This window comes from Epinephelus lanceolatus, chromosome 8, assembly GCF_041903045.1.
Source record: "Epinephelus lanceolatus isolate andai-2023 chromosome 8, ASM4190304v1, whole genome shotgun sequence".
In the NCBI taxonomy this organism is placed as follows: Eukaryota; Metazoa; Chordata; class Actinopteri; order Perciformes; family Serranidae; genus Epinephelus; species Epinephelus lanceolatus.
The window spans coordinates 3,884,254-4,022,916 of record NC_135741.1 but is presented as its reverse complement, the minus strand read 5'-3'; the positions used below and the strand labels follow the sequence as shown (position 1 = coordinate 4,022,916).

The 138,663-nt window shown below is 41.7% G+C and overlaps 4 protein-coding genes across 6 annotated transcripts; 1 reads left to right on the top strand and 3 right to left on the bottom strand.

Annotated features, from left to right (window-relative positions):
- Nucleotides 1–20,860: 20,860 nt before the first annotated feature.
- On the bottom strand, nt 20,861–68,466 carry cry3a (cryptochrome circadian regulator 3a). Its single transcript, XM_033629534.2, has 15 exons — nt 68,314–68,466; nt 61,587–61,750; nt 40,551–40,659; nt 40,200–40,342; nt 38,796–38,980; nt 35,402–35,490; nt 35,039–35,179; nt 32,934–33,245; nt 32,480–32,631; nt 28,120–28,322; nt 27,453–27,554; nt 27,182–27,343; nt 25,966–26,046; nt 25,448–25,572; nt 20,861–23,886 (listed from the first exon to the last, which is right to left on the bottom strand). The coding sequence occupies exons 2-15, from the start codon at nt 61,742–61,744 to the stop codon at nt 23,878–23,880; spliced, it is 1,971 nt and encodes a 656-aa protein (XP_033485425.2). The 5' UTR covers nt 61,745–61,750; nt 68,314–68,466; the 3' UTR covers nt 20,861–23,877.
- A 1,395-nt stretch (nt 68,467–69,861) lies between these two features.
- On the bottom strand, nt 69,862–90,262 carry LOC117257840 (ras-related protein Rab-7L1-like). 3 transcript variants are annotated; one of them, XR_013491915.1, is made up of 6 exons: nt 88,786–90,262; nt 87,322–87,393; nt 87,056–87,237; nt 85,306–85,427; nt 76,645–81,835; nt 69,862–75,209 (listed from the first exon to the last, which is right to left on the bottom strand). XR_013491915.1 is itself a non-coding variant. In XM_033628188.2 (6 exons), the coding sequence occupies exons 2-6, from the start codon at nt 88,901–88,903 to the stop codon at nt 81,712–81,714; spliced, it is 618 nt and encodes a 205-aa protein (XP_033484079.2). In that variant the 5' UTR covers nt 88,904–88,910; nt 89,021–90,261; the 3' UTR covers nt 69,862–81,711. The 3 variants fall into 3 exon arrangements, 2 of the variants coding, with proteins under 2 accessions (XP_033484079.2, XP_033484078.2); XM_033628188.2 differs by having other exon boundaries at nt 69,862–81,835; nt 88,786–88,910; nt 89,021–90,261; XM_033628187.2 differs by having other exon boundaries at nt 69,862–81,835.
- A 5,972-nt stretch (nt 90,263–96,234) lies between these two features.
- Nucleotides 96,235–98,220, bottom strand: LOC144464117 (uncharacterized). The gene is made up of 3 exons (XM_078169747.1): nt 97,928–98,220; nt 97,269–97,372; nt 96,235–97,185 (listed from the first exon to the last, which is right to left on the bottom strand). Exons 1-3 carry the CDS (start codon nt 98,158–98,160, stop codon nt 97,172–97,174), a joined length of 351 nt encoding a protein of 116 aa, XP_078025873.1. The 5' UTR covers nt 98,161–98,220; the 3' UTR covers nt 96,235–97,171.
- Nucleotides 98,221–102,975: 4,755 nt separating this feature from the next.
- Nucleotides 102,976–104,670, top strand: tmem81 (transmembrane protein 81). The gene is made up of 5 exons (XM_033628169.2): nt 102,976–103,219; nt 103,332–103,477; nt 103,667–103,782; nt 104,090–104,283; nt 104,474–104,670. Exons 1-5 carry the CDS (start codon nt 102,989–102,991, stop codon nt 104,573–104,575), a joined length of 789 nt encoding a protein of 262 aa, XP_033484060.2. The 5' UTR covers nt 102,976–102,988; the 3' UTR covers nt 104,576–104,670.
- The last annotated feature ends 33,993 nt before the right edge of the window (nt 104,671–138,663 follow it).

Sequence of the window (138,663 nt, the reverse complement as noted above, 5' to 3'; positions counted from 1 at the left end):
GTTTGTCAGACTAGTTTCAGCCTAGTCAGACAAGCATGAACTGATGAAGCCTCTTGGATAAGAGGTGAAACGTCTTCTAAGACAAAACCAAGTCCAGTTGCATTCGACTCAATTGCCTTGAGATACTATATGCTGTTATGACCAAGGGATAGTCACTGTTTTTGGTGGCCTGTCCCCGGCTGGAGCTGTCCCCAGAAATGTCCCTGTTTTTAACTGCAGGGCGTGCAATCAGGTACAAATATTCAAGTACACATACACATAGGGTTTCATCCCAAGTCCAGCACCTGTACACTAAGCGCAACAAGGGGGTCAGAGGACTGGTAAGCCTCAGATCCTCAGGCAGTTCAGTTCAGTTCATTTATTGGTCTCCTTAGAGAAATGTGTCTTCTTCTTGTAGGCAGCAGAAGAGGAGGACGAACCATCATGGAAGAACAAGCCCCTGCACGGCATGTACCACCAACAGGTTGTAAAAATTGGCCAACATCAAGAAATCCTACCAGTGGCTGGAAAAGGCTGGACTAAAAAACAACACAGAGGCACTAATCATGGCAGCACAAGAGCAGGCACTTTGTGAAAGATCAATAGAAGCAGGGGCCAGGATGGACCCCAGGTGCAGGCTGTGCAAAGATGCTCGTTAGACAGGTCAGCACATTATAGCAGGGTGTAAGATGCAGGCAGGAAGAGCGTACATGGAACACCATGACCAAGCGGCTGAAATCATGGACAGGAACATCTGCACTGAGTATGGGCGGGAAGTCCCAAGGTCAGAATGGAAGACACCTCCTAAGGTGGTGGAGAATGACCGAGCTATATCCAGTGGGACTTACAGATCCAGACTGGAAGCTCGAAAAATACCAAAGGCTGAAAGAGGAGCCAAAGAAGATGTGCGGAGTAAAGGCAACAGTTGTGCCAGTAGTAATCGGAGCACTGGGGGCTGTGACCCCCAAACTGGGAGAGTGGTTTCAGCAGATTCCAGGTGCAACATCTGTTCAGGTCTCTGTCCAGAAGAGTGCAGTCCTAGGAACAGCTAAGATACTACGCAGAACCCTCAAACTCCCAGGCCTCGGGTAGAGGACCCGAGCTTGAGGAAGACGTTTTCACATGTCACACTCTCACGTATTAAAGACAGTGACAAAGGGGAACCACATGGGCATATGTAGCTGAAGTAACACTGCAATGTAAATGCAGTGGCTTATGCAGAAGACTTCATTTTTGTAGCAGTAATGATAACATATTTATCGCTTCCCAATGATGAACTTGTATTCTTGAATTTGTCACATGGATGGGCTTCAACTGAAATGCATCTGGAGAGACTGCTGCAAGTGTGACCAAATGACACCTCTGAATCATTTAGACTGAAGTGAAAAGTATTGCTCTAGTGATACTGATTCTGTGTTGTGAAATCCTCCCTTGCTGCCCAGCATTACAGCATCTAATAGACAGACAGATACTTTATTCATCCCGAGGGAAATTCCAATCTTCCAGCAGTATCCACAGATTTTTTTTTTTTTTTTTTAAGATTATTTTTTTGGGCTTTTTGCCTTTAATGGACAGGACAGATTGAAATGGGGTGAGAGAGAAAGAGTGGGGGTTGACATGCAGCAAAGGGTTGCAAGCTGGAGTTGAACCTGCGACCGCTGCAGCGAGGCATCGCCTCTGTACATGGGGCGCTGGCACTATCCACTACGCTACCAACGCCCCAGTATCCACAGATTTAAGATAAAAAGATAAAAAAAATACCACTTTAAAAAAAGGCATGCAGTAAATACTACTAATAGGCTTTCAAAGTTATGGTTTCTTTGCTGTTTTAATCGTCTCTGTGGTACCAGCACTGACAGTCCTGATATGGTTTTACCACAGTGCTGTGTCTTTCTCACTGTTTGGTTTTAGTTGTGAGTAATCAGCCTTCCATACCACTTTCTTACTTTCAGCATAATACAGTCAGTATAGGTTACAATGATGGTGAGATGTCAATACAATTATGCAAGCCTCCTATCTTTAGTTTGATCTTGGGTGACATTTCAATTGCAGAGGATGACAGGGTGTGAATACTTGAAAATGAATCTTATTAGACGAAAAAAAATGTGATGAAACCTGTCTGGATCTGCCTCAGCGTGCCTTGAGGAGTTTAAGTTACCAACATATTTAGAATTGTAATAAGATGGAAAAATACTGAATGCCATTACATCAGATATCTTCAATAAATCATCGCTGATCAACCTACAGTAGGTTTATTACATCACATTACATTATGTCATTACATACTTTATGTCACTGCTTGACAAAAGTCTTTAGATTCCTGTCATATCTTGGCCTTAAACTCAGTAGTTAATCCATCACATGAACTTTTTTTTTTTGCTTTTGGCAAAGCACACTAAGTCACTTCCTTAAATACATTATGAACAAGAGTGTGTAGGCTTTTAAAAAACTCAAACTACCACCTTGCAGTGAGTTGTATGCCTCAGTGAGCCAGCCTAGTTTCTCTTACAGTTTACATCTATGTCTGTGAAAACATGGATGCTTCACACACATCTTCACCCTGGTAGCACAGGAGATCTATACGATCGGCACAGTTTCAAGATGGGCACCCAAGATTAGTGTCACCAATTCATCCTTCTGATTATGATGTCACAGTAAAGTTGACCTTTGGTATATACAATGTCATTACTTCATCATTTTATCCTATTAGACATTTGTGTGAAATTGTGTCATACTTAGCATATGACTTCTTTAGCTATAGCCAAAAACATGTTTTTTGAGGTCACAGTGTCCTTGACCTTTGACTACCAAACGCTAATCAGTTCATCCTTGAGTCCAAGTGGACGTTTGTGCCAACTTTGGACGAATTCCCTTGAGGCGTTCTTAAAATATCACATTGACGAGAGTGGGAAGGACAACCCGAAAACATAATGCCTCAGCTGGCACAGAGACATAAACAAATTCTCAATCAATGGGCAATCCGTTATCTAACACCTAAAAGTAACCGTTTTGTTTATGAAGCTTGTTGGCAGCACTAAATGAAACGTTACAAAGCTCTAACATCCCATTGTAGACTGTTTTCAGGGCAAAAAACATCAGTGTTAATAGCTAGCAATCTGCTCAAGGTAGTGGCTACTGAAGGTCGGTCGTTTGCTCTGTCTGTCTTACCAATACTTTGGTTCAAACTGAAATTTCTCGACCACTATTGGCTGGTTTGCTATAAAATTTGCTTGACATGGTGCCTTGAGAATGAACCCTGGTGACCTTTGAGATCCCCTGAGGTTTAAACTTGTGGTTCCCAGATGATGTATCGTGATGACTTCGGTGATCCTCCAGTCCCCCAATCTCTGAATCCATCAGCTATCAGTGTGACAATGATAAGCTTCTGAGAGCAACAGCCAGTATTTTGGGGATTCTGGTGTAGCCAGCGAATATCAAGGAAAAGACTTCCTCTTCCATGCAACGGTCCTTTCGGAAGTAACAAACAATCTTGCATACTATACACTTAAAAAAAAAAAAAAGGATCAAAATCTAAATTGTTGCCAAGGTTGCATTTCCGCCAATATGTTCCACCCCTCCACACACACACTGTTTCTAGAGATAAGTGAAACCTTGACTTTTCCTGAAGCACCACTATGAAGTTGATAGTTATGGTTTTTATTAACCTGCTTCAGCAACTATTGAATGACTTGGTTCAGACACTCCACCTCCCATTCAGAATGAAGTGTATGGCGATCCCCTGATTTTTTCTCCAGCACCACTAGTGGTTTGAAATTAAATTCGTCCCATACATACCTGCAAAACTAACAGCCCCATCAGCGTCAGCACACGACGGCGCGGTTTCTGTGAAGTGCTGTAAAGTTAAGTTGATTCAAATCACACCCAAAACACACATTAAACATGGCTTAATAGCAACAACTCTCTAGTACACAAATCGGCTTCTCTCTAACTCGCAGCATTCACAGACAAAACACTTGTCTTTTGCTGATTACATTTTCCCCCAAAATACAATATGCTAATGTTTTTAGCACAAGCCTATGGCATTTTAAATTGTATAAATTAGCCTGGTGGCTAGCAGAGCTTTCCTGTGTTCATATGAAACCAGGGACAACAGCAACATTTCACAAAGGTAATATTACAAAATTTGGCTCCATTACGACTCACAAGGTTCACCAATTCATATGAAGTCAGGATAAATCACACACAAGACTTAAAGGGATAGTGCACCCAAAAATGAAAATTCAGCCATTATCTACTCACCCATATGCCGAGGGAGGCTCAGGTGAAGTTTTAGAGTCCTCACATCATTTGACGGAGATCCAAGGGGAGAGGAGGTAGCAACACAACTCCACCTAATGGAGGCTGACGGCGCCCCAGATTCAAATGTCCAAAAACACATAATTGAAACCACAAAATATCTCCATACTGCTCATCCGTAGTGATCCAAGTGTCCTGAAGCCCCGACATAAAAAGTTGTTTGGAAAAACATCATTTGAACTCTGTTTTTAGCCTCATTGTAGCCTGCAGCTTTAACTGCCTCTCTGTGTGCACCATGCTCACGTGTGTGCGCTTGCACGAGACCAGCGAAAGAGCTCGGCATATGGGTGAGTAGATAATGGCTGAATTTTCATTTTGGGTGCACTATCCCTTTAAGATGCTATTTTTGTGGAGGCTTTTTTGTCTTCACAATTTATTGTTTCTTATCTGTGAAATTAAAGTAAATAAAAGCTTTGTTTTTACTGAGGGAAAAGTAGTTTGTATCGCCGCAATGTGTAGTTACATTTCTGGGTAGGTGCATGTTAGACTACGCTGTAGGTACGGCATCAATTCGATGCAGAAGTATAAAAATGTTCAGAAGTCTACATTTTGGTGCAAAATACATTTTAAGTTACAGCATAGTTTAGTTTTCCGGAAGGTTTTGTTGCATTTGAATATTAGCTGGAAAAAAAATCAAAAATCTTTTCACTTTCACTCGAATCTCTTTCTGTCTCATTTGATTTTAGTTCTTTGAGCAGTTGCACTTTTTTCCCAGCTGACTAAACTTATAAAAATACAAAAATTATGTTTCGTTGCAGTTTTATATGGAAGCCAACGCAAGTACGCGAGTATCAATATGACTCAAGGTCTGTTAGTATGATATTACAAAACGGACATGCAAATGTGTTCTGTAGTACTGCATTTGTCATCAGAGCTTTCATACCAGGTCTCCAAAAATTTACGTTGTTGGTTCCAGCTCAAATGACTGAATGCTGCACAACCAGGTGTAAGAATGTATGGCTTTATTAGAGTTATGTAAAAGTAAGCAGTCAGCTAATCTGCCTTTCCTGTAACCCCGCAGACCCAGGCTGCTACATGCTTTGCATCTGCTGACTCACACACAGAAAACTATTGTGGTTATTGTGTTTCGGTGGGGGTGGTGTGTGTGGTTTGTGTGTGTGTGTGTGTGTGTGACTTTGTATTGCTATCTTTGTGAGGACCCACAGACAGGACGTGAAGAGCTGCTGAATGCACAAGTAGAACTAAATGCAACAGTATGAAGAAAAAGAAAAAGCCTTCTGCATCTGCCCCCCCTCCTTTAGTTGGTGTGTTATTACTGACTAAAAAAAAAAAAAAAAAAAAAAGAAATTCTCACTGGAAGCTCTTTAGGGATTTATACTAGCCTATGCACGTGACCTACTCTGTTGTGAACATTTCTACTTGTGTGGTGGCGTGTCTGTGTCACTCTGCAGTCACACCTCCAAAACGCTGGTCAGCAGTGGGGATTCTGTGAAGTGCTGTAAAGTTTAGTTGATTCAAAACACACATTAAACACACATTAAACACACATTAAACACAACCTAACAGCGACAATTTCTCATATGAGTACATAAAATCAGCTTCACTATAACTCACAGCATTCACAGACAAAGCATTTGTCTTTATCTGGACACGTTTTCCAAACAAATACAACAAGCTAATGTTTTTAGCACAAGCCTATGGCATTTTACATTGTGTGAATTAGCCTAGCGCTGAGCCAGGATAAATCACACACAAGACCTGAAATGCTATTTTGGAGGCTTTACTGTCTTCACAATTTATTGTTATTTATCTGTGAAATTAAAGTAAATAAAAGCTTTGTTTCCACTGAGGGAAATGGTTTCAGCTCACAGAGACAGACAGGAAGTCTGCGTCACCACAACATGTAGTTACATTTCTGGGGAGGTGCACGTCAGGCTGCGGCGTAGGGTGATTCTGCTGGGTCTAAAACTTTGCAGTCACTCGCAGCAGCTGCTCCTCTCACAACCTGATCTCACAGAAATAAGTGAAATGACCACGACCTCTTAACACCGCATTCCGTGGTGGCAGCACGTAATGGGTTGAAATTACGTGCTGCCACCACAAAAACAATGCCAGTGTAAAGTCAATTAGGGTCCTCTCCCGTGGTGGACACACGGATTCCCTGATTCAATCACGTCACATCAACCTCGTTTTCCACAATGATATCTTTAACATTCCTGTATACACACAAAAACGCGCAAGTGTTCTTGATATTAAAACGGCAAATACATTCCCCTGTTATAATTTCCCACCAATAATAATAATAATGATAATAACGTGATAGTTCGGCTGTTCTAGATATTTGTTATAGCCTATTCAAATATTCAATCACAAAAACGCCGTTTCTAGAGAACTTGCTAAAATATCTGAAATGAACCATCATGCCTACTTTTTCTTAACATATTTCATCTAGGTGCAGTGTCATTACTAGTTCAGCTTTACTAGACATTTGATATACTCGGTAGATGTATCTTTTTACGACCCTGTTTTACAACAAGCCGCAAAAAACCTACCGTCTCAAAAGCGCCGTTTTTAGAGTACTATCTAAAATAACTACGATTAGCCAATATCCTTGCTTTTTTTCTTAACATACTCCATCTAGATGCAGTGTAATGACTACTTCGGCTTTACTAGATATTAGATTTATTCAGTAGATCTAGCTTTTTACAACCCTATTTTACATGCCGCAAACGAACCTACTGTCCCAAAAACGCCGTTTCTAGTGTATTAGCTAAAATATCGAAAATTAGCCGACATCTTTTCTTTTTCTTACGATAGTTCATCTAGGTGCAGTGTAATAACTCGTTCGGCTTTACTTGATATTAGATATATTCAATAGATATATCTTTTTACAACCCTATTTAGAGCCCTACTTTGTAAATCAGAAGAACTACAACTATGTTGCTGATATGTATCAAACTGCATGGCGCGGTCCCAGGGAATTGTAGTTTTTTAAAAATCTAAGTGTTTTTCCCAGATTTGGAAGTTGTAAATATTGAATTGAGAGTACACTGTGGACTTTAAGGGGATGGTAAACACATTGGTGAAATCAGATTTTAAATATCTAATTTCTAAATGGGTGAAAATTAATTTTATCCATATTTTATCCATATCTGACAGCACCCACAGTTGTTGACTACACTCACATGATAGTTGAGGTCAAGAGCTCTCTATAACAGTTGGTCCCATGTCTGTACCCCCTTTCGCTGCTGAGTTAAAAGCCCTCAAACGTGCACTGAGGTCAAGGTTCAAAGGTCAATGGCTGAAAGCAGGAGCCATGTAGAATCTTCATACTGACATATGTCACTCTCCAGGTTGAGACCTTTCCAATGATGTATTTGGTTTAGCTCTACGACGAAGTTTAGATTTTTTCATTTTTTGGACACAAGCCATGCCAGGTGTAGTTTCAGAGAGCACTTTGAAGGCCCCGTGTATAAAATGAGTTTTGTTTGTTCCTTTGCTTGTTTTTATCTTTTTTACTGTAGATAGTTAGTAAAATGAGTCATCCTCAGACAATACAATACTACTAAAAAGTAAAACCAATAATAACAATAATGAAATAAGCAAAAATAATATTAAAATCATATTGAAATGTTAAAATCTATTTACAGAGTGGAATGGTAGCCTAATAGATAACTTAGATAATATTTATTATTGTTTAGACACTTTATTATTGCTTAAATACTATTTAGCCTATTATTGTATTTACTTTTAGCATGTTCTACTTTTGAGTAATTTCCGAGAAGTTATGATAAAAAAAATAAAAAATTACAGACTATAGGAGACAGCCTCTTCAGTGTCTCATGTCAATTAATTAACACGATTTGTCGGGTTTTTATAATGCCTTTTTTTTTTTTTTTTTGCTACTGTCTCCAGTTGAGAGTGGTGATTTGCTAAATACATTCTACAATAATAATTAGATTAACATTTGGTCTATAATGTTGTTGGCTATATTACGCATTCTAATTAAAAAAAAACGGAAGAATAAAAGAAATAAACACCGAAATAATTACTTTTTTTTATTGATACTCCTCTCTGACACACACACACACATTGAACACGCGATTGAATGAATGAATGAATGAATGAATGAACGAACATTGGAAGTGGTTCAGCCACAGTCCCGCCGGCTGGCTCACATTGAGATTACATTTGTTTTTTATTACTAACAAAATGTTTTACATTGACCGTATGAATGGTTTCGTTTTCAAATAAATATTTGGAAACGAAAATATGCTTTGGTGTACTTTTACAGAGTTTTGCAATATGTATATAGCCTACCTGTATCAAAATGTATAATGTATAATTTTCAGCAGCGGTTTGTGTGACAACTGCCACGGTCGGACGTATAACCAGCGGGGCAGCCGCCGGTTCTGTGGCGCTGGCTTGGGGTCCACTCTCCCCTGGTGGAGTGGAGGGTGGCCGGGTTGCCAGGGGCAGACGGCTCCATGTGATGGTGTTTCCTCTCTGGTTCTTCCGTGCTCAGCCTTATTTTTATCTTCTTATTTATTTATTTATTACTGGCGTTTGGATTCAGTTACGGCAGACGGATGGCAATCTGAAATGGAATGAAGCCCACAGACGGCGGACAGCAGCTACAAAGCAGTAGTGGAACGCGCCCCATCCGCCCACAGCACAATGCTCTTAAAGCCCCACGCTATCAAAAGCTGGCAAAATACATTTATTTTATTTTATGGCCTTGACATTAACCTGTCATATTGTTGAGTTATCAAGGACAAGTAGGGCTCTAAATAGGGTTGTAAAAAGATATATCTACTGAATATATCTAATATCAAGTAAAGCCGAACTAGTTATTACACTCCACCTAGATGAACTATCGTAAGAAAAAGTAAAGATGTCGGCTAATTTTCGATATTTTAGCTAATACACTAGAAACGGCGTTTTTGGGACAGTAGGTTCGTTTGCGGCTTGTAAAATAGGGTTGTAAAAAGCTAGATCTACTGAATAAATCTAATATCTAGTAAAGCCGAAGTAGTTATTACACTGCATCTAGATGGAGTATGTTAAGAAAAAAAGCAAGGATATTGGCTAATCGTAGTTATTTTAGATAGTACTCTAAAAACGGCGCTTTTGAGACGGTAGGTTTTTTGCGGCTTGTTGTAAAACAGGGTCGTAAAAAGATACATCTACCGAGTATATCAAATGTCTAGTAAAGCTGAACTAGTAATGACACTGCACCTAGATGAAATATGTTAAGAAAAAGTAGGCATGATGGTTCATTTCAGATATTTTAGCAAGTTCTCTAGAAACGGCGTTTTTGTGATTGAATATTTGAATAGGCTATAACAAATATCTAGAACAGCCGAACTATCACGTTATTATCATTATTATTATTATTGGTGGGAAATTATAACAGGGGAATGTATTTGCCGTTTTAATATCAAGAACACTTGCGCGTTTTTGTGTGTATACAGGAATGTTAAAGATATCATTGAGGAAAACGAGGTTGATGTGACGTGATTGAATCAGGGAATCCGTGTGTCCACCACGGGAGAGGACCCTAATTGACTTTACACTGGCATTGTTTTCGTGGTGGCAGCACGTAATTTCAACCCATTACGTGCTGCCACCACGGAATGCGGTGTTAATAGGTCGTGGTCATTTCACGTATTTCTGTGAGATCAGGTTGCCTCTCATCCACTGATCTGATCTGATTAGTTTTGAATGCAAACAGCAGATCAGTTATCCACCCCTTGGATAATTCTTGTTGAGAAAAAAAGGGGTCATGGAGCGCTCCACCTGTGCTGTATTCACGAACCCACAAAAACCTCTCGTTAGAGACGGGACAAAGAATAATACAAAGGGACACACAGGCATTTAAAAGTAAAAAATATCAGCTACCGCCACACAAACACTATAATTCTGTTGGAAACAATGAATTTCATGACTTTAAAAACTTGAGAAGATTTTAACTAATTCTGTGACTTTTCCAGACCTGGAAAAGGTCCAGGTTTTCCATGACTGTGGGAACTCTGATATATTATACAGAAATGCGGACGCCAAACACAGCTCTGTGGAAACAAGGCTTCACTGTGTGTATTTTGACTACGTTTTTTTTTTTTTTTTGAACAGTTGCATTTTGTTTCCAGCTGACTTGAAATGAATGACATCTATATAAACTGTATTTTTTGTTATCTTTTCCTGCCATGTAAAGTAATTTAAGTTTTTGTAACTGACACTTGCAGCTGAGGGGATTCCTACTGCTTTGGATGCATTAGCTGCCTTACGTTGATTTGACAACCAGACATGAGAAACCAGGCGTTGCGTACTGTAAATGTTTTGTTTTGTCCAGACTCACCAAATGTTTTCATTATCCACTGAGTCAGAGGAATGTGCACCACCTATACTATGTGTTCTTTGGATTTTTCCATCCATGTATTTCTAAACTCAGATGCCATCACACGACATCACCCTTTTTGCTATCACTTTGTTTCTGTGTGTTCCACTGGTTTGAAAATTTTGTCATGCTCCCAGATCCATATTCTTCATACTGTTTTTATAACTAATCTTATTGCACACCTGTTTGTTTAGGGAGAGCGAACACGCCGCAGTTACTCTTCCTGTGGTTCCTGACTGTGACTCAGTAAAGCTCTTTTCCAGCTGACTAGAAGTTTTTTATGTCCACATAAATTGTAATTCATGGTTCCCACAAATGAACGATGTTGGTGCAACCAGCATGTTTCCTTAGCATGTTAAATAATTTCATAGTTTGTGATTGATACTTGCAGCTGAGGGGCTTCTTGGTGCATTAATTTGACAGCTCACATGTGAAACCAGATATTGCTGCATACTGGAATTTTTTGTTCTTGTATTTTGGCCACACCCTGCAAACACGAACTGCACTACACGGTACAAAAGGTCTGCTTAAGAAACCTGCATTACGTGTACAGTATGTTCTCTGAGCAACGCGTTTTTCTGTAAACTGTGTTCTCTGTATTTTTCCACCATGCATTTGTGTATTGAGAACACGTCATCACATCACCCTATTTGCTATCACTCTGTTTTGGGACAGTTTCTGTGCTGCAAATATGTGATTTGTGACGATGCAGTATTTTCTTTGGCTGTGTTTTAAATCACATATTAACATTCTATTTGTACCCTTGAATGTATACAGAGAGCATCAAATCATACTTAAAGTACCAAAAGTAAAAGTACTCATTACACAGAATGGCCTATTTCACAAAAAGATTATATTACTGGATTATAATTAGTGATGCATTAATGTGTACACAATCTGGAAATCCATCGGTTAAAAACAAAACAAAACAAAAAAAAGCTTTTTTTGCTTCCTTTACCTCTGGAGGCACAGCCTGGAGTTTTTCGACTAACGGAAGTGCAGGGGCCTCGGCGATCGCTCATGCCCTTCACTTCCGGCGGTGCCCCCAGGGAATCACCGTGTTGTTTACAAATACTTCGGGTAGAAAACCAGCAGAGTTTAGCTATATATCACATTTTTTACGTCACTATATCACCGTGTAGATTAATCTGATGTTTGTTAAGTCTATAAACACAATGACTGAACCAACGTTACTATTTCTGTGTGCATGTTTTGTAATTAATAACATGGTTATCGTAGATTAGCTGGGCTAACGGTTAGCTGTTAACGTTAGCCGTTAGCGGTGTCTGTAATAACCATAGACTCTATAAAAATAAGGTAATAACTCAATAAACGGTCCGTGAATAAAATCTTTTTTCCAGCCGATATCTTAGTTACAACATGATTGAGCTAGCAAAGCAGTTTTGTGTTGCTATGTGTGGTATTTACACGATGTCTAGAAAGCATCAGTGGCTGCAGCTGACAGGGACAGTTAGCAAAGCTAACATCAGGACATCATCTGTTAAAAGCCTCCCGTTGTCGGATACGACATGAAACTACTCCAGTTAGCTCAATCATGTTGTAACTAAGACATCCACTGGAAAAAAATTTTTTTTTTTCACATTGACGAGACGTCGTTTTGGGTGGAGCAGTTGCCTTGGACGCGGAGCTTGCTGTTTCTGTAGGTACACATTTCCTGGGGACACCTGAACGTCTCGGCCACGCCCCCTCCATTGTGATTGGCTAAAGCGCAGCATGTTCAAACTCATGTCTGGTTGTCAAATCAACACAAGGCAGCTAATGCATCCAAAGCAGTAGGAAGCCCCTCAGCTGCAAGTGTCAGTTACAAGTTGTGTCCGTATTTCTGTATAATACATCAGGGTTCCCACAGTCATGGAAAACCTAGTCTCACCACCAGACAATCAGAGATCTCTGCCTTCTGATAGTCTGGGGACACTCCTTTCTAAAGTGTGTTTAACACACCGGAGAAAACGGCCGGCAACAAAGCAACGCCTCTTGTATTTTTGAAAAGGACACGCCTTCTCGGAAATGTGCGCTCCCCCTTTTCTCGTCCGCAAGGAAACAAACACACAGAGAGCTTGAAAATGGATGCCGAGAGATTTAACTCTGTTTTATCAAACGTGTGCTCAGTCCACAAGATTGTGGAAACAAAGGACTTACAGCGACTTTGTTTAAAACTTTTAACACAGTCGGACTATGTTTACGAGCACAAGAGTTCAGCGAGCCACCGAAGGACCGCCCTGCAGATTTACTATTGGTTCTGCAACGTAGGGAGTTTTTTTAAACTCTGAAATTGTATCCGCCCATCTAAACACAAAATCAGGGAGAAAGTCATCAGTCTTTAGTTAAGCAAAGCATCTAAAGACTGACTTGTGAGTCTATGGAAAACCTGGAAAAGTCATGCAATTTCCAAATCACATTTTCCAGGTCTGGAAAAGTCGCAGAATTAGTAAAAATCTTCTCAAGTTTTTAAAGTCATGAAATTCATTGTTTCCCACAGAATTATAGTGTTTGTGTGGCGGTAGCTGAAATTTTTTACTTTTAAATGCCTGTGTGTCCCTTTGCATCATTCTTTGTCCCGTCTTTTTGTGGGTTCGTGAATACAGCACAGGTGGAGCTCTCCATGACTCTTTTGTTTCTCAACAGGAATTATCCAAGGGGTGGATAACTGATCTGCTGTTTGCATTCAGAGCTAATCAGATCAGATCAGTGGATGAGAGGAGCAGCTGCTGCGAGTGACTGCAAAGGTTTAGACCCAGCAGAATCACCCTACGCCGCAGCCTGACGTGCACCTCCCCAGAAATGTAACTAAATTTTATATACTTTATATAAAATTCACTTTTTTCACTCTTTTGTCATTAACACACAGGTCCGAAAGACACACACATGCACAAACAGGACCTATACATGCACAAAATGTCCGAGTGAGGGGGCTGCCTTGGTCAGGTGCCCTGAGCAGTTGGGGGGGTTCGGTGCCTTGCTCAAGGGCATCTTGGCAGTGCCCAGGAAGTGAACTGGCACCTCTCCAGCCACCAATCCACGCTCCATATTTGGTCTGGACGGGGACTTGAACAGGCGAGCCTCTGGGAGGGTCAATAAAGCCTCCACAAAATCGCATTTTAAGTCTTGTGTGTGATTTATCCTGACTTCATATGAGCAGAGGAAATCTCTGCTAGTTGCTAGGCTAATTTATACAATGTAAAATGCCATAGGCTTGTGCTAATAACATTAGCATGGTATATTAATTCGGAAAACATGTCCACATGTATTTTGTTTTTTGAATCAACTAAACTTTACAGCACTTCACAGAAATCACCCAGCTGACCAGTGTTTGGAGGTGTAACTGCAGAGTGACACAGACACACCACTGCACAAGTATAAATACTCACAATGGTGTAGGCTCTACGTAGAGCTGATGCACAAGTATTAATCCGGCTTAATGACTCGCATGTAACCTTAGCGACGCTGTGAGGGTTCACATCCACACAGAGTTTAAAGCCTGCGACTCCGCACCAGTCCGTTGGAGCTGAAGAAGCCTCTTGGATGAGAGGTGAAACATCTTCAGGAAACTCAAGCAAGTCCAGTTGCCTACGATACAGCACACAAGAATAGTTGTCTCCAAAATGTAGTGGAGTAGAATTACAAAGTAGCATAAAAATAAAATACTTCAGTAAAGTACAAGTATGCAGAAACTGCATTTAAGTATGGTGGTTGAGTAAATATGCTGACATTCCACCACTGTCAATAAAACATATCCAGTACCAACAGAGCATGACTCAAGAAAAAGAAAATAACAGTCCACACCCACAACATTCACGTCTTACATATACAGACGTTTTGAGCATCTTAACCAGCCAACTTGGCAGTTAGTAAATGCATGTGTGTGTTCATAATTGCTTTCGCTTTCTCGTGGGTGTAATTCCTCCTCTAATCCCACACATCATTAGTAGCAGTAGTGGTATCTGTGTGTGGGATATGGCAAAGAATTCAAGAACTGTGCAAGAGAGATGCAGAAACTAAAGCTCTGTCGGACCCTCTCCGTAGGCCGGGGTGGGTATCGAAGTAGTTTGGTAAGTGGGTGTTATTATTTCACACCACTTTTTTTTTTTTTTTTAAAGAATTTACATGTTGATGTCCAGCAAGTCAAAGCATGTCTCTGCTGTCTTCCAGTTTGCTCAGGGTTGTGTGTGTCTCAGCATGTCCAGCAAATAAAAGACTTCCAACAGTTGCCTGTCAAAGCTGAGATCATGATGAATCAGCTCGAACAAAATACTCTAAAATATCATTACTTGACAAAGAGGACAGAGGAAAACAATGCTGCAGATCAGCAGATGGATGCTTTACATAGTGACAGTGGCGGGTTTCAAGCGAGTAATTATTTTTATTACGATTAATTTCAATTGTCAGTTGCGATTAATCTCATTTTTTTTAATCACGTTTAAAGTTTTATTATTTTGCATTTGAAAACAGTTTTTAAGTCCATACTAAAAAGGTAAAGACATTTCTTACCAGCATGTCTTGATTAGGAATCAAATGAATGCCAAGAATTTTACTTTCCAGTTAAGTTCCTTTCTCTGATTCACACAGGTCCTGTATGCGTGACACTATTGTTTCTTGTGACGGAAAGGTCTGCAGTCAGTTTCCACCCATTTAGCAGCTCTGTAGTGAACTTCTTTGATTCAGTTTCATCCACAGGTCTGTGGCCATTTGCGAAACAACAAAATAGTGATGCGGTTGCCCACTGACATGAGTCTGATGATTGGGAGAAAATGGCAGCACACAGTTAGCGTGTTAACGCTGATGGCCTTGGTAAAAATAAAATAGTTCCTACATGAAACTGCTCACAACAAGGTTGCGTATTATCTTGAGTAACCAGGTCATGATTTCTACAAAGAGACATTGCTGTTGAGTTTTTCAGATTTACTTTTTTGGCACAAGCTGAGTTCCACAGGAACTACGAGGAAAAGAAAGTATTTTGGGGTGAAATGTCCCTTTAAAAGCAGTTCTTAAAAGGTGACTTTTGACATACAGCCATTTTGGCAGTGATCTTGGCATCATACGCAGACGCACAGAGGCTCACTTTGTGGCAGGATGATAAGCACCTGGCTGTGGCAGTTTTTGACACAGCGAGCATCAACCCAACTAGTCAAATATCGACGCTTTGTCAGAGGATGCTGACGTCAGGTTTGTCACACAGAGGCACCCTTTGTTAGGGTATAGTGGTAGAGTTTGTAATGCCACAAAGCACAATCGCAGTATAAAGACAGAGAAAGTCAGTACAGAGAGGGCGGGAGAGGAGGTGGACTTTCATCTGGGAGCCTGCTTTTCATTTCAGGTGTGAAACCAAAAGGGTTATTTTAATGAAAATGGGCACATCCCACTGGTAGGAGGTCCTGGGGCAGACCCTGGACACACTGCAGAGATTACATATCTCATCTGGCCTGAGGAAAACCTCGGGGTCCCCCAGGAGGAGCTGGAAAGTGTTGCTGGACAGAGGGACATCTGGGGTGCTTTGCTTGGCCTGCTGCGCCCGCGACCCGGCCCCGGATAAGTGGATGAAAATGGATGGATGAATGTATGAAGTGTGCTAGTATGTGTAGCCAGCTATGCTAGTAACATGTCACACGATGTATTTCACGTGTGACATTACGTTAGTGACAACTGAACTTATTTTAAGCAAAACAATATTTTTTCCTACATGTAACCACGTGCTTTTGTTTCCTTAAGGAACCTAAGTAAAACTAAAAATGGGGTGTTTTGCCTCCACTGTAAGTTTATTTTGAAAAAGACTGCATGTTTGTCTCCTGTGAAAATGGAAATGGATTTGGAAAAAGACACAACCCATGTAACAAGTGTAAATTTACATATCATCACTGAGTGTCCATAAGAGATGCAGGAGGGAACCTGGCGCATCATATTTTGACGTGCAAGTCCACTGACAAAGCGGCAGTATCTGATGTGTTCGGATGAGAACAGGTTGGTTTTGATTATTGATATGAAGAGGGAGGGACTGCTGCAGTCTCTGAAGTGTTCAGGGAGAGAGCTCCAGAGGGAGCAGGCAGCTGTGGTGAACTGTCACCCCAAGGTGTGATGTTCGGTCCTGAGGGCGGAGGCTCTGTGAAGGAGTGTGGTGGTGGAGCAGGACGGTGAGGTCAGTGGGGCCTTGGTATGGAGGGCTGAATTAGAGCCGTTGGAGGTCGGGGAGCTCTTCTGTGTGGAGTTTCCACGTTCTCCCCGTGTCAGCGAGGGTTTGCTCAGGCTTCCTCCCGAGGGAACCGATCAAATTTAGAACTGATTTTAGGATTTTATTGTTTGTTTTTAAAGCGCTGAATGGGCGAGCTCCCCAATACATCGTCGACCTCTTAAAAGTGTACACCCCCTCAAGGTCACTGAGGTTGGCCGATCAGCTGCAGCTTGTGGTCCCAAAAAGCCGTTTGAAAATGAGAGGTGACTGCGCCTTCTTGGTAGCTGCCCCTGGGCTATGGAGTGACCTGCCGGCCCGTGTCAAAATAGCCAACCTGTCTCTGAGTCTTTTTATCCCTTGAGCTGTACTGCCTGTATCGCTTCTGCTTATGTGTATTTCTGTACAGTCCTATGTGGATTTCTGTATATTTCTGTATGCTTATGCGTAGTTTTGTGCAGCACTTCGGTAACTTCGTGTTTTTGAAAAGTGCTATATAAATAAAGAGGACTGGAACGTTTGTGCCAAATTTGAAGAAATTCCCGTGAGGCATTCTTGAGATATCATTCACAAGGATGTGATGGACGGATGGACGGACAACCCAAAAACATAACGCCTCCTGCCACGGCTGTCGCCAGCTCGGAGGCGTGAAAACAATCAGCAAAGGCAGTTAATGGTCAAATAACTGTGCCAGTGCTAACGAAGAAGACGAAATGAAAAGGTGTCAAGTTGTAACAATTTTTATTTCCTGTCATGAACTTGATCGAGCACAAGAAGAGCCTTTCACAACACAAGGAGAGACAGAGAAAGAGCATAATATTACAGAGATGATAGATGGCATCTGTTCTCACCTTCATGTGACAGAAGGGAGAACAAAACATATAAACAAACAAACAAAAAAAAAAAACTTGGTTCAACTTGTTGTTTTTTTCATAGTGATAAAAGCTACAAAAAACTAACAATATTCAAATCCTCTTGAGAACATACAGAATTATAATACAGAAACACTACAATACTCTTATCTCCCCCTCCCTCCCTCCATATAACTCCTGAGGCCCAGGACAGTATGGTCACAGATGAACAAATATCGAGTACTGTACACGAACATGACTCATCACGGCTCCACTGAAACCAGAACTTTCTCAGGAGAGCGTCGCATATCTACAGCCCCAGTCTGCAGCCGTTTTATTACTTGGACTCTATCAGGTCATTACAGGGATTTAAACTCTTAAACACCTTCTTCCTGCTCTCTGTTGTGAGTAAGGGGAGCCAAAAGTTTTATTTCAGCATGGTGAGTTTTTGATTTTACAGCAGAAGACCTGCTTGACTACCTAAACAATATCCAGCATCGGATGGCTCCTTAAAACTAAATGAGAATAACGTGACATTTTAAATTTTTGGGTCACCAGATGTTGCTTAAAATGTAGCGCATAACCCTGGACAACCTATGCTAAAAATTCTGGCATTTAATTTGACCCTAATCTTCAATTTGGTTGACAAATGAATGCCCTGAAGTTGTCTTTCTGCCATCTGTAAGTTCTAAGCAAGGTGAAGCAGATTTCTTTTTTGAGATCTCAAGACAATAACCCATGCTTTCTTCTCACGTGGATTATTGCAACGCACAATATGTCGCGGTCAGACAGACTTCTACTGGTGCAAAACATGTCTGCTAACAGAATCAAAACAATCGAGCCATTTAACTGAGATTTTAACGTCACTGCACTGGTGACTGGTAAAATTTAGACTACAAGATTTTATTTTTTCTTTTCTAGCTTTGATCGGGCTCCAGCATATCTCAGTGAGCTTTTACATCCCACTGTTTTCTCAGACCACTGAGGTCGCCTGATAAGCTGCTGCTTTCTATCACAGACAGTCGTTCAAGGCGTAACGGTGACCGTGCTTTTTCAGATGCTGGGCTCGAGTTGTAGAGTTGTTGGATCAGCCCCCACCATTGACTGACTTTGAAAATCAAAGTTAAAACCCACTTCTTTCCTCTGGCCTTCTACATGTTTTATGTACATCAATATCTATCTTTGTGTCGTTGGTGAATTTCTATCCTTTGTCTTTTTTACAGTGTGAAGCATTTTGGTCAACAGCTGGTCGTGCTATTGGAATAAACTGACTTGACTCGAAACCTGACTTTAATTTTGATATTTAGAAGAAGGAGAAGGTATTCTTGATTTATCCAGCAACAGAACAATTTAGGGTGAAACTACCTGCAAATGAAAATGTAGTATTCAAGAATGTATTAAGAAATAGCATGTGATGACACACTCTTATTGTTTCAGAGAAAAATAAAAAATAAAACTTCTCTGTTTGTCAGCTCGGCTCACAGAACGCAATTTTATAAATATATTTAGTGCATTAAGCCACTTGAAATTAGTCAGACAGCAAACTGGGGCTTGAAGCTGACTTCTCTTTATTCTGTTCTCTCCTGCTAACCATTAAGAAGGCTGTGTTTGTGTATGTGTGTGTGTGTGTGTGTGTGTGTGTGTACTGTAAATTCTCAAACATCCACTGCCTTCATTATCAGAGACTTTACTTATTATTATTATTATTATTATTATTATTATTATCATTATTATTTAATCCATCTCTAAAATGTATTAGTGATGCATAGATCGGCTCTGATGTTGTCCAAATATTGTCTCCAGTTCAGAGACATGTCACCCCGCTCCCCTCTGGTCCCTGTACGCTTTTTAAATAACACATTGATGTATGAGTTTTTTTACTACTTTGAGTAACTGTAGATTTTTCCATGTGCAGCAAATATTGTGGGACATTTAGGCGGCAAAAGTAAAAACTGCAGTTATAAACTTTACAGAGGAAACAGAGCTGAACTTTTAGCTTCTGAAATGAGCAGTGAAGTTACGCTGCTGCTCCTCGTGTGTAAATGTGCACAGCGTCTCTCTGAAGCAACTCAAAGTCATCACTAAGCACGACCATATCATAACATATTCAATAAATGCACATTTAAGGATTTTTTTCTTTGGTAAATTAAAAACTCTAGCAGGTATTTCTTACTCCACCAACCTGCAATCCATCTGCTGTTAATCAGAGAGTTAAATTTTTAGAACTGGACACGTTCGTGGACGTCACTGCAATCTGCGCATCACTAATATGAAGCCTTCCTGTTTTCTGATCTGCTTTAATCTGTTTTGATGATTCACTGTTGCTGCTGTCCCTCTAGGCATCAACAGGAAGTGACGACCTTTATCGACAGCAGATTAATATCATGACAACACGGCAAAGAACAGTTCAGAATTCTTTTTTTTTTCAAGTGAATCTGTTCAAAATTTAATTTAATTTGAGAAGGTACAGTCTGTTTATCTGTAAAACTTTAATGTGAGTATATGCAAGAGTTGTCAATGTGTGTGTGTGTGTGTGTGTGTGTGTGTGTGTGTGCGCAGGGCGGGGGTCTATATTACAGGGGAAATCATACATTCTCTGGTTCAATTCGACTGCATTCTTGTCACCAGGTGTAAAGGTGATAGTGGAGGACGGATGAAACCTAAATAAGACACCAACTTCCATCTTTCCAACGCGGTTACACAATCCTCCCACAGTGAACTCTACAGCGGACATTTTGCGACCCGTCTCATGTGTTTAAAATCAACCCATGTATCAGATTGTGAAACTCACTCGGGTCGCAAAATGTCCCAAGTAGCCGTACATACTGTAAATAATGTTGAACTCCCTGTGCAGTAGTAGAAATCCTTCATCGGGAGGGTTGACTTGTTTCTCAGGAATGTCGGTTTCTGTTTCACTGACAGAATTAGGCTCATTTGGATCGCCTGTCTTTTACTGTGTTTTTGGTTTTTATAAGAAATCTTAGAAAAATGTGACACCTCTGAGAGGAGTCTGCACCACACCGTCTGTGTCCTCATTATATCTGACTGAAGTTAACCTCCACATCCTCTCCCAAATGAACCGCAACGTGTTTTTGGTTGTTGAACATGTTGCACAGAAACAACAGCAACAAAAAAACAAAAAGGTCAAAACAGCACAGAGTGCCTCAGAGATACTCCGAAGTTATTTGTTTTATTGTCTACAGGCAGAATCTTTCAGAAACTATGACTCTGCAGGGGGAAACACAGAGGTGAAAATGTGACTGACTCTTGAAGGGCGAAGACAAATTAAACATATTGTAGAAGGATCGTCCAGGCTCTGATGGTCGACAGCTGTGAGCGGAACGCAAAAAAAAAAAGTCTGAAACAAATCGCTGTGAAACTGCAGAGACGGTCTGAACATGACGAATAATGTGGGACACAATGCCAGGACAACAAAACAACACTAAAGATGTTCATCAAATTAAAAAAGAAAAACAATTGAGCCTGCTCATGTTTCACTGATGTTAATGTGGATCGTGAATTGTGTTAAAAGTACCCAACACTCTTAACCTGAACAGAAAGCGAGATACTTTTACGTTACAGAAAAGTTTTACTTCTGAAGATCTTAGCTACATGTCCACCTCTGATGACCTCACAGACGTAACGCCACGATGAACTACAAATAAAGCTACACAAGAACTCTTGTACCCATAATGCCACGCTCTAAAGGCATTTTTACAGCCAGAGTGAGACGACAAAAAGTCTCCTAGCTAATCTACAGCGACACACTGTAAACATGTTTTTTGTTATCCTTGATATCCTTGAGATGCACGCGCTCAACGTCTTTAAATACCGCTTGGGGAAAAAAAAAACGACATACGTGTCACTGTTTTTAGCTGCCGATACAAATCAAGTGAGCACATGTGCTAACCAGGCAGCAGTGGATGTTCTCATAGAATTGCCTGTGAACTGTCGCATTGGTGCTAAAGGATGTCACGCTCACTCACCAGCTGGACCTCGAGCGCCTGAAGAACCCGACATACAAACTCATGACACCGAAGCTGAGGAATCACTCTACTGAATACTAATTTTTAATTGGCAGATGCTATTAGCACCAAGGTGTTTGTAGCCAACAATGCTATTTACACGCGGGTGTGTATTCCTGGACGGCCAAGCAGCGTCAAAATATGACATATATACAAGCTGGTCAGCTATTCTGCTAAAGTGTATGTACACAGTGTGCAATCAGCAGCTTTATACATCCTAAACACGGAAAATAATAAGTAAGCTAAGTCTAAAAATAATGTCTACTAACACAAAGCTCGAAGCCCAGTCTCGTGTGTCAAAGTCCTGTGCTTGACCCATTCATGCACCACCTCTTACTCCCTCTGTGGATTGTGTTGCTCTTTATATTACATCACCTGACCCTCAGGTACATTTACACTTTCTCAGAGAATATCCAAGATTGGTTAGTACTCGCACTAACCACGACCTCTTTGCTCTAACCGTTTCCAACCTCGACGGGTACTGGCCAGTCACAGCACGCAGTAGGATCCATCAACACGTGTCAGGGACGCGTGTAAATAGCCAAATAGCTGCAGTGTGACTTTTCTCACTGGGTGCAAATAGACACTGTTATTAAATTACTAATATTCTATGAAATGACCTTTCAGGCTGTCACTCTGACTACACATGTACTCTTACGTCATTTTCCCCAGACTTAACAGTTTAAATACAGTTTAAAACCCCTGTTCTTCATTATGGGATGGCTACGTATTTCTGGGAAAAGCCATTTCAAAACATGATAAAGATAAACATTAAATATGAGTATAAACAATGTTATTTGTGACCAAAAATATTCCTGGAGTGACACAGACGTGTCGGCATGTGTGGAGGTGACGGTGTGCTCCTGGTGAGCTCTGTGGGATGTAGCACATCAGGGTCGGGCTGAGCAATATATCAAAAGTATATCAATATCGTGATATGAGACTAGATATCGTCTTAGATTCTGGATATCTTCGAGTGTTGTCTTTTCCTGGTTTAAAGGCTGCAATACAGCAAAGTGATGTCATTTCCTGCCTTTACTCAGGGCTCACTTATGCTCAACGTTCAATACGTATAGGGACACGGATGTGTTCATGTTGTCTTAAAGCTTATGGGTACGGATGAAACGAAGTAGTACCACTAGAGATCGTAGAGGCAGTGTAGCATTGTTCAAATGAGATGCGACCGTAGGAGGCGACGAAGACATTTAAAAACAAATTGGTGATATAGTCAAAAGAATTTTCCGTCCACATGTCATGATGTATTCACAACAATGTGTCTACAACGATGCCTCTGTTAAAAGGCACATGATAACAACCTCCTCCACTGCTGTCTTGTCCATTGCCGTCTGAAACTTCTGACTCCGCCCTCTAGTGCCATCTGTTGGCTGTATCTATACCAACATAAAGGACATACAGAAGTATAGGAGCAGTGACATTTACAACGTTTTAAATGGATTTATCTATTGTGATCCGGGAGAATAAATGAGCCCTAAGTTGTTATATCCACATTGATTTTTTTTATTAAAAAAAAAAAAAATCTAATTTTGTAATATTTTGTCAAAGCACCAATACTCAACTCTCAGGATGTACATACTACAAAGTTGTAGTAAAAGTACAAAATACTCTCTGTAAACCCTGAAATACTTGGTTTCACATCAGTGTGTGCAAGAGCAGACAAAGTGACTGATGAACTTGCAGCTGTAAAAAGATTAAATATTCCGTTACTTACATTTATAGCTGCTTCAGAGTTCACACAGTATATACTGGCTGGTGGCAGCGGTTTTAAGACAATAACGTGTTTTTTAATGTATTTAATTATTTTTACAAATAATACGTCGAGCTGTAAGTTTGAGGAGTTTTGTTTCTTTGCACATTCCTCTGCGGTCATCGCACCTGTCTGTACACAACTGCACGAGGTCAGAGGTCAGTGGACTCTATGACCCTTTTACAGACCATGTTAGAAATCACATTTTCACCTTCGTGTTTGCACCCCGGGGGGATTTCTGACCGTAAAGACAGACAGCAGTGTTCGATGCACTGTGTGTGAGGAGGAGGCAGTCATGTCTGCGTGTGTTTGGAGGACAGGTGGCGACGTTGGGATTTCCTTTCTCCGCTGGCCGGATGGTGACTCTGATGTGGATCCAGACAGTCTCATCACCGCCTGCTTTAGGTGGTCTGCAAGGAAGAGAAACACACATGCAATGTTTTACACAGAGACAACGCTGCACACCTCATTTTTAAAATGTGGCCGGAAGGTATTTTGCCTTGGAGCAGCAGCTGAGAGGGTGTGGCTCCGTTGCTAACTCGACCCATTGTTTTGTATTTTTATTGAGGCCATGACAACTTCATGACAGGCTGACATTTACATAGATGACTCTCTGCTATGACAATGAAAAATATTTACTTTGTAGTGGGAGCAGTGTGACAGTTAATGCAGACTGCATGGCGCCTTTTAGGTCTGTTTATTGTGTGATTGTCTTTATCAGTGACATCATTCCAACTGTCACTGCTGTTGTGGTGGCAGCTCTACATGCTGTTTGGAGGTTTAAAATGTGCCAAGTATCAAATTTGTTGTTCATTATGTCGTAAAAAGGGCAACGTCACACACCAATGGCTTCAAAACCATCCACACCTAAACTGTTTTCTTTGTAAGCACACAAACACACGGGAGGGGAGCGATGACAGGCTGACAGCAGATACGCCACTGTCCTGTTCACTTGCGTCACCTCTTCAGGGCAAAAAAAACCCATGATTTTATTGTCTCACCGTATTCACTCAGTATTAGTGATGCAGGACATTAGATTTTTTTCCGATATCTGACAAGCAGATACGTAACTCATTTGACCAATAACTGATACAGATCCTGATATATCCACTGGTTCTTTCCCACCTAATTTTAGTCATCGTCAAGTCTCTTCTGCAGTAAAATTAACATATTATACATGCATACTCTTATCATGACGGCCCACCAGCAGATGGAGACCTGTACAGTCAAAGCCTGATAAGATTATTCCTCTGCCACACTGTTTCTTTATCACCACGAACACACACACACACACACACACACACACTGTAGTTAATTTGACGTCCTGCTGCCCCATACCTAAATGCATCTGTCTGACAATGTTCCAGCCTGTGGTGTGTTTGTATGTCTATGTAATTGTTAACGTCATGTAACCCCCATTTGTCTGTTTATGTTTTTGCACTGACTGTAAAAAGAATTTCCTTGCAAACTAAACTAAACTAAACTAAACTAAAGCACCACATCTGGATTAATCCCTCGCTAAAAATAGTCTCAAATAAAAGCACTATTTCCTCCTCTCTGTTTGATGAAAACTACAGTGAGCAGGAAAAAGGGCCATTTTTAAAAATGAAACTATATATTTGTGACGACCTCAGTAGGAACAAACAGGCTGGTGGCTGCGTGCTGTGTGACATGCAAGAAAGCATTAAAGGCTGATATGGTTGGTTTTGGTCCTTTCAGGGGATTTGTTAATAATAAAGCTGTAGCATAACATCCTTTGAGTTCACAGAGAGATACAATATGTTAAGTTTAGACTGGTTTTTAAAACTATTTTAACACGATACAAAAGCTTCCTGCTTCTTCACAGGACGTAAAACACAGTAAAGGCCACAGTGTCTTTACATGCCATTCATTTCCTGTCAGCCTTAATGTCATCTGAGCCATTTCAGTGAAATTAAAGACATTGTATATTATAATGAGCAGCAGCCTGACCTCTGTACTCTGCCTCTGCATCTTGTGCACGGAGCAGGACGCCGGGTCTTTCTCCCCCGACCCGTCTCGTTCCGACTCGCGCTCCCGCTTTCCTGTGATGCCTCCTCTGGTGTGCAGGAGGAGTCCTGAAGAAGAACAGTCTTTATCAGTATCAGAGACACTTCCAGCAGGTGGATGTGTGAGGACTGAGTTGAGTTAAAGTGAGTTCTAGGGCTGCACAATATTGGAAAAAACTGACATTGCGATTTTTTTTTTGTTGCAAAATTAAAAAATAAAAGAATTTTCACCAGATGACTTAAAGTAAGAAAATTAAAAAATAGTGTTGTCTGTTATCTTCCTGTGCTGGGAAGAATCTGATGTTGGTGGCTGCTGATGGAGAGGAACAGAGTCGCCCTCTAGTGGCAGCATTCACACACACACACACACACACACACACACACACACACACTCAACAAAGCATTTATCATTTCTATAAAACGTCTGATCTCAGACAGACACAGACACTTCCTGTTTCATACCTGGGTGCTGAGGCACAGCAAACTCGTGGTAGAGTCGGCTGCTGGTGATGGTCTGGCTGGCTTCTGGCACTGAGTGGTATCCTACAACCGACATGTCAAACAGCAGTGATGAGGTACTTGTACTCCACGACATCTCAGAGACAGATATTGTACATTTGTCTGACAGCTTCGCCCTGGTTCCTCAACACCTGACGCAGACCTTGTTGATCCGGGTGATATCTGAGCCAGTGTAACTCTTGTGGTTTCACTTTTTCTGAGGTAGACTAGCAGCACTAAGAACCTTGCCTAAGGGTCCAGAATGGATATGTGTTGCCCCACCCTGCCCCAAACCGCAAACTTAATGCTTTACAGTGGCATAATTGTCAGGACTGAGGTCAGGACTTTTCATTCACAAACTGAAAATGTTGGTGATGTGCATGTAAGACAGACTGAGAGTGCTTTCACAGCTGCTCTGTTTGGTTCCGTTCAATTTAAATCAAGTTGATTTGCCCCCTCAGTGCGGTTTGTTTGGGCAGGTGTGAACACAGCAATCACACTCAGGTGCGCACCAAAACAACCGGACCGAGACCTTCTTGAAGAGGTGGTCTCGGTCCGGTTCCAAAGGAACTCTGGTGCGGTTGGTTTGTGGTGAGAAGGTGTTCTGACCTGGATGTGAAGCAACTGCAGTCACATGACACATTGTTTGGGTTAAACATGAGCATGTTACAGTCCTGGAGGATTATTAATGTGCACCTCCTCCTGTACTGCCTTAATATGCACATTCAGCACATCCAATGCATCAAAACATTGTTTTCTAGTTGGAGCCGCGCCTCGTTTTCAAACTGTATGGTTTGACTAAAATGAACAATGACAGCAATATAGTCCACGATGAGCAGCGCTAAAATCAACCTGCGTAGTTGTCCCTCCATTGTGACATTACAAAGTGTCACATTTATCTTGCAAGTGTACTCTTCTTCAACGTTTGCTTTACTTCCTGGATTTTTCCCACATGGAAATTCTGACCAATCAAGAGCAGCTTTCTCACACAAGGCATTTGATCTGGTCCTCTTGTAAATGCTGCCGTGAGAACACGAACCAACTCTAGGCAATTATACAACTTTGGAACAACATGAGTCCCTGATTCAGACCAAAGGAGACGACTCTAGGTCTGAGAGCAGCCTGAATGTAACATGCTAGAAATGCTAAGAGAAAACACTGGTGTCAGGTGATGCCCCACCATGCTGCTGCTGCTGCTGCTGCTGCTGCTGCTGCTGCTGCTGCTGCTGCTGTTGTGGGTGCGGCTGCAGTCGCTGTTGCTGTTGTTCTTCATTATCAAAGTTGAGTAAGATGCTCCCGCTGCCATTACCTGTTGCAACGGAGCTCCCCGACACTCCAGGCACTGAAAGAAGAACACAGACAAAAACGTGACTGCCACAGGTAGATTAACCTGAACTATATTTTATCTATTAAAAGTGTGACACGTCTTTATTGTGATAAAACTGACTTACAGTGTGAGTTGCTGTTGGTCCCTGGCTGCTGCTCTCCGGGAGAGTAGGCCATCATTCCTCCGTTCCCATTCCCATTGGTGGACGGCACTGATGCCAGCAGGCCTGAATCACACAAACACATATTTGTTTTTCAATGGAAAAGAGAGAAATTTTATTTTGAAGACATTTTAATTTGAGCAAAAAAGCTCTTTTTCCTTGGTATGAAATTAGAGGCCCGTAAAGCCGGCGCACTGGAGACTTTCTCAGGCTGAGTTGGCTACTTCAGGTTTAGCACTCCTCTAACTTTGGCGAATAAAATACTTTAATCGGGCGCTTGTAGATCTTCCTAATGTTATCAGGCTGAATGGATTAAATCCTGATAGTGGAACGAGTCATTTTGGGGGGCTGTGACGCTCCAAATTTTTTTTAACCATGATTTACAGACATAAGAATAATAAGAATAAGAATAACTTTATTCATCACCAAGGGGAAATTCAATAATCGTTGGGCCTCTGGTAATTCACATCCTTACTTTTCACTGCCAAACATTTTCAGTTTTGTCATCTTTTGCCACACTGTTAGTAAGAACATTGATCTAAAAATTGAGTTTTCAGTGTGTAATAAGCGTCACAGCCGTCAGCTGCAGCTGGCATGTCTCTACAGTCATGTTAACATATGGATCTCTTACCCAGTCCCCTGTATCGGCTAAGTTGCTGGTAGATCTGCTTCATCCTCTCGATGTTGAGCCGGCTTGCCTCTGCGTGGTGCACCATGGGCTTCGGGTAATGGACGCCGATGATGCACTTGGCAGCTGCCTGCACCGACTCCGGAGCGTTCCACGGGTCGTAGATGTACTTAGCAGGGAAACCTCGGAGGACAGGTAAGTAACGTCTGGGAGCACAGGGAGACATTAGATTTGCAGTCTTGTGTCACCTGACGAGTGAATCAGGAGCAGCAGTGATGCAGGGATGCAAACGGTTATTGCTTTAAAGGTTAGTTAAATATTTTGTCCAATATCTTGCATCATAAAAACAGTTTTAATTATTTATTTAATCATGCATATATGTGATACTTTTTAAGTTTTTTTTCTTTTGAAATGAATCATTCTGTTTTATGATACACGTCAGTTTTCATTCTGAAGCCTATGAATGTGCTGTAACTGATGAGAGCATGCTGGTCTTCAGCACTTCATGCTTACATGTATTACTACAAAATGAAAGCTACAAACAACCACAACACTGCACAGTATGGCTACAGTTCATGAGAGCACAGAGTCACTCTACGAGCCTGAGACTCTTGCATGGACTTTTGGAGATTATGGCACTGAAGTGAGTTACCATCACAGTGCTCAGTGAGGACTACAGTTCACAACGTGGAAGGACAACGAGGGGCTGTGGTCCCGAACAACATTTACTGCATGGTGGTGTGATAGCAGCCACACCGCAGACAGAGAGTGTGATCCTCCAAGAGACAATAAAAGACTGACTGCAACAAGATACAGAGGTCAACATCTCACAGTACCAACTGCTGATGGTGTTTTTGTTTTCTTCCTTGGGCGGTCGTGATTTGCTCCGTGTGTCAAAGAAAGGCCACCTACCTACTGCACTTGGTCCGACCTTACCGAGTCCAAGGAGGGGAGACAGACAGGACAGAGGAGGGGGGGCGCAAGTGGAGCTGTGGAAGTGTGGGAAGCGGCTCAATGCAGCACCGAGAGGCAGACAGAGAGGGACGGGGGAGGCAGAGCGGCCTTGTGGACCGTCACACACACAGTGGACGGCGCTCTGGTCGCTATGGAGACAGCCCCATCGCTAGAGAGATCACTGCCGACTGGGTGGATGATGCTAGGAGACGTCTACTGTAACACGCGGTTAGAAAGCAGAGTGTATTGACCCCCCCCCCCCAGCCCCGACCAGAGCAGGTGTATAGTGGAAAAGTTCTGTCATCAAATGATCTGCTATATCTAAACACTGCTGGGAAAAAAAATAAAATAAAAACCACTCTCTTGTCTTTAATTTCCCCTGAGACTGAGGGCAGCTGTGGCTACAAAAAAAGCCCCTGCAGCTGAATATATTTACAGGTGTAATTCTTCTTAAAGCTCAGCGTCCACATCCCCGTGTCCTCAGCTGATGTCAGTCAAGATAAAAAGTGACGACAGGTAAATATCTGCTAAAAATAATCCTGAAAGTTCCTTGTCGATGACAGAAGACTTCCATTATACCTCACAGCTCCGGGCCCCCTCCCTCCCCTCCACCCCCCCGCCACCCTCCCCTCCCCCATGATCAGACAGTGGTGGACTGAGAAAATAGCTCATGCCTGCTCCCCCTGTCCCTCAGACTGTGGTGGTTGTCTTTTAGGTGCTCAGTGGGCAGAGACCCCCTGCTGACTGTCCGTTCCCACAACCACAGCGCCACACTCTGGGCTGGCCCACTAGAGAGCCCCCTCATTTCACCAAAAGGGACCACAACCCTTTTGCCAGGAAGATCCGCGACCTGCCAGTAGCAAGCGGTCCTACAGTGGACAGCCGGCGGTGTGTGAGGAGGAGTGCAGGAGGAGTGTGTGCATGTGTGTGTTCCGATATGTTGCAGCTGTTTTCCTTTCCTGTTCTTAATTGTTTTATTATAATATCATAATATCAGGTGCATTTGAAGTTTTTCACACACGCCTTTCAGGAAATTCTTTCTATAACTCGCTGACGGTCGGTCAGTCCACAAAAAATTTCCCTACCCTTTTGGCGCCGAGAGTTTTAACCCAGGCAGGCTAAAATTTAGTATGGAGGTACCACTGGATGTGTCTCCAAACTAAGAACACGTCTTATTTGTAAAGCACATGTTAGCTTTCATCATTTTCACAATCTTTGCATCTGAAAACAACCTGTAAAAAACACAAGCAGTATTTATCACTTAAATTTAGACATTTTTAGTTCCTAATCCCTTTATTGCAATTTCTCGATCAAGTTAAAGATGTTTAATTACAGACAAAATGCTTCTTCACCTCAGTTTCTGCAACTGAAAGCAAATCTGAATCTTTCCCCTGGCTTAAGGCCCTGACACGTCTGGCAAAATGTTGGCCGTCGATGAGTGTGTGTCGCACTAGCTGGCAGCACTCTGATTGGCAGCTAAGCTCTGAGCACGAGATGAGGAATGGATGTAAGGGAAGCAAAAATAAAAAAACTAAAGTCAAGAGGGTGCGAGATCAAAATAAACTTGTTAAATTAGGTAAAATTATTTTTTTAGCAACCTGTCGGGTCGTCCGGTTTCCCTTTTAGAATGATGATTACAAACGACGCCCCCCACTGGTATAAAGATTTACTTCCTCTTATGTAGACACAGAATGTATGTGCTAATTGGCCGCTGTCTTTGTGGTGTGTTCAAGTGCAACTTTTTGGCCAAGACATGGCAACGTGAGGTGATGCAACGGTCATCCTTCATCACTACTAGTTCTATGACATCAGTTTGGTGCGTCGGGGCCTTTACTTTGCATTATGCTGTTTTTTTTGTGCTGCATCTGAACTTAATTTGGGGTTATGCATGTGTGTGCTGGACAGAAGTTCGAAGAAAATAAAGTGTGTGTATCTTGTGTGTGTGTGTGTGTGTGTGTGTGTGTGTATGTGTGTTTTTCATTGCCTGAGAAACACACACACACACACAGCAACTGCTCCAGGTCCACCTGAACCGGCAGGGCTGCATTCACACAAGCAGAGCACCACTGAACATTTCACAAAGGATCAGATGAGAGGCTTTGCCCAGCGCCTGGACAATGGACCAGCTCGCGTGGCACGGGAAAGGTAACGAGTACCGGCACCAGCTGTGTCGGTCCAACGCCTCTCGTCAGTACCCTCTGGGTAATGCTTCATAGTCCTCTACCTACCGAATACAGGCAAGACGTTTTTCCCCACCAAGTGGTCAAAATCCCTTTTGACGAAATGAGGCGCTATCGAGTTACAAACCTGCCCAGAGGGTGCTGCTGGGGCGCGAGCAAAGTCCCGTCCCTCAGGGTTGCACAGGTAAGTAAAAACAAACGATCACCGATTTCTCAACACTGTCCTCAACTTCCATCCAAGGCAGCCCTGGCTGGCAGCCAGGCTGGGGAGGGGCGTGAGAACGGCCAATCACCTTAAAAGCAATCAGCTACAATCTACGAAGGGGAGAGGGATAGCTGAACTTTTCCCCCAATCCCCCAAAAACAGATGAGCCAAAACACAAACACAGAGCCACATCCAGAGAAAGAGAAGAATTAATCTACACCTTTGCAGTAAAAATCATCTGATGGCAACACATTATTACCTAAAGATACGCACGCGTACACAATCACCAAAGGGACATTCACAAACAATTAAAAGGCACGCAAGAAGGACACTGTGACACTGAAATTATTACAAAAGACATGCCTAATTCCAAAAACTAAAGTGCTGAAGTTTCACAGAAAAGAAAAAGGACTGACGGGCAAAAATAAAAAAGGAGAGGAGGGAAGGATGCTTATTCTTGTTCATTGACTTACCGAGAGATCTGGAAGTCCCCCTTTATCCCTCCATCTCTCTCTGCTTTTGTCTGGTTAATTAAACCTGTGACGGTGTGTGAGCTGTGTGTTGGCGTGTGTGTCTCTTGTCTGTTTGTCTAGTCGTGGTCATTATAATAACTGGCTTAACTCTTTAAAAATAACTAAAATACTTGACTGTGTGTGGGAGATAACGGGTATGAAATATCACTGACATGTAAACTCTGTGATAAATTAGTCACTACAAGAAGACCCATCTTAAAACCTGCCCTCAATTGTTACACCTGCTCAAAAAGATGTGTCATATGTAACATAAATTAATTTTAAAGCCCCTTTGACACAATAACCTGCCTTAATTTTGTATATGCACATGTGTATAGATGTGTTTTCTGGTCCCGTGTCTACGTGATCATGGCCTGGTTCTTCCTGCTCTCTGAGTGCCTTTGTGTTTCCCTGTATGCATGTACTCCAGAGAGACAGAGGGACGAAGGGTGCCATCCAGGTGGGAGGGTCAGCAGTTTGCACCAATGGGCGATGCCAGGAAAGGTACCCACCTAATGAAGTCCCCGTTGGGGTCGGTGCGCCTGCCAAAGCCCACGGGGCAGTAGCAGTGGAAAAACTGCTGGAAAAATGAACTGCAGGACAGCCACATCCAGCTGCCTGCGTTCACGCTCCAGTCTGCGTCCAGAAGCAGCTCCTCAAAGACCTGCAGCACAAAGACAACAGATTCTCCAGATGTTAGTTTAACATTTGAGGCAGAGCGTCAGTGAGCTAAACCCTGACAGATAAACGGAAGTTTTTTATTGAGACATTCAGCACTGATGCACGTTTGCTTCATTTGGCATTTAAAAATGACCTAGACAGGCCTCAATGGGCCGCTAGTGTTTGTTTGGGATAAATATTTTTTTTTACTAAAATCAAATGAGCCAAAACTGGACAACACTTATTATTCCAGATGATGTCATGTCTTATATCCTCTGTTGTTCCCCCACTGTGCTGCATCCTCACCTTCATCCCTTCCTCCCAGCTGATCCACAGGTCGCCCCGAGTGAGGAAGCACGCCACCGCGTGCCTGGCCAGGTGATGGATCCAGCCCTCCTGCCTCAGCTGAGTCATGATGGCGTCTATCCAGGGAAAACCCGTCTTTGCCTCAGCCCACTTGGCAAGTGCTTCGGGATTTTTGTCCCAGGGGATGCGGACGCAGATGGGGTTGCCCTCCATCTTGTCGAAGCGCGGGTTGTTGGTCGCCGTGGTGTAGAAGAACTCCCGCCACAGTAATTGGCCGTACAGGGAGAGTGGAGGAGAACTGTTCTTTTTCACCTGGGTGAAGATAAACGAAGCAAGAACAAGAACAGAGAATATTACCTTCAATATAAGCGGTGTAAGCTTCGGAGGTCTTCATAATTTATGTCATCAACCCAAAAAAAAGAGGAAAAGACAAAAAGTTCCTCCATTAGAATATATATATTAGTTAATGTGGTTATATAGATGTAATTTATGGTGCTTTGTGGTGCTGCGAGACTGCCCTGTTAATACAGGTGCAGGTGTGTGCAGCAAACAGGAGAAGAGTTTTCACATTCCACTGTCCTTGAGGAAAGGGGATAGACAGAGACAGTTAAATCAGAGGGAAACCTTTTGGATTTATAAACTACAGGCCACTAAATATCCAGGCCTGAATGAGGATCTTGACTTTAGTGTCTGTTTTATGTTGTTTGAGTTTACTCTCTGCATGGTTTATTTTTTAACCTGACTGTAATGTGTTTTGCATGTTGACCTTCTATATTCATGTTTGACCTTCTTGAGAAATGTATGATACTTATCTCTGACTGTGTTGTAAGGATGACATCTGCTGGATGCTTTTATGTAATGGCAATTGTCACCTGACCAGCACTCCTGCCAGGTGGAGGTTTCTGATGCTTTAAGAAACTCTCCTTCCTGTTGAGAACTGTTTGACTCCCTGATGAAGGCTTAATTGCTGAAACGCGTCGGAGTTTTTTTAAAGGGAAATGTTACCAAGCCATTAAAATAAAGGCTTTTTAACTTTGTTCAACTGAGAGTGCCTTGGAGTCTTCCTTGTTTTCTCAGTCTAAAGATTCCCTTCCAAAGACCACCTCAACAAAACTTGTCTTGAGTCCAGGAAGCGCTCCTAGACAGTTTTGACTGCAGCGAAAATGTTTCCTTGAAAGGCTAAACACCAACAAATACGGACTGAAGTTAAATATTTGGTTAGATAAAAATGTCAATGCTCTGGCTATTAAAGGGGGTTAGGTTAGTCTACATTGTGCCAACAAGTTTAAAGTAAAGAGACTAAATTTGTTCAGTGGTGGGTTTGAAGATTTCTGAACATCAGAAACTTTGGTGCAGAAGAGCTCGACCCAAATTAAAGTATGGATCAGTTGAATAAGATAAAGAGTTTGTGGGAATTGAGACCTCACAAATTCAAATTTAAGACCACTCAATGACCTTTAAGGACCTGCAGACACCCTGTGCCAATGGAGTACAGCTGAAAGCGTCCAGGCGGAGCTTGTTCTCGTGAAGTTTGGCTCCACATTAGTCTCGCTCACCAGACCTTTCTCAAGAAAAGAAAGGTCTGGCTGGGCCGACTCTCACTTTAAGATTGGAGAAAAAAACGCCCGGGCTGCTTGTATTTCTTTCAACCAATCACAATCGTTCTTGGCGGTGCCACAGCAACGGTGTGCTTGCAAAAATATTGCCGGGGGGAAACAGGCTTTGGTGTAACACGCCCACAAAAATATCGCCTACAGGACGCGAACCATGGCAGAAAAATGGCTACATCGCCGCAAGATCAAACACCGCAAAAGTTAGTAAAGGACATGTTGAAAACGGTTGAAAACTGCTACACAACCGGAGGTGGTAGGGCGGGACTTCAACGGGTGGCTCGTTCCGCCCAATGAGAGGCTGATCTATGCAGCGAACTTCCGCCCACTCAGACTAGCTCCACATTAACGACATTAATCTAAATATCTTGGGTTCTGCGTATGGCTGTGTGCACCTGACTGTGACCTCCATACCATCACAGTCCCAGTGCCCCTAGGGATTGACATTAAACAGTTTCAGTCAAAGGGAGCTTCGTGGAGGAGGTGTGCACTGACCTTGCGGTAGAGGTCAGTGAGCTTGAAGTAGAAAAGGCGACAGGAGAGGCAGCCGAATCGCAGATACGGGCTGAGGCCTGTTGGGCTGGCCAGCAGCGAGTTGGCATTCATCCTGGGACGCTCAAAGTTAGCCACCCACGCCTGGAGAAAGACAGAGACAGAGAGAGACACAGGAAGACGGGGAGGGAGGGAGAGATGGGAGATGCAGGGCACAATTATATATGTGGTCATCATTTTAAATATTAGTAAAAGCACTGCAGCTAATACAGTTATGTCTGTAAGGATTTCTGACAGTGTGTTTCTCTCATTAAAACTACCATGAATATGTTCTCTGATTGACGTTCATTCAGCTGAAATACTGACCTTCCTCTCCAGATGGCGCTCTATCCTGGTCAGCGCCTCGGTCTCTCCTCCCGGCCACACGGCTGTAGGCAGGCCCTCAGTGTCAAAGCCTGCAAACATTCATCATGATCACCTTCCAGGTTTACTACAATGTCGACTGAGTCAACAATCCTTCAGTTATACCATGAACACTAAAAATAAAGTCTTATACAACATGTAGCTGGATGCAGGCAGTCCACAGGTAATGTCGACAGAGCATGACCAGCTGCGTCTAATTGGTTGCCTTAGCAGCTGTTCTTAGCCGTTCCCTTTGCTGCTTATTTTCAATGTATAAATATAAATCTAATAAATATGACATACACTTGGGAGGCTGTTCTGTTCAGGGCTTTGTTAGAGTAACAGTGTGAAAACAGGTTGACCTTTTTCTCCGTGCAGGATGAAAGCTGAAGTGTTTGGGGCACCATTATCTGCTCAGATTCAACCAAATGCTTCAAAACTCATTGGACGATGCTTCACAGTGCAGTTGGACATTGACCTGAAGCATACTGCAAAAGCAACCAAAGACATTTTTAAGGCAAAGAAGTGGAATGTTGTGCAATGGCCAAGTCATATCATCTGACCTGAATCCAATTGAGCATGCGTTTCTCTTGCTGAAGCCAAAACTGAGGGCAAAACACCCAAAACACAAGCAGGAAGTGCAGACGGCTGCAGTAAAGGGCTGGCAGAGCATCACCAGGGAAGAAACCCAGCATCTGATGATGCCTATGTGTCCAACACTTCAGGCAGTCATTGACTGTAAAGGATTTGCAACCAAGTATTAAAACTGACTGTTTAATTGATGATTATGTTAGTTTGTCCAAATACTTATGAGCCCTTAAAGTCGGGGGACTGTGTGAAGAAATGGTTGTCATTCCTACACGGTTCATACTACATTTTTGAAAAAAGCCTTAAATGAAAGCTGAGAGTCTGCACTTTAAGCAGGTATTCATTGTTTCATTTAAAACCCACTGTGGTGGTGTACAGAGCCAAAATGATGACAACTGTATCACTGTCCAAATAATTATGGACCTGACTGTATATTCTGACCTTTATGGTAAATGAATCGAAATGGCCCAGCATTCACATGTGACTACATCCACTTTTCAAAATAAGGTTTTAACTTGGAGTATTAGGGTATAGTATTAGGTGTGTGTGAGCAGTGAACGGCTGCGGTACTTTAAGAGTGAATGAACTTGGCCTTCTGTGAATGGAAACTAGACATCTTGACTGACTGAGTGTAAGCCGGTTAAAATGTTACCCGGCTAATTTAGGGGACAAATAACAGCTTGTGTGGAACAAACCTTTCCACCAGACATCTGCACCGACAGCATTAGAGAGTTAACGCCTTAAATATCTTAACGATCTGTGAAATAGCTGCACACATGCAGGCGGCAGATAGCTGCAGTACAATTAATTGAATGAATGGACAGTAACCTTTGTGAATGGAAACTAGACATCTTGCCAGAAACTTTAAGAGGGTGAACGTGTTATCTGATTAATCTAATACTGAGATTTAGACTAGATGAACCTTTAAATAGAGGATCTTGACGGACAGTTTAAGGAGGTCTAATGAGCGTTAAGTGTTAACCATGGAAGGGATCATTTTGTGTTTGGTCTTAATTTCATAGATATTTTTTATTTGGTCAGATTTTAGGTATTGCATCATGCATTCATTCTAGTTAAAATTTAATTCTTGCCTTTGTAATTTCAGGACAAGTGCTTTATTTAGCCAAAGCTCTGCTGAGATTTAAAGGGATAGTGCACCCAGAAATGAAAATTCAGCCATTATCTACTCACCTATATGCCGAGGGAGGCTCAGGTGAAGTTTTAGAGTCCTCACATCACTTGCAGAGATCCAAGGGGAGAGGAGGTAGCAACACAACTCCACCTAATGGAGGCTGACGGCGCCCCAGATTCAAACATCCAAAAACACATAATTGAAACCACAAAATATCTCCATACTGTTCGTCCGTAGTGATCCAAGTGTCCTGAAGCCCCGACAAAAAAAGTTGTTTGGAAAAACGTCATTTGAACTCTGTTTTTAGCCTCATTGTAGCCTGTAGCTCTGACTGCCTCTCCATACAGCGTGTGCACGTGTGTGCGCTTGCGCGAGACCGTGAGACATGGGCAACGACTTCATGTGTGTTCACGTGCTTTCGGTGGTCTTGCGTGCACACGTGAGCTCGGTACCATAGAGCTACAGGCTACAATGAGGCTAAAAACAGAGTTCAAATGACGTTTTTCCAAACAACTTTTTATGTCGGGGCTTCAGGACACTTGGATCACTACGGACGAGCAGTATGGAGATATTTTGTGGTTTCAATTATGTGTTTTTGGACGTTTGAATCTGGGGCGCCGTCAGCCTCCATTAGGTGGAGTTGTGTTGCTACCTCCTCTCCCCTTGGATCTCCGCAAGGGATGTGAGGACTCTAAAACTTCACCTGAGCCTCCCTCGGCATATGGGTGAGTAGATAATGGCTGAATTTTCATTTTTGGGTGCACTATTCCTTTAACACTAAAGTATCTTAAAGATTTGGCCTGGTAGAGATAATGTTTGAAAAAGTAGGACTAGATACTTAAAATTCACATCATATATTCTTTTTGAATGCAGAGGGTTGCAGCACAGTACAATGGCGTTAATGTTGCTACGCTAACAAGCTTTTTCAACTCAGTTTATAATGTGTCTTTTAGAAATAGTCTGGTCTTAAAGTGATTAAGACATCCACTTCAACCAAAACTCTTTTAAAGACTTTTGCTGCCTCAGGGGAAAGTAATTCCTAATGAGTAAAAACAAGTTGGAAATGTCTCCCAATATCTGCAGAAATGTAAGGGGTACCAAATCATGTCCACACATTATGTCACTGAATGTCACGAGGAGACAAACTGCCATAGCACAATCACAGAAATCACAGAAACAGTGGTGTGGTGTGACATCCAGGTGGGGCTATGGCTCTACAGGTAGCTCTGTGTTTTTTGGCCGTTTTTGCAATTTTAAACATTTGTATTTTGAAACCACTGAGCGTGAAACTTGTGTTTTGTATATTAATATCATACTGTCGGTGATGTGTTAGTGTTTTTGTTTCAGGGCTCTGCACTGATCTCATCACTGACATTTTCCTAACTGATTTATTTTGTCTCAAAGAGTGAAAAGAAAATATAAAAGCTGCTGGAAACTGTGAGTCCATCTCCTACGCTGCATTGTTGAGAACATTTTTAGCCACATTTCTATTTTTTGTTTATGCAGGGGTAGATCTGCTTTCAACATGTCCTCATCCTGCTGCCTACACACAGTGAGGCCTGTAAAGCCTGTCCAGGTCTATACTTGTCTAAGTTCAGGTGTGTGTGTGTGTGTGTGTGTGTGTGTGTGTTTTCTCACCCAGCTCCTCCAGGGACGGAACCCCGTACTTGTCTCCATGGTCCTCAGAGATGGGGGTGACACAGCGACCCATCAGGGTGTCTGAGAGCGTCTCCACGGGCATCTCAGGAGGATCCAGTCGACTGATGAGAGTCTGGAAACGCTTGTAGGTGAGAGGAGGCTGCCCGCCATTCAGCTCGATGATCCTGGGGAGGGGTGGAGAAAGAGACTGGTCAAAGTTTAATCTAAAATCTAATCTTTCACTCATATCTATCATGCACGAGGAGATGCTGGAAATACTTTTAAAAAACTTAAGTCTGAAACCTTTCTGCATCTAAAGACAATGTGAAGTTTTATAAGATTTTGCAAAGACTGAGGATCTTGCAGGGTCACAATTTGCAAAACTGGGGTTTTGTTAGGAACCCCGAACAGGACACCATTGCAGTAGTCCAAGCGGGAAGTGATAAAGGAGTGGATGAGTGTTTCTGCAACTGAGTCGGTGAGTGATGGCTGGAGTCTGGAGATGTTTTCCAGGTGGTGGAAAGCAGATTTGGTGACAGATTCGATGTGGGTCTGAAATGAGAAGGTGGAGTCGAGGATCACTCCGGGGTTGCGGACCTCAGCAGATGGTAAGATGGTGGCACTGTCAATGGTTAGGATTAGATCCCCAACCTTCCCGAGCAGTGCCTTGGGGGCCACAACCATGAGCTCTGTCTTGTTGCTGTTGAGTTTGAGTAGATCAGATGTCAACCATGATTTTATTTCGAGTAGGCAATTGGATGGGCAGAGGGTTTTGTACTGATGTAGAGCTGGGTGTCGTCGGCATAAGAATGAAAGTTGAGACCATGGCGTCGGATGATCTTGCCTAATGGGAGCATGCAAATGTTGAACAGAAAGGGGCCAAGCACAGAGCCTTGGGGGACACCTTGATTGACGGAGGCGAGAGAGAGCGATCGAGATCCTGGGACCACACACCAACTGAGGTACAACTCTTATGATTTTCTTCTGATTTTGGAAATTTGTCTGCAACAGCGGAGCCACTTGAAGAGTCCTTTAGGTGTGTAAGGCCAGCACAAGTAAAACAAAAACTTCACAACACTGGCACGAAGCAAAGGTCAACATTTCTCTAAATTTAAAAGAGACACTTGCTTTTATATTATTTATGTCATCGGCTTCCACTAAAATAACTTAATACTTCAGTAAAGGTATATATCGTAATATTTGAAGTTGAAAAATGTATTTTAAAAATGACATGTAACAAACGTGGACAGTCTGTGCATGAGAAATCCTTAAAAATCCTTTACTACAAGGTACCAATCAGTGATCAGCATCTGTCTCTAATCATTCATCAGTGTAACAGTAGACTGGCTTCAGCCCTTTAAGCCTTTGTTTTTTGCCCGTGTGTGTGTGTTTGTATTTCCTCACTTGTCCAGGTCGTAGAGGGTGTGCGATATCTTGACGATGACCTCCACTCCTGCCTCCATGGCCAGCTTCTTGATGGCAGCGTCTCTCTCCTTCCCAAAAGGCTCTGAGTCATACTCAAAGGTCAGGCGAGAGATCTTCCACTCCTGAGACATAAGATGACAATTTACCCATCAAAATGTGCCACAGCACAAGGTGACATGTTTCAGTGCTGCTTTATCTGACTGAACCAACAATACTCAATTTGTAATGACATAAAACAGCAGAAAGCTGCAGCTCCTAACGTTTGAGAAGCTGGAAATTCTTTTTAAATGAGATTATTGGTGCTGCTCTCAGTTTTCTGTCGATGCTGACCTTAAAGAGCCGCGGGAACACATTGGCTGGTTGGCCCCTGATGACAAAAAGGCGGGAGTTGAGCTTCCGAAGGTTGGCGTCTAGATCCTCCAAACACTGAAGGAGAAACCTGAAGAGAGAAGACAGGGAGGAGGTGGAGAGGACAACAGATGTGTTACTGATCTTCTGATTACACCCTGAAGTCATGACCTAACCACTGATTCTTCTTTGACTTTTGCTGCAAAACTTTTTGGTCCTGCCTGTTGTCCTCTTTTACTCTCAGCATTCCTCCTGCATGTATACAGCCAATCAGACCCAAACTGACTGAGGTGCTCTGAGCATGCTCCACAGTTTTCCGCCCCGGGCTTTGACCCAGAAGTCCAATAGCATTAAATGAGTAACCGTGACTTTTTTGGATGTACGAATTGTACAAAGCTGTAAAGTTGTCCAGCATGGTAGCAGTTAGCTGCTAGCTAACCGTAGCTAACTTGTTTGTCAATTGTTTGGTCTGTGATGAAACAGGTCTAATACTGACAAGCTGAAAGGGGGCATATCTCCACCTATTGTAGTGGAGTTGGACATACTTTGGCCAATAAATCAATCCCCCTCCCGTGCTTGTATACTGGGACAAGGACACCAGTCCAATTAAATGGCCTAGTCAAGCTGTAACTGTAGCTCTACTTAACTGTGCATGCAAACGTACTGGCTGAAGGTCTAACTCGAAGAGGAGGGAGGGGTGGTGAGAATCTTGCTAACTTAAACCATCTGCATGAGAAGGTGGTGATGTGCTTAAAATGACTTCTTTTTCCTTCCTTCTATAAATAAACCACCATCTACTGTTTGACTGTTTCCACTTTTGCTCTCCGTAATCTGTGTTGGCGCCCAACCTTTCACACCTGACAAGACAGTAACTCTGCACTGCTGTGAACACCAACACATGAACTCGGAAAAACATACTACCATTCACACTTGTCCTCAATTGAAATCTAATTCAATTCAAATTCATATGTTTATGGGATTTATTGTTTTTATTTGGTTTTGGTCTCGAATCAGGGATCGAGAGTTGTGGAATTTCACTGGCATTGGTATCAACTACTAAATCTGTGACATACACACTGAGGTGTTTAGGTTGGGTAAGTGGCTAAATAGCTCTACAAGGTGAAATGTGCTGCTCTCCATTTCTCCCCAGTTCTGGTCTGAGAAACAAACTCTCGGTCCTTGTTGATGAGGCAATCGAAGGGGCAAGGGCAGCAGCTGTCCTGCTGGTTAGAAAGACTTCTCCGAAATCATGCTGACTAATATTACATCCAAAATTCCTACCAATGCTGCCAAACTATCTGGTAAATAGTGTGTGTGTGTGAGTAAGGGTGTGTGCGTTTACTTAACTCCTGGAAATTTCAATTCATCATTATGTTCAGCTGCAGAGGAATCTGTTCTGAGACACAGAGGAATCTATTGCCACAACCAACTGCATTTACCATCAACACTGACGGGACATACACATAACAGGTGGTGAATTTCCCCTTTAATGTGTCTGTAGTCTTGCTTTTATTGAATTTTGATAAATGTTTTTAGTCTTTTATTTCATTTTAGTTTGAATTGTTACGATTAAAGTCTGTTTTATTGCATTTAAATGTTTGTGTTTGTCACCTTTTCTAAGAAAGACAGATATTTCCCTCAGGAGTTGGTGGAGACCAAAAACAGAGATAAAAGAGAGTGAAGATTGGACCTCAGTTCATCAGGTGGACACAAACATGTGTAAAGAAGCAACAGATTGCCAAATCAACTTAGAAAGTGATGATATGTTACTATATAATGACGAAAAACTCTGTCTGTGCGTCTGTTCCACGTTTTTCTCCTCACTGACTTGGTCAATCCATGTGAAATTTGGCACAGTCGTAGAGGGTCATGGGAGGATGCCAATGAAGCAATATTACATCAATTGGCCAAAGGGCGGCGCTATAGCAACGGATTGAAATGTCAAACTCTGAATGGGCATATCTCATGCCCCGTATGTCGTAGAGACATGAAACTTTGCACAGAGATGCCTCTCCTCATGAGGAACACATTTGCCTCAAGAACCCATAACTTCCGCTTATATAGATTTTCCGCCATTTTGAATTTTTTGAAAAACACTTCAAATGGATCTCTTCCTAGGAAGTTTGAGCGATCTGCATGAAACTGGGTGAACATAATCTAGGGACCAATATCTAAAGTTCCCTCTTGGCAAAAGTTGGAAAACTTACTAAAACTGAGCTTCTATAAGGCAATGAATATTGCGGAGGGCGTGGCTCATCACATAAAGGTGTATAACATCTCAAGGGTTTCACCCATCACCACGCAACTTTGTAGGCATATGACCACACATAATGTGAGGGGACCCCTCCATTATTGACCCCATCAAACAAAATGGGGGCGCTAGAGAGCTCATTTCTTATCTAGGCCTAACCACCATATGGATTTTTACTAAACTTGGTAGATATGTAGAACAGGACGCCTCACGGTGACTGGAGAAATTTAACTCTAATTGGCAACTGGGTGGCGCTATAACAACAGAAAAATGCTTCAAAATGGCTAAAATGCGACCGATCGCTGTGGCTCCCCCTGTGGACCAATGTTGTCGGTGTTTTCTAATGTTTGGTATGACTAAGTCACGGTATGGTATGCTGTACATAATCATGGAAACTGTCAGTGTGTCATTCTGTCAGTCAGTCATTCTGTCTGTCCCACGTTTTTCTACTCACTGACGTGGTCAATCTATGTGAAACTGCACATAGGCATTGAGGACTGGCATAGGTAGAAGGTGACAAAGCTACCAATGGGTATGGACTAGTAATAATAAAAGGTATTATTTTTTGGGGCGTCGGTGGCTTGGTGGTGGAGCGGGCGCCCCATGTATGGGGCTGTTGCCGCGGCGGCCCGGGTTCGAGTCCAGCCTTTCACACTTGGCTGTCCTGTCCATTAAAGGCAAAAAATACCCCAAAAAATATCTTACAAAAAAAACTTTACTAAATAATAAAAGGTGTTTTTTTTCACCTCTGCTTCCACAGCCTGCACATTCGGCCTGCTAACAGGCATCACTTTGTTATCAGAGGTCAAACTACTGGGCATGACTCAACTAGACTGTATTGTGTCTGGCACTCAGTCCTAATCATTAGCAGAATCTGGCGGGATTGCGGGCAAAGCAGACAGTCGGCGAGCCGAGCAGACAGCCAGGCAGCCAGACGATGTTCTGCTCAGTTTTGTTTCCTCCCATCTGACCCCGTTAGCCTGATCATTAAACCAGAGGAGGGCTCACTCACAGGCAAAGCTCCATTTGCTCCCAATCCCCACGCAGACAGGCAGAGCTTGCCGGCAAGGTCGCGCACACTTGATGCACGTGCCTGCTTATACAAGAGCAAGACGCACTTATAAAGCCTGGGCCGGAGCTTCGTCACTTGTGGGTTGGGTCTTTTTTGTTGCTCTACTCTGCAAATTCCAAATGGTGATTCCAATTTAGGCTTTTGATTTAATAAAACAAGCTTGTGATATGCACGCACTTGTCAACAAGACAAACCACACATGCAGTATAAAATAAAAGGCTTAGATTTGACAGCTTGAAAACTCAAAGAGGACATACTTCAGGGTACTTCCTGTCAAAGAAAAGAATAATGACATGATTTTTTCTTTTTAGTTTATTTGAACAACTGACCCTATTTTCTGCGAAACTTTCAAATATGTGGGGCAGAAACATTGAAAATGTGGCTCCACGGTTTGAATACTTTTGCTTTTTGTGACAGGTTGCAACGATATGACCACCTATTGATGTTCATTCAAGTCATTTCATGTCGAGGTGGGCACGAGTTACACCCAGATCAGATCACACAGAAATAGTTTTATCATTAAACCACCAAAATTTTTTGAAATACAGAAGTCAGGAGTCTAAAGTCCCTTAGTGCATCCCACCAAAAAAATGTCCAATAAGCCAACACACACACACACACAAAAGGCTCTTCATCTTAAGGTTTTGCACCTCATTGCGATTAGTTGCACAGTCACCAGCACTTAGTCTAGACATGCATCTTATCTGTTTTCATCACATTTTTTGGCTGCCCTCTTTCTGTGTCAGTGGACAAAAAGCATTCAAGTCATATCAGAGATGCTCTAGAAATCATTCTGGGTGACATTATCAGCTGTTATGTGTGTGTGCATGCATTTAAACGTCTGTGCACATCAGCATGAGCCCAAACGTGAACGCCTGTGTGTGCTCATGTGTGAGCGTCAGTGCGTGCTTCCACTTTAGACTGTTCCTGTGTGTGTGTTGCTGTGTCCTCCTGGTGTTCCTGGCAGTGTGCCTGCTCATGCATCAGTCCTTATATAACTGCTCTGGCCTACATCTGGCAGAACACACACACACTCAGCACAGCACTGCACCACAACACAATCCTTCAGCCCAGTAACCTCATTTCTTCTCGCCCGCCCGCGCGTGCACTTGCTCGCGTGCACACACACACGCAATGAGGACACACTCACACCTTTATTCTCTCTCAGTAGGAGCGCAGAGAGAACAATAACTGAACTGTCAAGTGTGAATGAGAAGTAAAAGCTTCAAAAAAATAAATATGTTTCACAACTTGTGTGTGTGAAAACACTTCTGAAGTCACCTCAGATGTTACTTTGCTTTTTAATGGAAAAGTGTTTCTACTTTAACTCTCATGACCCACCAAAACTTTTTATCACAAGCAAAGGAACAATCCACCTGGTACCTGGTAACAACAATTCTGACATTTTATTTGTGTCAGTCCAGCTCAGGAAGCTGTTGTCTTAAACATCAGCTGTTAACTTTGGGCTTGACTTCAGTCCTTTTAGTTGGTACAGGTGGATTTCCCATGAGTCCCAATGAGATTAGGGTTTGATACATTTTAAATGAATCAGGTAACGAATTGTTTTATCAAATCTATTTGTGTTCAGCTTCCAGCTTCAAGGAGGGTGAAGGGTGGAGCTCTGACTGGGACCAAAAAAATCAGGCCTGACTGGGGGTGGGTGATATGGCTCTGAAATAATATCACAATAATTCAAGGTATTTTTGCGCTAACAATATTCTTGATGATATGGCAAATAAGTAAAAAATATTTTATCATTTATTAAAGAACACAGAATTGCAACAAAAAGGGTGATTTAGTTTCACAGTTTGCTTCAAATATTCAGGAAAAACTAAAGAAAAATGATCTTTCATTTCTTTAGTTTGTGAACAACAACAGATTCAGATTCTGTTACAATATTAATAGTTCAACTAAATAAAATCTACCATAATTTACACATTTAAACAGCTCCCAAATACAAAAAATGTCCCCTGGGATCTAAATATATAAATCAACAGGTGATTTCCTTATCTTTTTTTTCCACCTGGACCTTTATGCTCTGCCATTTCTCCTCTAATCATCAGGCTGTAACCTGTGACAGGCTGCTATGATACCACAACTATCACACACTCACATATATGGAGTTTGTTGTCGAGCTGCGAGCGTCAAGAGGGTTTACATTACCAAAGGTTTATGACGAAATCACTTGACGACACCGACTCCCATGTGAACACGGCAAGAGAGGAGAGGGAGAGACGCTGTGCTGCTGCCAGAGGAGCCGCCGAATGAGTTCCCTCAGAGCGGTAAAAGAGTCTGAGAAGTCCGGGGCTGTTCATGAAACATTCAGGACGCCACAGTTTATTCCACACTACTGAAGCTGCTCCTCTTTTTGGAACCATCGCAAAGTCCATAATAATTTTGCTTTCAGCAATGCTTGTTGTTGCCATGGGTAACAGTATGACGCTAATACAGTCAGGTCCATAATTATTTGGACAATGATACAGTTGTCGTCATTTTGGCTCTGTACACCACCACAATGGGTTTTAAATGAAACAATGAATACCTGCTTAAAGTGCAGACTCTCAGCTTTCATTTAAGGCTTTTTTCAAAAATGTAGTATGAACCGTGTAGGAATTACAACCATTTCTTCACACAGTCCCCCAACTTTAAGGGCTCATAAGTATTTGGACAAACTAACATAATCATCAATTAAACAGTCAGTTTTAATACTTGGTTGCAAATCCTTTACAGTCAATGACTGCCTGAAGTGTTGGACACATAGGCATCATCAGATGCTGGGTTTCTTCCCTGGTGATGCTCTGCCAGCCCTTTACTGCAGCCGTTTGCACTTCCTGCTTGTGTTTTGGGTGTTTTGCCCTCAGTTTTGGCTTCAGCAAGAGAAACGCATGCTCAATTGGATTCAGGTCAGATGATATGACTTGGCCATTGCAGAACATTCCACTTCTTTGCCTTAAAAATGTCTTTGGTTGCTTTTGCAATATGCTTCAGGTCAATGTCCATCTGCACTGTGAAGCATCGTCCAATGAGTTTTGAAGCATTTAGTTGAATCTGAGCAAATAATGGTGCCCCAAACACTTCAGCTTTCATCCTGCTGTTCTTGTAAGCAAGACAAGACTTCACTAGAATAAATACAGAGGGTTTATCACAAGATGCAAACCATTGGTTAGCCTTAAAAATGGAAGGCCAGATTAGAGTTTGTCAAAAACCATCTAAAAAGCCTGTACAGTTGTGGAACAGCATACTATGGACAGATAAAACAAAGATCAACTACCAGAATGATGGGAAGACAAGAGAAGGAAGAAGGGAAGGAACTGCTCATGATCCAAAGCACACCACCTCATCAGTGAAGCATGGTGGAGGTACTGTTATGTCATGGCCATGTATGGCTGCCAGTGGAACTGGTTCTCTTGTATTTATTGATGATGTGACTGCTGACAAGAGCAGCAGGATGAAAGCTTAAGTGTTTGGGGCACCATTATCTGCTCAGATTCAACCAAATGCTTCAAAACTCATTGGACGATGCTTCACAGTGCAGATGGACATTGACCTGAAGCATACTGCAAACGCAACCAAAGACATTTTGAAGGCAAAGAAGTGGAATGTTCTGCAATGGCCAAGTCATATCATCTGACCTGAATCCAACTGAGCATGCGTTTCTCTTGCTGAAGCCAAAACTGAGGGCAAAACACCCAAAACACAAGCAGGAAGTGCAGACGGCTGCAGTAAAGGGTTGGCAGAGCATCACCAGGGAAGAAACCCAGCATCTGATGATGCCTATGTGTCCAACACTTCAGGCAGTCATTGACTGTAAAGGATTTGCAACCAAGTATTAAAACTGACTGTTTAATTGATGATTATGTTAGTTTGTCCAAATACTTATGAGCCCTTAAAGTCAGGGGACTGTGTGAAGAAATGGTTGTCATTCCTACACGGTTCATACTACATTTTTGAAAAAAAGCCTTAAATGAAAGCTGAGAGTCTGCACTTTAAGCAGGTATTCATTGTTTCATTTAAAACCCATTGTGGTGGTGCACAGAGCCAAAATGACGACAACTGTATCATTGTCCAAATAATTATGGACCTGACTGTATGTCAACAAGTCCAAATATTGCAGTATCACGATATGAATTTTTCAAATCAAATTAAAAGTTATACAGGAACTATTGTGACCGAGATGATGTGCCACACCCCTGGGCCTGACCCTACATGAACCCCAACCAGACCTGAGTCTGACTTCTGACAGCAGTTTTGGCCCTGAGCCTGACACATACCTGAATTTCTACAGTAAAATAAACACATCATATTCTTATATAGGCCCTATTATAATATTATAATACATTTTTTAATATCAAAACATTTATTACAAGCCAAGAGCTGACGTGTCTCCTCACACCACTTCTACATCTCTTTCTGCTGATATTTCAACAATCCGACATCTAGTGCACGACTGTGTGGCAGAGTGGGCTGGGCTCTTTGGTGCGTCTAATGCGCGAGGTGTTCGATGGCGATGCAGCGCGCAGATGATGATCACCGCTCTTTGCTGCATGTTACGTACATGTTTCCCAGTGCAGGGAAGGCAAAAGCAAGCACTGCCAACCAAGTCGGCTTGCATCACCAAATGTTACCTGAGTGACTGAACTTGGATCACTTCAGGAGGTGGTTTAAGTTCTGTTTGCTTCAAGTCTGCGGTGCGGTTCATTTAACCTGTGCGCTGTGAACACAAAGCGCTCCAGGTTTACTTTGCTCTTTGCCTTTGTATTTAGCCCTCTAGATCACATGCTGTTGACCTGGGTTACTTGAAAAAAACAGACGTAACCACGTTGGCCTGTAACGCTTGTAAGGACGCAGGACGAGGAGTAGTTTGGTCCACGGAGGATACTGCACGTCTCCAGATGTGCAATGTAGAATACATCACACAGCAACGGTCTACAGCACAAACACTGAGGTTTTCCTCCAATTTTAAGTTAATCTGAAAGCGCGGGGCTTCATCAATCGCACTGTAGTGCCACGTCAAAGAAGTTGACCAGAAAGAGAACTGAGTCCTTTTTCTGTTGGTCCAGATTGGTTTCTTCAAAAAGGACTTTATGTAAAAACACAGAGGCACAAAAACGTGGTAAAATAGGATCCATGGTTAAAAAATACAATGCTTACCATTTACCATGAGATAGGTGCGCCAACATCAAGGTATTAAATCTGAAATTTCAAACCAGCTGGAAATATTTGGGCATTTTTCAGATGTCGAGTTCAACAAATACTTTTGCTTTAAGTAAAAACTGGTTCCTGATTTGCTTGTTGTACTTCTGTTCTCTTTGAAATGTGTTGTCACTCAGGTGGTCATAGTCACTAACATAAGAAGTTGAGAGATCTCCCATATCTACTCATATAATTATATTGAACAATCTGGCACAGTTGTTCCTGTGCTAACTGGTTGTAACCGGTTGGTCCTGGTCCAAAAGTGGGTCCCCAGTCCATTCTAAATGGACCACAGGTGACTCATGAACATGTCAGGTTTGTAGTAAAGTACAGTGAATTTCCTGCACAGAGCTTTTATTTTGGAGTGCTGTTCCCTGTTGAAGAGTGAGTGACTAACAGCCATCTACATGACAAAGACAGCAGATTAACTCAATGACATAGCCAAACGCAAGTGTGATGCTGAATACATTCAACTGTGTGGACCTTGAACAAATGATTAAGGAGGAATCTGGACCCTGTGGCTGGACCAGTTAGGAATCACTGTACTAGTATTTATCTGGCTGATGAGAGTAGTCAAGAATCAGAAATACCTTTCCTCCCCCGGACGAGCATGAGGAAACTAGTCCTTTGCTGATTTAAAGCCAGAAACAGTAACACTGCTTTCATAACCACACATCCTCCACATCAGAACCTTTGTGAAGTGGAACAGTCCTGTTCTGCATCAAACAACAGAGGCTGTGCGTCATTCACTCTCTCACAGAGCCTATTCATACAGTGATGAGTATATTAAAAGCTCCACTCATTGTCTGTGATGTGTTTGTCAGGCCTGCATTCACTGACAGCGCACAGTAATCAATGAGCTAAAATGTGCACAAATTTAACACTAAAGAACAGCCAACAGATCAAAGGAACAGATTACTAAGAGGTATCTCAAACTCTCTGGGTCTCACTCTGTCTGCTGATGTCCTTTATCAAAAGAACAATCGGTAACTTTGGTGACCGGTAGACAAACATCTGTTGACACATGCAACCCTGAGATCTTGCAGATTTTGGCAGATAACGAAAGCTGACTTGTTTTCTGTTCGAGCAGATGAACTGCACGCTGTTTTATCTCTGCCTGCATTCTCCAGCATGTATCTGTTGGTTTGGTAACAGGCCACGGGAAGAAGCTTCGCCTTAAGTAGGTCACGATCACATAACCACCCACAAGTTTCATGCAGTGACACACTAACCTACATCTCCTGCACAAAGTATTCTCACATTTTCCTCGAGATGGAAAAACAATTGATTACCCTCATTTTTATTGGTTTTTGCTCTGGAGCTCCATCTCTTTACCTGGCACTGCTACGTTTTACATCACTGTGTTGGGAGGTCACTGAGTGCTTCTTAATCTGCTGTCTGCTCACTGCGGCTCGGGCTCTTTCTGTTATTACAGCTATCAGAAAACAATGCGGTAAAAACAAAGAAAACTAAGTATTTAACTACAATTTGTGACATAAAAGCCTTTTTATTTATCGTTTGCATGTGTTTAGATGAGACTGCTGTCCTGCCCTCAGTCCACTGGGATCATATAACTACATTTATAGATGTTAAGTGAACTTTGGTCAGAAAACCACTGACAACACAGCCAGAATCTACAGAAGAAGTTGTCAACACACGGTCTCTGCTATAAGACATGAACCAACATTGAAAACAGACAGTTCAAGGACATGTCAAATCTTCTTCTGTAAATCCTGCTGAATTTTAAGCTATGGATAATAAGATAAAACAAACAGAGGCTTTGGAAATGTAACGAGACAACACTAACGCACGTTTAAAGAGTAGTTCAGGTCTAGAGACTTCACTTCAAGTGGAAACAGATAACTTTACCCTGCTAGGTTGTAGGGTTGCAACGATTCGTCGACGTTGTCGACAAAAATCAATAATAGAAATAGTCGACAATGAATTCCATTGTTGACTATTGTCGCCAGACGTGTTTTTCCAACGGAATGAGGCATCTCACTTCATTACAATCTCTGCCGAGAGTCGCACATGCGCAATAGTGTCTCTGCCAAGCGGTAACGTATACATACAGTCAGGTCCATAATTATTTGGACAATGATACAGTTGTCATCATTTTGGCTCTGTACACCACCACAATGGGTTTTAAATGAAACAATGAATACCTGCTTGAAGTGCAGACTCTCAGCTTTCATTTAAGGCTTTTTTCAAAAATGTGGTATGAACCGTGTAGGAATGACAACCATTTCTTCACACAGTCCCCCAACTTTAAGGGCTCATAAGTATTTGGACAAACTAACATAATCATCAATTAAACAGTCAGTTTTAATACTTGGTTGCAAATCCTTTACAGTCAATGACTGCCTGAAGTGTTGGACACATAGGCATCATCAGATGCTGGGTTTCTTCCCTGATGATGCTCTGCCAGCCCTTTACTGCAGCCGTCTGCACTTCCTGCTTGTGTTTTGGGTGTTTTGCCCTCAGTTTTGGCTTCAGCAAGAGAAACGCATGCTCAGTTGGATTCAGGTCAGATGATATGACTTGGCCATTGCAGAACATTCCACTTCTTTGCCTTAAAAATGTCTTTGGTTGCTTTTGCAGTATGCTTCAGGTCATTGTCCAACTGCACTGTGAAGCATCGTCCAATGAGTTTTGAAACATTTGGTTGAATCTGAGCAGATAATGGTGCCCCAAACACTTCTGAAAAACTGACTGTTTAATTGATGATTATGTTAGTTTGTCCAAATACTTATGAGCCCTTAAAGTCGGGGGACTGTGTGAAGAAATGGTTGTAATTCCTACACGGTTCATACTACATTTTTGAAAAAAGCCTTAAATGAAAGCTGAGAGTCTGCACTTTAAGCAGGTATTCATTGTTTCATTTAAAACCCATTGTGGTGGTGTACAGAGCCAAAATGACGACAACTGTATCATTGTCCAAATAATTATGGACCTGACTGTAAATGGCGGCGTCCTACACAGCAGCTACCAAAACTTCTAAAGTTTGGGAGCATTTTAGCCTGGATATGGCGAATAAAAAGATTACTTGCAAGGTTTGCAAAGCAGACCTTGCGTATCACGGCAGCACCTCGGTGATGCACAAACATTTAAAGAAAAAGCACGTCGGACAGTTGAACGAAACGGAGTCTGACTCGCCTCTGTAAGATTCAAGTAACATTCAAGCCAATACGTTTTGTTTTCGATGTACATTGTACATTTTATAAGCGTATTTAGGTTTGTGTCCAGGTTGTATCACACAGTCCATGTTTACAACTTGAATTTGGACAACTCTGAATGCTTTATTTTCAGCTGTGTATCTACAAATGTCAGTCGTTAAAACCGTTAGATTTCAGACTGTTGAGAATTGTAAAGTTCTTTTGCAACAGACTGTGCAGTTGACCACTGAATGTACTTCACAAAATGCACTTAATATTTGTTTTGTTTACTGTTTTACTGCTGCTAATGTGCCTGCCCTTGGTTTACAGGAAAAAATGTTTACTTGATTTTAATTTATTATTTATTTTTTATAAAACACATTTGCCTGTCCTTAAAAAATGGACAGAGGTTTATTTATTTATGGATTTATGTCTATACTGACCGAGCACTGTGCCTAATTTGTTTTAGATAGGACATTTTTATTTACTTTTTGTATGAACCGGCCTATCAGCAGCAAAGTTGAATAAAAGATGCATTTTTCATTGAAGTACCCATCTTTCTTGTGTTTATTATCATTTGCCACATAATTAAAGCAACCTCATGCTAAATTTAAGAAAAATTTAATAATTATCCGATTAGTCGACTAATTGTTTCAATAGTCACTGAAACGCCATTTCCACTACTGAGCGTAGTGACTGCAAAGAACTTACACTGAGTTCATTTACATGCACACTAATATTCCCCGGTTATTATGAATGTGACAATATTCTGAATTTGATGTTGGTCATGTTAACAGCATATTGCTTTTGGATTTTCCGAATTGGGCACTTTTGCCATATTTAGCCTTTTTTTAAGCCAATTAAGACATGGGAAATGCCGGAATAATTCAGTTTTAATAGCATTCTATGGGCATGTATACAGCCCATTTCATACATCTTAACTGGGGTTTTAATGCGCTGTTTCAGTCAGCTCTGTACGTTGTACATAAACCATCTCGCCAACAGTTTGAAGGCTGTAGTTAGGTATGTATGTCCAAAAGCCCACATTTCTGGTCGGAAGGAGAAACACATCTACTTTTAAACATTATGAAAGACTCAACAGGTTTCCTGGATATGCACAAGTATAACATCGCCGACCTGTTCAAGAAGGTGATTGACGGAATGAAAAAGGGAGGCTGTGTTCGCAAGTCACAACAACAAGTCCACCGCTGCTGAGAAAACTTTGAAAAGAAAAATCCTATTTTGATGCAAAGAAGCAAAATAACAAGCGGCTTCAGCTGTTCTGTATTTTACTGTAATACATGACATGTTGGGGCACATAAATCAAAGTATGCCCAGCTGCATGCATACAGGAATAATAGTTAATTATTCATTATCATTAGCTCTATAAACTGCTTAAGAATATTGTCTTTTTTTAAAATTAGGGCAAAAACTGAATATTTTGTGCATGAAGACGCAGCAACTGATACTTATAGTAAATGGGAACTACAGATAGCTACTGAGAAAAACAAAACTGCTATTCTCTTCCTGTTTTGGTTGCACTGTCGTAGACGCACTTCCTTTGGTTTGTAAATCAAGCCTTCATTTTCCCGGGGGATCATACCCGATGGCAGACAGAACTGCAAAGTGAAAGTGACTGTACCTACATCATAGGCTTTGCGTGGATGCCTAGCCTACACCCTGCTGCTACACCTCCACAGAAATGTATCTTTGCGGTGACGCAGACCTCCTGTTTGTTTTTGTAAAGTGAAAAAAAAAAAAATCCCTCAGTGGAAACAAAGCCTTTATTTACTTTTATTTCCCAGATGAGAAACAATAACTTGGTTTCATATGAGAGAGGGAAAACTCCACTAGCCACTAGGCTAATATATGTAATGCTAAATGGCATAGGCTTATGCTAATAACGTTAGCATGTTGTATCTGTGGGGAAATGTGTCTAGTATAAGACAGTTGTTTTATCGGTGAACCTTGTGAGTTAAAAGTAGCTGAATTTTGTGACGTTACCTTTGCTAAATGCTGCTGTTGTTCCTGGCTTCACATGGAAAAATCTGCTAACCGCTAGGCTAATATACACAATGTAAAATGTCATAGGCTTATGCTAATAACCTAAGCGTCTTGTATTTGTGGGGGAAAACAAGTCTTTTTATCAGTGAACTTGTGAGTTATATTGGAGCCAAATTTTGTGACTTTACCTTTGCTAAATGTTGCTGTTGTTCCTGGATTCATATGGTCTACTAACTGCTAGGCTAATTTACGCAATGTAAAATGTCACAGGCTTATGCTATCAACATTAGCATGTTGAATTTGTAGGGACAACATGTCTAGTATCGGACCATTGTTTTGTCTGTAAACCTTGTTAAGGTGTTGTGGCTATTAAGCCATGTTTTGTGTGTTTTTCAGACGTGTTAGTTGAATTAATCAAGCTCTACTGCCCATGCCAGAAACTTATCTCAGTGACTTAGAAACCTCACCGCCATCTAGTGATCTAGCAATCAACATTTACTTTACAATGATAAGTTAATGCAAAGAAATTTGTCTATTTCCACTTTTAAAGGTTATCAGTAAAGATTAGACCTTGATTTTCACTTACATAAGCACAACCTACATTTTGCAGAGCTCTGTCAACACACGGCTATCCAACAAGGCCTTGACAGTTTTATTATCTTTGACCTTTACATGAATTGCTTCAAAACACTGAGGAAGTGGGTCAAGAAGACGATGAATGAGTAAACAAGTGGCGCTGGAACACTCAGTAGATCTGCAATATTTACAAAAACCACAACATAAACAACATGAGGTTTATGACAAACCTGCAACAACACTGATGTTCAACTTAGTTAAAATTAAAACTTGTGATTTCTATATTGGCCTCTAAAAATCTTACTACTGATTAAGTGGGAACACCAACGTGCCAATTCATTTCATTATCTTATTTCCTGGGATTCATTACAGGAACTATTTGGTCAAAAGGCTCTAAAGTGCAGCTGCATGTTAAAGACGCACTCCACTAATATTGTACATTATAATCCGTTTATAATGCAGAGTGGTGGCATTGAGTTTGAAAAACTTTCCCAGACACTGATGGTCTAATTAAAAGATGTTACAGAGTGCCATCATGGTAAGTGTGGGCTCCAACATTTAAGGAGGGACTACTTAAATGTAGGTGCTATGAGTCAGGGCATCTCGGCCTCTGCTGCAAATATTTTATGATTGTTTAAATGTCTCTTGCAAGTCTCTCAACTGAAAGTTCAATGCTGAATCACTGGAGTAACTATTTAATTTAGGACCAAAAAGGGGCGGGGACACATGCCACGTCTTTTACCGCCTGGAAAATGCGAGGTCACGCACTGGGTGCTACTTATGCCTCCTCTGCGCCAACTTTCAAGGACACAGAGGCAGGATGTGCTGTTTTTTAAGTGTGTATCAGGCCTAAAATATCGTCTGTGGGGCAGATCATAAAGCTCAAGGTAGCCCTGCTGTAAAATGATCAACTTCGTACTTATCATGCACTGATATTTACAGAAGAAAGGAAAGACATCTGCTGGTTGTGGTTGATTGTTCCTCGCCACATGATGTACTAAACACCAGTGAGGATAAATGAACAATAGTAAACAAGAACAACAGCTAACTAGCTTCCTGGTGACTTTAAAAGTTGTAAGAACATTCATTAAATATCATACTGTAGACCTGTGTTACAGGAATGACTCATTTCCCATTTATAAAATGGGATTGGTCACTGAAACATTTTAATCCCAGCAGCCAAACAGACCAACAAGACATTTTAAGTCCCAGTTTAAGGTAAGTCCTAATTGGATGATGGTCTGCCGTACACAGACGTGCAGGTGTCAGGGCAGCTGGGCAGGTTTTAGAGTCTCTGTCTGAGCCTGTGCAGGCTATTAATGCTGCAGACATCTGTTTGGTTAAACGAGTCTAAGTGTCTATTTGTGGGAAACATCCAATGGCTCTTTTAAAACTACCTCAGCCTCAGTGCATCATCTTGTGAACCGTCGTGATGCAGCTTTTTAGCTTCTGCAGATAAAAATGGGCTGTGGTAGTCTCAGGTCTGAAAGCAGTGTGTCTGTTGTATGTCAATGCCTCAGCCCAGATAAGTGGGACACATTCTGCAATTTTCTGCCCGCTTCAATTGAAAATGTGAAATAAGCTGCCTTCTTTTCTTCAGAGCGGAGAAAAAGATCAGACTCAAGGGCTTTACCAACACAAACAACACCCTTAACCAAACCTTTCACAGAACAATGAATGAGTCATGTCAGATTTTCTTTCCTACGGGATACTGAATCACCTCAAACTGTCTTAACCCTATGGGCCCGAACGACGTGTAGTTCGTCCAAATTCACACCTGTTCTTCTCTATTGATTTTTTCCGCGACTGTGCGTCACAGCGAAAAAAAAAAATGATAAAGTTACACTAAAATGATGTATAACAGAGCTTTCATACAGCTTTGCACACACAATACTCTTGGATGGATTACTCGCAAATGCAGGCTCGCACAGAAATGCCACGCGTATCACATGAAAGTGCAGGAGCAGAGCTTTCTAGTGATACCACATCACTGTGCTGTCATCCCATCATGCTATAAATCCAGATTAATTGTCTACAAAATAAAAACCTGACAAATTTCTTTACAATCCATTATACAGATCTTGTTATCAGTCACTTCATATAGTGAGGAATATCGTATCTTACCACGTCTTAGGCTTGCGTGTGTTTCTCCCTGTCTATCCACATTTGTAGTCCGGCTTTCAAGATGCAAATATCTCCATATTGTCCAGTTGACACTCCATCAAACTTTGTATGACAAGACCAGCCACTTCACCTTTGCGCACCCAGACAACTGCAGCCTAATTATGCATGCTGACAGGGCCGTAGTCACCATATGCATTGAGGGGGACACTGCAAACATAGTGGCAAATATTATCTTGGAGGACATCATTGTACTTGGTTGACTATTTTTCTATGATCTTAGATGTAAATATTGCATGTTACTTTCAAATAAAACACATTTTTGACTTGTGAATGAGTCAATGGAATTTCTTGCAATAATGAAAAAATACTGGCAATCATGTCCGCCTGGCACAAACCACATGTTTTGGACAGCTGTGAAGTGACAGAATATCCCACCATCATGGTTCTTATATTGCCAGATTCCAGGGAGTCTCCCCTCTTCATATATGGTAGAATATGTCAACTTCCAACTTGCTATGGTGAGATACATGTAAATATGTAAGAATTTAACACAGATTTGTTTTTTCATTGATATAAAAATTTATATAAAACACAGGCACATAGAAGGACATGAAATGATGGCAAATCTGGATAGCCCACATTGTCTTGATGAAAAAAACAAGATATAGCATGTGTATGTAGCCTTTATAATGACTGTGATGAGAGCTTAAAAGTAAAGGCAGTAAAAATACCCCAAAAACGCCTAGGGCCCATAGGGTTAAGGACGTTTAACATCTCAACCTTCCTGTCTCACCTGTGAGTGGAATGGGATACATTCAGGTTTTGCCAGTCCAGTTCAGTGTACGGGCCTAATGGCAACCTCCGAGGCTGAAAATGAAGCCAAGGCAAAAGTGCCAAAAACTGCAGTTCCTCTAATGGCCACTTGAGGCTGACTCCAAGAGCAAGTCAATCCCCACAGACCCCCATGTTAAAATGTCCAACTTTGCAGCAGATATAAACATGTTAACAGCCTGGTGCAAAAACACTTCTGTCTTAAATTCACTTTCAGCAACAGGTAGTGAAACATTAACTCCTAACCCTCTGACTGCAGTTTCTAGAGTAGTTTAGATCGAGAAAGGGCTTTCTCACCTCCATAAAAATGCAATCACACCTGCATTACAGCTGTGATGCTGCAGATGCACGCTGTCTCATATCATTTAATTGGAAGAGATGGAGTCCCCCTACTTATATTAAGTGGAACAGGTAGGTGATGCTACCATTAATTTTGGAAAAAGTAAGCTACTTAGTACACGGTTCAGAGGAGAAATACAACAAAATCTGTTCATCATTTATTAACCATGTCAAAAAACCTGTCTCTGGCATAAGTTATTTTGGTATTGTCTTGTCGACTATAGTTGACAGATGCACTGGCTGAATAAGGAAAACACATGTGACTCTGACTCTATGTGTCAGTTATCTGCAGTTTATAATTTCAACATATATTTAGTCCAAAACTGCATTGATATCTTCAGAAACGTCCATTTGGACCTGATAACATTGAGCGTCACCAGTTTGTACTTTCGCATTGTGTTGGTGATGCTGACGAGACTTATCAAGGCCAGGTGACATGCTATCGGTTAGCTGCATGAGGTCTGCATTTCAAAAAAATAAAAAAGTGAATCTGCTTCACTGATGACCTATAAATTATGTTTTGGAATCTGTGAGAGGCAGACAGGCATGTGCGTCACTGATGTGCATTTCCTCCTGGATGCCACCGCCAATCCATTTTTAGTGTAACGATCAGATGGACGTCATGAGGTCACTGACTTCAGTATTGACTATTCCTGCACTGAGACTACAAATAGCACCTCAGACCAAAAACGGGCCAGCGAGCAATTACTGCAGAAATGATATCTACTCTTCTTCCCTGCAGGGAAGATATGACGGTTTACAAACAGACTCGGCACTCACATGAACTCACACGCAGTCCCTCAACACGGGGCCCAGCTTAATCTTACAAGACACACACACAGACTATTTACACTCCATTTCTCCCAGCTGACTGTATACCTATTCTAATAACCTACTTCTGAGGCCCCCTGGAGTATGTTTCTTTTAGAGGAGCCAGACTCCTGCTGCAGCCTATTCATCCAGTCACCGAGTCCTAAGTATACCTGCTGACCTGACCTCTATAATGGGGATTATGTGACCAGGTACTGAAACAAAAGGGCGCCCTGTGGCTGTGAAGCGGGCTGAGCAGGTGCAGCCAGGTCAAGGCTCTTAACGCTTGTTTATTTTGTCTAAATCCACTTAAATTAAGGGGTGTTTTTTAAAAACAACCTTTTGTCATCGGTGGTGCATTCAAAACCACAACTAAGGGCCAAAAGAAATTCTTAATAATGGATTTCTTTAATCAAAATTGTGATTCATGTAGGAGCAGAAGACAAGTCTGAAAAAGATATAAAATTCTGACAGGCTATGAGCAGAGGACACAACAGATACAACACAGAAAGATTCAAAAGCAGAGAAATGCTGACATCATGTTGTGTGTTGAAGCACTGCAGCTCCATGCTTCCTATTTCCCCCTGTCCCTCCTCTCAGCGAGTCAACTCCTCATTACGTGTGAGTCACCGCTTCCAGCAGCTCCTCTGTGACTGACTGTCGTCATTGTTGTGCAAAAGCAATAAAATATGTGACAGTCACATTCCTAATTTGACAAACATATCAGACCTGAAGAGTAAAGAGTTATATGGAGGGCTACTTATTTGATATAATCTTGCCTAGTATTAATAATTAACATCATATTATGCGTGCATACTCTTTTCATGACGGCCCACCAGCAGATGGAGACATGAAATACAATACTTTTCAGTGTGTGTAATATTCATTCATTGAGCAAATCAAGAAAAAACATGTTGACCAATTCTGACAGTTCATTTTAAAGCCAATATTGGTCGACACCGATGACGAACCAATATTATTCTGCATTCCTTTTTCAAAAGAAAACATCTGTAAACACCTGACCGGTTTTACAGATGTCAAGTGTTCAGAAATGGAGCTACTTCAAAGTACAAAAATTGGATTTTACCTTGGAATATCATGTCTATATCTTGTCAGTGGTGTCCAGAACTCAAATTTGTTGTCAGGATTTCTTTTCCAGCAACTCAAAAATCAAAGAATCAAGACATTTCCCTCATAGTTTAGCAGTACGTTGTTTTACATTTTTAAGGGACACTGGTAACGTGGTTCATAATTCTTGTGAATTGAATCCAATTTATCTTATTTCCATTTTTAACTTTATTTTTACTGCATTGTGTATGGCAGTCGTAGTCTATCTTTCTTGTGTTGAAAACCAATAATAATGGGCACAAATATCCTCCTGCTGATTTCGCCAAGTCCATCACTAGCTGTCCCTGTTGCAAAGTTGCGTTTCCTGGGATGGTGAGGGCAAGACCTGCCTTATTCTCCCTCTGATTCCTAGTACTGGTTACTCTCCCTATGAATGGCTAGTACTCATTACCTTCGTTGTTCGGGTTGGTTAGGTTTCGGCGAGAGGAGTGAGATTGGTCAAGGTCAGGGTAAGAATATCAGGGTAAGCCAATCATTGGCAGAGTAAGGGAGAGCAGTGCAGGTCATGCCCTAACCCTAACCCACCACCAATTTAATGAACACTGTAGGAAGCAGCCCAAGGCAATGACGGCTTCTTTGTAATTGTTGTGCATATAGCAATACAGAACTTGGAACTTCAAACTATGAATAGTTTAAAACAATCAAGTAATAGGCCTATACATGAAAAATAGCAAAGATTATGGAAAGCACAAATACTTTTTTTTTTTGCTTTCCTACCCTCTTAATCATCTCGTGATCCCTGAGGTTTACGTTGTGACCCGCAGGCTGGGAACCATGAATTTGAAATAAGGAAATGCATAACATGGTTCTGTGAAACGACTCTACGAAAGGTGCTTCCAGACAGTGGGTCTGATTCATGAGACGTGAGCCGAATGAATTTGTGTGTAAACTGTTCACAGAAGAAAATTTCCGTGCATTTCCACATCCATCAAGATGGTAGTAGCGCCGATCTTTTCGTAGTTACTAACAAAATCTAGTCCTGCTTCTGACTGCTCGTACTGGATGGTTCTTGCAACAGGACACAGAGTTAACAATTGCCTTCTTCCGGGCCTTTGATTTACCTGTCTCTGTCACACCACTACTAACAAAGGAAAATAAAATGTTTCCTCAACTCCACTTCACCCAAAATAACTTCAGTCTCAGCGTTGGAAAAGTTTGCCTTTGTCTCTTTCTTCGTTTGCTCCATGCTCACAGGTCGACACCTATCCGTAGTAATTATTACCTCCAGATATGGTGATTACCGGCTATTCTTAGATGGGGATGTATGCTAATAGCTGACTAGCGGGAGCGCTGTCAATTTCCAGCTGATTGCCATTCCTGAACAGACACACGTGCCTATGATCAAATCAGTGTTTCTCTCTGGGTTCATGAATCCGGTGTAGGTTTTTAGTACCAAGGTTTTTTTATGTGCAAATCTACTCACAGATTTACAAACATTTCTTGTATGAGACCCAGTGAGTGGTTTGTAGTCTCTAAACAACTAGTGCACAAAAATCTTAAACTGGACAATGAAAAAAAAAAGGAAATCATCTTACCTCCACCTGTTGACTCCGACATTGGACGAGCCTGCAAACCAAGGGTCCAGGAAGTAAACACAGCGCACTGTGCCTGCTCCTCTGACTGCCTCCTGTAGTGCTGGGTTGTCATGGAGACGGAGGCCCTTACGGAACCAGTGGATGGAATTTGGGGCCATTTTAATCTGAGAGAAGAAAGTGACGGAGGGGAAGAGGAGAATCAGTGAGTTTGCTGAAGCCAACAGTGAAGAGCTGTAAATGACTGAAAGGTGCTTCTTTTATGTAGCTGAATGAAGACGACAGCTCCGCATGTGGGGAACAGAACGTGACGCCGTCTGCTCCTTTTTACTGTCCACTCAGTACCAAAACTCAATGTCTCCCAACAGGAGAGATAACTGAAGCACCCAAGTTGTAGCAGTTGCCAACAGCGTGGGGTGTGACAAGAATAGAACAATACGAACAGGAACACCAACACGATGCTACAGCCAAAGAGTTTTTATGCTTTCTACTGTAGGCAGAGACATATTTAGGTGTTTGGAGCTTGTAAACTAAAACTTTCATTGTGCCAACACAGGCAGCCAAAGGTAAGATCACAGAATAAAGAGATGCCATTTCAAAAGCCTGATGGTATTTGAATATAAAAATAGGGATGTACAGATTGCTTATTTTGTTTTGGTTGTTGTTTGTACCCCCTTTTGCTCCAGGGAAACAAAGAAATACAAAAATAACTGTTTTAAAGTTACTTAGCCTACATTACGCTACCTTTGAATAAGCACAAATTCAATCATACAAATTTATGGAACAAACTTTAATATAAGCTTCTTTCATATGAAAAAGTCTTTGAAATAAACTGCTTCAAAAGTCCTTCTACCTTATTCAATATACAACAATTCCCTTTCTAATATCTATTTTATGTCATACTGTGAAAACATCAACAAATTCCTCCTTCAAACAACTATATTTATTCAAGTTTCTTGCCTAAAACTACATTTTACAGGATTATGACAGAATTATATGATAATTTGCCTTCGTCCAGGACTCATTTTTACTGAATGGATCTTGAACACATCAAATTATAACTCAATGCAACCTCTCAGAAATGTTGTGGTGTCACGGAAACACGGTTTTATATAATTTATATTATTATCACTTAGAATGATCCATAAAGGAATGAAAATGGAAGGGATATTTTTATTACTGTAACTAAAACTTGAAACCAGTTTGTTAATGGAAGTTTGTAGAAAAAGTCTCCCTTCTGAAAATAAGTTAAATAAAAAGGAGACTCTTCGTCCAGTTTCATATTTTTCCAATATAAGCAAATGTACACAGTATGACAACAGTCAACTTCTATATCATGGTGTACCTTAAAACCAGTATATCACTGCAACCATAACCCAATGTATATGACAATGTTTTTGTCCCCAGGACGATGAAAAGCCATTCGTTTGGAGCCCTGCTTTATAGCCTGCGCTTAATTGAGCTATGGCTAAGTCCCGCCCTCAAATGCGATGAGCCAATCACAGTGCGTATAGCCATTCCCATACACTGGGACATTCTCTGCCTGGACGTCCATTGAAATGCATTACAGAAAGTCAGGTTTGTTCGGTTTTATGAGCTTTTTCTGAGATTTGAAGTTTAAAAATGGTCAAACGGTGTGCATGGGGTACATGCAACTCTGACACAAGGTATCCTGAGAGGCTGGGCGACCAGGTGTATTTTTACACTTTAAACCACATCTCAACCGAGAAAAGTGTCTCCTTTGGATAAAGTTGTGTGGTAACGTTAGACCACAACATCAACTCAACGTGAATAAGATTAACAATGATGTCTACATCTGCTCTAAGGTAAGTCAACATTGTGTTTGAGGCAACATATTGTCACTTTGCTGGAAAGAAATATAAAGTTATCTTTAACATCTCTAGCTAACGTTAGCTAAAGTTAGCCTAACGTTAGCTCCTAGCTGCGTTGTTCATCATGTCACCTTGTTTGCTGGGAGTTCATTAGCCTATTTTGTTCTAGTTTTGTACTTTGGTGATCGTACATCATTGTTAGCTGTTGTCCAAAGGGCTCTAGTTAAGCTAACGTTAACTTCTGGAGCTTAGCTTCATTAACTTATCTGTAATGGCAGAGATAACAAAGGTTGGCAAACGTTATGCTGAATGATTCAGTGTAAATACTGTAGCACCAAACTAACGGAGAGACACTCTTGGTAAAGATGGTAAAAAGGCCGTTATCCTTTTCTCATATTCTGAGCCAAAAACCTTAACTTCAGTGGCACTTTAACTTGTTGTCTTTGATGGTGACGGCAACCAGATGCGGTTCACAAGCGTACACTGTGACCTGTAAATTTTGGCTTGTAATTTAAGCTTTTCATCGACCTTCTCAACAATAAAATGATGAATATATCCTTCCAATGCGTAGTTTAGGCCCTTTTGGTTACTTCTCAATGACATCTGATCGTTATGTCTACAAAAATCATCAGTTGCCTCCTGTGAAATGCCGTGTACTGTGACACCTGCCATAGCGCCGCTCACTGAATGTTGATAGTTTGTCTGAGTGAGTGGAGGGGGGCGTGGCTTGGCCATAGGTCAATTGATGTGGCACAACAGAAAAACATCAGCCACTGTCATCAGTGAACGTCATCTTATTCATCGATAGGCTGATGTCAGTCAACAAGGAGAATATCGGCCAATACTGATGTAAGGTCAATAAATCAGTGCATCCCTATATAAAAATGATCTGTTTTACAACGATCAATTGATTAGTTGAGAGACAGACAATTATTCAACAACCATCTTATCAATCAGTCAATTAGGAGTGATTCTTGTATCATGATATAAATTATATATAAAGTACTTCATGATATCGATTTATTTGGTCATGCAGTAACTGTTCCGGTTGAGTGGCACAAATATCCTATCAATACTGACTTAAAACAGTGCTGTTTATTCAACAGCAGAATTGTCCAAATTTTACGTACAGATTTACATATGTGTAATATTCTATGACAATTTCTTTGTACTTGAATGACTCCTATTTGCAGTCATGTACATGTTAGATTCAAGAGATGAGAGACATGCATGTATCTGCTCCTGGTGCTGCGGTGTCTCTGTGGCTAAACACACACAGTGAACACTTCCTGTCTTTCTACTGTGTTCTTTACAGGCTACAACCCATAAAATACTGATAATAAGACTAACACGTCACCTGCCAGGAACATTTTCATGATGATGATTATGATTATGATTATGAGGGATGACATTTGATGGTGTACTTCTTGTCCAAGCTGTGTATGTATAGAACAAGCAGCCTGTGTGGTACAAATCCACTGGATTACTGCATAAACCAGGCTGCAGTCAAGTAGGGACAAAGCCTAAACATCAGGCAGATACTGAGGCTTTAACACAGTAAGGTCGAAATACTCTTCCAGCCTGTGTGACAGGTGACACTTGGGGATTTAGCTGCTGAAAACAGAGCAACTTTTACTGCCATCTGAGGCCTAACGGGTGTTACTTTTGAATCCAGGTGTATCTTAGGAAAGCCTGCTCACTCTGTGACCGGATAAACCTCATGTCTCACTGCTAATATCGTTGCTTGTGGGTTTTTTAGCCTAACAAATGTCATTATTACATTTTTGTCTATAGGTGGATGTTGTAGAGTCGTTAATGTGGAGCTCAGTGGCTGGCAGATTAACTGAACACAACGTCCCTGGCAGGGGTCCAGGCCATGACTACTTTAAATGGTTAATTAGCTGGGTGTAAAGCTAACGTTTGGCGTAGCAGCGGATTCATTTACTGTATCTACTGTATCTACCGTACAGGAGGTCTTGACTTACTGAGAGCTTGTTGGCCGGCACGCTTCATTCACACTGAAATTCAACAGAAACTAATATTCAAAACTGAATTCAAGGCAATGCCATTGCTCTTTTTCTCACAGAAAATAGCAGTTGCTGTTGTGGATCACTGACTTGCTACCAAGCTCAATTTCATTCATCACCATTCACTCATCTATATGCCATCTCTGCTGGCAACTGTGCAGTTTCGCTTAAAATAGGCCAAACCTGTTGCTGACAATATGCCACAAAACTTTATTAATAAGCAGGAAGTTCTGCAGTTTCTCTCTAAAGTGTCCCCTGTGGCTGTGTCGCTGCGGGCCACCTGTCATTACGTGCAGCATTTACCTTTTGATGAACCTGGCACACACTGTAATCATTTGTCACAAGCAGAGATATTACTCATCACATTCTCCGCCACAGATTTTTTTTTACAGTGCAAAATGTGTCAGTTTCTCTGGCACAGTGACACCCAGCAGTCTCTCTGAGGCAATAAAACATACGTCACCAGTGTTGGGAACACTCATGTCTCATCTGCAATTCACAAAGAAACATCTCCAAATTACAAAATACCCTCGTCAATAAAACTGCACCCCAACACATCTTTATATAAATGAAAATATTTGACATGGGATGGAGAGGAGACGGGGATGGATGTGACACCAGCTGAGTGCATGAATGGATGTAAATGGGTTTTAATAAATTGACTTGAGCCTGGCAAGTATTACTTTGTAATTAGGAGGACTATGAAAAAGTATTGACAATTCACAATTAATCAGATTACTGATAAAACAAATTGTGAATATATATTATTTGCCTTAATTAAAATAAGGGTATATTTTGGAAGCTCATTCACTGTCACCTTCCATAAATTTTGACGTATGTATTAAATAAAATCCAGAAATGCTGGTTAGACTGGTCTTAATGCAACATGAATTAACATTGCAGGGGTTGCTTGTGTGGGTATATGTATACAGACACAAACATGAATTTATTAGGGCCCGACCAGTATGGATTTTGTGGGGCTGATGCCGATTCCGATATTATGGAATAAAAAAATCCGATAACCGATATATCGGACGATTAAATTTTTATGTTTTTCAATTTTAAAAACCCCCGAAATACCTGCTTTTGATAGCTTAAATATAGTTCAAACACTCGTTACAAAGATATACATTGAAGGAAGAACATTTTACTATTTTCAAATACTTTTATTATCAGAAATTGTGTGGAACAAGCAGCATATGAACAATTTGAACACAACATAAATATGATGTGCATAAAGGCAGTAAACCTCTGGGAAATAAAATAATCATGCAAAGTCTATATGAATTAAGACTTTCACATGTATGTTTACAGTACCAGAGTTCTTATTATTATTGCCAATTTAACAGAGGTAGATAATAGTGCAAAAAGTAACACAACAACACACCCTGACCTGAAGGTTTGAATCTGTAAACATCTGCAACAGTAGAAACAGAGGTCCCAAAAAGAGCGGGGACAACAGTAATATATTGTTGCATTTAGTGTTGGTCCAGTTCATGTTCACACTGTCTTTTTGCAAACAAACCAAGAGCAGTAAACATGAAGTTAAACAGACTGATGGGTAATTCTTTGATTGGGCAGTCATGGCAACTGTCATCCTACATCATTAAAACCCTCGTGGGGAAATCAGATGGTCTCAGTCCGGTTGCTGTTGGGTTTAACCAAAACACCCAAACCCAACAGCAGCTTTAATTCAGCACATGTACGTGGGACTTCAAAAATCACAATAATTTTACCTAGATATCAATATTACCACAATAATTTAACATAATATTGATTTACTGCCCAGCTCTATGGTCAAGTCACAAAATTTGCCAAAAGCAGAGAGGCAGACGGGGGGTCAGTTTAGGTGACAGGTCATGTAACACAATCTAAGCTCAGAGAGGGCCTGATAACAGCATGAAAATTAAAATGTTAAAGATATCACAATGCTGAAGTTTAGAGTCTTGCAATCCATTTAACGTTTAAATGAAGCCTGTAGCTTAAAGCGTGCAGAGGGAACAGCATTTTTCAAGAGGAGTAGGAGCAAATTCTCTCCGTACAATACATGACATTATACCAAAATAAATGCCCATTATCTTTAAATTTATAATTGCTAGAAAAAAACAAATAAGGAAAGCACACATGTCCTAAAGAGCTGAACATTTTTATATTTGTATGGTTTCTGTGGGCTAGTTGAAAGTTTGCAGGAGTAGCAAGTGGAGTAAGTTTAAGATGAGTTAAAGAGTCTCTCCATGAAGTTACATTACACTGTTTTTGGAAGAAAATAATAGCTTACTTTTTTAAGTATAATAATGATCTTAACATTTTGATATTTGAGTGTTTTCTGTGATTAACTGTCTGCAGAATAGGTCGAAAGAAAAAGAATAATTAAAATTTTAAAAACTAATTACTCAGGTCGCTGTCAACATGAGCACCCTCTGTAAAAAGCATCTCACAAATATCATTTTAAAATCAGTAACACATCAGTACACTTCAGCTTCTACTACAGTTATATTTAAAATATCTTATATTATGTTGCTAATTTCTAAGTGTCCCAGTGATGGCTCCTTCAATATGACTTCTACATTTAGAAATTGGGTCACATCGTCTGTTCTCAATGGGGGCACACATTGCACCCACCTCATACACATACACACAATAAATATCATATTACAGTGCAAATTAAGTGATGCTGAACATGCTGGGGTGAAATTAAGGAGTTTAAAGTATACTTGACATTCAAGTCTGTGGGAAGGAAACAACATCAGTGTTGACCAAAACGGGGTCACCAGAGCAATCCTTATGTAAGCAGTGGCGCTGTTTATGAAAGTACAGCCGGTTCTTCCTTAAAACTAACCCGTATAAAGCGGCCAAAAACATCAGTCTTACCTTGTACTGGCTCCCCGGAGGTTGTATTTTATGTCAAACCCAAAGAAAGAAGCATTTCCTCCCTGTGTTTTGAAGAACGGGAGGGTGATGTGTGTCCAGTAGGTGACTGTCTCCCTTTACCTGCTGCTCTCTGCTGCTGCACTACTTTGTTTCATAAGAGTTTGGCTCACTGCGCATGCTCCATCTACTGAGCCCACTGTCCCGCTGCTTTCATGGCACAACGGTTTAAAAATAACCGGGTGCTCATTTGTTGACAGTGCCTACGCTTTTAAAGCAGTTATTGACGAAATCACTTGACAGTAACAACAAAGACAATAACATGACTACGTGTAAGAGTATTGTTGGTGTAAAACATGGTGAAAACATCCATTTTGTGTGAACTGTCTCGTTTTGTGTAAAGAAATACTGCATTTCGTGTGCTAGTGGGCAGCCATTTTCGCCGTTACAGTGATATCAGATCAGACGGGTTAAGAAAAGATCATACAGAAGCTCAAACTGTTGTATTTTCCGGCCGGAGAATCTACACGAACCGTAATATAACGTCAAAATATCCGACTTTTATTATTATTTCCCATCGCACTAGAATGCAGCACTAGACTTCTCAAACGTGGACGACGACGTGCTTCGAATCCAGCGCTCCTATTGGTTGGTTTGTGGTCACGTGTACGGTGCCGAGTCACGTTTGAGAGGCATGGAAATACGGAAGTCCATTCATAGGGCAGAAAGTAGCAGGAATAGACGGGACTGTGAAGACACTCAGTGGGATTTAAATTCATTGAAAAGCGGTTTTCCCTGAACATGGCGCCATTAATGCTCGTGTTCTCTTTAAAGCCACACCCAGCCTGTGTAAATCAGAGGTTACTCGTGTTTTGAAATTTCGCAGAGGGTGTCTAGAGTTAGCTGTGACTCCTCTATAACGTTTTCCCCAAAGTAAAACATGACCAGTGGCCCAGTTAATATTGAGGAATGTAATAGCTGTATTAGTTACAACTAGTCCTAGTCTCTATATACAGACTGTACATTCAGTGAATGTAGAGTGTAGGCAAACCCCGGAGATCTTGCCTCCGGAAGAAGAGCGGAAGAGCCCTGGTTTCCGGTTGTAGGCTGTTTGTAGTCCGTGTGATATTGACCAATCATGTTTGAGCCGGCTGCAGTTGTTGCCAGGTTAAACGGTCCGTGCGGTGAACTAACGAGGTGGAACATAATTGGCGTCACTGCAAACTCTGAATCCATCGCAATGGTTCAGCATATTTACTTATATATAAACGGAAGTCGGAAATGGAAATTCGCCTCCTCCGCCCAAATCAAACCAGAATGCCAAAAAATCGGTGGTCTGCCCCCAGAGGCTGTATCGCCGTCTGCCAGACGTCAGACGCCGAATACAGCCGATGGGTTCCGAGAATGCAACTAGTCCATAGCCATTGAGTGCACAGTTGCCCACGCACAGTTTCACATGGTGTGTGTTTGGGATACAGGTCATAGGAAATTGCAGATTAAATAGTCAACTGAACCCATTAAGAAGAGCAATGTATTCAGACAGAGGCTTGGTGGATTTGATAGTACGATTGCTTTATTGAAAGTACAGTAGTACCATTGCCAATAGTGGGATAGTTAGTGGGCTAAAACTGTACATTAGTAGTTGAGGTAGCACGTTGAAAGGCAGATAGTTCAGAATCAGAAAGAAATACTTTATTGATCCCCGAGGGGAAATTATTTAAAGTGTTTATATATTGTATTGACTTAAAAGTGGGGCACACTGGTAGAATGACTGACTGACTGACAGAATGACACACTGACAGTTTCCGTGATTATGTACAGCATACCATACCATGACTTAGTCATACCAAAAATTAGAAACAACACCAACACTGGTCCACAGGGGGAGCCACAGCGATCGGTCGCATTTTAGCCATTTTGAAGCATTTTTCTGTTGTTATAGCGCCACCCAGTTGCCAATTAGAGTTAAATTTCTCCAGTCACCTTGAGGCGTCCTGTTCTACATATCTACCAAGTTTAGTAAAAATCCATATGGCGGTTAGGCCTAGATAAGAAATGAGTTCTCTAGCGCCCCCATTTTGTTTGATGGGGTCAATAATGGAGGGGTCCCCTCAGATTATGTGTGGTCATATGCCTACAAAGTTGTGTGGTGATGGGTGAAACCCTTGAGATGTTATACACCTTTATGTGATGAGCCACGCCCTCCGCAATATTCATTGCCTTATAGAAGCTCAGTTTTAGTAAGCGGTTCAGAAGCTACAGTCATTTTAATTTGGGTATGTCATTTTAGGCGGTTTTGCTACAAAATGGGGGTGGAGTGCAGATACTCCCTGATTTTGTAATTGTGCTAAAGTTTCCTGCCAGCTCACATTTTGATATTCAGCAGTGGTCACCGCTGAGGTTCACAACATAATCAGCATTTTACCACTGTCTCATTAACACCTCGTGTTCTTGTCAGGTTTTTCACAGTGTTCCGTGGCTGTGGGAGCTGCTGGTGTGTGAATACTTCAATAAGTTTTATTGTCAAAGTTAAAGAATCAGAGTCACATTAAGAATCTACTTTACTGGACGAGCATATTGATACGCTACCATGCTATGAATTTGACTCCATTCATACACAGTGCAGGATCAAATCTGCAGGGAGATGAATATAGACACATTTTGTCAGATGTATCCCCCAGAAATTACAGAGCTTCAAACTTTCCACATTCCCCCTGGCAGCTGCAAAACTATCTCCTGAGGTAGTTAGGAAATAAATATGTTACAATATTTTATACATCATAGGCTGGGCAGATTGGTGTTGGTTGGTGTTCTCCTCATCAGCTTTGAATCCAAAAGGAAAACATCAGTTATTGTGTCCTCTCAGGAGATGGTGGAGGAGTGGTTGGTGGAGGAACGTTGACGCGAACAATCCCCAAACGGACTCTCCCAACATTTCCAGCGTCATCACTCACGAGTCATTGAGCGTGCTCGTGAAATGTCAGCCCCTGTGAACAATCATCACAATGGATGCGTTTTATTTTTCACCCACAAAGGAAAAAACAAAATAAAACCACATTGCGGTAATAAACACTTGTGTCTCATCTGGCACAACAAAAGTTTTGAACCCCACAAAGAAAATAATGCCTGAGAAAATAATCTGAATAAATGAAAATGAGTCCTGTAGGACAATAACACTGACAAAGGGAAAATAAACAATGGCTGGTATGTGGAAACTAAACATGACAGCTGATTTACGTCACTGCATTATTTCACTTCCATCATCATTACCCAGATATTGTGTCTCTTCATTCACTATCCAACTCACTTGTACTAAATGTTGAGCGTAATTCATGATGCAACTGTGTGTTTGCTTGCGCAGCTGGTCAGAGGTAAAGGACGGGAACACAACCCCTCCTTGAAGCTGCTGCTGGGGTGCTGACGTCTCGTCTCAAGGCCTTGTGGAGTTGTGACATTCCTCCTCTGCTAAATCAGCAAATACTCTCATTGAAGTGTTCTAGGGGAACCTTTGCCTCCAGCTGCACTGGTATAGTATTATAGGGCTTGAATAAAAGTAATCACATAGACTTTATTCCTGAAGTAAAACTTTTTGTTTCTTGTTTTAAGTGCGCTGTGATAAAAGTTGCCTGAGTTGTGTTTAAACTGAAAAACAAAGTAAGACTTTTCTTTGAAGCAGAAGTTAACTTAGTCACATAAGGCCCGTTTCCACTGAAGAAGTTCCTGGTACTATTTGGGGGGCAGGAACTTTACAGGAACGTCCTCTCGCTCGGCCCTCTCAACCGCCGTGTCTCCGCTGAGAGCGCAGAGTAGGAAGAAAGTTCCTGTAAAGTTACCGGGCTCTGGATGTGATGTAATCGTTGTGCGACCATTTTGACCGGTGCAATGCGGCAAAGAAACAAAGAAGAAAAACAACATACGATTTTTCTTCCATTTCTTGCTTTTCTTCGTACAACTCCTTTTAAAAATGCAACTCTTCGTCTGCTGAGTTTTAAAAATGCTGGCTATTTTGTTGCTTTCTGTTGACGTCACATCCCACCTTGAATATATCCAATCAGCACCAAGTAATCCCCAAGCCCCACCCAGGAGTCTTTCGGGGCCGTTCTGAGTACCTACCCTGAAGGAGGGACTTGTTTAGCCCCTGTAAAAGTTCTGGAACTCTGTCCTTCGGGGGTGGTTCCTGTGGTGGAGACACACACCAACGGCCCCGGCCCCGTAAAATTACCCAGAAGTTCCTGCGGTGGAAACGGGCCTATACTTCCAGAAAGAATGAATTTACTAATGAGAGATGCAAAACGTGTAAAAGCTTCCTCATCTGAACCTCAGCTTGTGATTTACTACATACCTGTGTGACAGCCCTGAAAGAACAGATCTGAGAATATATGTGTGTACTTCAAGTGTTATTGTAAAAGCTGAGCAATGGTTTCTGATCAATTAGTTGTTGTAATCTAATCTGGCAGCCCAGTTTTCAGAAGAAAATGTTGGCCACCAATGTGTTACATTTGTACATTTCATACATATCTCAACATTTCTAAAGTGACGTAGTATATGACCTGACATTGTCATTGGGAGATGGAGAGCCTGTTCGAGATCAACAAACAACAAAACCGGTTGTTTTTTAGGGAGTCATTATCACCTTTCAGAAGCTTTTTAGTCCCCAAACATGGGTGTTTATTTAGCGGCCCATTGCAGCATGAAACATACATTTTCAACATATCTGCTACATGATAACGTAATGCCAACATTTCTTCTGGTGGTTGGGTTAGATCTGGTGCATTGCATTTCTCTTTCCAGTTCCTGAGCTCAACTTTTGGAATGCAGCAGCACGCACCACATGTGGTGTAACAAGGACCAACCAATCACAGCCGGCAGATATCTTTCCCTTCTTTCATGAATATCAGTCTGTGATAAGTACGGAGAAGAAGTTGATCAATTAGTGCAGAGCTACCAGAGTTGTACATCTGTCCAACAGACAACAGCCCTACACACAAACAGCTCCTGGAAGAAGATCAGCTCTGCACTCAGGATTTCAGGTAAATAGGCTATACGACGCAATCTCCCATAATGTGAGGCTGTAGTGGAGGAAATACTCAGATCTTTTACGTGAGTAAAAATACCAATGCAATAATGTATAAACACTCCATTACAAGTAAAAATTGTGCATTTGAAAAGCTACTTAAGTAAAAGTATTCTTAACAAATCACATTCAAAGTAACAAAGTAAAAGTACAGAAATGCAGGACAGATTTTGCTTTTTGGACCTCAGTTATGTAAGTCAAATGATGTTTCAAATTTAGAGGGGAAATTAGAAATAGAGGGGTTGTACATAACATTCTCCTTAACTTGATAGCGTACGAACGACTTGAGGGAATTTATTTAATACAGGCAAAAACGTCCTCTTGGACTGAACGATGAACTGATTAGTTTTTGATGGTCAAAGGTCAAAATCACTGTGACCTTGCATCCATGTTTTTCTTGTGAACGTGATGTCTCAAGAGAGCCTGGAGGGAAGTTCCCTTGGACTGATTAGTGAACTGATTCGAATAAATGAACTCATTAGAATTTGGTGGTTGAAGGTCAAAGGTCAAGGTCAGTGCGATCTCCTGTGCTGCTGGGGGGAAATGTGTGCGAAGCATCCATGTTTTTACAGACATGATGTAAACTGTCTAGTTATTTTTAAGGGGTCATGAGCTAAATGGTTGGAAACCTCTTGTTTAAGCTTATAACTTTAATTACTTTCCACTATTGGATGCAGATAAAGACAAAGAGAACTGCAAAGGCTCAGATTCAAGCATATTATATGTACAAAAATGATCAAGTAAGGAGTTCTGGCAACAATTAAATCGTAGGCAACTGGACTTTGATTTTGTCTAGAAGACGTTTCGCCTCTTATCCAAGCGGCTTCATCAGTTCTCAACGCATCAGTCTGACTAGTCCTCACTAGTCTGACTCACTAACAGTGGAGTAAGACTCAGGTTTTTAACCTCTGTGGAGGTGTACACCCACCACCCTCATAAGACAATACTTCGTTAGTGGAGTTTCACTGGACCATTGTTTGGGTCAGGTGAGTCACACTAGTGAACGCCGGTCGTTAGGAGTGGGTGGGGCCACTGGTGAGCAACAGTCGTTAGGCATGATGTGTGGTTACCAGTGAACGACTGTCGTTGTGTTTCTTTGAGCCACTTGAGGTTAGTTTCGCGCAGTCTTTGTTGTTCAGTCTCTTAGGTACAGCAGCAAGGGCCGCATTGTAAATGGGGGATAGGTGGTGTCTCAGGCCACCTCCCCTGTTTAGAGACGGTTTCTCTATTTTAACGTAGATGGATTCTTTCACCCCTCTTTCGAACCATCTGTCCTCTCTGTCCAAGATTTTCACATTGCTGTCCTCAAAGGAGTGAGCCTTCTCCTTTAGATGTAAATAAACAGCAGAAACTGGACCTGAGGAGTTTGCCCTTCTGTGTTGAGCCATGCGCTTGTTTAATGGTTGTTTGGTTTCACCAATGTATGAGTCCTTGCATTCCTCCTCTGCAGCGTCTTCTAGACAAAATCAAAGTCCAGTTGCCTACGATTTAATTGTTGCCAGAATGGAATTGACCTGGATAAATGAGAATATCCACAGACTCAAGTAAGGAGGAAATAAAGCCAACATGTGAAAGTTGTGTTAGAAACACAGGATGAATTAAACAGAGTTGTTTTACAGTACCACGTTGTACAGCAGAGTCAGTGATCACGACACAGGACGAACAGTTCCTTCTATCTCTGGCTGGACAGCTTTGATGTGAGCGACGGCACTCACTCTGCCCACATGAGCCGGTGGGAGGCCTCCTACATGTACACTGCTGCCTCTGAGCACTCAGGCTGGGAATAGAGAGGTGTTGCTGCCAGACTGCATTGACATCATCTATGCTGTTGACCGGAAAAAGAAATGAAGCTCTAAATAGAGGCTGCGTGAAGTGGAGACAGGTTAATAAACCCTAATACAAACTTTAAGTGCTTTTCTATTTGTGCTCACTGTTTCCTGACAAAATGACAACAATCGCAGTGTTTAGGGATAAAATAAAGTCATGCTTCTCATTCTCATCTTTGCTATCTTAAGATTGTTCTATAAAGGTTAAGTTCAGTAATTTTCAACCAAGAGCCCATTTCCTCATGACTCATGAAAACAACAATTTTTGAAATTGGTCCAGTATTGAGAGAGAGAGAGGCGCAACATGCTGTAATGTAACCAATCAGAGCAGGTGAGCCCTCTCAACTCATGTCCGTTAAAGTGTTTGATTTTGCCACTGAGAGGCTCAGATTGTTAACATAATCGTCGTAAAAAATTATGGAAAGGACCTGACGGAGAAATAAAACCAATTCCTCACATTTAGCTTGTTCCGCTCTGTTTTGTGTCCAAGTTTGGCTGATAAGAAGTCTCGTTTTGAAATCTCATGAAAGGTGACTTCTTGCAGGAAGAAAATGGTTGAAGCATTAATAAGAGTAGGAGAGAGAAGTGCTGGTAATAATTTGTTGTGTTGCAGTAAAGGAAACATATCTTATTCTTATCTAGGAGATTTTCAATGGACCCTTTTCACAGCAGATATTTGACTTGTCATAGAAGGAAAAGCACAGGTGAAACTGATGACATTAACAGTGGCTCAGCTTCATTAAGTGTGCCAGCATGCGCAGTCCCAGGACTTCCTCTAAATGGAATTCAGTTATCATTAAGGCTATTAAATACACCTGTACTTCTCCTACTATGACGTGTTAAAATATCTGCCGCAACTTCAACAATGAGCAAAAGTCAGCAAGATTTCTGAATGAGAATTATTCTTCAGCAAGACTTGGACAAATGCAACAGGTCACTAAAAAACAGCCACATTTGGGGACTACAAAGCAGCTGAAAACTTAGCAACAACCCCGTGCTTGTTTGTTGCATCTTTGCTCTTTGCAGATGATGTGGTTCTGTTGGCTTCATTACACTGTGACCTCCGGCATGCACTGGGGTGGTTTGCAGCTGAATGTGAAGTGGTCACGATTAAAGTTCCTCCAAGTCTAACTCCATGATTATCTGCTGGTGGTCTGCCCCCCTCTGGATTGAAGAGAGTCACCGCCCTAAGCGACAGAATTCAAGTATCTCTGGGTCTTGTTCACAAGTGATGGTAAAATGGAGTATGAGATGGACAGGCTGTTTGGCATTGCACCAGCAATGGTGTGGGCGCTGCGCTAGACTGTCATGGTGAAGATGGAGCTGAGCCATAAGGCAAAGCTCTCAAATCAACTGGTCCTTCTACACCCCAACCCTTACCTACGGTCATGAGCTTTGGGTAGTGATTGAAAGAATGAGAGTGTGGATACAAACCTCTGTAGGGTGGCTGGTCTCAGCCTTAGAGATAGGGTGAGGAGCTTGACCATCTGGAGGGAGCTTGGAGTAGAGCCGCTGTTCCTTTGCATCAAAAGGAGCCAGTTGAGGTGGTTTGGGCATCTGATCAGGATCCTCCTGGGCACGTCTGACTGGTGGGATGCCCAGGGGGCAGACCCAGAGGACTTTGGAGGGATTAATATCTTGTCTGGCCTTGGAATGCCTTGGGATCCCCAGAAGGAGCTGGAAAGTGTTGCTAGAGAGAGGGACATCTGGAATACTTTGCTCAGCCTGCAGCAGTTGGCCCCGGATAAGCGGATGATAATGGATGGATGTTTGTTGGTCTCGAACAGTGGTCTGCAGTGTTCTGCAACTTGGCAGGTTCACTAAGTGACTCCCACCAGCACAGAACTGTGACGAATGTCGATCTTCTGATAGGACTGTTCAGACTGAGGTCACATTGCAAAAAATCTGACGTGTGTGGCTCAAATCAGAATTAAAATGTCAGATTCCATGTGGAAATTAAGAAATCAGATGTGTGTCACTCACTTTTGCCTGCAGTCTGAAATGTATGTTGTTGAATCCACTTTGTCCTCACATTACTTCTCAGATGGGTTAGCATCATGATTATCAGCACTTCTTGCTCGTTTTCTCCACTCTGCATCGGCAGACTTTTGACGGGCCGCTACGACCTGTAAGGTGACGTGAGCAGAGAGAAGGATCTGGAATACAAAAGCACCAAAATGCTCTTAGCAAGAGAAAATGTGTCCATTTACAGCTCAGTCTGGCTGAAGTGCTCTTGTATCTGCTGACACACTGTGAGCTGCAAAACTATATGGAGCGGGAAAAAATAGGAGTGGGGCAAGATGACATACTTATTGTGTAGTGACTGCTGCTTTCTGACAAATGGCCAGAGTGACAAAAAAGTCCATCTGTCCAACATCCGGCAATTTTGTCAAGGGTTGTAGCATGTGTGGACGACTGAGTAACAGCAGAGAGATCCAGCCTTCCTCCATCTCACTGATAAGAATAGAAGCCCACACACACGGGGGCAGAAAAACCCACATGGAAGTACAAACACCAACACTTTGGTCAAACACACACATTTTTCTGGTTGTGTGTGTAAATGGGTTTTGGGCTGCGTCCATCTGTCTGTCCACCTATCTCTCAAATATTTGTCTCCAAAGCAACACTTCACCATGACACCACATAAGCATGTTGCATCTCCTCAGGATAAATCCTAATGTGTTTAAACCTCCTACAGACTGTGAGAATTTAGCAATCTTTTAAGTTTAGTGCAGCTACGGGTACGACATCAAGTTTGATGTCTGCAGACAGTACGATGACACCGCCGACTGAATCACAGGCAACGATGTACGATGCAACAACTTCCCATACTGAGTGTATGAGGATGCTGCACGGGTTATTACTTCTCCAACTGTAAAGCACAACATAGAGGGTTTGCTAGCTGCTAGGTTGCTCACCTGGAAGTTGTAACTCCGTCTCTATTTCCCCCCACGCTTCGTCCTTCTTTATGTGATCATGATAAGAGCTGGAGGACAAATCATACAGGCAAGGCTTCTGCACACAGTGAGATGGTCATCCTAAATTTCTAACACTGTCATGATTTTATCCCAGGATGTCTTTGATCGCAAGACCGTGACAATGGCTATCCTTGAACCTCTCTCACTGTGTCACATAGGACCACCGGTTTAGAGCCAGGACCAAACGTATCGCCACATTTCTTTCACGCTGGTCCTTTTTCGTCTGAGACAGCCCAAAATTGCACAGTGTGTACTGAGCTTTAGTCACCCTGACGTTTCCTCAATACCACCATGTTCAGGTCAAAACACCACCTTTAAAATATCTTATATTCCAACAGGGAGGTTGTAATGGAATTTACTTCATGCTCCAACAGCAAGTAGCCCTTTTTAAAGTCCATTCTCACTGAGGGCGAATATCCGCGCGGATTATTCTCGCGGAAAAATATAAAAGCTGATTTAATGGGTTCTTATGGAAGTTTGCACACCGCGGAGTTTGGACCCCCCGCGGAATTCGCCGGCGGAACTACACAGCTGGACCAATGAAATTGTTTGTTTATAGTTGTGCAGACCCGGGAGAGTCCGAAATCCTGTCAGGCAGGACAGTATGGGAGAAAGGTTGATAAACCTCGTTTCACAGCACCCCGTCCTTTTTGATAAAAGACAGGATGATTTTATGAACAATGAATTAAAGGACAACGTCTGGCAGTCCATTGTCCAGCTTGGTGGCCGCGGTGAGAGTGGTAAGTGCTAAAGAAAGTTGATGACTCACTGTTGCTGCTGCTACTCTCGTCCATGTTCACCCACACCCGTTCACGCAGCACGGACTTGGAACACAACGCGAAATTCCGCACCGCGTCCATACCGCGCCTGTGTGTATGATTTAAAGGCGGAAAAGCGCTGCACGAATATTCCGCAAATCTGTCTCGCATTTCTACATCGCGGCAGTGAGAATGAACCTTTAAATAGGAATTGTGCAAATTTGCAGGAAAGCCCAATCAGTCTTCTTTCAGCATTGGCAGTATAAAAACAAAATCGGGGAGTGCAGCAAAATGCCACCTGCCTACTTTTGTTTATACAGAATGCACCTTTTTTGGGGCAATGGGGGGCGTGAGCAAGTAACAAAACGTGTAGCTCAGTGTGTGACGTAAACAGTGAGGTGGGAGGGAAGCCGCGGCTGGTCAGTCCTTTGGCGATTCTCTCATAAGTTGGCCTGTCCTTCACCGTCCCCGTCACCTGATGGTTAACGGCCTGCCTCGGAAGGCCGCCTTGGCCTGTTTAAACTAAAAGGGTTCCGCCAATATGTCTACCCTACGAGGAAGAAAATTGGGCACCTCGGATCAACTCACCAATCTGGCTCTGTGTGTCTAAACCCTCTCAGCTTGCCAGCAAAATGGCCCAACATTCATGGAAAATCTGGCAGTGTAAAAGGGGCTAGTGGTTCTTTAAACTTCAGTGACATCATGCCTTCACAGTCGGGACAGATTTCAGATTTTTGGACACACTGGTAAGTTTCTAAAATGTGTTAAAACTCAACAGGAAGTACATTTTGGAAACAGCAACTGCACACCAAGTCATTGGAAATCAGTGAATGGATGCAAACACATTACAGTCAAACCACAAACACTCAGAAGAAGAATTTGTCAGGAAATAAGTGTTTTTGATAAAAAAAAAGTGGGAATTTATTCACAAAGACTGCCATGCTGACATCATGTGTGTGAGCGTTTGACGTCTCCAAGGCACATGCACATCCATGTGCCTTCGTCTGACAAATACATAAAAACACAAACACAACAGCACCTACACACCATTTGCCTCACACTTTACATGCACACACACACACACCCCTTATTGTTAGCACGGGGATACCATGTGTCTCATCCTGTTGTAGGAGGTGACATGGAAGCAGTACTGAGCACGCTGCACACCACGTTCTCACACCTTTTCATTAATAACCACACACACACACACACACACACACACACACACACCCCTTCACTCTGCTCCTTCTGTTTCCCTCCATGCTTCTCTCTCCTCCTTGTCCTCAAGGGGGGATCCCTGCATATTCTGCAGAAATACTGACAACATGACTTTTACTCAAATTAAAAGAAAATGAAAATAATAAGTTTGTATATATTTTTATAATAATCACGTACATTGTTGAAAGCATACAATGATCATCAAACAACCGTTGAGGTGGGACCTGATGTGTGGCAGCTGAATGGCAGATCGGATTACTGGAGATCTAAGAGTGATTTACTGATAGATACTTGATATATTTTGAATAAAAATAAGTTGTAGAGTTTGTTATCCATACGGAGCTCCCGTCACACTCTCAAAGGTTCAACACATTCTCACTCTGACCTCGTCACATATCGATGTTTGGTAATGGACTTTCCAAGTCCACATACAAGGTTCAAGGTACCCTGGGTGTGTTGGCTGTCACAGGAAATGTACAATTTGCAGACAGTCTCTTTCAAAATAAAAGCACTACATTGGTACAACACTGCAAATTGAGTTTTTTTCCCCCTCAACAACAAACACATGGTTGTATGTGCCTATACTCGCACATGGTTGAGTTTTAAAAAAAAAAGGAAAAGAACAGGGTTTGGCTTTGCAATCATATGGGAAGTGAACACTCGGTGGTTGTTGGACCCATCCACGTGGACCCATCCATGGCTCAAACAATTCATAATAGAAAGAGTCATATCTGATCTTGTTTGCACTTCAAGGTGTCCTGTCAACAGTTTTACAGATATCTCCTTTATAATGGTGGTCAATGGGGAAAATGCTTTTACGGCTGCAGCGTTTTTTTCCTTGCAATACCGTGAGTGGCCGCCGGAACTAATTAAAAGCAAGGCTTGGCAGCTTTCCTAATGGCCTGGGTGTTGCAGTCAATAGGGTTCCCCTCTCAATACACAACACAGTGTGTAGTTCCGGTGGTAGCACTACCGATAAAAATGTCCCTTAGATCTCAAGAGCTTGCACTTGACATTGCACTTTCCTTGGTCCTCAGCAATACACAAGTGCGATTTTGATTGGATGAACGGTTGTGGAGGATATCGCAGGGCAGGCAGACACAGAGACTCCTTGTATTTTAATTAGATTAGATTGTTTGGATCTGAAGCTGGAGTTAAAGGACTGATTTTTTTTGAGAAACCTTGATTCAGGCTTTGTGACAGTACAACTGCTGCTGCTGCTTTCCCACATATTTTCTAATCGTACATCGTCTAGAATAGAACATAGTTTTAGTGACACTTGTAAGACTCTGTGCTGCTTTAATATTCATAGTGTCATTTTGGATCCATGCAGACTCAGACATGAACACCTGCTAAAGACCTGCTCAGTAAAACCAATCTACACCTCCTTATATATAAGACGCCTCTAGTGACAGCCTCCTGGTGCTTCTTTGTCCTCTTCTATTAGCGGACAGACTTACTTGAGGGTGAAGTGCCTTGCCCGGTGGCGCTTGAAACAACTTGAAACTAATGAGCAGGTCTTGGCTGTGTTTGCTTGTTCCTGTGATTCAGCAGCAGCCTTCTCCTCTACTGGTGCACTCTGAGTCCAGTTGAAGGTAAACGCTGTCTTGGGGTCCAGGTTGGAGGGGGTCCAGGCTGGACTGAACGGACAAAATATTCTGCACCAACCTCCTGAAACACAACAGATGTAGACACTTATATGAATCATCAGAATATATTTCACATTTAGGAAAGTGTTTGTCCATCAACCTAAATTACAGGCCTCTGTCCCAGTGGCATTACAGAGATACACTGAGAACTTTCCCAAACATGTCGAGCTACACTCTTACACTCACTCATATACAGCGGAAATAGGTTGCATAGCAGCCTGTGTCCTTCATCAGTTATCTCCTTGTTTCCATGCTGCCAGCCCACTCGTTGAAATTCAGTCTGGATGAAAGTAAAGTAAAATGTTCCCATGACGCCATCTTAATTTCCTGCCCATTTTGACGCTTTTGCCAACCTTCAACATCTAATGTGTCACTCCTGACTTTTTCAAAAGAAAACTCTCAGTGTTTGCCTGCAAGAGTGGGGGATGAAGGCTACCACCTCCACATCCTTTTTGCCTCCCATTGTAAACCCGTCTGTGATCTGTCAAGATTTAGGCCAAGGCTGTGAACAACTAGGTGCGGTGCCACCTGAATGAAAAGGCTGGAAGCTGTAAGTCACGTTTGCAGATGCCTTCACTAAACACAACAAACACATGTTGGTGGAGCAGTATCGCAGTGTTGGGGTTAAATTCACTGGTGTAGAGGAGGGTATACGTAGGTATGGAGGGGATACCCAACTCCTTTTCTTGCTGTTTACAGTATACCCACCTATCAGCCAAATAGCTATTGGAATATATAGGAGAGTATATCCACTTCCTCCTTGGTAACCTACCCATCCACCTATTAGTATACCTACCTAATCATGGTGAATTTACATTAACATGTGAGAAATTAAGTTTGCAAATTACTATGATATCATTCCAGTTCGCTGTTAAAACTTTTACATGAGAAATCAAACAGAAACCGATCAGCAACCTCTGGGGCTGAAAAGTGAAGCCATCAAAGAGTGCCAAAAACTGCAGTTCCTCAAATGGCCACAGGAGGCTGGCTCCAGAAACATGTCAAACCCAGGTCCCCAGGAAGAGTGCCGGGCTTTGAAGTCAGTTTTTGTAGTGGCTGAACAGTGGTACTGTAATTTGTGAGGTCTGTCACGTGATGCCATTGGGCCCAAAAATACTTTTTCCCATAGATTGACACTGGGCACTGAGCATCTCAACCTCTGCAAAATGACTCATCCCACTATCAACATTTAATCCATTCAGTCCAATAACATTTGGAAAGTCTAGAAGAGCCGCAAGATTGAATCATTTTTATTCCCATTCATGTTAGTGAAGCGCTAAACTGGAAGTAGTGGTAATCTCTTGCAGGCTTGCTCCTTGGGCCCAATGATGCGGAAGCAGCGATGATCATATGTAATTTCATGCAGCAGAAATAGACCTTTTTTGGCTTCATGCGCTCCTGAGCAACTTTTATACAAATGAATGGGGTCCTGCCTCCAATGCTGCATCCAGGTCTCTTTATACATCCGTGGTCAATCCCCATAGACTTCCATGTTAAAATGCCTGACTTTACAGCATAAGTAAACATGTTTATACATGTCTCTAGGGCCTGGCTGCTTTGAGTGACAGGTGGGTGCCATCCATTGACAAGGCTCTACCATGGCGACAGTGGTGGTTGGGTAACGTAACCATGGCATAACCCCAGGTTCACAGGCTATCACTGTTTCAGTGTGTTTTCAGTTCATGAGAGTGAATTGTAACATTTTGGTTGCCTAAAAAATGATCGATCAGCGTTGGATTGTACTAAAAGAGCCTCCATGGTGTTGGATGTTCTGTTTTTCCAGTAATTACCTCCACCAAGGAGGTTATGTTTTCACCGGCGTTGGTCTGTTTGTCTGTCTGCTTGTTTGTCTGCAAAATAGTGATGTTGGTGATCGGTTGAAGCAAAGTGGATAAAATAATAAGATAGTGCTAAATAACACTGTGTATTCACCGAGTTTTAGAACAGACTCATTCCATGACCAGACGTGCGCCACCAGTTGGCAGTGGCGAGTAGGCCTACTTGGGTTCGTCAGGAACACATAAAGTCTATCGTCTGACTGAATGGCAGTTTTCCTGACTCAATGACACGATATGTTCAAGACGCTGCTGTTGATTAAAACTACCACCCAACTTGATGTTTTGTAATGCACATAACGTTAGCTATTGACAGACGTTAGCGGTTAGTGAAAGTTAGCTAAACGTTTGTGATTACCTAACGTTAGCCAATGTTAGCGATTAGCTAACTTTAGCCAACATTAGCGATTAGCTAACGTTAGCAATTACATTGAAGTCATCTTCAGCTGGTACTAGAGCCAGCACATTTTTAAACAGCCATAAACGGCAACGTTGTCTATTTCTTTCCTACAGGTGTGTTTATTCTTGCTGTTATAAAAGGTAGCATAACGTTAGCGATTGACAAACGTTAGCGGTTAGCAAAACTTAGCTAAATGTTAGCGATTAGCTAACGTTAGGGGGGGAAGGTGAGGGAGAGGGAATATCACCTACTTGGCTGAGGTCTGCACACTCTGACTGCTTTTCTAGTTACATATTGTTTTAATCCTGCTTTTCGCTATTTAAAATCAGCATTAGCATTATCAAAATCAGCCATAGCTGTAAATGCATCAAAGTTAGCATTAAAGTTAGCCCCACCCTCTGGGCCAAATATGGTCACTTCTGGCACCAAAAATCAAAGATGGCACTGGCCAAAATGCCTAATTTGAGGCTTAAAACTGGAGTCCACAAACCACTGGGTGATGTCATGGTGGCTACGTCCATTATTTTTACCTTGTTTACTAACTAGGCTATATAATTGTGACCAAGGAAGCCATAACGTTTAAACCCAACAGCAGACAACACATGTACAGGTATATGGGATTTCCAACTTACTAATAGAGCTGGGCAATATGGCTAAAATCAAACATCACAATATGTTTGACTTAACACCTCAATAATGTGATGATAATATTGCAGGATTGACTGTTGGTGCTTCCACTCAATGAGATTTTTAATAATCATCAGTAATGCCCCAATATTATGACAAAGTGGGTAAAGGCAAACATCCCTTTACTGTAATGCTGCCTTTAAAACAGGAAACATTTCTATTACAATATCCACAATTCGAGATGATATCAATATACTTTCGATATATTGCCCAGTTCTACTCAATTAAGCCTTTGTTTGCATTCATTAGATCGACCTGTAACGATCAGTGAGTGATGCCACCAGGTTGCATCCCTTTGGAGAACTTTAAAACAGAACTAGGAAGAGACCAGGGCAAAGAACTGTGTGAAAGGACGCTTTTCTTTCCTGGTTGCTCCTGTGATTCAGACCAAGATGAATGACTCAATAATGGGTGCACAGTTTTCATTCACGATGACTCTACAAAGGTGAGAGGCATTTCTTGTTGGCTATTTAGAATGGCAGGCCTGTTTGTTTCTGTTAGTCTACTCCAGCCTATTACCTTGAAATGTACTCTCCATTCACACTGTATCATGTCATCTTCTTGAGTTACCTCATAGCCTCTCCAATGTTCTTGTTCTCTTTTACTGAAATCTCCATCCACGTGATGAAGCCGTTGGCCTGACTGAACTTGTCGATGCTGTCCGCTGACACGACCCGCTGAGGAAGGTCACACTGTAGAGACGGAGAGGGAGGGGCAGAGAGACATTGTGTTGTTGTAAATTGAGTGGGTCACAGTCTTGCACGACTCCCCGAGGTTGGAGTAAGATACTGATTTTGCTCCTCAGTTGCTGTACCTGAGGTTTCTTTCATTTTTCCTCATTCAGGGAATTTTTTCCTTCTCTAGAGCGAGGTAAAGGACAGAAGGTCTGTGTGCTGTACAGATTGTAAAGACCCCTGAGGGAAATTTGTGATTTGTAATATTGGGCTTTCAAATTGAATTGACTTGACCTGATAACCTAACGGCCTTTGTACACCAAGTCCCTGTTTTTTCATATGCATTTCGTAAATCCATCTTCTGATAGAGTGCACAGATACCTTGCACACTGTGCATGGTACATTTTTTTGTTCTATTCATTGTGAAAATTTAGAATATGAGTCAAAATGTAACGACACATATGTGCCCCTACTTCTTTCCACTGAAGTTGCCCCCTGGCTGAGGCCACTGCCTGCATCTTGCATTTGGTACTGCGACTACCTTAGTTATGAAATAATACTGTGCGGCTATTAAATTGCTCACTGCTGGAGGCATCATCATTGTTGTTGTGCATTTCTGGAGAGGCTTCTGTTACTTTCTGTTTGTCTTGAAAGATGTCAAAGACATTACTTCCATAGCCTATAGGACAGAGATATTCAAGTTGCTTTGCCAGGGGGCCACTTTTACTAAATGAAAGGAGGCTAGGGGCCAAATGCAGCAGCCCCCTAACAGGTCAGGTGTATGCACAGGCAATTCTAGGATTGAGGACATTCAGGGCTTAGCCTGGACCTGTTTTGGGGGGTCCAGAGGATCCTCCCCCGGCACTTATTTTGATGCTTTCCCATTGTAACGAATCTGTTTGTTATCATTATGAATTAGAAAATGTTTGTGGGGCCATTCAGCAGCCTACTGGGGGGCAGATTTGGCTGTAAAGCTATTTCTACTCCTTTGTCTTGTTGGGCCTCTGTGCACCTGTGCCCTGTTCCTCTTTCTCGTTGCACATATATATATATATAAATATATGTATCCTGCAGGTTATAACACATTTTCCTCGCTGCTCCTTGGTCAAACACCTCTCTAAAGGCTTTTGATGGATGCGAAAAAAAACCTGTGGAAAATCAAACCTGATTTGAAAAGTTAAATGACTGGCCAAAGTTTTGGAGTAGATGTGCAAACATGTTTGATGCAACGTAAGGTTGTATTTATGTTTAGATGTGCAACAATTTCGAACAAAAAACAAGGACTTGGTGTGCAAAGGCCTTTAGCCTAGTACTGGATTGTGCTGAAGAAAAGGTATGCCATACATCAGACCTAAAAATGGTCTTTCAGGGGGTAAAAAGAGCCAAACATTGTGTAAAACAAAATAGTAAAAATGACCTCAACTTTGTTAACTTTGTTAACTTTTTTAATTCATTTGAATGGGAAATGCTGATCCTCCCATGAAATGATTTTACTTCATAAAATGTTGTATTCAACTGATTATTTATTCATTTGATTCACTGGAAGAGTCTCAAAATGGTGGGAAGCTGAATGTAGCAGTGCATTTAAAAAGTGAGCCAGAAGGGTTTCAGGATACATCATTCATTATGTAAATGCACTGAATCACCTTGTTGGCCAGCAGGATGCAGGGGATGGAGTCTCCGTTGGGCAGCATTGCCTTGTTGTCAAGGTCTCGTTTCCAATGGCGACAGTTAAGGAAGCTGGACGAGTTGGTGACGTCAAACATCACGACGCATCCCATTGCGCCTTTATAATAGATCCTGGTCATGGATATGAAACGCTCCTGGCCTGAGGGAAGGACAGAAAGTTCCCTGTGTCATCCTTCCATCTATCCACCCACCCACCCACCCATCGACTGGAAATGTTTTGTACCTGCGATGTCCCATAGTTGCAGTCTAACTTTATCTTTATCGGACCAGTGCAGCAGCTTCACAGCATAATCCACTGGAGAAATAAAGAAAGCAAATATTAGAGAAAGAGAAGTGAAAAGAAATAAATGAGAAGTGAAAGAACTGAAACAGAAGTGAGGACAGAAACTGATTTCTATGTACAGACCACTTAAAATAGGCAAAATTTTGAAATTAAAATGTAAAATTCCAGACTTTCATTGAAACACAAGAGTTTCCTCGAACTCTCCTCAGCTGAAATGTTCAGCACACTATCATGCTTTTGGCTTGGGTTCCAGGGTAGGGAAGTCAAAGCATTTAGAGGAAGACTAACACAATGTTGGTTTGGTCTTTTTTCATGAGACTTGATGCCAATGACACATATCGAATAACACCAGTCTTACACCACCTGTAAGTGATATCAAAAGCTAGTTGTTTCATGTGAAATACAAACAAGCCATTTACTGTATAGCACTTCTTTTTGTGTATTTGTTATATGTATTATTTACTCTCCTCTGTTTATGTTTATTCTTTGGAAACATTTTTGATTTACTCCTAATGCCAATAAAGCTTCAATGAAGCAGGAGAACATTAGAAAAAGTGAGAGTGAACAGCAGGTTTCATTTTAGCTCCCTTCAAATGTTAAACACGGACTTTTTGAATAAAGTTTGAGATCAAATCGCCATTGTCAGGTGAAAAACAGTTTTTCAGGAGCCATGTGTCACCTGTTTGACAAAGTATTTAGGATATACTGAAAAAAATTCTTAACAGGTTAAATAAGTTCCAGAGGTTCAAGATATTTCTCACCATCTTGAGATGGGATCGCTCCAGTGGCGATATAGCAATCCATGACTTAAAGAGAATGTCAGCCAGGGGCGTAAAGCAATATAGTGCTTTTCTCGTCCCTTGACCAATCAAAGCGCTTTTACACTACATGTCACATTCACCCATTTGCACACACATTCACACACAGATGGAGTTTAGTATCTTTCACAAGGATCTTCCAATAAGTGGACAAACTGCTCTCGCTTCTGAACCACAGCCACCCCAGGTGGTGGGGGGGCCAATGACGCCGTTCTTACTTACCCTTTCACCACTTTGAGCAGGGGATTGAACCTTGGCCTTCATTTTGACCTCAAGTACACACACCTATGAAGTTTTTTTTAATGTATCTTGCACCGTTGTGACATTATTGCGATGACAAAAATCTGTCTACAGAGACCTGCCAAAGTACTCAAAACAGTGTCTATAGGAGTTCCTGCTGTAACGTGTCACCAGGACCACATTTTGCCCTACTGAAACACATCTGTATAAAGTTTTCAGCAGTAATGAAATATTCACTCACTCTCACACACACACACACACACACACATACACGATCCAACCCAAGATTAAGATCCTGTACAGTCACATTCTCCTACAGCACCTTGATAAACCAAAGCAGCCTTACCTCCCACTGTCGCCTTGTAGCTCTTGCTGAACAGTCCGTTGACGTAGCGGCTCACAAAGGAGGTTTTTCCAACAGTTCCATCGCCAACGATCAGTATTTTCAGCAGGTGCTCGTTCATTGCTTCTCTGTCAGACAACATCATTTGCAGAAGGCTCAAAGTTCAAACATGGTGTCAGGAACTGAGATTTATGAGACAAAGTTACTGTAGCTGAACAAATACTCAACCGTCACCCACCTGGACTTTACCTGAGCCTGTTTTTGCAATGACTGACCCTAAACATTTTAACTACCTTTCAGTTTTTATGATCTCAATGTATCCACTTAAAATATAGACTTCCTTGCTTCTAAACCCCAAACTTATCATCAAAATAACCTTGTTTCTCTCTACCGTGCCAACTCGAAACCTAAAATGTGTTTTTCTAACCATAAACTGTGCTGACAGTCCTTCTCTCTGTGTAGCTCAGCACTTGTACCAACTAGTTTTGCTTTCTGGAGGGAAGTTGCCATAAATAGATCAGCTTCACAAACCACGCCTTCAACAGGAAGCTGAAACTGTTGATCAACCTTTGCAAATGACTTTCTCTCTCACACTGTTCTCTTGCACCTCACATGACATGGCATGACTGGAAAATTGGCTTCAACAGCAGAGTCATGAAAGGAGCTATGGATTGTTAGATGTCTCTCCAATTTTTCATTCATCACACACAATGTCCTCGGAGCTCCTAAACAAACTTTTAGAGAAATTTTACTGCCAGTAGACGACTTAAAATCAAACCAATCGTCCATTCCAGCTCCACATTTGACATGTTCAAATGAATTTCATGTTTTAGTCAACATCTCAAACACTGTTCTGATTTTGATTCTTGCAACTGACACATCTCACTGCTGTGTTTCAGCATATTCAAACACTAACTTTCCAAAGACATTTGGCTTGTGATGTTGCTAATATGTAACACTAACTAGTGTCGTACTCGTATGACAGATCACTTTGATTTGGTAGACATGCTTCTGCACCTGGGAGTTGACCTCATCTAATTGGTGGCACCAGCTGATTGATGTATCACACCTGGTGGGGATCTGTCTGTGTCTCTACCTGTTCAGTGAAGCTCTCATGTCAGCAGCACTGAAACATTTGCTGCTGTTTTTACTCACTCTTTGTCACAGTTTTTTGCATTTTGAGCACCTTTTTTATGCATGTCTTAAATAAACTGTTTTTGCATTGATCTCTGCCTGTGGATATTTTGTGGCTCTCTAGCTCAGTTACATTGGTGTGTGAATATCTCTGCTGTACTTTCTAGTTTGTTTATTGTACTGATGCACCCAAAGCAAACTATTTTGCAGCCCTAAGACTTTGCAGTAGGCACAAAAATGACTTGGTTATGGTGAGGAAACGATCATGTCTTGGCTTAAGATACCAGCTTTTTGTGGGACTGTCTCAGCAGGAAATACAGCAGTGTCTCAGTAACATTGTTTGGGTTGTCTTGATTATGACAAGTTGACATTAATCAAAGTGACATTACCAGAAGATGTCTTTGTCATGACAAGTTGACATTAAATTTGTTTGGGATGTCCTTATTATGACAACTTGACATTAACCAGGATGACATTACCAGAAGATGTCTTTATGTTAGTAGTCTTTATGGACATCCCAAACAAATTTAATGTCAACTTGTCATGACAAAGACAACTTCTGGTAATGTCACTTTGATTAATGTCAAGTTGTCATAATCAAGACAACCCAAACAATGTCAACTTGTCATTACAAAAAAACTAATGACACTTAATGACAGCAGTCATAAACATTTATGACATGTACATAATGTTTATGACAAGTTCATGACAGTGTCATGTCACTCTTATGTAGATACCTTCAAGTGAAGTGTTACCCAAAGTGCTTTATTATATCAATCAAGACATGAATACCACAACTTTTTCAAGAACTGATGACAACTTTTTAGGACACAAAAACTGAGCAAATAAAAGTAAAAAGTAAATCAGGTAAGGCTCTCTATTAAAAGAATGTTTTAAGAAGGGATTTAAAAGAGATCACTGACTCTGCAGAGCAGATTTCCTCGGACAGATTGTTCCAGAGCCTCGGGCCCTGACAGCAAACACTCTGTCCCCTTTAGTTTTCAGCCAGGCCTCTGGAACAGACAAAAGACCTCTGCCTGAGGACCTAAAAGTACGTCCTAGAGTGTACGGCACTAAGAGGTCGGAGATATAGCTGGGAGAGAGACCATGAAGAGCCTTAAAAGTAATCAGCAAAATATTAAAATCTATTTTAAAAAGAGGCTGAAACTGCAGTGATGTGATCATGTCTCTTGGTTCTGGTTAAAAACCTGTCCAGTCTGGAGTCCATCACTAGATCTTTGATTCAGGCAAGAAAAAAGGCTAACGCAGTGACCCAGGCGTGATGAGATGAAGGTGTGTAAAATTGTCTCTGTGTCTTTAAAAGTTAAAATTAATCATATTTTTGAAAATATTTCCATGGTGATAAAAACATGATTGAACAAGCTTTGTGACGTCCTGCTCAAAACTTAAATATCTGTAAAGCCAGACGCAAAGATTTCTTGCAACAGGTTTGATATTATCCACTAGGGCACCAGCCAAAGGTAGAACTTGTTGTGTAACATGGTGGGGCCCGATGACGACGATCTCTGTTTCATCTGAATTCAGCTGAAGAACATTTTTTTGACATCCAACTTTTAAGATCAGTAAGGCAGTCACTGAGTGAACACATCATTCCAACGTCTAATGGGCAGATACATCTGTGAATCATCAGCATAAAAATGAAAAATGAAAAACAATCCACTATTGTCCAAAACACAATGACAGGTCACTAAAATCAATTGGTTTGTTGTTTGTTCGTCTCAAATAAAGGTCTGCAGCTTGGCAGACATCTTGCAGAAGTGTCACGCCATCCACCACATCATCATCTGATACATTTGAAACGTACAAATGCTGACGAATCTGTGATTTGCAGAAACGTACGATGCCAACATTTCCTTCTGCCAGCTGGGCCGGAAATTCCCTCCTCTTCATGCTGCTTCCTCCACATGCACGATGAATTTTTACATCAAATGCCAAAATCTGAAAGATACTTGCTGTCTATAATATCTGCCTGCAGCAGCTTTGGTTCAGGATGGATGATGATACCATTAATCACAAGGCCAGCATCAGCTGAACGTGAACTCCGGCCTCCGCTCCCTCACTTTCCACCTTTCTACATAAACGATACACTACTTCCTGCATTGCCACTGAATGCTGGAATTGGACGTAAATTGCATGGAGTTCCTGGTAGGCTGAACTGCCACTCCTTTACTTCCTGTTATGTAACATCTCTTCTCATTTGTCCTCCTCCTTTTCGATCCACCTCTCCTCTATCACACCTTTTCATCCTCCTCCACCTTCCTCCATACCACTCCCTCTTCTCTTCTGTTCCATCCCGCCTCCGCATTCCCTGCTACGTCTCTCCTCTCTTTCATCTACATTTCTGTTCAAACGCACACACATGCTGAGACATATGGTGCTGACCACATTCTGAGTTTACTGCTCTGCCAACTAGGCCACTGTTACTGGCTACTGAACATGTTTCAGTCCCACAGTGATACTGAGTCATCTTCATGACGCTCTTTTGGTGCGTTTTTCCTGTTGGTCTCTTTTGGTGTCTTGGTCCTTTTCCCAGTATCAGTCGCAGTAACACCCGGGGATTAAAAATAACTCTTGTCTTGTCAACCGAAGCCCATTTATGGAGTGCTAACTGTATCATAATCTTTGTTTGAGCCTGACAAATGAGGCAGGTTTTGGAACAGCAGGGGGAGCTGTGGACTGGGAAAGAGGGGACATCAGTGGGTCTGAGGGCCATGATGGACCAAAACGTCTGCTGCATTGAGATGCAAAAGGTTGTCATGAAATGGTCAAACTGTAAATACAAGATTCATGATCCTAAGTTTTATGATACAACATTTTTTTCACTGGTCTAATCCATCCCTAAATTAGACATCTGCAGTTTTGTACCAAAGTGGACGTACAAATAACAAAACCAACTCAAGTATAGTACTCACAGGTGTTAGATTTTATGTTTTCTGATTTACCCTCTAGTTGAAAGTAATGGATCTATATCAAGTGTGTAGGTCTGGTTAACAAAAGAACCACACGGATCTTCATCAGAAGTTTTCCCATTTCGATCTGTATCATCATGAATTAGATATTTACATAATTCCAACTCTCCCTAAAACATTTGGATTGGATAACTTTTATTATTAAATATACACTAAGTAAAAAAATATACACACAAAGAACTGTTCAAAAAGAAAACACCAGTAGAAATGACTCGTGTTCATTCAGTGTCTGAGTTGAAGTCCACTGTAGTTCCACTGATCTGAACACAGTATAAATATAACTTTACCTTTCTTTACCTTTAACTTCAGCTTATATTGGAGTTATGCTATGTAGCGTGTGAAATAGAGTATGGTGAATGTGCTAGGAAAGGTCGTATCAGCACTGTCTTTACCTGGAGCTCGCATGAACGAAGCCTGGGTTTGTTGAAGGTGGCAGTGCTGTTTGGGCTGAGAAAGCCATGTGTCAGTAAGGTAAAGGAGGTTGTCTTAAGGGCTCATCTTGGAGAGGTAGACTGTACAGCCTAACCCAGCGGGGGAGTGTTATAGCCTTAATTAGGCTACTCTCCCTGGGTCTACCTCCTCTGTGGTAGTATAGGTAAGGTAAAGGAGCTTATTGGGTTGGTGCGGGGAGCAGTGAGACCTGGCATTAGGGGAGTGTCTCTGGGACGCCAGAGATCACTGTCTAGCCTCCTGGAGGTGTCGTGGGACCAACTAGACGAAACACCGGTGAAAGGAGGTTCGCACCCGATGACCCCAAAGACATGTTAGTTATCACTGCTCACTGGTCTGTATAGTTAAGCCTTGCCATATTAGCTTATCATAGGGTTTAGGAGGTTATTCACTGAGTGCTGATCTTTTCTCTAGAGCACAAACTTCTTGTGTTTATTTGAATTAATACTGTTTTTTAATAGATGTGCAATTCACTACAGAAAAAGCAAGACCACTGATTTTACTTTACTAAAAATACCATAAAAATATTACATTATATTAGATTATAATCCCAAATCGTGCACATCAGTGTGGCTGGCCCTAATCTGTGGGTCTGCGTTACTGCACAGCTGTTGCTTCATTTAAGAGAACTGAAAACTCGTCTTTTTAGAACAGCCTTTCCTGGTGTTTCAAAATATGTTTTATGAATATATATTTCTTTATCTCTGTATGTATTTCAGTATTGTTGTTGTTACAGGGTGTTTAATGCTTTTACAGGCCTGTTCAAGACACCTTCTAACCATATTTAGGACAGATTTTTGGACAAATCATGTTTTACTTATTTAAGCATTGCAGGTCAGTAGAATATATGTGGTCTTGTGCAGAGCTAAGTGTTACGTAGGAATATGCTAAATAGAGTGAGTTAAGTCGATCTACATTTTGCCAACAGGTGAGTGCAAGTATGAAGTAAAATGACAAAATATTTTGTCATAGTGGAGACCACACAAATTCAAAGTTAATACTATTTAATGACTTTGAAAGGCCTTATTGTTGTAATGTTGAATTTAAGACATTTTAAGGACCTGTAGACACCCTGTGTTTGTTGTTGTCTTTTATTACGCACTGATTGTCTGATCTGGTTTTGTAAAAAGTCCTTTGGTGACTTAAAAATGCTTATAAATAAAATGCATTATTATTATCATTTGTTATTGTTCTTTAAATATTAATGTACATATCACTCTATTATACCCTATCATTTAGTATGAATAATCTGTAGATGATTTACCACTGAAAAATAAATCTGATTTTAATTTTTTTTTCATTTAACAGGGATGATACATGTCATCAATGTGACATTTAATAAAATGTATATAGGACTTATACATGTAGCCAATTTACAGACATGGTCCCTTGACTGACTGATTTCTAACCTGACAGTGTAATCAATGAACTGAAGGCTACAGTGAATTCACAGCTCAGTATGTTGTGCTGCATTTCTCTCTGGTACTTGTCTGACACCTGGTGGCCATGAAACAAACTGCAGCATCATCCACATGCAACAAGTTGGCTTTATACTCCTATGGTAGACTAGAAACATTCTGTATCAAAAACATGAATCAATTCAGTTTCTCTTTACAGCATCAGAGATAATAACAGTGGCACAAATGACATCCCTGTTACCGGAGAATTACAGGTCGGATACACGAAGGTCCCAGGTCCTCAACTTTAGGAGCTACAGTCATGATTTTATGCCCTGAAACTGCCACGACTCCAACAATGAGTTCATGTAAATCTGACTGAGTTCTAAACTAACAGTGTAATCAATGAACTGAAGGCTACAGTGAATTTACAGCTCAGCATGTTGAGCTGTGTTTCTGTGGTTTCTCTCTGGTACTTGTCTGACACCTTGTGGCCATGAAACAAACTGCAGCATCATCCACATGCAACAAGTTGGCTTTATGCTCCTATGGTAGACTAGAAACATTCTGTATGAAAAACATGAATCAATTCAGTTTCTCTTTACAGCATTGGAGATAAAAACAGTGGCACAAATGACATCCCTGTTACTGGAGAATCACAGGTCAGTTTTACAAAATGAATAATATATCCAAGGTCCCAGGTCCTCAGCTTTAGGAGCTACAGTCAGGATTTTATACCCTGAAACTGCCACGACTCCAACAATAAATTTGTAAATTTGACTGAGTTCTAAACTAACAGTGTAATCAATGAACTGAAGGCTACAGTGAATTGACAGCTCAGCATGTTGAGCTGTGTTTCTGTGGTTTCTCTCTGGTATTTGTCTGACACCTGGCGGCCATGAAACAAACTGCATCTTCCATGTACAACAAGTTGGCTTTATACTGGTTTGGTAGACATAAAACATTCTGTAACAAAAACGTGAATCAGTACAGCTTCTCTTAACTGCATGCAAATGCTCCTATACTATACTATTAACCACTCCTTCAACAAGAACAGAACTCGGTAAAACAGCTTTCTCTTCATATGCACCATACGCCTGGAATGATCTCCGAAACACCTTAAATCTGGAGTCACTCCCACCTTTAAACACATTTAAAACCCTTTTAAAATCAACCATTACTGAACAGTGTCACTGCTTCTAACTTGGTGCCTTTCAATAGTATGTCTGTTTTGCCTTGTTATGTGTCTTGCTGAGTGTAATGTGTACTGACTGACTTGTGTTGTCGTGGTTTCAGTATGTGTCCATTGTCTTGTCTTTTGTGTACTTGTAACTTTTGCCGCCAGTCTTGGCCAGGACTCCCTGGAAGAAGAGTTACTGTAACTCAATGGGACCCTTAAATAAAGGTTAATAAATGACGTCCCTGTTATTTTAGAATCACAGGTCAGATTTACAAAAGAGTTATGTCCAACATAATCCAACTGGTTGTGCCCAGGTCCTTAACATTAGTAGCTACAATCATGATTTTATACCCTGAAACTGCCACGACTCCAACAATAAGTTAAATGTAAACTTCAATATGGCGCCTCAACACTGTTCCAAATAGATAGTGTTTAACATGATGACTCAATTCAAAATCATGTTTTTACACAATTCTTTTAATAACATTTTTCGATATCATTTTGCGATTCAAAACATATGGAACAGCTATTTTCATAGTATAAACAATAAGAAAACAAAGTGCAAAACAATTAATAACAGCAATTCAAGCCTCACCTGTCATTTACAGAGAAGCTTTTTAAACGGTGTTGTTTACTATACACTGTTCCTTGTCTTTCTTTTTTTAAACAAAGAATTATAAGATATGTTGGAAAGTAACAGATATTTAACATTTGTATGTTTAATTTTCAACATTCTGACCCACAGGAGGAGCAAACCTGCAGCCGGGAACTCTGGTCGTCAAGACAACATTCAATTAAAAACAAATATGATAATGAGACCCAGCAGATGCAGCAGTTTGAACTCCTCATCACTTCATCTTTTACCTCTTCAGATTGCCTTCAACTTTTCACAGAGGGTGAGTGACTTCCACAGCAGCTCAAGCTGGGCCTTTACACACAAGTATCGTACGAGGTTCTGTATGTTGTGCAGGTTATAGATCTTCAGTTTGAACAGGTCACACAAATTAAACTGCATGTTGGTAATTTCACTCAGTCGTTCAGGGTTGATGTCATCTTATTGTAGGAACATATCAGAGAGCAATCATACTTGGACACACGAGATGAATTTCAAAGTTTACCTGTATGTTTGAATCATTTCAGCTACAAAATAAATAGATAAATAAAACTTTAAAATAATCAACAAACTTGCCCGAACATCTCGACTGCAGTGACAGGGTAAAATATAAAAACCTCTTCTTCTAGCTTGTAGGACCTGAGTTAGAGAGAGAGATTTAAATTATTAAAATGACACAGCAGTAATGTGGAGACCTCCAGCATATTAACGTTAACACTCACCGATCACAGAGAAACTGCAATAAATGCCTGAAGCAGGTTGGGCTGGAAGTTTATGTGTCGATCCTCTTTTACGTGTGGTTGATGTTAGACAGTGTTGATCATAGCTGTAAGACACACACACACACACACACACAGTGGATTAACTCTATCAAAGCCTGCACAAACAGGGAAAATAACACAACTTTAACAGTACAGGACAGACCTTACATTAACACAATTATTAGAAATACTGCTAAGTGCCAACTTTGCTTGGATGGACACATTCATGGAGTAAGTGAGCAGATCTATAATAAGCTCGCTTGTAGCTCTGTAGGATGAGTAGTTTCATGGTGTATCTGAAAAGATGTCAAAAGCTTGTTTGTAATATGCTCACTGGCCACTTTATTAGGTACACCTTGCTAGCACCAGGTTGGACCCCTTTAGCCGTCAGACCTGCCTTAATCACCATGTCTACAGTTGAACAGGTGTACCTAATAAAGTGGCCGGTGAGTGTAGATGCTAACAGGAGCATAACATTAGCACGCAGACAGAGTTAGCTAACTATGTACCAGGTTAGCTCCCAGGGCATATGCTAGCTGTTAGCCTGCTGTTAGCTATTGTAGTGCTAACGTTCCTTTAGCCAGCCGTTAGTGAAACCGTTAAGTTACCGTTACCGTTACCTGTCCAGGAGGAACATGGCCACCTCCTCGTCGCTCTTCAGCCCATAACGCTCCCGCAGCTGCCGCCATCTAGAAAAAGCCTTCCCGATGTAGACCCTCGTCTGGTCTCTCTTCTTGTTCAGCCTTTTCTTTAACTCTCTCTTCTCCTCCATCGTCTTCATCTTCTTGATTCGTTTTGCACTGTACGCCGGTGCGGGCAACCGAGGTATCGGAAATTTGGCACAAGTTGCCATTACTGTGGACACAACTACTGCTACTACATATATTACTTCGTCTGCTTTGAGTTTAATGGTAACGTTAGGTGGCAAACCAGCTTTCAGGCGCATTACCGCCACCTAGTGGATTGGAGTGTGAGGCAGTAGATTGGCAGGAAACAAAATAAAACAAACAAAAAAGTAAATTATCTCAATCCTCTCTATTATTCTCCATCCATCCATTTTCTAACCGCTTATCCTCTTGAGGGTCACAGGAGGCTGGAGCCTATCCCAGCTGACACTGGGTGAGAGGCAGGGTTCACCCTGGACAGGTCACCAGACTATCACAGGGCTGACACATAGAGACAGACAACCATTCACACTCACATTCACACCTACGGACAATTTAGAGTCACCAATTAACCTGCATGTCTTTGGACTGTGGGAGGAAGCTGGAGCACCTGGAGAAAACCCACGCTGACACAGGGAGAACATGCAAACTCCACACAGAAGGGCTCCCCACCCGGGATCGCTAACCACCACACCACCGTGCCACCCCTCTATTATTCTCGATACTCTTAAATAATAATCAGGTACAAGCTTGCAAACATTTCTTGATGTCTTTCCAAGTAGACTCCCTGTGGTGTGCAGTGCTCACAAACAGAATAAATGTTCAGGCCTTTAGTAGTAATAATAATAATATAGCTAGTATATTTCAAGCTCATGAAAATTGATCATTTAATAACATGGCAGGCATATTTTAGGCCCTGTGTCTACATAGCGCCTTTTTCTGAGCGCCAGAAGAAGGCCAGCGTCTTTTTTCAATTGTTCCCAATGAGGAGAGAGCGTCTGCGGCCGCCTAGGGAAAAGGCGCTGCGCCCAGCGTCGTTTTTTCCGGCCGCTCCTCCTTTTTTGTGCAGCCACTCCGAGCGTTTTGAGTTGAAAATCTCTGAACTTTTCAGAAGGGCGCTTTTTCCAGGCAACCAATCATATCGCAGAACTCGTCACCCTGGTAACCAGAAAAAACAGAGGAGAAGCTGGTGCTGGCCGTGTATATGTGTGTGTGTGTATGTGTGTGTATATATATATATATATATATATATATACACATATATATAGGCCTATCAATTTATATAGGCCTATTGCTGGAAAAATAATTAATTTAACTAAGCTACTATTATACATACATACATATATATATATATATATATATATATATATATATATATATATATATATAATAGTAGCTTAGTTAAATTAATTATTTTTCCAGCAATAGGCCTATATAAATTGAGAGATTGAGAGACACACATGTAATCAATTCTAACCCATACAGTGGTGGCAAAGTTACTAAGTACATTAACACAAATCCTACTAATAAAACATGATGATGACTTCACCAGCTGTAGCATTAAAAGATTAACACAGTATATGTATCATACGGAAGACGAGAATGGCCATGCATTTTGTGTGTGTGTGTGTGTGTGTGTGTGTGTGTGTGTGTGTGTGTGCACTGTTATCTCGTGATAACGACTTATTATTTCGTTATATGGTCGGGGTGATTATTTCCTCATTCATTGCCTCAAGGAGGGACAGCCCTGCCGGCTGAGGGACTGTTTGCGCTTTTACGCACGGGTCGGTGGTGAAGTGGCGCACATGACTCGTGCTACGGACAGACAACCACGCATCTAAAACAGGTAATACATCTGGCTACATCTTTCCCACATCAAAGATCCGTGATCACCTACACTCGCGTGCGTAAAAGCGCACACAATTCCGTGTCCTCTCACTGCGGATGCTGTGATTTGATGGCCCGGTACTCATTGTAGCCCACTCTTATAAAACCCAATAATAATAATAATAATAATGATAATAATAATAATGATAATAATAATAATAAGCTACTGTGGACCTATATGCCATGCCTTTTAATTAAATTACCAGAGGAATTCACTGAAAAGAAGGTAATGCCAGGACGAATAACCGGTGCGTCACCGGTGAAACCGGTCTCGGACGAGGCGATAGTAATCAGTGTCAGTGTCATGCACCCACATCCTCCTTGCTCTACATGTAGGGTGACATCAGCTAAATTGGGCCATCAGGTAAAATGGGCCATTTAAGGTTTGAGCGTCTCAGCTCTTTAAAAGTTAACAGCCAATGAATGCAAATGATTTCAAACTGTTGCCGCAGCAGTACTTGACATGTAACAATTGATTTGATTGGTCTATGGTTGCTATGGTGGGTGAGGCAAAGCCTCATATTGAGACTGCTCCAGAGAACTGCATGGTGAGTGCCCTGACATACCAAATCTTAACTGTCAATGATAAGGTTGATAATTCAATAAAAAAACAAATGTACATATATAAATAATGATGTATAATACATGTCCTGATGGCCTCCATCAGATATAATGCTAATGTTTTGCTAAATAAAATTAGTTTTGATGAAAAAGCATTTTTTGTTAGTGGCCCAATTTACCTTGATGTGTTCAGGTAAATCGGGCCACACATTTCAGCTAAAATGAGCCACGGTCTGAGTTAAGTTTTAGCAAATATTTTGATGGTTCCTCTTATTAAAAAGTATTAATATATACATATATTATTATATTATTGTATATTACAGGCCTCTTCACATTTTCCTTTGTAATTATGTGTGTCTGTGTGTGTTAGCTCTGCATCGTGAGCACACACACACACACACACACGAGAAAGGGAAAGGTGAAAGAGGCATACTGTAGCCTAGAAGTGATAGTGGAATATGGTTAAGTAAAGTAACATGAAACTATAATTATATATGGCAAACAAGAAGGAACAGAGAGGAACGGAGATGAGGAGAAAGGAAGAGAGAGGAACGGAGATGAGGAGAAAGGAAGAGAGAGGAAAAAGGAAGGATGTTTAATGTATTTAAATGTAATGTTCTACTGTGTTATGTGTGTTGATATTAAAGATAATTTGATTATATTATGAAAAATGACTGTTTCACTTTGCAGTTTGAGTGGCCCATTTTACCTGAACACCGCACATCTCAAAAATGGGGACAGCTGATGTTTCAACAGCTATAGGGTCTTAACAATTATATTTTATTACATAAATTCAACACAAAAATATTAAAAACAGTCACTATTAATCATAGGAACACAATCAAATGTCATACATTGTTTTTTCTTAGTTTCCCAAGTGATTAACCAAAAAGTGGCCCAGTTTAGCTGATATCACCCTACGTCTGTCAGATTGAGCAGTGACAGCAGGGACATCACTATTAAGCTCATCCAAACATAATATGAGCGCAAGCATCTTCCGGTTGGTGCTCATCGTGAAAGAAATGTCAAACTATAGATAAAAAACAAAGAGGCGATGCTGCAAAACTACGTGGCTACAGGAATTGTCAAGATATTGTTGTCATAGAAACGAAATCCCTCGTGAGCGTTTTTTTTGGGGGGCGCACAGAAGCTTCATCCCAGCGCTCCGCAGTGCCCTTCCAGCACCTTTCTGCCAGAAAAGGCGCTATGTGGACACAGGGCCTAAAATAAGGCCTACAACTGTAGTAACCCAACTAATAAACATATTGGCCTACTCTGCACAATGCTACCTTTTTGGTAAATTCGGGAGAAACTTACTGCCATAAGTAGACAACATGTAATGAAATAAACATCTAAATGTATAATTTGAATGTTTTCTTTATAGCAGTTTGGAAGAATACATATTCAAGGAGTAAACTAACCCAAAATCTCAAAATTGACCACTGCATGAAACATCGATGTTTTTGCTTGCCATGTCTTGCCTTAAGGTTTGATATGAGTTACCTTTTCAACATCATATTTTGCACGGTAAAGTGAGTTTCCTGAGTTATGTTTCTTTATTTTAAATAGTGTGCTATTACGTCCTGAATGACCACACTGTAGTCTTGATATAATAGTTTCTTCTCTGCAGGATCTCACCGACCTCATCACACCTACTTTTCTTTGAATTCTGTAAAACCATCTGCCTGTTCTTTCTTCTTCACACTGCTTTTTCCATCTCTCTTTTAACTTTAGTTTAATACTGGTCTTCATTTCTGTTTTACTTAAAGGAACTGGTATGCCAATATGATTAAATCTTGTTGTCTCATTTGAACATGTGTGAGCTATTTCATTTCCACTGATTCCTACATGAGCCAGTATCCATATAAATGTTATGCTTTGTCCCACCAACTGAATTCTGAATAGTGTTTGCTGTATTTCCAGTAAAATATCCCGTCTGCTGTCCGAATGACTGTATTTCATGCTGATCATTGATGAACTGGAGTCAGAGCATATTTTTATTTTCAAAGGTCTCACCTCTTCAACCCACTGTACTGCTGATAATATAGCCATCATCTCTTCTGTATACACGGACAACTCGTCACTGATTCTCCTGCAAACTTTAATGTTGAATTATGGAATTATAAATGAAATACCTCTTCTGTTATTTGAACGTAAACAAAATAGGAGGAGATTAAAACCCAGATCGCTCTTAATCTCCTCCTTTTTACTCTTAGATTGTAAAAATAATGCATGTAGCTATGGTGACGTCACCCATTGTTTTGTGGACTCCCCTTCTGAAACCTTGAGTCCGGCACTTCGGCTGCCACCATCTAGTTTTTTTGGACCCAGAAGTGACCATATCTGGACAAGAGGGTGGAGCTGCTCACAGACACAGACACACACACGCACATTTTGTTTTTAAAGAAACTCTTTAATTTAATTTTGACCATTGCATGTCTCTAACAATATTTGTTATTTCAAACAACATTATAATAAAATGATATTGTCTCAGCAGCTTTAACTTTGTGCAGTGAGTGGACAACTAAAACCTTTTTATTTCCTACAGGTTCATCATCAAATATCAAAATGCAACATGTGACCGTCAGACTCCTCCTCCTCCTCCTCCTCCTCCTCCTCCTCCATCCTCTGACCTCAGCTGACCTGGAGGAGGTGGATAATGTGCCAGTGGAGGTCATCGTCGACAGCTCCCCCTGCAGCGCCACCTGTGGGCTGGGGGTTAAAACTCAGACCCTGTGTTTGCTGAAAGATGGCGAGACAGCGATGGAAGAAGCTGTGAAAAATCAAGATGGAACAGAGGTACCAAAGACACGTCTTAAACATGTAAAACTAAATGATGACGGAATGTAAAAAAGGAAAATAGCTTTAATAACAACAATCGCTGTCATCTGCATGACTGACTTGGTGGTAGGTGTCAGAGGAGTGTCGGGTCCGTAAGGTGAAGTGTCTGGAGTCGTGGCAGTGTGGACTCAGGACCATGACGGTGACTTCAGGACAGAAAGTAGAGATCGACTGTCTCGGGGAAGTCATGGAGGCGATGGGGAGGTTCACCTGGAGGTAAGAATGGAAGATTCAGAAGTGATTTGTGTCCTTTAGATTGCAAACAATGAAAAAAAATCAAGCAAGGAAGAGAGGAAGAGACCTTTACGGACAAGTTGGCTCCTGGTACAAAACCTCCTGAACATCTGGATCTTCAGGAACTGTTCACACTGTTCTCAGTGTGATGACTTCTTTTTTATGGCACAGGGTGTCATGGCGTTACGCCCGAGGAATAATCAGCTCTGACGACTCGCTGTTTGCCCGCTTTGGTGCTCCCCTGCTGGACCGAGTGATTCTGGACCCCATCAGGGAGGAGGACGCAGGTAAACACATCTATGCGTGTGCTCACAAAGAATCTGATTCATGGTCAAAGCTCAAAGCTCCACTGACCTTGTCAGCAGGGTTAGACCAGTGGGTATCAACTTTAAGTTGAATTTAAGAAAAGGTTGGAGGTGCTGATATGTACGTCAGAACAGTCTGACTCTACAGTTCCTGATTCTCAACTAAGCAACACATGTAAAAAAGGTTAGATTGAGATTTTTTTTAATTCTCAAAATCAAAGCTGACCATAAAATGATCATATCATATTACAAAAAAAGCCAGTTAATGAACTCATCATGTCATTTTCAGGTACTTATTGCTGTGTCGTGCAGGATGCTAACTTCCGCAGGGTGAAAAAGGTTTACTGGGGGATCCGGGTTTTACCCATCGGGGTTCTAAATCTGGACTACGAAAGCTCCCTGGCCCAGTGGGACTCCACTGGAAACCAGCAGAACCAGACTGTGTCGGACGAGCTTGACCACATGGTGGCTCTTCTTGACATGGTACTGTTTGGTTTAGGAAGTGATGAGTTTGGGGACGCGATGATGCACTGATGATTATTTTGGCAATTAACGTTTTTTTAAAATTATTTGCTCAATATTTTAGTCAATAAAATGTAAATCGTGATATATTGTTGTGTAAATGGCCAAAAAAACAACCAAACAAACAAACAATTTCTGTCTGAACACACAGCTGCTGTACTATTCCAGCCTGGCAGGCGTCGGAGCTGGAGTGATACTGCTGATCATCTACTGTGCAGCCAAGAGGAGAGAGTTCAGGCAGTTGACCAGATAAGGCTGTTCTTCTGTGGCTCACTGCACAAACACTGCACCTTTTCAGAGATGAAAGGAAGACTGTACCATCAACCAACATGTTTGTTGTTCTCAATATTCAACTGAAAAGAAATAAAAACTTATAACTGATATTTTTATTACAACAGTGATTCACAGTACACTTCCTGCACAGCAGCAAACGGCAGACAGACTCAGGTGGTGAACACAGTGGAGCGTTTAGCAGCTAAAGAGACAGATATTTCCCTCAGGAGTTGGTGGAGACCAAAACCAGAGCTAAAAGAGAGAGAATATTGGACTGACATTCATCAGGTGGGCACAAACACAAAGACTCTAATGAATGATCATGTTGCTGCTGGCCGTCTAAACAAACTCTTGCTTAATTAAAGGGTTAGTCATATAAACTTAAATGGACTCCAGTTGGACACAGCGTTGGAAGTGGGTACCCGTTCATTCCTGTGAAAGTTGCTAAGTGGTGCGTGAAGCTAAAGAAGCTCTTTTTCTGCATTATTAAACTGCCTGCACCTTCTGCATTGTGGACCAAACAGATCAAGTCTTGATAGTAAAACAGATCATTCTGCCAGGGTTGCAATGCTTAAAAAAAAGTATCCACTTATTTACATACATCTCTGTCCCAATGTAAGGTCATGGGGAAAAGTCTTTTTGGGATTCATGACATCACCTGATGGATGCGGTTGTTGTAATTCCACTTTTGTCCACTTTATAAAATTAGTTTTACAGCCCAGCGCTGTTCCTAAGGTCGGTTTGGAAGCCTTGAGTTTGACATTTTGGATTTTCGGAGCCAGAATCTTCTAATCTTCTGACCACTCAAAGTGCTTTTACACTACATGTCACATTCACACACTGATGGCTATCATACAAGGTGCCACCTGCTACTCAGTAACAATTCACACACACTCACACACCGATGGAACAGCCATCGGGAGTGATTTGTGGTTCAGTATCTTACCCAAGGATGCTTCGATATGTAGACTGGAGGAGCCGGGGATCTAAGCCGCCGAACTTCCAATTAGTGGACAACCCATACTACCCTCTGAGCCACAGCCATTGCAGTGTTAGCAACACTGGTAGTGACTTGTCAACAGACGGCAACCTGTCACTCAAAGCAGCAACAGCCTTAATTGTGCACAACTTAAAGCCTTAATAAACTGCAAACGAGTGAATTTTGTAGAAAGTCACCCTCTGTACAGTTGTCATGAATGGAAATATTAGCCACAGAGAACAAAACAGTTTTTTGTACCAGGCTGCAAACATGTTTATTTCTGCTGTAAAGTTGGGCATTTTAACATGGGGCTATGGAGCCTCAAGTGGCCATTACAGGAACTGCAGGTTTTGGCTCTTCCTTGTTGGCTTTATTTTTCAGGCCCAGAGGTTGCAGCTTGGTTCAACACTTGTTTCCCTATGGCCACAATGTCAAAAAAAAAATCCATCATTGCAGGTTTACCGGTGAGAATTGTTGGGGAATTAATACCTTAATGTCGAGGTTGCAGAATTATTCCTTTATTCAAAAGCCCAGTCGAGAGATAACAGAAAATAAAGGAGAGCGACAGGCAACAGCTGCTCTGTGAAGGCTGGTAGAGTGGAACATTCTGAACAAACCTGGTGGGTCACTGAGCTGAGACACAGGAGGACAGGATGGGCCTATTTTTCACAGAAGACATTTCGACATGTCGCAGTATAAAGAAAAGGTGTGAATAATAAAATGAATGATGGCTGAATCCAGTGTTTGCTGCTTCAGCTTCAGGGTCCTGTATTTGGCTCAGCGTCACACTATCACGGCTCACTGGGACACCTGAACATGACAGAGCCTTCGTTAATGTAATCAGTAACACATGAGATGCTCCTACTGTGACAAGTCAACATGTCTGCTGTGAAAAAGGCAGATGAAAACAAATGAGGGAGAGGATCATCTGACAGACATGCGCTGTGAAGCTGCCCCCTGTAATTTCTCGACATGAAAGAAAAAAGTAAATCCACCGCCATGCTGCCCACGGGTTGGAATGTAATTACACTGTGGGAACAAAGTAAATCATATTTCAGATGTCTCTGAGAGACATTTCCCCTCGAAACTTCTGGTCTCACTTTAATGACTGTTTGAGGCCTAAAGAGGCAAAATAATCATATTTTACACAAAGTTTAAAAAAAAAAGTAAAAAATTGATATAGACTGGTGCGGCAGAACTTAATTTGTTTTTCTGTCCAGTCCCATTAACCATCTCATGACTCCGAATTATCTTTGAACCCTTTGGAGGGCGCCTGCAGGAACAACCGGTGTAAACAACAATTTAAAGTAGTTAAAACTGGCTTCACCTTCAAATCCTGCTTATATAATGATGCATTAATCTAGTGTCACAAGCATAATTTGTCTGTCAAAGGGGTCATTTTACTGCAGAGGGTGTATTTTTACTTTGATGCCTTTAATACATATTGTGGCAATACATCTGTGTATGAATGAATGCAGGAATTTTTCTTGCAGCAAAGTATTTTTTACACTGTGTCCTGACTGGATGCGAGTGTCAGACTATTCCTCCAACCTCATCACATATTGACGTCTGGTCATGGACTAACCACATCGACATACGATGTGCAAGGTACCCTGGGTGCATTGGTTGCTGACGTTCTGGGACAGCGTCTCTTTCCCCCCTCAACAACAAACACACATGGTTGGGTTTAGGAAAAAAGACCAGGGTTTGGCTTTAGAATCTTGCAGGACGCGAACACTGCTCTCTCGGGTAAAGGTTGGTGTTTGCTCTCTCTCCACACTGGATCCGTTAAATATTGGACTCCATCACATCATGTAAGCAGACCACTTACCCTGCAGCTGTTTGCTCAGAGTAAACACTGAAAAGATGGGTGAGTACGTACTTCTTATTATTCATATTCACAGTAGTTGTATTGTGCGTAACTCATAGATATCATTGTTGTAGCTCCCACTATATCATACCACCATCTCAACAAAGAACAAACTAGCTTGCAAGCATCCCACACAGCTCTTACCAGAAACACTCATCTTCCTGGCAATCTCCCTCCAGCCAGATTCCAGTTTATTTAGGTTTTGTAGTTAAATAAGTTGACATCTGGCAGGAAACACCTCATTTAAATCTCATGAATCAGCTGTTCCTCATCTACTGCTGCGCCTCCAACGCAAGTGACAGAATAAAAATAGAAATGAGGCATCCGGCAAAGGTTCAGCTCAAAGTGGCACGCCACGTTGCTCGCAGGCAGTTAGGACAGTCCAATAGAAAACAAATCAAACTAAAACTAAAACAAAATCAAACTGATTTAGTCGCTGATACTCGCTTGGGTCATATCCAGTTAGGACAGTGTTACCGTAATATATTGGCACTTGTACTTATGTACAGGCTGTGAGTACTTCTTCCACTGCTGGTCTGGTTTTGTTTGTTCAGAGGACACACTGATATCCAGCTAAGGTGCATCGCAGCTGTCAGAAGAAAAATGTTGGCATTGTATGTTTCTGCAAACCATGAATATGTTACATTTGTACGTTCCATATGAATCATATCAATGTTTCTACAGTGACGTAGTATATGAGCTGACTGTTGGGAGGTGGAGAAGATGGTGGATGGCATGACATTGAGGCAAGACTCCTGCCAATTTGCAGACCACTGTTTGAGACCAATTAACGACAAAACTGGGTATTTTTTGATCACTGCTGCATCTCTTGCTGGGAGAGTGCCACGAAAAGCAGTTGTTTTTTTTTAACCGAGACATTGTGCCTTTCCAGGCCGGACTGTGCAAACAAAAGCTGGTATTTTAAGCCAAAACGTGATCTTTTTCTAATCATAACCAAGAGGTTTTTGGGCCAAAACCTAGCCTAGCCTAGCCTAGCCTAGCCTAACCTAACCCAAACTAACCTAACCTAGCCTAACCCAAACTAACCTAGCCTAACCTAACCTAGCCTAGCCTAGCCTAGCCTAACCCTAACCCAAACTAACCTAACCTAGCCTAACCCAAACTAACCTAGCCTAACCCTAACCCAAACTAACCTAGCCTAGCCTAACCCAAACTAACCTAGCCTAACCTAACCTAGCCTAACCCAAACTAACCTAGCCTAACCCTAACCCAAACTAACCTAACCTAGCCTAACCCAAACTAACCTAGCCTAACCTAACCTAGCCTAGCCTAGCCTAGCCTAACCCAAACTAACCTAACCTAGCCTAACCCTAACCCAAACTAACCTAGCCTAACCTAACCTAGCCTAGCCTAACCCAAACTAACCTAGCCTAACCTAACCTAGGCTAACCCTAACCCTAACCCAAACTAACCTAGCCTAACCTAACCTAGCCTAACCCAAACTAACCTAGCCTAGCCTAACCTAACCTAGCCTAGCCTAGCCTAACCTAACCCAAACTAACCTAACCTAGCCTAGCCTAACCCAAACTAACCTAACCTAGCCTAACCCTAACCCAAACTAACCTAGCCTAACCTAACCTAGCCTAACCCTAACCCAAACTAACCTAGCCTAACCTAACCTAGCCTAACCCTAACCCAAACTAACCTAGCCTAACCTAACCTAGCCTAACCCTAACCCAAACTAACCTAGCCTAACCTAACCTAGCCTAACCCAAACTAGCCTAACCTAGCCTAACCCTAATCCAAACTAACCTAGCCTAACCTAACCTAGCCTAACCCAAACTAACCTAGCCTAACCTAACCTAGCCTAACCCAAACTAACCTAGCCTAACTTAACCTAGCCTAACCCAAACTAACCTAACCTAACCTAACCTAACCACACCTCAGTCACAGTGTTGTTGAAACATGAAGTTTCAACATAAAGTTTTAACATATCTGCTATAATGACATACAAATGTATCTGTGGTTTGCAGAAACGTATGATGCCAATTTTTCTTCTGGTGACTGGGTTTACATTTTTGCAATGCAACCACAGTCTGAAGAGTCATATTGGAATTCATGCGACTTCACTCACAGATGTGTCACATGAATGGAGTGTCTTGCTGTGAGAGTCTTGTGGAGAAATTCCATGGATAAAAAGGATATAGTTAGAAGTTGGAATGAAGCTGACAGGAGACAGAAGGACCCACACAGAGAGGTCTAATCAAGATAAGAGAGAACACCTGTGGAGGTGGACCGTGGTGGTTTAAGGGTGTTAACCATAGAACAGTTTCAGGAGATATGGAGAAAAACACATGATAACTGAGGGCTGGACAGGAGTGTAGACGTGGGTTATGTGTCTCATCGGCAGGAGGTGGCAGTGTTGGTTCATAAACAGGTTCTGAAGGAGAGAATGAGCTGTACAAACATATTTATCAATTTCCTCTCTGATGACCGTGCTGCATGATGGGACTCAGCTGCCTCGGTGGAACAAACCTGATTATGAGGGAAGAAGAGAAAGGGACCCTCTCAAAACAAGATGATACATCTCATTACACACCAGAGGACCAAACTGCTGGATGCATGAAACATGTGGAGGCAGCTTTGTTATTCTTAGATCCTCATCACTCGTTTACTAATGCTCTATAGAGCCGTGTTCAAACATCCATAAGAGTGATTTTTAAATTGTGGAGGAGTGAAAATGATCTTTACCCTTGAGATGGATTTGGGTTTTCACAATTTTAAGATGATCACTAACTCAAGGTCAAGAATTAAATGTTGTGTTCAGTGTGTACAGTCATGTTTAATATCATCACTCAGTGTGTCTTGATTTTGAAGTTGAAGTGCTGCTCCACCCAACCCTGCACCTGCATGTTTCCTTAAAGCTGGGGTAGACAGAAATCTGGAAAGGCAAAAAAAAAGGCAGGATTTGAAAATACACTCTTCCTGCAGCGTTCACCTTTCTGTCCTTACACCCTCCCACCATACAACCACAGGTGTCTTATTTCATTGTAGAGTTACGCGCAGCACTCACTCAGCTCCTCCTTACCCTGCTCTCTCTTTCTGTTTATCGGACCACAGATGAGACATGAATTAGCTGGTAGCCACAAAACTGGTAGAAGTGTAGATGGATCTTCGGTTGGCAGCTGTAGCAGCTTGCATTCAGCCAGTGCAAACCCCTCAGCACTGGTTGTCACAGAGCTGGTGGCCAGCGGCAGTGCCAGGTCTAACCTGTGTAACAGCAGCAACAGAAAGTTTGATGGTCCAGCAGCGAGTTGGAGCTCTCCAATCACCCAGAGCTGGGGTCAATGCTGGATTCAGGTTGCTGTGGCCACTGACTGGAAGTCTGTCTCCAGAACTGCTGCCCGCTCTCCTCCTAGAGAGGTCGTCTGTAGTGTCAGATAGTAGACTGTGATTTTAAGGCTCTAGCTTATTTTAACAACATAAATGGTTCAACTCTGGTTAGCAGAAGGCTAAACTACTTGCAACATTTTCAATCCATCCATCCATCCATCCATTCATTTTCATCCGCTTATCCGGGGCCGGGACGCGGGGGCAGCAGGCCAAGCAAAGCACCCCAGACGTCCCTCTCCCCGGCAACACTTTCCAGCTCCTCCTGGGGGACCCCAAGGCGTTCCCAGGCCAGATGAGATATGTAATCCCTCCAGTGTGTTCTGGGTCTGCCCCGGGCCTCCTACCAGTGGGACGTGCTCGGAACACCTCCAGTGGGAGGCGCCCAGGAGGATCCTGATCAGATGCCCGAGCCACCTCAACTGACCCCTTTTGACGCGAAAGCAGCGGCTCTACTCCGAGCTCCCTCCAGATGTCCGAGCTCCTCCCCCCATCTCTAAGGCTGAGCCCAGACACCCCACGGAGGAAACTCATTTCCACCGCTTGTATCCACGATCTCATTCTTTCGGTCACTACCCAGAGCTCATGACCATAGGTGAGGGTTAGGACGTAGATGGACCAGTAAATTGAAAGCTTTGCTTTCTGGCTCAGCTTCCTCTTCACCAGCGCCCGCATCACTGCAGAAGCCTTGGGGTCTTGTTGAATCCATCTCTGAAAAACAGCACCAATACTGATACATGTTTTATTTCTTTTATTGTCTTTCTTCAGACTCTCAGTGGAGGCAGTTGTTGCCAGTGCTGGAATAACACCTTCCTCTGCAGGATTCTCTGCTGTTGCATCAGGCTTTTACCGACAGGGACGTGCATTTGAGCAACAGTCAACAGGAACTCCCTCTCTTTGAAATGAGCTGTGATTGGCCAAAGTCTCCTGTCACAGACTAGATGCCTTCAGTATTTTGGGAGACTTTCCATACTGTGTAGGTAAAATTGCAACTGTTAACAGTTAGGGACCTTCAGTATTTCTAAAATCTGCTACTGCTGTATTTATGATGAACTTGCAAAACTTCCCAACAGAGAATAAAATAGTTCAAATGAATGTCATCTCATGCATCAGTAATTCTACTCCATATTAATACCTTATAGCCCTCTCCTGCAGAATAAGAAGCTATTTTCGCTGATACATCTCTACATTTTGATGATAGTGCACCTGTGTGTGTGTTTGAATCTAATTTTGAGCACAGGACCTTTATATCTAACAGAGTATTTTCACACAGTAGCATTGCTGTTTTTCAAAGAACCTGAATAGGAGGCCAATTTTAGGACACGTCACAGTAATAGCAGATGTTGAAGTAATCAGATTGGTCACAAACTGAGACATAAAAGTGATGAGGACAGAGTGAGACGTCCTTGTGTGTGATGAGTGTTTTTATTTATGTTATTCTGGGAGGAGCAGAGGCAAATGAGGGACTCCAGGGAAATAACACAAATGCAATAATGACAATGTGTTTACCGTAATTCATTCATTTCCTTGTGGAACTTTCCCCTGCTAAACCCTGAAGAACGTCATTTCCCTCCATGTGGTTATTTACAACGTCAGTCTGACAGATGTAACTGTTTTCCCAGTGCTCACTGCACAAACAATTTAATTATTGCTCCACTGAAGCATCATAGAACTCATTATCCTCGACACGGTAATGTTGTCATTGAATCAATATATGGGCGATATCTCCAGAACAAACGCCTCCAGAAAAAGATTCTGAATAACAATGAGAGCAAAGAGCTCAGATGTTAGATTAAGATCATTTTGAGCCCCGGAGAGACGAAATCAACAAACAATTTTCAATTTTCTGAACTGAAAATGAAAAGTAAACCAAATATCAGACAGAGTTACGTCTGACCTCAAGACTGATCTCGTTTCAAAAGCACTGTATCATTTTTATTTGAAAAGGTAGTTTATTGAAATCTATTTGCAGCTTCTGCCTCAAGATCAGCAGCCATCAATCCAACAAACGGTGGCGTGAAGTAATAAAGTACATTTATTTGTTTTAAGCTACTGGTACTTTACTTCCATTTTGTGCTACTACATACTTTAACTTGGCTGCATTTCAGAGGTTAATATGGTACGTTTTACTTCACTACATTTGTTTTGCAGCTGTTATTTGTCAGATTAAAGGTGCTCTGTGGAGTTTTCTTTTTTTACATTTATTGTTATTTGCCTTCATTTAGATGCACTGAATATTATGGCTTTTGCACTTATTCTGAAAAAGACAACATTCCTACTAAGCTGTTTACCTGGCTGGTGAAAATGAATACATTTACCATTTACCTGTAGCAGTGCATACTCCCCTGGTCCCACTCCCAACTCATCAAATACTAATGTTGTCAGACATTGACACATTGAGGCACCCTTTAGCAGCAGTATGAGACGCATCGGTCAGTGGAAAGTGCACATAGGGTGGATGGAGAGGTGGATTGATCAGGTAAGTTCTGGACTTTGATCCTGGGAGGAGTGGTTCGTGCTCCGTGTGAAACCAAAAGTCAGTGGAGTTGTTATAATAATGTGTGGTGTGTGGTATACTGCACTAGTGACATTAGTAACAACCCAGCTTATTTTAAAGAAAACAATGATTTTTTCCCCCGAAACCTAATTATGTGTTGTTGTTTTTTTTTTGGAGCAGATGATGCAGGATGCTCAAATTTAAATTAATTCGATTTATAAAATTAATTTGTGCCAATCTCAATCAAGATTTTAAATAAAGTCCCCTGATGCTTTAAGGGTTGTTTTGCTTTAATTATGGTGCTCCGTTGTGTGCTGGTGTTATGTGCAATACTTTTACGTTTTTAGGCCCTGATCACACAGAACGCGTTTTGCAGGTTGCAGAACACAAGGCACTGCCTTTTTAAAAACAACAACAAATGCCATTAGTAAAAATAAATAAATAAATAAATAAATAAATAAAAAAAAGAAAAGCCTAACATTCCTATATAATCAATGTACTGTTTATTTATTTTACTAATTTCACAGTAATAAGTGTGTAGTTGCTGCCATGTTGAGGCAGAGGGTACTGTCTGTAGCTCTGGTTGAGGGTGAGAGGCTGTCAGCAGATAAACAGAGATCTGTGTGGGTACATGAGACCCTAAAAAAGAGGCTGGATCATGGGGAGTACCACCAGTTGGTCCAGGAGCTTCTCCTCCATCATGGCCACTGCAGTTACTACACTTTTTTTTATTGAGATGGTGGTAACTGCAGTTTGTAAAGTCGTATAGCTCTGGGTATCCAGCAACCACTACCACCAGTTTCTCCTCCATTGTTTACCAACTGTAAACTTGTTGTCATGACCAGGCCCACCTCTCAAATAATTTAATAAGATGATGGGAAATGGCAGAGATGGTGTGAGGCGTTTTTCTGCTCTGAATTGATTTTTTTTTTTAAACTCGTGGAATTCAGAGCAAAAACGTCAGTTGCTCAGAGCACAGAAATGCGAGGCGCATCACAACGCTCCACCTGCTTTATGTGTGGCCAGGGCCTTATGGTGTATGCTTCATTTCTTTCAACTATTAATATAAGGCAGCAATACTTTTGTAGGACGAATTTCCCCATGGAGAAAATAAAGTATATTGTATTGTAATGCTGACCCTGTGCGTACCTGTGAGGCTAAAGTTCAGAATACATGTAATATTTCAGTTTTTCTATTTTAATACATTTGCAAAAGTTTCTAATAACCTATTTTTGCTTTATCATTACGGGACATTACGTGTAGACTGATGAGGGAAAAATGAATTTCAGTGATTTTACCTAAAAGGATATGTGAAAAAAGCAAAGGGCTTTGAATTCTCTCTGAATGCACTATTCTGGACAGATGGATGAATACATGCAGAAAATGATCAGACAGGGACTGAAATATGAGAACTGAAATTGTACCTGATTTGTACACACCTTTCCCTTTTTTCTTTTTTCTTTTGAACACACACACACACACACACCCACACGACATGATGGATGACCTTTTCTAAAAGACCTGTTTAGGTGCACCTGCTCAGTAATTGGCAACAGTCACAGGGGGGAGTGTGTAAGGCTATGTGTGTGTGTGTGTACGTGTCTGTGTGTGTGTGTCCTGCGGTGAGGACAGAGCACTTTAAATTAATTTCACTTGAGGTCTGACATTTATATATAGGAGATACTGGTGAGAGCTGACCGCTTGAGTGTGTGTGTGTGTGTGTGTGTGTGTGTGTGTGTGTGTGTGTGTGTGTGTGTGTAGCATGAAGCCAGCAGGATGAGGATTTCAGCTTTCATCTTTGTGCAGCCAATTACCTAAATGGAAGCAGGTTTCAGCAGCATCGTACCAAACATGGTCGCTGTCGTCATCTGCCGATTAAAGCAGGACTTTTTACCCAAATGTCTCAGCTAAGAATTGGACTGTAAAAATAAACCCTTTGTAGAAATCATTCTGTAATTTCATGTTTTCAGTTATTGTTTTATTGGCTTTGTGTAAGTAATAATAACGATTATGTGCTTCACAAGAGAAACACAACACAATAAAATCCTGGACAGATAAAGTAAAATTAAAAAAAGAGTTCCAGGAGGAGGTGGGTGGTGGATGGGTCCAACAAACACCGGACTTTCACTCAGGAGCCTGCTGTTTGCTTCCCATATACATTTTGAGCTAAACCATTATATTTTTTGTAAACCTAACCATGTGTTTTTGTTGCACAAGGAAATAAACGTAAATATACTTTTTTTTTTTTTTTTTAACTGATGTTCTAAGTTTATTTTGAAATAGACCGTATGTATCTAACGAGCAGAAACTGTACCTGTCCTGTGAAAATGGAGGTGTATTTTAAAAAGGCACCATCCATATATCAGGTGTAAATTGACACGGTGTCAGAACGTCAGCAACAGCCACACCCAGGATACCTGTGCATGATATGTAGACGTGACAGTCCACTGACTGAGTGGTGACATTTGAAGAGTTGGGAGTAAGAACATGTTGGATGATGTACATTAACTGAACTCTGAGCTCAAATGCACGGACATATCCATGCGAGAACACTGACTGTGATGAAAACACTCTGTAGTTTAACTGTAAATTGATTTTTCTTCAAGAATAATCAGCACTTCATCCACATTTTCTGTCATCAGTAACATTCTCTGAGCTGTCTGTGTCATCAGACCTCGTTTACTGTAAACCAGGGTGACGTCTTGCAGCACGAAAAACAGTGTGGACATAAGGAAAATCTGTTTAAGTGAAAATCTGTAAATGTTAAAGTAAAGAGCCACACATACAGCATGTGATACATCACCATTAGTTCAATGTTTGAAAGCTGAGTCTGGGGTAAAACACGTTAATGATAACACATGTTGTGTAATAGCTGCTCTAATGTATACACACTTAGCACACAATGACTTGTGCGATAACTGAGCATCAGCTGTGGGACTTTCCACTTTATTGCTCTTTTGTTCTCCTTCTCATTTAATTAATCCCCTTCCTGTTTTCCTGCTCCTTATCGTCCTTTGTCTTCCCTCTCTTGCAGCCTTTGTCTGCTGAAGGGTAATTAAGAAAGAGAGCTGTTCAGAGAATACGTCACGAGAATTGCGGTGTAATGACTTATTTGCATAATTTCTTTCAAAAGCGAGGCTTTTGTCTTGTCTCCTTAATCACAGAATCTTTTGATGTATTGTTCAAGAGTATCTGTCATAATATCCACTTAACCCTCTAAGACCCACCACAGACCCATTTGTTCTTTTTCTGGGGGGACAGGGGATCTTTGGGGGGAGACAGCAGGCCAGCAGCATATGCCACATAGAGGAGGTTTACATCATTTGAAAGCTGGGAACGTGAAGATTGCAGCCCTGTGTGTCAAGTTTTTTTAGTCATGAAGCTGTATAAATAATGTCTTTTGGTCAGGCATGTATTCAAACTTTTAAAGGTTTAGAGTGTATAGGGGCTTAGAACATATCAACTGACCTATGGCTAAGCCACGCCCCCTCCACTCACTCGGACAAACTATCAACATTCAGTGAGCGGCGCTATGGCAGGTGTCACAGTACACGGCATTTCACAGGAGGCAACTGATGATTTTTGGAGACGTAACGATCAGATGTCATTGAGAAGTAACCAAAAGGGCCTAAACTACGCATTGGAGGGATATATTCATCATTTTATTGTTGAGAAGGTCGATGAAAAGCTTAAATTACAAGCCACAATTTACAGGTCACAGTGTACGCTTGTGAACCGCATCTGGTTGCCGTCGCCATCAAAGATGATAAGTTAAAGTGCCACTGAAGTTAAGGTTTTTGGCTCAGAACATGAGAAAAGGATAACGGCCTTTTTACCATCATTACCGAGAGTGTCTCTCCATTAGTTTGGTGCTACAGAATTTAAGGTGCGGACACACCAAACCGACATCAAAGAACTAGAACTGACAAAAGCCAACTGTTCTGTCGTCTACGTCGCCTCACGTCGCCCTGTGTCAGTTGCATTTGAACACACTACACGGACTACATCCGACGGCCAAGTGGCACGTACGTTCTGCGCCTGCGTGAGAGAGAGCGGAGTGAGAGAGTGGTACATCCTGTCAGCCGAGGGGTTTCCTATCTGTGCAGCCGAGCACCGCAGCACCTCCACGGACTATTACATCCAGACGGTCCCGGTGTTTCCTCCGCAGGCTCCACTTCACTCAGCTGCCCGATAAACCTGCTGCTTTTTCCCACTTTAACCTGAATAACAAACCAGGGCTCGGTGCTCCGGTTGGATCCAAAAGGAGAGCCGGGGCTAGCTCAGAGACTAGCGGAGGCTAACTGGCTGTGCTTCCCTCCGGTCATGCTGCGGCTAACGCTCCACTAGCTGCTCCCAGCTAGCTCTGGTTTGTTTTCAGGCAAAAAGTTTCATCTCATACCACTACCTTTGCAGCTTAAAAAATAAGTGCACCATAGTCTCTTAAAGACAACAAAATTGATGGAAATTGCCGGGGTCTTTTGGGTCTCAAGGACTCCACACAGGCATTTGTTGTTTGATTAAGGAAAATATTCGTAAAGTTGGTGTTTTTAATTAGCACATTATGATGCTTTTTGTATTGTTACGATCAGTCTTACTTAAGGTTTCAGTGTTTCCATATTCTGATCACGATCGTAATATTGAACTTGATACAGATGGCTGAGGGATTAAATGTATAAGATAAATGATCAGCAAAGAAACAGCAAAGCCTCATTACAATTACTCTCGGATGTCCAATTTTAAAGTCTCTGGCTCACCTCAGGCTTCATATTTGTTTTCTCATCAGTGTTTGTGATTTAAATGCATCATTATTATCTGTAAGAAGTTATCCTTCTGATTGGAGGTTGATGACTCACACCCCCTAACTGTCCATCATCTCTGATTATGTTCTGTGCAGCAGCATGTCCATTGGGAACCTCTCTACCATCTTTACTGCCGGCCTTTTTCTTGTCTCTGTGTGTAAAATCGAGCACACTGCTGTATGCACCAAGCACAGCTGAGTGCTCTGGATCGTCTGAGCTTGTAAAGATGGAAAAAAGGGCAAAGTATTCCATCAGTTACCCAAACTGTCATTCTTCAAATGGCATTGTGTCCAATTTCAAGCGACATCATAGTAATTTGATATTAACAGCAGGCACAGTTTCCAGCACTTCCCAGGTGTCTCTGCTTTTTCTATACTTTCCTGTCTGTCACTTTCCTGTTTGTTTGCCTTTGTTTCTTCCCTCAGTCAGCTCTCACAGCAAGTGTTTGACAGACAGCAACATGCAGAAGGAGGCAAAGTTCAAAATCAACCTAAATGAATGAGACATTCTCAGAAAGTAAAACTTTGGACCCTAAACTTCAGGTGGCAGCTGTAATTGACTCTGGATACTTTCCTAACTTTGTTTCTCCGTCCACATGCAAGCCCCTGTGCTAGCGATTGCCGCGGCTGGAGGCATTGCGTTATTGGTTTGTTTGGTCATCCATCCGTCCGTCTTTACCATTCTTTGATTGTGTTATCTCAACAGGGCCTTGAGGGAATTTCTTCAAATCTGGACCTTGATTTTGGTGGTCAAAGGTCATTGTGACCTTGCATACATCTCATTTTCTTGAATGCAATATCTCCAGAACAACCCAAGGGAATTTCCTGAAATTGGGCACAAACATCTACTTGGACTGAAGAAGAAAGTGATTAGAATTTGATGGTTGAAGGTCAAAGGTCAAGGTCAATGTGACCTCACAAAACATGTTTTTGAAAACTCAAGAATTCATAGGGTAATTATGACAAAACTGACATACTGACAAAAATACAAATGTCTAACAGGATATCATGATGAAGTGATAACATTTAATATCCCAAAGATCAGCTTCACTGTGACATCGATTCAGACTCAAAGATGTACTGACTAGATTTTGGTGGTCAAAGATAAAAGGTCACACTAGCTATGTTTCCATCCAAAAGTGATTCGAATCATTGGGAAATGTGCATTAAAAGAAATAGGAATCCTGTGTGTTTCCATTAAATGTACGGACTTTGGTGAAAACTATGAACTCGCGCAAGTTTTGCACAGAACCAGAAACAAAACAAGTCTCGCATTCTTCTTCTTCTACGTTTTCTGGTGGTTGGCAACCAGCTTGTAAATGCATTACCGCCTTCCTGACCCGGAGTGTGGATATCACCATGGAGAGAGGTGCGCTACGTCAGACTTAATTCGAACATAACTGTTTCCATCCCCCGTTTTGTGAATCAGCATTTTTTAGAATCAACCAAAACCCGGCTAAAGCGAGCGTATTTTAGTTTGTGCGAATCAGGGGGTTTTAATTCGAATTTTGCCGTTTCCATCATAATTTTCCGATGCGATACTTCTAGATGTGCATCTAAACAGGCTGATGGAAACATGGCTAGTGACCTCACAAAACATGTTTGTGCTGTAGCTGAAGAATTCTTACGCTGATAATGACAAAATTTCACACAAAGGTCTAAGTAGGATAAAATGAAGAAGTGATAACATTTTATATCCAAAAGGTCAAAGGTCAGCCTCACTGTGACATCATAAGGATCTGCAAAAACACTTTTCTGGCCATTACTCTGTGTCATATTTCAGGAACAGAAAGGGAAAAATGTAGTCAGATATGGCATTGGTGACACTAATCTTATGTGTTGACCTTGAAATTGTCCTGATTGTATAGATCTGCTGTGCTACTGGGATGAAGGCGTTTGCGAAGCATCAACATTTTAGAATATGTAGCTTCTCTGCAACAACATTCATGTTTGACACATTGTCTACATTCATGGCTATGTATGATTCTGGACAGACTTGGATGTATACTGCAACTTGACTGACTCGTGGAGGCATATGACTGCGAGATGGTAATCCTAGTTTTTCTTGAGGTTTGCCAGGTGTGAAATTGACCTCTACTCTGTCTCACCTGGACATGGTGTATTCAACCATGAATAAACCCCACAAACATCCATTTTTGTATCTCACAAACTTTACGTATAAACCTTATCTCTGTTTGCATCCACAAAAACAACATTCTGCAGCAGACTACTTAATCATTTCACTGGCCTTATTTATCATGCTTCAGTGTTTTTCTTTTACATTGTCTTCATCCTCATTTTTTATTCACCGTCAAGCCAGAATTTTTTTTACGACAGCTGTGTTGCTCCTTAATTGTCCTCCTTGACTGTCCCCCTGGAGCTCTTTGCAGTACACTTTGCAGTTTCTCCTCATTTTCTCTGTAAAGCGCAGACTGCTTAAGGTTCCCAAGAGTGGTGGCGCTGAACGAACAATTTTATCTTAGCAATGTAAAAGCAGAAAGTATCTGCTGCATACATCACTACAAGAGTTTAAAGAAGCTTTTAATGATTGCAAGACAACAGCAGCCTCAGCTTTTCCCACACAGAGATCTTCAGTGCTGCTGATAACAAAGGACTAAAACTAGACTTGTGGAGAGTCTCTGAGACCTCTGCACGTATTCATCACCTGCTCTTCGAAGCCTTAGTGATGTATTATGAAGTGAGAGTTGCACAGTAGAGTGGAATATTTGACCTTAAGCTATGTATTGTTTTGGAACAAGGCATAAATTAAGGGACGTCATCAGCTTTTTAGTTGAATGTTATAGAACAAAAATACAAATCTTATTGTCACTTATTTTGATGTGAAATGGAAGGATTTATGACCAGTAAATCTAAGGAGTCATTTGGGAGGTCCAGTCAAGGACAACAGCCTAATTGCCAGAATGAATGTTGGCATTCTTTACATTTGTGCATTATGGCAACGGGTTGTGTTAGAACCAAAATCCAGCACGCAGGAAACCAGGAAGAGTTGGTAATGAGGTTTAATGGTAATACTCAGCAGGTACAGGGCAGGGCAGATACAGTTCAACACTTGAGCGAAGACTCTCCACAAAGTCTCTGGCAGCCTGGTTGAGTTGAGTTTAATAACAGGCAAAGGTTCCCTATAGGAGCAGGCAGGAGACGAAGATTTGGAACTAGGTAAATACACAGTATGCACACACAATGGCGAGTGTGACGACATAATGAAAGTCTCTGGACCACAGGAAACCACAGGTAAGCAGATGGGAGCACTCACACTGTAGCATCGTCATTGGATGGTAATACCAAACAGCCGCAGGCAAACAGGAGCCAAGGATGCAGAAGCAGATCTCGAGGTCGGGGACAGAAGGCTGGTGCGGTTACCAGGAATCAGATGAGGCAGGCAGGGTAGGCAATGGGGAAATCAGTCCAGAAAAAAGTGCTGGAGAGTTTTACATGAGTGGCAAAGAAAAATCTGGCAAAGAGTGTCTGTTAGGCTGGGGTGTATATACAGGAACAGGTGAATGGAGTTGCCTTGATGAGGTGGGCGTGACTGATGCTGAGGCATGGAAAAACCGGGATGCATGGAAAACTACTGAATGGGAGCTGGGTGACTGGGCAGGCAGAAATGAGCAGACTGTAGTTAACACGTTTTTAGGTTTAGGCACAAAAACCACTTGGCTATGGTTGGGAAAACATCCTGTTTTGGCATGGCTGGAAAAGCAGCAATGGGTGTGGTTACATGATGGCTTCTCATTCAGAATGAAATCATTCGGAATTAAAGTCTTTCCAGGTAGTTTACATGGGAAATATTCATCCCGAATGAGGGTTTACACGGGAGATCAGTTTAATCAGTTTATTCGCCTGTATTTGGGTCCATGCAAGGTTTGGGGCAGGGAAGGCTTCTGACTGGATAGGGGGCGGGGCAGATGTTACGTGTTTACGTTACAGAAGAAAACACTGTAGTCTTCGCTCCGGATAACAAGATGCTTGACGATGCCGTTCTTAGTGCCTTTTTCGGGCTTGTTTTGCTTATATTCTTGAAGCAGCAGTACGACAACAACCTTGTTCTGCTAATGCTTTGTCGGTTGAGGAGGAGAAGGGAGGTAGAAGGTCGAAGAAGGGAGGTAGAAGACCGTGCTGTGGCGAATGGAAACCAGTTAGTGCAACAAGTCCGACTGCTCTATCTCAGCCAGTTGCTATGCGCACTATATACGTCATGGTGCCAGAAGGGCAAGGAAACGAGCATGCGCAGAAAGACTGGAATGAACCTAAAGAGGAATGAGTGTATACAAGTGCGAGAAATTCTTTCATTGAGAATTAGAAACAGAATATTCCAGCCCCTTACATCGGATTGAATCTTCAATCACATTGGCCATTTTCATTCCGAATAAGGTGTTTACACGATCACTTTTAATAGGAATGAACTTTCATTCCGAATGAAAAGGGAATTAAACTGTCCATGTAAACGTACTCAATGTCTCAGTAAAAAGCAACCGCTGTTAGTGGCACTATCCTCAGTGGAAAAACAGTGTGGGTCCCTTACAAACACCCACATTTGGTGGCTAAAAAGCTGCTGGAAACACAGCTACCAACAATCAGTTTTATTGTCTGTTGCTCTTGAACAGTGACCTGCAGTTTGGCAGGGTCAAACATCACCAATCCCTCCACCTGCTGATGACAAAGTCCACTCATATGTGTTTTAGAAACATTATGATACATATGACCATGCAAATGTAATGTATTTGTGGTTTGCAAAAACATACAATTCTAGCATTCTCTTCTGGCAACTGTTCCTCAAAAAGGGAAACATGAAGCATGAGGTACATTTTTACTTCAGTGCCATCACGATTACACCTGCATAACCTGGTGCAGTGGTAACTAAAAGAATAAAAGATACGCTTCAAAATTCTCATTAAAAACTAATGATGGCTGTCCTTCATCTAAATCTAAGAAAGCATATTAGCCCAAACCAGGAGTTGAACTGACTCCCTGTTGAAGGTGCTACAAAGTCTCATGGCAATCCATCCAATAGCTATTTCAGCCTGAACCGAAGTGGTGGACTGACCGAACAACACCAGAGAGACTAAAAGTCCCTCTAAAGAAGAATGGATGAAATGTGGGAAATAGTAGGAAATAGAAACCTGAAGAGGATAAGAAATATAGAGTGATGAAGGAAGCAACATCTGCAGTTCATTTCACAACTTCTTTCACTTCATCACACTCTTTCCATCCTCTGTTTGTCACTCAAAGTTCAAGAGACCCTCTCACTCGCCTGTAGGGCCTCTAACTCCTCAGCATTTGAATATCAATGGAGCTTATAAAGCTCACAAAAACAGCAAAACAACAGCCTTTGATGATTGTGAGTGTGTTTTGTTTATTCATGCATGTGCACTTGAAAATGTCACTTATTAGCCATTGATTCTGTTTAAGTGTGCGCTTCCGTCCAGCAAATGCTTGTTATGTGAGCTTGGACCTTGATGCTCATCACACCAATTTTTACTTTGTGTTCTTTGTTTGACCTAATTTACTGTACATATGCCGATGCATGCACACAGTAAACAATGGGTTATTTTAACTGTGGCTGAATATATTGCTGCTTTGATGGTCTCTGATGTGAAACAAAAAAACAACTTGTTGTGGGGGTGTTATTATATGCTGCTGCTCTGGCCCCCCAGAAAGATAAGGCTGGTCCTGCAGTACCAAAATAAGGCCGAGGTGTCTCACTGTAGACAACGCAACCACCAGAATAAATGTTGGCATTGCACATTTCTGAAAACCACCAATGTTACATTTGCGCGCTGTGTAGAACTAACCTACAGGAAAGGCAGTTCTTTGTGTCCATTGGTGACTTTACCTCGGACAGAGTGGGTATTACGTGTGGAGTACCCCAAGGTTCAATTCTTGGACCACTACTATTCAACCTCTATATGCTCCCACTCACACATGTTATACAGAAACACAACATAAATTACCATAATTATGCAGACGATTCACAACTCTACATATCCCTATCTCCCCATCTCCTGATCCCATACATTCCCTAACTCAGTGTATTGAAGATATTAATCTATGGTTGTCAGATAATTTTTTACAACTGAACAAAGACAAAACAGAAATACTCATCTTTGGTGCAAAGGCTCAGAGACAGAGAATTGCAGCTCATCTCAATTCTCTGTCTCTGAAGAGCAAAAGTGAAGCTAGAAATCTGAGCCACATCAATCATCTCACAAGTTCAGCCTTTTACCATCTAAAAAACATCTCCAAACTAAGGGACTTTCTATCAAAATCCGCCTCCGAGAAATTAATCCATGCTTTTATAACAAGCACACTAGATTACTGTAATGGTCTACTCACCGGCCTCCCAAAATCCGCTGTGCAGTGACTACAGTTACACCTGTTCTTAGATCTCTGCATTGGCTACCTGTCAAAACCAGAATCGATTTTAACATTTTATTAACAGTATACAAAGCTCTAAATGGCCTTGCACCTCAGTATATAAAAGACATGCTGATTGGATACAAAACAGCAAGAACTCTCAGGTCCACAGGCAGTGGTCTTTTAACCATCCCACGTACTAACTCTAAAGCAGGAGATGCTGCCTTCTGCACTTATGCCCCAAGAAGATGGAACACCCTGCCTGAAGACCTGAGAAAGGCCCCCACACTGAACACCTTTAAAAGCAGGTTAAAAACCTTTTTAAAACCGCCTATGGTTAAATTCCTTGTGTGTGTGTGTGTGTGTGTGTGCATATTTCTCTTCTGCACTTGCACTTTTATGAATGTGTTGTGATTGTATTGTAATTTTATGTAAAGCGGTTAACCTGTGGTTTGGATTAGGCATAAAGACCACTTGATTATGGTGAGGAAAAGATCACATTTTGACTTAAAATAGCTGGTTTTGGGGGCAGGATCCCGGCAGGACACACAGTGATGTCTCGATAAACAAAACCTGCTTTACGTGGGACTATCCCTGCTGGAAAAACAGTGAGGGGCTGCAACAAAACACCAACGTTTGGTGCCTAAAAAGCTTCTGGAAGCACACACTGACTTGCTAAAACCAACCAGTTTTACTGTGTGTTGGTCTTGAACAGTGGTCTGCAGCACACCACCCACCATCTCCACCTCCTCCAGATCTTTTGGACATGGGCTGGCCTGAATTGGCTTGGCTTAGGCAGTCAGCCCAGTGCGGCAGGGATCTGCATTTCCCTTACATCAGGGCTACCTACTTGAAGATGTGTCTTTGCGGTAAGGGCCTGTTGTGGCTGTTTCTGCTTTTACTCTTGCTCCCTGCAGTATTTATAGACTTGCCTTTATTGAAGAGAAGCTGCTAACAAAGTTCTGTTACTTCAGTGATGAACACATTTCATTTCATGTAGATTCTTCACAATAAAAGTCCCTTGTTATATTGTTTTGTAAAAAGTTTTGTTGTGAAGCAGCAAAATAAGGAGCAACTTCACACAACTTCCATTACGGCTTGTAATGAACATGAAACAGTAAAATAAAGCAGATATCTAAAGTAAAAACAGGATGCAGGAGAGAAACTGAACTCCAAACCACAGAGATTCAGTTAGAAGCTACAGACGTACTGAGAGCTGAACACACACAGACTTTCTCTCCGGTCTCCTGCAGACAGAGGGGAGGAGAGTCTCTGAACACACACGGCTTGTTTGAGGGGGAGAAAAAACAGAAACGTTAATGCCAACATTTTCTTCCAGCCACTATGCTGCTGTGGCACCATTTGCTGGGACTAAAGCATGACCCTGAATATTTATATATGCTATATGCTCTCCATAAGAGCAAATTCCTGGCTTTAGTCAGTTAATCTCATCTTAAGATACAGCTCAAAGGGAGATTTACTGCAGCTCACCTACCTGATGTAGAGGTGAATATAAAGGCAGTAGTAAATGGTACAAAGGCCATTCCAACTTAAAACAGAAAGAACCATACCTTTGACTTATAATAATTTACTGAGTAATAAAGTATGTTTCAGGCCATACCTTAGAAATACAGTGGAGAATGTCTTACCACCACTTAGCTCGTTTGTCAGAGCTAACCAGCCACTGTTGGACTCCTTGGGAGTCTGCTGGAGCTTCAACAGTCACTGGAAGCACATTTATGAGAGTCACACAGTCCCCCAATCCCAAATGGATCCCTTACAGACTGGTTGACTCAATCCTTAAGCCCTTACAGACCTAGGACCAATTCCATTTCTTCTCCTTAGCCCTTGTCTTGGCCCTTCCCCTTGGTTTTGCGCGTTCACGTGAGGGGAAGTGGTGTCCCAATTCCCTAACATTTTAGCTCTTAACCTGATGGAGAACTGGGACAAGACAAGGGCTAAGGGGAAGAAATGGAATTGGTCCTAGGTCTGTAAGGGCTTAGGGCTTGAGTCAACGAGTCTGTAAGGGATCCATTTGGGATTGGGGGAGTATGTTTACATGCACAGTTAAGCTGAGCTACGGTTACAGCTCAACGAGGCCATTTAACTGGACTCCTGTCCTTGTCCCAGTATACAAGCACAGGAGGGGAATCCATTTATTGACCCAAGTATATCCGACTCAGCTACGATAGGTGGAGATATGCCCCCTTTCAGCTTGTTAGTATTGGACCTTTTTCCTGTTGACCTATTACGTCACAGACCAAACAATCACCATTCCATGTTCTCTGTCCTCCCATCCATGTATTTTAAAATATTTCACTCTTTCAGCTGACACAGGATGAACTGGTTCCCCTTGTTCGTCCAAAAAGTCACGGCTCTGGATGTAGATCTCACCATGTTGTTACAGGCTTCTTCTTCTGTGACACATTTAATGCTATTTGGCAGAAACTGTGGAGCATGCTCAGAGCACCTCGGCCAGTGCAGGAGGAATTCAACTCCCAATCACATTACACATCAAATCTGATTGAGTACGATTTCAGTCGGACTACATGCATGTAAAGGTGGAAAAGGTGGTGTATTGCGAAAAGGAAAATGCCACTAGTGCAAATAAAACAGATTCAGATTCACAGGAGACGCTTGCAAAGCCATGGCTGAGTCAATGCCCCCGTCTCTTCCAATGCTCACCGTCCTGTGTCCATAAGTGGCGTCCATGGCGTTGACCCACTGTTAGCTCTTCTGGCCACTCTGGCCATTGTGGTCTTTAATTCTTCTATAGTCGCTTTTGAATTTTTTACATTCTATCCAACATTGTTCAGCCATTGACTGGAAGCTGTGGTCAGCCATTCGTTGACTTACAAGCTGGAACACCTTCTTGTTCCTTCGATTCCCGTTCCCGCTGTATTTCCTCCTCTCCGACAATAGAGAGGAACGTCTGCACCTCGGTGACTGACCAAGAAACGTTTCAGAATAACAAAAGACAGGCTGCAGTGTTTGTGTGTCCTTTGTCGAGCAAAAGGGAAGATTCTCTGTTGACCAATCAAAAAACTGCAGTGTTCACAGCTCCGCCTTTAGTACCAGATCTGTGTGCTAGGTTCCCCAGCAGAGGGGGGACCAAACATGGGGATGGTACGGAACAGTTCCATTGGTACCATCCACAATGTTTCACAATGGAAATGGAAAAAAGCGCACTGAACTGAACTGAACTGAACTGAACTGCATCATGCTATAATGGGGCTAATAATGCACACCGGGCTGTTAACAGTACTCTTCCAAGAACATAGAGCTGTAATATTAGTTGATAAAAAGTCCCTATTTTGTCCGATGTGCCCTTTTATTATACATCTATTGGTTTTCTTTGTTTTTTGCTGGAGAAGCCACCAGTATTACCACCATATGCCAACAATTATCTATGTGATTATATGTACAGCACAAATATAATTATTTAGAGTGGAGTTCCTTTTCATATTTAGACCTTCATCTCTCCATCTCAGAAGTTAAGTCTCTCTATAACTCGTTTGTGTCACAGACGTTTGATACATTATTCACACTCCATGCTCGACAGGACGCCCTTAAAGTCATTAAAAGTTCTCACAGCATGAACTTCTGATAGATATGTGGCTCTTTGAAGAGAAAGTATCACAGAAATTCTTCACGCATTAAGGAAAGATGTGGCAATTTGACATCACCTCTGATAAGGTAAAGACTGACTGCCAGAAGGAAGAAGGAGGATCATCAGCCTTTTGCAAACATCTCTGGATCATAGGAACACTTTATGTTTGGGGAGATTTTGGAGGTATTGATATTTCAAATTCTTACCTACATTTTGTTTGACATGATAAGAACTCTTGAGTAGATTAATTTTGAACATTCTTAAACTTTGTTACAACTCTCTTGCATAATTGTGATTATCAAACAGAACTAGAAAAACTCAGTTATTTGCAGTTGTTTTATTTGTGGTTTTATCAATTTACACAGATGCATAAATGTGCATTAAATTTTCATGTGCTTAACACTGGATCATTCTCGTACCTAGACACATGGAAATAAATGTGTCAAATGTGCAGTTACAGTTTACATCCATGTCTGTAGAAAAATAGATGCTTCACACAGTTTTTCCCCTTGACAGCACCTACGATCGATACAGTCAGCACAGTTTCAAGGCGAACACCCAGGATGAGTGTCACCAATTCAGTATCTGACCAAATGTCTCTCCTTCTGTTCCTGGGACATGACACTGAGTAACAGCCTGGAAAGTGTTTTTGCAGAACGTTATGATGTCACAGTGAAGCTGACTTTTTGAATATAAAATGGCATTATTTTATCCTATTAGATCTTTAATTGACATTTTGTTATAATTAGTGTATAAATTCCCAAGTTATGGCCAAAAACATGTTTTATGAGGTCACAGTGACCTTGACCTTCGACTACCAAATTCTAACTAGTTCATCCTTCAGTCCTAGTGAATGCTTGTGCCAAATCTGAAGAAATTCCCTCTAGGTTTTTTTTGACATGTCCTGTTCACGAGAATGCAATGGACAAGGTCATAGTGATCTTGACCTCGGACCACAAAATTAATTCTAATAATTTTATCGCTGACACAAAGTGGATGTTTGTGCAAAACTTGAAGAAATTCCCTCAAAGTGTTTTTTAAGATATTGTGTTCACAAAATTGGGACATATACAAGGTCACTGTGACCCTGACCTTTGATCTGACCACCGAAATCAGTTCACCCTTGAGACCAAGTCGATATTTGTGCCAAATTTGATAAATACTCCCTCAAGGTGTTCTTGAGATATCGTGTTCACAAGAATGAGATGGATACAAGGTCACAATGACCTTGACCTTTGACCTATGACTACTAAAATCTAATCAGTTCATTATTACATTCAAGTTGACATTTGTGTTACATTGAAGAAATTTCCTCAAGGTGTTATCGTGTTCACAAGAACGAGACAGATGGACGGACAACCTGAGAACCTAATGCCTCCGGCCTCGGCTATCGGCGGCACTGAGTCATGTTTCCATCATGAACGTACAGGCTGTTTGAAATAACTTCCACAGTAAACATCTGATCTTTCCTCTTACTGTACTCTCTCTGTGGGAATCTTGCAGTGTGATTTTGATACAACCTGACTGCCCGTGGTGAGTTTTACATTAGGTCAGATACACAATTTATTCCTGTATCTGTACCTTCCATTCTGGAGACCTGAGGAGATTTTCTTTCATCAAGTACCTCTGATCTTCATAAACCTCAGGCCTCAAACATCTGCTATTTGAAGTCTGCCATGTGACGTGTCTCAATTAGAGCCCCTGGGATTCTCTGATACCGTGTCACACCGGTATTGCATGTCACCTCCCGTCCCTGCCACCTCCCTCTGTGTCGTCTACATTAAAGAAATCATACCGAGGTGTTGAGGAGATGGGGAGAATATAATGGTATCTACTCTACTCTCTACTGTGTGAGGAAATGAAGAAAAAGGAAAAAATAAATCTGTGAAATTAAATTTCTCCATCATTATTCTTAATATGAAAAAAGAAGAAAAACTGCAGCAAGACCAAGAAGCTTCAGAAGTCTGGCACATAATTTGTGGCAGAGTTTTCATTTTAGAGATGATAGACAGAACATATTGTAACACCAGATTATTGTGGCACTCAGGTTATACTGGTTCTTTATGAGTAGTACTATGAACATTTGTAAGGATTTTGGACAAAAAGCTCAGCCGTATTTCTGACATGCAGAGACATTTGTTTGAGGCGGATTCATATTTTTGGGATGTGTAGTGGTTTTGACTAGTCTGTTGGTAGATTTGATGGAGGCAGGGTAATTTTTTTGTGATGCAGAGCGATTCTGTGTGGTCAGACGCCAGTTTGCAAGAGTCACTACGACATTTGTGGCATTCAGGGTGATTCCGCTTGGTCAGTTGATTTGATGACGAATTGATGGTATTTTTGGGATGCAGCAAAGGGGGTGTATTAGTGGCATTATTCTGCCCAGCTGGCAGTGCAATTTGACAGAGGCATGGTGATATTTGCTGGTTGCAGGGCATTGACGAATACGGCATTTTAGTATTTGTCGAATATTTCCCAAAAGTCGACTAATAGTCGAATATTCACCAGAAGGTTTTTTTTTTTTCTTAAATCCAAGCGGCACTGCTGCTGCCAGCCCTAACCCTCTACGCTGAGTTTGCCTCTGTTAATGAGCATAAAAACACAATGTATTTGCTGTCATACATTGTGGATAAGCGTGAATTTTGTTTACCCTCATTCAGAGTAGAGATAGAGAAAGAAAAAAAAGAGCATGGACGCGCACCTGTTCAGTTACATAAATAGACATATTGCAGACGAGGTTTTGGGAGGATTCAGTGTGTGTTTACATTTTGTTTATTTTTATTACATTAGGAAGTCTCACTATTATTTGCTATTTATTTTAATAAGTTCTAAAATATTTTTTATCTGACGGTCGTAAGCAGAGCGCAGCGCCCAAGGGTTTAATTTTTACTGTGTCAGACACGCCACTCTAAAAAGTGCATTTTAATCTTGTTAGTTAACGGTTAATAAACGGGTAATGAGCGTCGGCTATTGGTCAGAAAAAAAGTCAAATTGAGCATCGCTATGACATACAAAATGATTTTTCAAACAATTCTATATTCAACAACCATGCCATATATAACTTAAGTTATGTCCACCTTCGGTCGTGACTGTTTCAAAAGCTCTGAATATGCCCCATGCTCAAACTGTTTGAAATACAAGATCACCATCAGATATAACTTGTGAAACAATTGTAGCAATCTCGCCAATAAACATAAATGTCCACAGGTTGCATAAAGTTTACAGACGTCGTTTATTGAAATAACACATTTTACCCAAATGGTTATTTAGGCTAACAGAAAATATAGGCTTTAAATGTTGTAAACAAAAATGCAAAACTTAGCCTACTCACCACAGCGCAACGCCATAATGAAAGTGCAAAAAAGCAAAATATTCCAGTGGGCTATCAATTCAATTCAATTCAATTCAATTTTATTTATAAAGCCCAATATCACAAATCACAATTTGCCTCACAGGGCTTTACAGCATACGACATCCCTCTGTCCTTATGACCCTCACAGCTGATCAGGAAAAACTCCCCAAAAAAAAAACCCTTTAACGGGGAAAAAAAACGGTAGAAACCTCAGGAAGAGCAACTGAGGAGGGATCCCTCTTCCAGGACGGACAGACGTGCAATAGATGTCGTACAGAACAGATCAGCATAATAAATTAACAGTAATCCATATGACACAATGAGACAGAGAGAGAGACAGAGAGAGAGAGAGAGAGAGAGAGAGAGAGAGAGAGATGCAGGTAATGACAGTAGCTTACAACAACATTAATGAAAGTAATAATATTATAGTTATAGTTCTGGCTACTGTGGTACAATATGTTGAAAGTATGTATTAATATCTGACAGTATACTTGTGTGACAATAGTCATATGTGTATAATAACAGTAGAAGTATGACTAATGACTAATGATGGCAGCAGCAGCAGGAGGCATCTGGCAGGACCACGGCAGCAGCACAACCACACACGTCACGCTGTCCAGGCACCGCTGCGATATGAGTTAATCTGAGAGACAGTGGAGCACAAAGGCTCCGGAGAAGAAGCCGAGTTAGTGACATCCAGAATGGCCGAGTTAGCAAGATGCAGTAATAGGATGAGAGTGAGAGAGAGAGAGAGAGAGAGAGAGAGAGAGAGAGAGAGGGAGAGAGAAGGTGCCCGGTGTATTATAGGGGGGTCCTCCGGCAGACTAGGCCTAAGTCAGCCTAACTAGGGGCTGGTACAGGGCAAGCCTGAGCCAGCCCTAACTATAAGCTTTATCAAAGAGGAAAGTCTTAAGTCTAGTCTTAAATGTGGAGACGGTGTCTGCCTCCCGGACCGTAACAGGAAGATGATTCCACAGGAGAGGAGCCTGATAGCTGAAGGCTCTGGCTCCTGATCTGCTTTTGGAGACTTTAGGGACCACGAGTAACCCTGCGTTCTCAGAGCGCAGTGTTCTGGTGGGATAATATGGCACTATGAGCTCTCTAAGATATGACGGAGCTTGACCATTTAGAGCTTTATAAGTTAACAGTAGGATTTTAAATTCAATTCTGGATTTTACAGGGAGCCAGTGCAGAGAAGCTAAAACAGGAGAAATATGATCTCGTTTCTTAGTTCCTGTTAGTACACGAGCTGCTGCATTCTGAATTAGCTGGAGAGTTTTTAAGGACTTACTAGAGCTACCTGATAATAGAGAGTTACAGTAATCCAGCCTTGAGGTAACAGTTATTCACTCTCGTCAAAGTCCTCCTCTTTAATAATCCTATTCCTGCGCTCTTGGTTTGTGTTCAGGAAAACAAGGGCATCCACATGAGCTGGGTGTAAACTTGCTTTCTGACGGGTAATCGTGTTCCCAGCCAGGGAGAAAACTCTCTCACTTGGGGTGCTGGTAGCTGGGATAGCCAGGTAGGTTCTGGCCAGCTTTGCCAGACGGGGGAACTGCTTCTCCTTGCGCGCCCACCACTCCAGAGGGTTGCTTGTTGTGGAGATGCGGGTCACCTGGAAATATTCCTCTACCTTCTCTGGACAGGTGCTGTCAGTCCTTACTTTTTTACTGGTGTAGTGAGGCCCAAACAGTGGCGCCCCTTACGTGTTGACGTCACACACACACTACACTAGTCTCACATGCTCACAGCGCCCCCAGCTGCATATCTGCTGTAATGTAGATGCCATGCCACCGCATTATTACAGCACGGGGCTTTTGAAAAAAGAAAAACAAGAAAAAGACAAATACTCGACTGTGATGCATAGCGTCGATTAGTGGTTTTGATAGTCAAATATTCGAATAGTCGACTATTCGGTGAAACCCCTAGCTGGTTGCAGGGCGATTCTGTCTGGTCACAGGTTACCAAGAGCACAAAAATACCTTGTGGAATTAGGGTTGATTTGATAAAGACAGAGTGATGGATTTGCCTTGTTGGGCAGTTATGTCTGGTCATCATTTCTATTTGCTGCAGACATGGCAAACTTTATGGCATTCAGGGTGATTCTTGGTAAAGACAAAGACAACATGATTAAGGGTGCAGGCTGGTTGTCATGTTTACAGTGCTTTGCAGCGATATGAACTCGTCATGTTCGAGAAAGAAGATACTAGAATGGTCGTGATTCTGGGTCTGTGGGATGGAGTGGAGGAAGCAGAGATGAAGGTGGCGTGATGTGCAGCTGAAACTGGACGGCAGGAGAGGGATGATCCTGAACAAGGAAAAGACAGGTCATTAACACGGAAAAAACACATGAGGGAAAGTTGGCAAGAATATCTTTGTTGGCCGTGGTTATCTACCACTTGGTTGAACAACGATCTAATCGTGAGTGGTTGAAGAGCCGGAAGAGAAGAAATACTGCAAGGTGATGAGCTGATGGCAGGCAGGTGAGTATGGTGAGCAGAGCTGGGAACCAGGGAAACCAGGGAAACCAGGGTCCATGCCCACATCAGCACACAGACAAAACTAAACAGGGGAGGAAGACATACAGGAAAACAACAGCGCTGTAAAATGCAGGGAACCATTTGTGTTAATGATCTGCATGTTCCCTTAAAAAGTGAAGTCTGTGATTTTGGAGACAAACTGTAGATTTGAACACTAAGACAAAAACATCCCTCCTGTCAGTGCTCCTTCAGAAGCTCCAGTAATATTTATGTGTCATAATTATCATGGTGCTGCTCCGTTCCAGGTGGATGAGGACATGGAGGAGGGAGAGGAGCCGGCACAGTGTTGTGAGGTTCTTTCCGAGCCAATCTGGCGATGTTCAGACAGAAGTGAAGAAAGTCATCGGATGCTCTCTGCCCTGCCTGGAAGACATCACCAGCTCCTGCTACCTCAGCAGTGCCACTCACATCAGGACTCCACTTATCCAGGTCACCACCTGTTTGAACTGTTGCCCTCTGGCAGGCGTTACAAGTCTGTCAAAACACCCACATCCAGATTCAGAGAGAGTTTTTCCTCGAGGCCAGTGAACTCATACACACACTGACTGACTCATCTGCACTGCCACTGATCCATCTACAACACTGTGTTAATATCTATTTTCCTTGACTTAACCATGAGCAATACAGTTTCATTTCAGCGTTTTTATACATTTATATTATTTATCTTATTTATTATTGTGCGTGTGTGTGATTGCTCATGCACCAAAGTGAAGCAGCGCTGTTATAAATATACATATATATATATAAATTTGCTTTGCTCATATTATTTTCATCAGTGTGAACAGCACAAATCACATGAAATCTGATCCTTTCAACTGTAATTTGGCGTCAGTCTGAACCAGTGGCGGCTGCTGGTCTTTCAAGGAGGGGAAGCTCATTTTCGGTCCACATCATAAAATGTGTCCGTTTATTTATACGTAAACTCTACCCTCTGGGGCTGCTGCGCGAGGCTAGCGTGACCGCCTGTGAGGGCTTTGGGACGGTGGAGCGGCTCACAGCAGCACCCGCTGCTTGTTGGAGACAGTAACTGCAGAGCGACAGAAGTCAGAGTCTCCAAACACGAGTACAGTCTCCAATAACACCAGAAAAAGATGCTAGATTTGTCGCTAGTCGTTTTTAACAAAGAAAAAGTCACTAAGAGGATTGGAAAAGTCTCCAGATCAACTCGGAACAACGGAATGAAACTTGAAAAATGCTCCAGTGGTGGTTTATATTTCAAGATTGCTGATTCGCTCATTTCGCTGTCAATCAAAAAGGATTCAGCCTCAGACAGATCATCCAATCATCAGCGTCCAGCCCACTGCCCCATAGATCCCCAGAGACGCTGAGCATCTGATGGGCGGGACAAAACCGAGCATTTATCCAATGACTGTCTAGTTTCACTGCAGTGGAACAACCCACTCTATGCTTCCCCACTGAAGTCTTTGGACGCTGAGCTTCCACTGTTTAATGCACTGTGACGCTACGGGAATGAATGAGAAGAAAGTCGCGTCAGTGACCTGTGTTAAGTAGCTGATTCTGAACAAAAGTTGAACGCGTTCTAGCGCATATTTAGTCAGTGAAATGTAAACACAACAGTACATATTTGACCACTTATTTTTTGACATTTTAGGGGAAGCTGAGCTTCCCTTGCAGTCTTAGAGCAATCGCCACTGGTCTGAACAGTCATAATGAAACTCTAACTCCGCCAGGACGCTGATGTCCTCGCTCCCTTCCTCCTCTGTTAAATGGTATCTCCCAGGTGCACTATGTCATCAAACCATGTGATGTTTGATATTGCCGGATTCAGGAAGCTCTCGACTTTTCAAAAATAACATTGTTTTTCTCTTATTTATTATGTATTTGGCAGCAGAGCAGCCTAAACACACTAAGTCCAAAATCGCGATGAGTGGTGACAAGTCATGTCATGGCGTTTTTCGGCGGGAAAAGTTAAAGGATTACACGCGATCTTATGTGGAGCTGTTAGCAGGGACTTCGCTGGTTTATAAAAGGTAAGAGTCTCACTCCTACCACTATTTTTGGCTGAGATATACCGTCTAGAAAGTGGGATCATAACTTTCACGTTTCATTTGGCTTTATTTGGTGATATTTTATGGTGTTTCTGTGTCATAAACAACATCAGCTATCATAATCACACCTGATTTCAATAAGGTACAATGTTTGAAGCTGGCTGAGTGTTGTTTGATCACTGATAGTACTGTTTTGAAGCCGAGTGACCAACTTGTCATTTGGAGCTCCGCCTGGATCTTTTCATGGTAAAAACACTGTAGAATGGTCATACTCTGAGCAATCTTCTTCAAATTTGAAACAAATGTTCATTGATAGTGTGCCTACAGCCCCACAGTGTCATTTACCTGCTCAGATGAAGCCACAGACAGTTATTCATCCTGAAAAACATTTTTCATTTTATTTTAGGCAAAATCTTCAATTTTTTACTGACTTCAGAGGCCCATTACTCTGTCTCTGTATCACCTAGAGTGTTTCTGACACTTTCACAAGAAACTTAAGAGAGTTTTCTTTCTGGCAAGACCTCATGCATGCATGTAGTCAGAGCGGTTCAGAAGCTACAGTCATTTTAATTTGGGTATGTCATTTTAATTTGGGTATGTCATTGTAGGCGTTTTTGTTACAAAATGGGGGTGGAGTGGAAGATTAATGTATGTAATATTCATCACTCTGCAAAATCAGAAAAAGCATGTTGGGTGATTGTCACAGATCAATAGAGACAGCGACTTAATTGCGTAAGGACGGATTTTCATTTAGCAACAGCATTAATCATTTAGCAGCGGTACATGCATGCAGGGGAAACACTACGTGCTGTGTGTGAAGTCTGCTTTGTTCTTTTGCACATGCAGGTCAGTTCAGGACAGTGATCAGTTCACACAGGGATCAGATATTAGCCATATTTTAAAAAATTATGTGAACAGCCAGCAATAAATCTGAGTCAAGCAGCCTGCGGGGTGAATGGAGTCATTGTTTCATCCCCATTTACTGAGCCAGAGCTGTGTGTGAACACAGAGCACACACAGAGCAGGGAGCCAGTGGACCGTGGGGAGATGTTTGCTGAAAAGTATTGGATTAGAAGCACTCACTGCACCTTTTATGTGAATGTGATGTGTTTTTTCTTGCACTTGCTCAGCTCCATGCACATCACGCCCGACGCAATACACAGGCACCGATCAGGTCTGCAATATGCTGGTTTAAAGTCTTTTCAAAAACACATTTCTAAGAAAGCTGAGGATATTAAAGAAGCTCAGAAAGATCTGAGCGAAGATTATTGATAAAGGATTATTGAATGGTCAGAGGAGCTCAGAGAAAAAATGAGAAAAACAAGGTGCGAGTCTCTATCACGGGTGTATTGATTTTTCAGTTATTCATTTCTTCTTACATTAAATGTACAGGGGAGAAATTGAACGCTCATACAAGACCTTTCACACCCACTTGTTATCGACGAGTTCAGCTGAAGGAAGAAAACTTGGGGGAGACTCCGCCCGCTGCTTTGAACAGGAAATGATTTTCAGTTGTATAGAACCCCTGAAAAGCGCTTATCACCAGGTTTGGGTAAATGTATACTTTCAGATTAGCAAAGAAATAAATTAAGCAAAGAAGAAAAGAAAAAGGGAAAATCAGGAAAATAAATTTAATCAGAAGGAAGACAAAAAGTGGGATACAGAGAAGAAATAGGTTGACAAGTAGTGCAGGAAGTCCATATTTTCAGTGTCACTGGTTTTCTGTTTTATTTAGATTTCAAAGTCACACTTGTAGCATATCAAAGAGCTGTTTTAAATGGTTTTCCATTGGAAATAGAGTTAACAAAGATAAAAGCTTAAATTCACAGAGCACAGAAGCATTTGTTAAAGACTAGCAATAATATTTGGACTAAATTTAGTTTCAACTTCGCTCAAAGTTGGATCCTGTGTCCACAGGAGTTTGTAAACTCCAGCACTGAACATGAAAAGGTAATCTTTTCAATCTTTACCCAAACAAATCAAATTGTTGAAAGAGAAATGTTACGTGTCATTATCTGGATCCTTCTTCAAACATTTTACCTACTGTGGCTCCTTCATCTTTGATCTTTTCATCCCTTCTTGACAAAGACATCTGGAAACCAAGAGCAGGAAGAATTTTGTTCCAGACTCAGAGCAAAGCAGGTCAGATGGTTTCAGCTCCGACGCGTTCATCAAAGACAGTGCTACGTTTAAAGAAGACTTTTTTATTGCATGGCATTATGGGTCAATCTGTCCACCACATTTGCCAGGCTGCATTATCTCAGCTGTTGGATAGACGACCATCAGAGGCAAGGTTTGAACTTTAAGGTTGGGGGTTCACAAAAATCAGTCTCGAGGAAATGAAATGTGTTCAACAGTGGCTTCAAAACACGCAAATAAATAACTAGGATACCAACAGGTACATTTTCATGTCCCGACTAATAGTCACACGTTCTCATCGCTTTCTCAGTGGCCTTTCACGGCTACATATTATGCACTAGGTATCCTCCTACATCTGCTGTTGACATTTCGGGATGCTGCTACCAATGCTGCCATGTCAGCAAAGGTACATGGTTAGGTTTAGGCAACAAAAGCAGGTTTAGAAGAAAACAATCTGGGTTTGTTGGACTGCTTTCCAGCTCCTTAAATTACCAGCAGCATTTCAGCATTTTATACCTCTGAGACAGATGCTGTCTGGCCAAGTTGTA

What these genes read in the sequence shown, in the direction of transcription:
- cry3a (XM_033629534.2), bottom strand. Translation starts at nt 61,744, where the DNA reads ATGGCCCCAAATTCCATCCACTGGTTCCGTAAGGGCCTCCGTCTCCAT. An exon ending in TGTTCCCGCGGCTCTTTAAG is followed by an intron (nt 40,343 to 40,550) that starts GTCAGCATCGAC and finishes CTTATGTCTCAG; the next exon opens with GAGTGGAAGATCTCTCGCCT. An exon ending in GCTGGGAGGAAGGGATGAAG is followed by an intron (nt 32,632 to 32,933) that starts GTGAGGATGCAG and finishes TTTGTGCTGCAG; the next exon opens with GTCTTTGAGGAGCTGCTTCT.
- LOC117257840 (XM_033628187.2), bottom strand. Translation starts at nt 88,927, where the DNA reads ATGATGTTGTCTGACAGAGAAGCAATGAACGAGCACCTGCTGAAAATA. An exon ending in CTACAAGGCGACAGTGGGAG is followed by an intron (nt 87,394 to 88,785) that starts GTAAGGCTGCTT and finishes TTATTTCTCCAG; the next exon opens with TGGATTATGCTGTGAAGCTG. An exon ending in GCAACTATGGGACATCGCAG is followed by an intron (nt 87,238 to 87,321) that starts GTACAAAACATT and finishes TCCTTCCCTCAG; the next exon opens with GCCAGGAGCGTTTCATATCC.
- LOC144464117 (XM_078169747.1), bottom strand. Translation starts at nt 98,160, where the DNA reads ATGGCAACTTGTGCCAAATTTCCGATACCTCGGTTGCCCGCACCGGCG. An exon ending in GCCATGTTCCTCCTGGACAG is followed by an intron (nt 97,373 to 97,927) that starts GTAACGGTAACG and finishes TGTGTCTTACAG; the next exon opens with CTATGATCAACACTGTCTAA.
- tmem81 (XM_033628169.2), top strand. Translation starts at nt 102,989, where the DNA reads ATGCAACATGTGACCGTCAGACTCCTCCTCCTCCTCCTCCTCCTCCTC. An exon ending in AAAATCAAGATGGAACAGAG is followed by an intron (nt 103,220 to 103,331) that starts GTACCAAAGACA and finishes ACTTGGTGGTAG; the next exon opens with GTGTCAGAGGAGTGTCGGGT. An exon ending in CATCAGGGAGGAGGACGCAG is followed by an intron (nt 103,783 to 104,089) that starts GTAAACACATCT and finishes TGTCATTTTCAG; the next exon opens with GTACTTATTGCTGTGTCGTG.